Here is a 112,289-nt window from a genome sequence, read left to right as displayed (position 1 = left end):
CGATTGAGCGAGAGCCCTTTTTAGCCTGGAAATGTCTTGATTCCACGTACCTTCCACGCTGTGCCCTGTTGTGGGGTTCCTCCGTTCGTCTGGACTTGTTTTTATGTCCCCTTGAGGAGTTTTGTGTGTTTCGGTCAGGAGAGGTTAAGAGCTGCTTCTTACTCTGCCGCCATCTTAACCCAGAAGTGATTTGGTGAGACTATTCTTAAATCTCTCCCTTTGAACTACCACGTGTTGAGTTGAAAAGGACTGACTCCTTGGATTCTTCTGAAGGGACTCTCCTCTTAAGAAAGGCTTCGTGACTGAAGCCTTTCTTTATTCATCCCCAGGCCCTCTGGTTGAGGCCTGGTTTGAGCCAGGGGCCGGAGCAAATTACTTAGTGTGTGAGGTTAGTTATCTTACCCTATCCTCTCTCTGATTTTCTCTACTTTCACTCTCTCCTATATTTTATAAATAAATTGCTAAAAAATGATTTTGGAACTGATATTTATTCAATTCCTGGCAACCAACCCTTTTTAATATTTGATCCAACCAAACATAATTTTCCCCTTTACACACAAGATCTGACACCTCAGATGCCATCTGGCCCAACTCAATATCTGAGGGGGAAAAAAAATCACTTTATCATAGGTGACAAGTAGTCATCCATCCTTGGACCTCCAGTAAGGAAGAATCCACCTCTCGATATCCCTCCAATTGTTAGAAAGTTCTTCATTTAATAAAGCTTAAATGTTCATCTTTATGCCTTGTTCTGTCCTCTGGAATCATGCAAAATAATTTTTAAAACTTTTTAAACTTAGAATTGATATTAAGCGGGGCAGCTGGGTAGCTCAGAGGATTGAGAACCAGGCCTAGAAACAAGAGGTCCTAGGTTCAAGTCCGGCCTCAGACACTTCCCAGCTGTGTGACCCTGGGCAAGTCACTTGACCCCCATTGCCCACCCTTACCACTCTTCCACCTAGGAGCCAATACACAGTATTGACTCCCAAGAGGGAAGGTGAGGGTCTTAAAAAAAATAAAAGAATTGATACTAAGTATTGGTTCTAAGGTAGAAGAGCAGTAAGGATTAGGCAATTAGGGTTAAGTGGCTTGCTCAGGGTCACATAGTCAGGAAGTATTTGTGAGAAGCAAAATTAATATCCAATATTCTAAGTATTATATTGAATAAGATTTTATTATTAATAACTACCATAAAAAAACGAGTAAAAATCATCCTTTCCCAGCCATGCATACGGAAAAAAAACAGGAGGAGTTACAGAACTATATAAACAATAATGTGAAGATGCACATGAACGAAAAGGGAAAAAAGAATTTTGGGACAAGGAAAGAATTCTGTAGATGGAATCCAAGGTACAAAATTTCTAATTAATACATGTCTTAGGCCAAATTTGAGCCCAACTACTAGGCCTGGCTCTATCAACTGAACCACCTAACTGTCCTTCAAAATATACCTTACTAAATGTTCTCTTGTACATAACACTAAATACATGAAGATAGTTTTCAGGCTCTTCTGACCTGTTGCCCTAAATCTCTTCGCTGAATGTGCTTCACCTGATTCTATGACCCCAAATCAAGAGAGGCCTGTCACCTGACCTTTATCTTGCCTCATTCCCAACACTGAGCATGTACTTGGCACATCGTCAGTGTAAAATAAGTGCTTGTTCACCAACTAACCATCCTTGTTACCCTTTGGGCACCCTCCAGCTTTTTTATGTCTTTTCTACAATGTGGTGCCCAGAACTAAACACTATTTTAAATGTAGCATTACCAGGAAAGAATATAGCAGAATGAAATTTTGGGTTCCTGAATAATGACTCTTCATACAGTCAAGATCAATTTGAAATCCACCTATTTTCTAATCTGTCTCTCCATCATTTTCTTAATAATAGCATGAAATTGTTTATCAAACCCTCAGCTAAACTCTAGCTCTGTAGCATCGCCCAGTCCACCAGATTAGACACTAGAAAACGAGGTTAGTCTGGCATAACCTTGCAGAAACCATGCCTACTATTTATGCTTTTCTGGTTTTTCACAAAGTATTTGTTCAGTGTCCTTTAATAATATATTCTAGAATGTTTCCAGAAACTGAAGTCAAGTTCAATGGCCGATAGTTTGCAGATTCCATTCTCCCTTTCTTGAAAATCAGTACATTAACTTTTCCCCAATCCTTTGTCAACTTTCTCAATCTCCATAACCTCAAGGATCACAGAGTGGTTCCATAGATACCTACCAAATGTGGGTTTTGTGTTTGAATCTATTTGGAATAGCTAGGAGCTTTTGCATTTCTTTACAGGATTATCAGAGCCTTAGTATTTCTATTCTGTTCTTTCTAAGTCCCAAGATCATTCTCTTTGAAAGACAAAAAAAAAAATCTATCCAAAATAAAAATTAAGCTGTTCTGCTGCCTCTCTGTTATTATTGGCCCATTTAACTGAACATTGGTTCTATACTCTCTTTAATCCTTCCCCCCTCACTCCCCAACTTCTTGGTTTAAGGAGGAAAAAAAGAAAGGAAACTTTATCTTTAACTCCTCACTAATGTGTTGATTCTGTGTATTAGCACTGCTGATCTTACAGGACTGTGCCACCCCGTGTTTTTATCTATCCTGTTGCCTTTCTAGCTTCCATCTATATTACATGTCTTCCAAAAATCTAAGTTGATTGAAAAGTTCCTTATTCATCAACATCTATCTCTTTAGACAATTCCACTTTTGTTCTCAATGGAATAATTTCTCTTTGTGTCTTCAGATTTTCATTTGTAAAAGCTTTCTGTCCCTCCTCATTTGACTTCCCTTGTAGAATTTTAATACATGGAACCTTATCTATCTTTTTTCTGAACCCTAAGGTAAAACGTTACTAGCTATTCTGCTTTAGGCTGAGAGAATGCTAGTAGATGTCTAGATAATTGCAGTCTCCCATTGCTATTATACTCCATCCAGGTTCTGATGTTTTCCCAACTCTTCTATTTCTTCTGTAATACATTACTATAATAATATCACTTAGGATTCCAATTTCAATTTGACTCAAATGCTATGCTTCTCTGCTCTCATTACTGGATTTCCTCACATATCTGTGTGTATTGCATGCGGTAGTATTCTACTCCCACCCCTTTTACCTATCGTCTTTTTTTTTTTTTTTAAATAAGATGACCTTCCAAAGATATATTGCAGGCATGAATCTCATCCTACCCAATCTTTTTTTTTTTTTTAAACCCTTACCTTCCATCTTGGAGTCATTACTGTGTATTGGCTCCTAGGTGGAAGAGTGGCAAGGGTAGACAATGGAAGTTAAGTGACTTGCCCAGGGTCACACAGCTGGGAGGTGTCTTGAGGTCAAATTTGAACCTAGGACCTCCTGTCTCTAGGCCTGACTCTCAATCCACTGAGCTACCCAGCTGCTCCTATCCTAAGTCTTAGTGATATCCTTGAGATCAGATTTGACTTCTATTAGGATCTCCAGTTTGCCTTCCCCCAGGGCTGGTAGAGCTATTTCTACATTTGTTATAGATGTCTAACTAAGGCCATGGATGGGTTTTATGATTGACTCCATTCCTTGGCTTTTGTCTGTTGTGAACTTCTGAGTGTTTCTGTTGTTCATGGTAGCTTTCTTCAGTGATATCCAAGTTGGTTGATACACAATTTTTTCTCCTCCCATTTTTTTAGAATCCTTACTATCTGTAGCCAAATGAAGTTAAATGCCTTGACCAGGGTCACACATCTAGGAAGTGTCTGAGGTCAGATTTGAATCCAGAATCTCCTGACTCCAGGCCTATTTCTCTATCTACTGTGCTAACCAGCTGCATCACTCACTCCCCTATTCCATTTTGAAGCTTTCTTGATTAGATTTGCAAGACTTCAGATATCTCCTCTTACCAGCTTTTCTTAGTTACATTCCATTCCTGGCTTTATTACTCCTATATTTTACAGAAATCCCACTTCCATTTTTAGGCATGATCTTAACTAATTATTAATTTCTGAACTCTATTTTTCATTCCTAAATATCTTACCTTTGATAGACATTGATGATTAAAAAAGACTACTTGTGCCAAGGGCTCTTAACCATTTTTTGTCATAGATCCCTTTGCCAGACTGGTGAAACTTATGAAACCTATTCCACAATGATACTTTTAAATGCTTAAAACAAAAGACATAGAATTACAAGGGAAATCAATCATATTTAAACAGCAATTAAATTTTTTTTAAGTTCTGGGCCTTAGGTTAAGGACCTTTGTTCTCAGGTGATAGGATTATAGATTGTGAGCAAAAATGGACTTTACAGGTCATTTTATAGATGAGAAAACTAAGGTCCAGAGAGATTTTTAAATATCTTGCCCAAAACTTAGTAATCTTTGGCAATGAAAAAAAGCAGAGTCTGAATGAATTATTAAAAATATACCATCTGGGATTCATGCTTTGGATAAAGGTTTGAATTTATATGAATTGTGGAGTTTCTTCAAATTCTAGGAAGGTGATAGTCCTGCTGTACTCTGCCCTTATTCCTACCCAGAAAATCTGGAGTTTTCTGATCACTTCTGGGCACCACATTTTAGAAGTCACATTGATTAGTTGGAGAGTGTCCAGAAGAGGCAAGTAGGATATGAAGAATTTTAGGTTCATGACATAAGAGATTTGTTTTATGGTTATTTTCCCAGTAGGAGAAGCTTGTGGAAGGAGGGAATGGGGATTGATTGAGGCCATGATAACTCTCTTCAAATATTTAAAGGATTGTAACATAGAAGGATTAACTTGGTTGTTGACCCTAGATCCAAGATCAACTGGTAGAAATGACAAAATCACAAATTTAGACTTGGCATAAAGAAAAACTTCCAAACAATTAGTTATCCATAAGCTGAATGGATTGTTTTTAGAGATAGCAGATTCCTTTGACTTGAGAGCCTCAAGCAAGTCAGGTTGACCACTTGTCAAAACATAAAGGATTCTTGTTCTAAGAGTACAGATGGGAGTCAATAGGTTCTTAAGTACCTTTAACTTCTTATTGCCTATGATTTTGCAATTCTATAATTTTACGTGGAAGTTAAAATTTTATTTAGGATTTATAAAGCATCTTGGTCCTGTAATCCAGAACCATACAATCAAAAGGCGACTAACCCATGAAAAGACAAGGAACTATGTCTTCCTTTATTTCATCTTGGATTCTAAGAAAATTAATGTTATCCTCCAATATTTTAGATGCTTCATCTATTCACATTAGCTTCAAAACTGATCTTCCTATGATAGGAGGATATCTCATGACATCAGTGGAGTCAAACTCAAATAGAAAAAGGTGGCCACTAAACATACTTATGGATACCTGCAGGCCCCATCTTGCCATAGAAAGTTTATATATACATATATAGTAACCTTTAAGTTAATTTATTGAATTTATTATATAATTTTGAAAATAAATTCAAATCGTATGCAATGGAGATGCAGGTTTTTATATACGATCCTTTTTATTTTTTTTACATATGTTCAGACTTTTAAAAAAAACTAAAATGATTCTCAATGAATCAGATTTTTTTTTTTTTTTTTAGGGAATGGTTTGCTTTCTTTTGACTATGAAACTGGAACCATTGATTCTTACAGTTTCCAGAAAATGATACTTTAACATTATCTATGTTCTATTGCATATTTATTTTGTGATTCCCTTAGCAACTCCTGGCCTCTTGTTTGATGCTTCTGCAATCATATCATTATTTGAACCTATTGTTGTCTTCTCAAAATTGTTTTTTGGATACTGTAGAAACTATTGTTTTTGCATGGAAATAGCCTGTCTTGAGAGACAGTATGATAGAATAATCAGAACTGTGAAACTTAAAGTCAGAACATCTAGGTTTGAGTACCTCCTTGGCCTCTAATTTGCTATACGACCTTAGCCCAAGTTTCCTCCTTTGTAAAATTGGAATTACAATGATAGTTTTGAGGGCCAAATGTGAATGGATATGAAATCACTTTGGAACCCTAAAATTCTAAAAATATATAAGTGTAAGGAATAGTTTTTAAACAGAACAAAAAAAATTGGGGCTAAAAGTAAGATCTAATTTCTGCCACAGACATTCAAACATTTTATCAATTGTCACAGCTGAAAACTTACTTAAACATCATCAGATTTTCATGGATAGAGCCAATAATATTTCTTAAAATTATTCTCTAGGACAGTTCTCAAACCACTTTCCATGTTTTCACCATCCATTGCTTTTGTGGCTGAGGAGCCAGAGCTTAGAGTATACTTTCGGACTTCATTCTGAAATGAATTCGGGATGGATTCTCTAAGAATAGATTAGAATAACAACTAGGAGTTGACCTAGAAAGGGCAGCTCTTCTTAATCAATATTTAAGGGGGGAAATTAATTTTTGCCTTTAATCTCTTATATAGTTCCTATGTCTCCATACTTTTTGCCCCTACATCTCTACTAGATAGAATATGTTGCATTTTCTGGCCTAATTAATTTAATCTTTTTTTAAATACTGTAGTTTATATTTAGCTATAGTTGACTTTATCCATAGACCAAATAGACAAGTGCCTAAGACATGATGGAAGGGACATGACTCAAAGAACTTTTTCCTAGAGACAGAGATTCATAGAAGCTAGCAAATCACTATCCTACTCCCATTTGTGCCATTAGAGGAATTTATTCCTTTGTGTTGGGGCAGCTAGGTGGCACAGTGAATAGAGAGCTGGGCAGAAGTCAAAAAGATATTCCTGAGTTCAAATCTGCCTCAGACATGTCATAGCTATGTGACCGTGGGCAAGTCACTTAACTCTGTTTGCCTCAGTTTCCACACCTGTCAAATAAGTTGGAGAAAGAAATGGTAAACCGAAACAATATCTCTGCCAAGAAAACCCTAAATGGGGACTGACTGACAATCACTTTCATTAAAGCTTTGAATCTACCTAAAGTCCTTCTTTAAAATACAAATCTCTGATAGGGAGAAAGCATTCAGATTATTGACCGAGCTGAAAGGGACCTTAGAGGTCATCAATCAATTCCCCATTTTACAAATGAGGAATTGGGGACTCAGACTAGTTAAGTGATCTACTCTGATGGGTTGTTAGTAGCAGAGCTAGGATTTGATTTCAAATCCAATGCTTTTACACACTGCACTTTATTGTGAATTAATCAGATTAGCTATTCACTTGGCAGAGGGTTAGAAAACTGGGGCACAGGATAACTAGATCTAGAACATGGCCTGAATTATTTTTAGAGGGGGGATGGGGTTCAGAGAAGGAAGAAAGCGAGAGAAAATGGATGTCATTTGGGAAAAGGTTCCATTGAGAACTGATCAAAGGGTCAAAATAAAATGTTCCAAAAAATTACAAAAATACGTACCAATAAAATTGGTAAATGGAGTTGGAGGAGGGGAAGGGGACCTGAGTACAAACCCCCAAACCCTTCATTGACTCAAGCTAACAAATATATTAAACATAGAAAAGGTTTTATTTACACACAAATAGAAAGAATCCACCAGGAGATAAGACTGAAGGGAGAAATCAGGTACTTTGCTTAAATGCTTTCCTCCTTTACAAAGGGAGGTTAAATTTTGGTGATGAAAGTGAGGGGAAAGAGTACATGAATTGGCATCAACAGAAACTAAGTAAATAGTAACTATTCTAAAAGTTTCTAAAGTAAGGGATCTTAACCTGGAATTGGTAAACTTGGTTTAATGTTTTTTTTTACTTTTTTTAACTTAAAAAAAATTTTTTTTAATTACATGTAGATACAATTTTTGCCAGTTTTGTCTGACCTTTTGTGATTTCGATTTTCTTCCTTCCTCCTTCCCTACACCCCTTGCTGAGTATGCAAAAAGTCTGATATAGGTTATATCGGTGCTTTCATGCAATGCATATTTCTGTATTCCCCATGCTGTGACAGAAGACACTTATCACATATATAATAAAAAAAACTCATAAAGGAAATAAAATTAAAGATAGCATGCTTTGACTTGCAATAAAATACCAATAGTTCCTTCTTTGGCTGACAGCATTTTTTTTTTTTTTGTCATAAGTCCCTTGGGGGTAATTTGGGAGCCTTGTTTTGCTGCTAATAGTTTAGTCCTTCACAGTTGATCATAGTACAATATTTCTGTTACTGTGTACACTTATTAGGATTAATTAAGCCACAGGACTAATGAGGACCATTTGAAATCAGTGGAATCTTAGCAGCTAAGGACAGGATAAAGTTTCTTTAAGGCTAGACAGAATCTTGGGAAGGTTGCCTGATGGAATTCTGGGTAGCCAGAGTGAGTTGGTTTCCCAACTATGGACCTACACAGCAGAGGGTCTCTGGGACGTTTTTTTGTTTTGTTTTGTTTTGTTTTTTGCCTTAAGAGAAGGCTGGTGTTTCTGTTCCTTGGAATACAGAAAAACCCAGTGGCAGGTGGAGGAGAACTGGAATAAGTTTGTGGGGGAAATCAACAGAAAAGAGAAAGAGAGAGGCAATTTTTCCTCTGTGTGGCAGCTAAGAGGGCCAAGCCATTTTGAGGCCTGCTTAGGACAAAAAGCCTAGCTAGGCCCAGAAAGGCTGGCAGTTGATAGAGAGAGTAAATAACCAAACTGATTTAAAGCTGAAAGAGATGTAAGAAGACAGTAAACTTACGTATATAAGAAAGAGAGAGGCAGTTTTTTCCCCTCTGTGTGACTGCAGAGTGGGCAGGGCCTTTGAGGCCTACCAAAGGCCCAGAAGCCTGACTAGGCCGAGAAAGTACTGGGAGTCGGAGGAGTGATCTGAAGAAATATAAGGAGGCATAAAGTTAAATATATATACATATATATGTTTACATATATTTATATGGATACTATTTAGCATAGGATATTTAGCATAGACCCAAGAATTAGTAATAGTTTAAGGAGAATAAGAAGGCTTTGGGGGAACCCAAGCGAGAAGCAGATTTGTGAGAATCAGACAGGAATGGGAAAGCTTAGCCCCCTGTTAGATTTAAGGATCCTAATCCTCAACCTTCATTACCTTTCCTCAAACCTTTCCCAATATTTATTAAATAGAGGTTTGTTTTTTTTTTACATTTGTCTCCAGCAGTTATCCATTGAGTAGGCCCAAACAATTACACGGAATTCCCCCCACTTAACATTCCTATATTAACATATAGGCTGTTCTTATTTGCAACATTCTTGGTGATAGATTACAATGAGCACACTGTTCTTTTGGTTCTTCTCACTTCATTTTGTGTCAGTTCATATAAGTCTTTCCAGGTTTTTCTGAACTGAGCCTGTTCATCATTTCTTATACCACCATAGTATTCCATTGCAATCATGTATTATAAGTTGGTAAGTCATTCCTTAATTGATGGATACTCCTTCAGGTTTCAGCTCTTTGCCACTACAAAAATACTGCTAAAAATATTTTTGATCAAGTAGGTCCCTTCCCCTATCTTTGATTTCTTTGAGATACATAGATCCAGTGGTGATTTTGCTGGGTTAAATATTATACACAGTTTTATGATCCTTTTGGTATGATTCCATATTATATGGAATATATGATTATGCTAGTTTATAGTTCCACCAACAGTATAATAGTGTCCCAGTTTTCCCACATCCCCTCCAACATTTATCATTTTCCTTTTTTTGGCCATATTATTCTATTTGATAGGTGTGAAGTGGTATTTCAGAGTTTTAATTTGCATTTTTCTAATCAATTGTGATTTGGAACATTTTTCTGTATGGCTATAGTTTTAATTTCTCATCTGAGAACTACCTGTTCATATCCTTTAACCATTTGTCATTTGAGAAATATTTTGTATTCTTACAAATTTGAGTCAATTCATTATATATTTGAAAAATTAGGCTTTTGCTAGAAATACTTGCTATAACATCCCCCCTCGTCCCCAATTTGTTGTTTCTCTTCTAATCGTGGATGCATTGGCTTTGTTTGTACAAAAAAATTAAATTTAATGTAATCAAAATTATCTATTTTATTTTTCATAATGTTCTCTATGTTTTATTTGGCTGTAAATTCTTCCCTTATCTATAAATCTGATAGGTAAACTTTGCTGTGTTCCCCTAATTTATTGCTAGATCAAGTATCCATTGTGACTTATTTTGGTGTATGGTGTGAGATGTTGGTCTATATGTAGTTTCTGCCATATGGTGGTTCCAGTATTTTTGTCAAATAGTGAGTTCTATCCTTTAATAGCTTTGATCTTTGGGATTATCGAACAGTAGGTTACTACAATCATTAATTACTATGTGTTGATTTCCTAACCTATTTCCTTTATCTACTACCCTATTTCTTAGCCAGAACCTAATTGTTTTGATGATTACCACTTTATAATATAGTTTGAGATCTGATATTAGCTAGGTCTCCTTCATTTTTTTTCCCTTAGTTCCCTTGATATTTTTGGCCTTCTGTTTTTCCATATGAATTTCATTATTCTTTTTTCATGTTCTAGGAAATAATTTTTGGGTAACTGGATTAGCATGTCACTGAACAGGTAAATTAGTTTAGGTAGGATTGTCTTTTTTATTATATTGGCTTGGCCTATCCATGAACAATTAATATTTTTTGAATTGCTTGGGTCTGATTTTATTTGTGTGAAAAATATTTTGTAATTATGTTCACAGAGTTGCTGGGTTTATTTTGGCAAGAATACCCTAAATATTTTATATTGTCTACAGTTATTTTAAATGGAATTTCCTCTTCTATCTCTTGCTGTTCAACTTTGGTGGTGGTAAATAGAAATGTGAATGATTTATATGGATTTATTTTGTACCCTGAAACTTTATAAAAGTTGTTTTTGGTTTGATTCTCTGGGGTTCTCTATGTATATCAACTACATCATATTATCTACAAAGAGGGATAATATTGTTTCCTTATTACCTTCTATTTTTTCTGTTCTTATTGCTATAGCTAGAATTACTAGTACAATATAAAATAAGAGTGGTATTAATTGGACATCCTTATTTTACCCCTGATCTTTCTGGGGAGGATTCTAGTTTATCCCCATTACAAATAATGTTTGTTGATAGTTTCATATAAATGACCTTTATCACTTTAAGGAAAGCTCCTTTTATTCCGATATTTTCTAACATTTAAAAAAAGCTTTTTCTGTATCTTTTGATATAATCACATGATCTTGGTTGGGTTATTGATATGGTCAACATTGGTAACATATTTGGGTCATAAAAAGAATTTGGAAGAATTCCTTCTTCCCCTATTTTTCCAAATAGTTTATGCAGTGTTGGAGCTAATTGTTCTTTGAATATTTTGGTAGAATTCTTTTGTGAATTCATCTGACCCTGGGACTTTTTTCTTAGGAAATTCATGGATAGTTTGTTGAATTTCTTCTTCTGTGATACGATTAAGTATTCTGCTTCTTCTTTTGTTAATCTAAGTAGTTTATATTGTTGTAAATATTCATCTATTTCTCGTAGATTGTCAGATTTATTGGCATATAGTTGGACAAAATAACTCCTAATGAGTGGTTTAATTTTTTCTTCATTGATTGTGATTTCACCTTTTTCATTTTTCCTATTGATAATTTGGTTCACTTCTTTATTTTTTAAATCATATTAACCAATGGTTTATTTATTTTATTTATTTTTTTCATAAAACAAGATCCTTGTTTTATTATTAGTTTAATGGTCTGCTCACTTTCTTTTACTTACTTTCTTTTAATTTTAATTTTTTTATTTTAATAACAAATTTCCATTTAAGTTTTCCAAAGTTATATGATCTATATTATTTCCTTTCCTTCTTTCCTCCCCATTCCCAGAGTTGACAAGCAATTCAATCTGGATTATACATGTATTATCCCACAAAACATATTTCCATATTATTCATTTTTGTAAGTGAATAGTCTTATCGAGCCCAAACCCCAAAACATATCCCAAATAAATAAGCAACAAATCATGTTTTCATCTGCATTTCTAATCAAACAATTCTTTCTCTAGAGATGAATAACATTCTGTTTCATAAGTACTCAGAATTGTCCTGGATCATTGTAGTGTGGTTAATAGCAAAATCTATCACATTTGGTCATTCCACAATATTTCAATTACTGTTCACTCTGCATCAGTTAATGTAGTTCTTTTCAGCTCTTTCTGAAATCATCCTGTTCATCATTTCTTATAGTACAGTAGTATTCTGTCACCATCATATACCACAATTTGTTCAGCCATTCCTTAATTGAGGGACATCCATTTAGTTTCTAATTCTTTGCCTCTACAAAAAGAGCAACTATAAATATTTTTGTATAAACAGGTCCGTTCCCATTTTAAAAAATCTCTTTGGAATACATACCCAGTAGTTGTATTACTGGATCAAAAGATATGCATTATTTTGTAGCCCTTTGGGCATAATTCCATATTGTCCTCCAGAATGGTTAGATCAGTTCACAATTCTATCAGCAATGCATTAGCATACCAATTTTACTACTTTCCCTCCAACATTTATCATTTTCTTTTATTGTCTTATTGGTCAATCTGATAAGTGTGAAATGGTACCTCAGAGTTGTTTTAATTTGCATTTCTCTAATAAGAAGGATTTAAAACATTTTTTCATATAATTATTGATAACTGATTTCTTCATCTGAAAACTGCCTCTTCATATCCTTTGACTTGGATTTTTATGAGTTTCACTTAGTTCTTTATATATTTGAGAAGTGAGGCCTTCATCAGAGAAATTTGTTGTAATTTTTTTCCCAGTTTGTTGTTTTCCTTCTAATCTTGGTTTTGTTTGTATAAGCCCTATTTAATTTAATATAATCAAAATTTTTCATTTTATATCTTATAATGTTCTCTTTCTCTTGTTTGGTCATAAATTCTTCCTTCTCCATAAATCTGTCAGTTATACTATTCTATGTTCCCCTAATTTGCTTATAATATCACTCTTTATGTTTTGTTATATACCCATTTTGACCTTATCTTGGTATAGTGTGTGAGATAATGATCTAAACCTAAATTTTGCCATGCTGTTTTCCAATTTTCCCAACAGTTTTTTGTCAAATACTGAGTTCTTATCCCCAAAACTGGGATCTTTGGATCTATCACACACTAGATAACTGAGGTCATTTACCCCAAGTCTATTCCATTGATCCACCCTTCTATCTCTTAGCCAGGACCAGATTGTTTTGATGATTACTGCCTTCAGTTTAAGAGCTGATACTGCTAGCCCACCATCCTTCATATTTTTAAAAATTACTTCCCTTTTGTTTTTCCAAATTTGTTATTTTTTTCTAATTCTATAAAATAGTTTTTTTGGTAGTTTGATAGGTATGGAGGTGAAGAAGCAAATTAATTTAGGTAGAATTGTCATTTTTATTATATTAACTCAGCCTACCCATGAACAATTAATGTTTTTCCAATTGTTTCATTCTAATTTATTTGTGTGAAAAGTGTTTTTATTTTAAGGAAATTTTTATTATAAGGAAAAAAAAGTTACTATTTTAAGGAAAGGCCTTTTTATTCCTATGTTTTCTAGTGTTTCAATAGGAAAGGGTGTTGTATTTTGTTACTTTTCCTCCAGCTGTTGAGATTGTCATGTGATTTCTGTCAGTTTGATTTTTGATATGATCAATTATGCTGATGGTTTTCCTAATATTAAACTAGCTTTGCATTCTTGGTATAAATCCCACCTGGTCATAGTGAAAGATTCTTGTGATATATTGTTGTTATCTGTTTGCTAGTAGTTTATTTAAGATTTTTGCAACAATGTCTTCATTAAAGAAACTGATTTGTAATTTTCTTTCTGTTTTTGGTCTTCCTGGCTTAGGTATCATCACCATATTTGTGTCATAAAAAGAATTTGGTAGGATTTCTTTGCTTATTTTGCCAAATAGTTTGTATAGTATTGGGATTAATTGTTCCTTAAATGTCTGATAGAATTCACTTGTGAATCCAACTGGTCCTGGGGATTTTTTTCTTGGGGAGTTCATTGATGGCTTACTCAATTTCTTTTTCTGAAATGGGACCTCTTTTATTAATCTAGGAAATTTATATTTTTGTAAATATTCATCCATTTCACCTAGCATATCAGATTTATTGTCATATAGTTGGACAAAATAGCTCCTAGTGATTGCTTTGATTTCCTCTTTATTAGAGATGAAATCACCCTTTTCATTTTTGATACTGGTAATTTGATCCTCTTCTTTTTTTAAATCACACTAACCAACACTTTATCTATTTTATTTGTTTTTTTTTTAATAGAACCAGCTCCTAATCTTATGTATTAGTTCAATAGTTCTTTTACCTTTAATGTTATTAATTTCTCCTTTGGATTCCCAATTTATTCTTTAATTGGGGATTTTAATTTGTTCTTTTTGTAGTATTTTTAGTTGCATACCCAATTCATTGATCTGCTTTTTTTCTGTTTTATTGAAATAAGCATTCAGGGCTATAAATTTTCCCTCAGTTGTGCTTTGACACATAAATTTTGATATGTTATTTCTTTATTATCATTCTCTTCAATGAAATCAGCGATTGTTCCTATGATTTGTCCTTTGACCCACGAGTTTTGAAGAATTTCATTAATTTCCAATTAATTTTTAATTTGTCTTTCTCTGCTTACTTAAAATTTTATTTATCTCCCCTTTGATTTTCAGATTTCCAATTTGCTGTTTGATTAGAGATTTTTAATTTGTTTTTTTTTTCTAGTTTTTTTTTTTTAGTTGCATACCCTTCTCATTGATCTGCTCTTTCTCTATTTTGTTGATGTAAGCATTTACAGCAGTGGGCACTACCACACCCCTGATGGGTGCTGCAGAAATCCAGGGGAGCAGCAATAGCCACAGATGCATTTATCTTTCCTATTAATTGCTATTAAAATTTAAAAAAAATTAATTTCCAGGGGGCTAAGTAATATTTTTTCTGGAAAGGAGACAGTAGGCCAAAAAAGTTTGGGAACCACTGATTTAGAGATAAAAGTTCCCCCTAAATATAGTTTTGGTTGTATCCCCAAAATGTTGGTATATTGTTGCTTCAATGTTATTCTTTTCAGTGAAGTTATTGATTATTTCTATGATTCATTCTTTGACCCTTTCATCAAGATAAGATTATTTAGTTTCCAATTAATTTTTAGTTTTTCTGCTTGTTAAATATAATTTTTATCACAATATAGTTTGAAAGAGATGAATTTCTGCTTTTTCTTCATTTGATTGTGAGGTTTTTATGCCCAATAGTAGTATGTGGCCAATTTTTATGAAGGTGCCACATACTGCTGAGAAGAAGGTATATTTCTTTCTATTCCCATTCAGTCTATCCAGTGGTCTATCATATCTAATTTTTCTAAAGTTGTATTTGCCTCCTTAAGTTCTTTTTTATTTTTTACTTAGATTTATCTGTTTCTCAGAGGGGAAGGTCAAGGTCTCCCACTGGTAAAATTTTACTATCTATTTCCTCTATAACATGTAATTTCCTTAGGAATTTGGATGCTATGCCATTTGGCACATATGTTTAGTATTGCTATTATTTCATTGTCTATAGTGCCTTTTATCAAAATGTAATTTTCTTCCTTATCTCTTTTGATTAGATTAGTTTTTACTATTGCTGTATCTAAGATCATGATTACTGCCCCTGCTTTACCTTCCTTCTTTCTTTCCTTTTCTCTTCTTTCTATATATTTCTCTTTCCTGTTCCTTGTTTTTTTTGTAGGGTGTGGGAGAAATCAATCCAGCCCATTCCACTTACTCCCTTCCTTCCTTCTATATAAACTTCTTCCTATCTATTCTCATAGTGATAAAGTTCTTAAATATCTTAAGTTCTTTAAATATCATGACATCTTAGGTTTCTTAATTATCACCTTTCCAGGTGTGCATATACTCAACTGAACTTTATTGAAACCATTATGTTTTCACTTTTATGCTTCTCTTAGATGTCAAATTTGGTCATCAAATTTTCTTTTCAGCTTTGTTTTTGTTTTTTGTCAGGAATGCCTGGAAGTCCTCTATTTTATTAAAATATTACTTCCCATCCCGACCCCCCCTGGAAGATTAGGCTCAGTTTTTTTCTGGGTATGTAGTTCTTGGTTTTAGGCCTAGATCTTTTGCTTTTCATAATACCATATTCCGTGCCTTCAAGTCTTTTATTCTAGAAGCTGTCAAGTCTTGTATAATCCTGATTGTGGCTCCATGAGATTCGAATTGTTCCCTTCTGGCTACTTGCAGTTCTTTTTCCTTAGTCTGAGAGTTTTTGAATTTTATTATAGTATGCCTAGAATGGTTTATATTAGGTTCTCTTTTAGGGTGTGATTGGTGGATTATTTCAAATTCCATCCCCCCCCCCCACCCCCCAACCTTGTTCAAGGATATCATGGCAGTTTTCTTTGATGATTTCTTATAATATGGTCTCCAGGCTCCTTTTTAAAAAATTGTTATAGCTTTCAGATACTTTGATGATTCTTACATTGTCTCTCTTTTATCTATTTTCCAGGTCAGTTGTTTTTCCAATAAGGAATTTCAGATTTTCTTCTATTTTTTTTCATTCTTTTGATTTTGTCTTATTGATTCTTAATGACTTATACATACAATAGCTTCCATTTGCTCAAGTCTTTTTTTTTGGAAATTATTTTTTTCCTTGAGTTTTTGTGTTTTTGTTTCCATTTGGTTCATTCTAATATTTATAGAGCTGTTTTCTTCAGGTTTTTTTTTTTAAACCTCCCTTTCCATTTGGCCCATTCTAGTCCTTAGGGTGTTGTTTTCTTCAGGGTTTTTTTTTTTTAATTTTAATTTTTGCTCTCCATTTCCTTTTGTTCCATTTTAGTTTCCAAGTTATCTTTCTATCATTTCTTTTATTATTCAATTTTTTAACTTCTTTCCAAGTTCTTCTAAAGATTCTCTTGGGGTCTGACATGCTTTCTCACTTTAATTTGGGGCTTTGCATATTTCCTTTCTGCCATTGTTGTCCTTTTCTGAATTTATGTTTTGATCTTCCATGCCACTAAAGTAACATTCTAAGGTTAGATTTTTTTATTTGTCTTTTGATCATTTTTCTCATTATTCCCTACCTCTCATTATCTTGTCTATCTGCTGAAGTTCTGCTCTGCTCTTAGGTAGAGAAAGCACTATTCCAAACTTGCAGTGTAGTCTTCTCTAGTGCTTGGGGTAGGCCTGGCTATCTTTGGGTCCCTTGGAGTGTATTTTGAGGGAATGGTCTGGCTGGCTTCTTGTGGGAAGGCTTGTAGCTGTTGTGTCCAGCTGAATTCCATTCCTCCTGTTTTCAGTTTCCCTGTTGTCTTCAGTGCTGTGTTATTCTCCCATTTTGACATTTTGTTACTACAGGCCTCATGGAAATGCTTTGGGCTTGTTCACATTTTGCTGGTTATCCCCAATGGTTCATTTTCTGGGCTACTCAACCTTCTTACTTGTTATAAGGAAAAGAGGGTTATAGCAAGAAAGGAGCGTCTACAAGGGACAGATGCAGAGGGAAAGATTCTGGAATGTTGGAGGAGAGATTAGACTGGTACTGAGGGGGTTGGTGATCTCTCCCTGGAGGTACCCAGGGAGAATGGCTGCCAGTCCTTAAGTTGCTGATCTTATCCTGCTTGGTATCTTTTTTCTTTTTTAAACCCTTACCTTCCATCTTAGAATCAGTACTGGTTATTGGTTCTAAGGCAGATGAGTGGTAAGGGCTAGGCAATGGTGGTCAAGTGACTTGCCCAGGGTCACCCAGCTGGGAAGTGTCTGAGGCCAGATTTGAACTCAGGACCTCCCATCTCTGGGCCTGGCTCTCAATCCACTGAGCCAACCAGATTCCCCCTTGCCTGCTGTCTTCTTGTTATCCAGATACTGTTTTCTCTTGAAGAAGAACTTAGTGATCCTGAACCATCTGTCTGCACTGATTGTAAGATGAGGTCTGGGTCCTTTTTGGATCTAGGACCTTCCCTGAGCCTTGCCAAGCTTGCCACAGACCATTACCTCTAATACTAACTAAGGGGGGTTTAGTACAGGTTAGCTAGAGCAGGGACTGGAATTTTTAGATGAGAGAGGAGAGGATTAGACAAGTCCAACAACTCTTTGAAGACTCTCCGCAAGGAGACATTTAGATTCTGGGGACTTTAGGTAGTGGAAATTAGCATCAGAGTTATTCTATTCCCCTTTTATCCTTTCTTTAGTAAAATAAATTGCTTTCCCAGGTACTGAGTGGTCTGTGTGTTGCCCTTGGAGCTTGGTTTCAACTTAGACTCTGACTCCTGAACTTCTTCTTCGGGTGAGTGAAAAGGGCTGACTCCTTTACTAGTTTCCTAAGAGACTAGCTTCCATCTTGGAGGAGGCTTCGTGGTTACTTACTACTGGCCCTCCTGGATGATGACTAGGTATTTTCTCTAACCTCTTTCACATTTCTCTACTTTATTGTTTCCACTCTATTTTGTAAATAAACTTCTAACTTGAGATATAATAATTTTAGTGACCACATTATTTCATATAATTTAAGTTCAACCATTAAATTTAACCTTTACATAGTTGGGTCAAGCAGTGGATAGAGAGCTGGTACTGGAGTTAAGGAGACCTGAATTCAAATCTGATCTCAAACACTTACTAGCTGCACGAGTCAATTAACTCTTGTAAGCATCAATTTCCTCATCTGTAAAATGAGGATCATAAAAGCACCTACCTCCCAGAATTGTCAGGAGGATCAAAGAAGATATTTGTAAAATGCTTTGCAGAACTTAAAGCACTCTATCAACACTAGCTATCATTGTTGTCGTTACATTCTGAGAAGAGGTCCATATGCTTCACCAAACTGGCAAAAGGGCCCATGACACACACAAAAAGGTTAAGGACCTTTGGTCTAGGGGGGGAGAACAATGGTTATTACAATTCTTCCCCAAAAAACCAACAACTCAATCCATAAACATTTATTAATCACCTACTATGCACCAGGTACTGTGCTAGATTCCAGGGATTATACAAAGAATAAAACCATCCCCACTCCCCAAAAGCCTCCATTCCAACATAAACTAGGAAAGTAGATAGCAGAACTAAGATGAGGTGGGACAATTTGAAGAAGGGAATTCCTCTGGGTTTTTCCAGAGCTCAGTTCCCCAGGAATTTCCAGCTCTAAGGCCACCTAGCAGCAAGGCAGCCAGTGAGAGTCAGAGTACTCTTAGATCTTTTCATACCACCCTGAAAATAGTGCCACTAAGATGACTGCCTGGCTGACTTTTAACTTTCCTTAACTCCCTTAGAGAGGGGGAAATTTTAGCCTTGAAACAATGAGTAGGAGGTAGTTTAAAAATGAACCTTAAATAAACATGGATGTGAATAAAGAACTCACTGAAGGAAAAAATGTGATCTGGAATAGTATCCATAGGAAATCTAACGCTGGGCATAAATTTCGTTTTTTCGGTCATTCCTGTAACTTCAGATTCAACATTTCCCTTTTAGAGAAGTTTTGAAGCACTGAAACTTAGACAACATTGGAAAGACACTGGGCATGCAGCTGAAGTCACGCTGAAAGGGGAAGCCATCAGGGAGCCTTGTAAAGACAAAACTGTCCCTTCTTTTCCCGAGATGTTTATAGTAATGGCTGGGCACCACATACTGATATTGCTGGCAGAGAAACAAGTCTTTACATGCAGAGAACTAATGAAACCTTCATGGAATGAAAAACAGATTATTGACTCAGGGAGCTTTTGTCTCTGAAGTGTCAACACTGTGGTCGGTCGTTTCTTCTTGTTCCCCCACCCCCTGCACCCCAACATCCATTGCCACACATCTTGGTCAATCGCACATCGATTGTGTTTCTCACTGCCTTTTTTTTCCTTTATTGTGCAAGAGACTTCACTCAAAGATTCCATTAATTTGGTGATAAAACACTCGGGACCGAACTGTTTGTGAAGGCAGGGGTTGAACTGGAGCCCACACCCAGCTGGTGAAACATCAGCCTTCCATTCCAGGAAGGGAAAACTCCACCCATTGTGGATCAGTTATTTCTCCAGTGAAGGAAAACAAGGAATGTGGTTTATTTTACCTAGCTCCATTCTCGAGTGCAAGGCTATTGACCCCATGAGGGCAGACATGCTGGGCCTTCAGCTCTATGATTCTATTATTTTCTGTTGTATATATTCTATTATTTTCTATTATATATTATATGTATTCTGTTATATTGTATATTATGCATATTCTATTATTTTATATTATATATTGCTATTTTATATTATATATTATATTCTGTTATTTTATATAGTATATATTCTGTTATTTTATATATACTATATATTATATGTATTGTTATTTTATATATTACATATTATATATATATATATTCTGTTATTTACATATGCATTTAAATGATTATTTTAAAGAATATATCCGCAACAGGTAAGTCCACGTAGAATACTTGAGAAAAATCAGAGTCATAAGTGAGGTTGAAAATTATAGGTCAGGTAAAACTGAAAAATCACTTTCTGATTCTACAAAACAAGGTATCTATGACTTCTCTCATTAAAGGTACCTGGACATCAGCAAGTTCCCTTAACCCCAAGTAGCTTGTGTCCTTCCCTTCCTCCCCCTCTAAAATAATATCAAATGTTGTTTCTGGGCATGATGTCTCTTTCGCCTGATAAAAGTTACTTGAGAATAGACAGGGAATGTGTCATTTTTGTCATCCTATCCCCAGAGCTGACATCTTTGGTTGTTTAGTCATTTCAGTCATGTCCAACTCTCTGTGACCTCATTTGGGGTTTTCTTGGTAAAGATACTAGAGTGCTTTGCCATGTCTTTCTCCAGCTCGTTTTCCAGATGAGGAAACTGAGGCCAACAGGTGTAAGTGATTTGCCCAGAATCCTATCACTAATAGCTGCCTGAGGTCAGATACAAACTCAGGTCTCCGGACTCTAGGCCCGGCACTCTAACCACCGTGCAACCTCGCTGCCCCTGCCATTACATGCATTACATGACAAGCTCTTTGTTGACTTATTGATCAATCAGTGCCTCTAAATGAAAATCTGATGCTCAACAGTTTTCTTATCTGTAAATCGAAGTGGCTGGACTCAGTACTCTCTAAGATTCCTTCTAGTTTTCATATCTTGTGAATGTGAAAATAGACATTAAGTGTGTGTTAAGGGATTTCCGTGAAACTGTTGAGGAATAATTAAGGTTACTGTGGGGTGGATGGAGAATAATTTTTTAAAATTTAAATTTATTAAATTTAAATTATTTCAAATAAAAATTAAAAATTATTCAGTTATTTTATTTTACCAGTTACATGTAATAATAACAGTGAACATATGCTTAACAAAAAATTATAAGATCCAAACCTTCCCCTTCCCTCCCTTCCCCCCATTCAGAGATTTGATCTGGGTCTTACACGTACTATCATACAAAACACATTTCCATATTGGTCATTGTTGTAAGAGCATATTCATACAGAACCCAAACCCCAAAATAAAACCCTAAATACACGGATGTGGAAGATAGCATGCTTTGCTCTGCAATGGAGAATCATTGTGAAGCACAAATTATTTAATATCCAAATGGGACCTTGGAGATCACCTAGAGGTCAAAAACCTGGTTTTACAGGAGGAAACCAAAACCCACAAACACATGAGCTCTTCATAATTGAGCCAAATAATGGTAGATTTTATTTAGGCCATAGAATTACCACAACTTTTATTCAGCAACATTTTTTAAAAAGTCTTGGGGGATGGGGACGGACCATGTGGAAGTTCCTCTTTTTCATAGTCTGCACAATTCTGATCTCAGACTGAAGGAAAAATGCCGGAAGTTTAAAATGTCCCCTTATAACTGAATTCCTCTTTGAAGTAATGAAATCCTAGCTTGCTGTTCTGACAAATTCTTGTTCCCCAAGTCCAGTTAGTTAATCCCAGCAGGCCTCTGACCTTAAATTGTTGTCAGGCCCGTCAAGGTTGGTTGTAGAGACCCTTAGGGAAGAGATAATACTTGAATCACATAGGAAAATATTACCTTTCCTAATTTCCGAATAAAATGAGGTTTCCCAAATATCACTGTTAGAAAAGAATATGGGTTTGGAAACTAGCCATAAGAAAGATCTTTTAAGTGCCTACTATGTGGTTAGACACTGTGCTAAGTGATTTACAAATATTCTCTCATTTGATCCTCACAACAACCCTAAGAGGCTATTATTATCCCCATTTTACAGCTGAGGAAACTGAGGAATTTGCCCAAGAATCTTAGTGTAGATTTGAACTCAGTTCTTCCTGACTCTATGACTCTGTGCTACCTCATTTGCCATAACAACATCAATATTCTTAAGGACTATGTTTCATAGGACAAGTACTTACATAACCTTTGTCAAGTTATTTATCTTTCTGGGCCTGTTTTCTCATCTATAAAATGAGTGGAGTGAATAAGATGGCCCCTGAGGTTCCTTCTAGCTCTAAATCTCTGATCCTGTGATTTTAAGTGAATCATTCTGCCCTATTTAGCTACAGTGAAAAGAGAAGACAAATTTAGCAAAAAGTCACATTCCCAGGAGGGAAAGATGATTTGTAAATGAATGCAAACTCAGCAACTGAGAATGGGAGGGGAGACTTTAATTATTTTGCATAATAGAAGAGAATTTACTGCAACATTCCAAATGGAATATCAGTGTGTGTGAAAAGAAAACCATTTCAGGATTTTCCAGTTTCTTATTCAGACATAGTTTAAACTGTTTAGCCAAATTAAAACCACTCTCACATCCTTACCACTTGATATCTCATTCCCCGTACCTGAACCAAAAGATCCTTGGTACTTTTTATCATTCCTGGAAGTTCTTGATATGCATAAATTGATTAAAATGGAATATACTCAGTGAATTTTTTAAACAAAAAATATTTGTTTGTTTTTCCAGTTACACATAGAAAAAAATTTTGACAATTGTTTTCTGCCATTTTAGGATTCAGATTTTCTCCCTCTTTCTGTCCCCACCTCTTCCTGGTAGTAAGCTCTGATACTCAATATATTTTTAAGGCTAAAAAAGCAAAAAACAGATTAATTTTCCATCAGCGATTTGGAGCACTAAGAGGTGCCATCAGCAATTATCTCCATGATGTATTCAATGCAAACCTGGAATATTCCTGGTATTGAACCATCACCTTTAAATCTTGGCACCCTTTCAGGCAATAGAGTAGGTGGTCCCTATGGGAGAGCCCAGTTTAACAGATCTAAATACAAAAAGCTCCTAAGAGGGTTGTTTTTGTTTTTGTTTTTTTAAATTTAAAGAAAGAAGAGACCTTTTTGCAAATATATCCAAGTAGATTGCTACCAAAGACAGAACATATGGGACAGAACATATCAGTATTCAAGTTCTGATGAAGGTGTGGGTTCCCTCTAAGGCAGGGGTTGGCTATGTATGGCTCTCGAGCCATATCTGGCTCTTTCGAGGACCAGATATGGCTCTTTCTGCAGGAGCCATAAAGTCAATTTTTTTTCAGGCACTGTTACAGGAGCGCGCACTGTGAGCACTATATGGCTCTCACGAAATTACATTTTAAAAAATGTGGCGTTTATGGCTCTCACGGCCAAAAAGGTTGCCGACCCCTGCTCTAAGGCATTTACACATATCTTGAAGCTGATGGAGAAAAGTCTCAGCCATGCTCTCCACCAGAAATGCAGCCTATCTTGTCTCAGAAGATGATATCATTGGAGTCTCATTGGTTCTACGAAATCTACTTGCAGCCAGTGAGAAAGTGTCATGGAAGAACTTTAAGTAAAACCTTGGATCTGGACAGGTTACCTCTGTCAAGAATGACAGAGTCCAACAACTAGCTTGAAGATAAGAAGAAAATTTTATTAATTTGGTAGCAATGTTGAAAGGTTGGGAGACGGCAAAAGGGTGGACACAGTTTCCTAGAGGAGATGGATTCTGGGCTTCTTATACCTTGCAGACAACAGGAGCTACATGACCAGGGATGAGGGGATTGAATGAGTTTAGGCAGAAGTGGGGGATGTTTGTCATCTGACCAGGGCTAAAGTGATGTTTTTGTGTCCCAAAGACACCGGGAATAGTTTAGGGGACAAGTAGATGCCCTAGATATAGCCTGATGGTTTCAGAGCATAATCAGGAGATGTATATCTGTGTCCACCTCAAAATCTAGGGGAGAATCCTAGGGGAATATTTCTCTCAGAGGTCTTTCCTTATCATGGGTCTCTGATGCTCATGGTCACTTTTCCTCAGCACTACATGAATACAAGGAAGGAAAGAAATTTTCCTGCTTTCTTTTTTTTTACCTGTGTGTTTGGCACACAGTAGACACTTAATAAATGCTACTTTAAGCCACATTCAGAGGAAGAACTGTGGGAGGAGAAACACAGAAGAAAAACAACTGCTTGAACACATGGGCTGATGAGGATATTATTGGGATGTAGACACTAAACAATAACTCTAGTTCAATTATCAATAATATGGAATTAGGTCTTGATCAATGATACGTGTAAAACCCAGTGGAATTGTGCATCGGATAAGGGGGAATAGGGAGGGGTTGGGGGAAAGAGAAAAAACATGAAATATGTAACTAGGGGAAAATATTCAAAATAATAATAAGAAAATAAAAAAATAAAGGCCCATTAAGCACAATCAACAAATTATTAGTTATGGATTTTGCATGAAGTATTCTAGCATGGACTCAGCTGTCCACTGTCAAATCTTAGGGAAAAAAAAGTTTAACAGAAACAAATTAAGCTTTACAAGGTTTAACTGTGTATAAGGAGCAGCAGTGTATATTAAGAATTTTATCTCACTGCTTCTTTCTTCTCCTCCCCTTCTCCCCTCCCAAATAAAAAATTAAGGGAATTAAAAATATCAAATCTAAAAAAAATTAAAAAAAAAATAAATGCTAGTTTACTGCTTGGAATCCCATCCAGGACAATGCAATAAATCCCAGGCTATACACATGTCCAGGGGGAGACCATTTTGACTGATGATGGGCACAGATGCTTACTATGTAATCAGGCATCCCACTAAGTCCTGTGGATACAAGAAAGGGCAAAAAAAAAAAAAAAAAAAAAAACAACCAGTCTCTGCCCCTAAAAAACTCACAACATAAGGGGAGAGACTACATGCAAACCATGTATAAACAAGATGTACACTGGCTAAATCGGAGATGATCATTGAAGGAAGACACACCAGAAATAACTGTGACGGGGGTAAGAGGGGTGGAGAGGAGGTTTGTGTTGGAAAAATCTTAGAGAAGGTGGGATTTTTAGCTTATATTTGAAGGAAGCTAAAGAAGCCAGGAGATATAGATGAGGAGAGAGAGAATTCCAGACTTGGGAGACAGCTATGAAAATGAACAGAATCTAAAGGTGAGGGTAGCTAGGTGGCTCAGTGAAGAGAGAGCCAGACCTAAGGTCCAGAGGATTTGGATTCAAATTTGACCCCAGTTACCTCCTAGCTGTGCAATCCTGGACAAGTTACTTAACCAAAATTACCTGGTTTTTACTACTCTTCTGCCTTGGAACCAATTCTAAGATGGAAGGTAAGGTTTTTTTTTTTTATTTATTTGTTTGTTTATCTGTTTTTTAAGACTCCAAAAATGAAATGTTGTCTATGAAGAAGAGCAAGTAGGCCACTGTCACTGCAAAGTATATAGAGAGGAGAAAAGTATAAGAAGGTTGGAACAGCAAGGAGGAGCCAAGCTATGAAAGGCTTTAAAAGCAATTCAAGGATGCCATATTTGATCCTTGAGGTACTGGGGAGCCACTAGAATTTACTGAATGATAAGTGTGGGGGAGAGGAAGAAGTAGGAGAGAAGTGGGGAGAGGGAGGAGAGAAAGAGAGTATAGAAGGGGGGAGAGGGAGGAGGTAGAAGGAGGAGTAAAAAGAAAGACAGAAATAGAGACGGACAAAGTGACAAAGCAGAGTGAGGATGAGACTTGAGGCAGAGAGACCAACCAGCAAGCTATTGAAATAGTCCAGATATGAGATGATAAGTGTCTGCAGTGGGGTGGTGGCAGTGTCACGAGAGAGGAAAGCTTGTGAAATTAGAATAAACTCGGAAATAGACTGGCTATAGGGTAGGAGAGGATGACATCTAGATACCCGGTTTGCAAACCTACAGGACTAGGGAGGATGTGGTGCCCTTAGGAGTAAAGGGAGGAGGACGAGAGTTTTTGAGGAGATAGAATGAGTTGACTTTAAGACAACTGGATAAGAAAAGAAACTATTATTAGAGGTAGGAGGAGAATTATGACATTAAAGTGTTATAAAAGCCAAAGAAGAGAGGTCTTCAAGAAGAGGTAGGTACAATGTTTATTGACATTTGCCTTATTAGGAATCAAAATACTTTACTGTTATTATAAAAATAGTTTTGACCTCACACACCCCCTAAAAAAGTCTTGAGGACACCTTGGGGTCCTTAGACCATCCTTTGAGAGCCACAGCTGTAAAGCATTAGATAAATGTAAATTGTTATTATTCTACCACACTCTGCCTTGTAGGCAAAATTCAGCAATAGTTTTCAGCCATGAAATGATATGACCATATTATGTCTGGGTTTCCCCTCAACGCGGGCTGGTAAATAGCCCCAGTTTTCCTCAGCTTTTAGCACTGTGCTGACTCTGCAGAGGGATTTCTAATCTCTCGGATGTTTTCCTCTGGAGAGCACTGTCATTGACATCCAGTGCTTCCTGGAAAGGCTGTCTCAAGGACTTTTGATGACGCTGGCAGTCTATTGCACAAGAAGAGTTTCTCAGGACCTAGATTGTCTTTACTGCCTCCAGCTTCCCTTGTTATATCCTCTTGAGCACAGATATGTGAAATAGTTTGAATTAAAAGGGACATTTTGGCAACCAACTAAAGACTGCTGATTAAACAGGACTCTGACTCCTCTGAGACAAACAGCCTTGTCATCATACAAAATCTAAGAATCTCAGAGAAGCTTCTGGTTCATCAAGGGATGGAACAGTGGAACAGTGAAAAGGGCCCCTCCCTATATGTGGAGTTCTGACAATCTGGGTTAGAATCCAGCTAGGTCACTTATTATGACCTTTGAAAAATTAGTTTGGTTCTCATATTCCTTTTCTGAAAAGTGAAGAGGGTTAAAACAACTGATTTCTAAGAGTCCCTTCCAGATCCCATTCCTATGGCCTCTTTGTAAGGAGTTTGTCTGTTTTTGGTGGGGAAGGGGGACAGGGTATAATTTGGGTAAATCAAATGATCAAATTATCTCACTCACACCAAAATGTGAGTCCCTGATACATTAACCAGATGAGAACAGATCCCAATTGACCAGTCAGTCATGGGCTTTAGACTAACTGTGCCACCAAAAAGTCCTTAATCAATTGTAATGTATTGCATGAGAAGAGTGCTTGGATTGGCTGAGGAAACTTGGTCATACCCTGAGGAGCTCCTGTAAAACAAGGGAGATAGTTTTAGTTAGTCAGAACTGCTTCATGACTGGACCCTAGCTAGTACAGAGGAGAAAGTGTTCCATCTAAACCCTCACCCTTTGACTAGAGGACCTCATGAACTTCCGATGCCCAGAGGACTTTCCATTTTCCCAACATTGTCCTAGAAGTAGCCCTAGGCCAGTTGATGGCAGTGTCAGCAGTTCTAAGTACTTTGCACTTATTATATCAAATAACAACCCTGTTATTTGTTAGATGCTATTGTGATATCTATTTTACAGATGAGGAAACTGAGATAGAGGTTAAGTGACTTTCCCAAGGTCATACAGCTAGTAAATGTCTGAGACTGGATTTGAATTCAGGTCTTCCTGACTTCTAGCCTGGTACTCTGCATACTGTATCACTGAGCTACCATACTCCCAACCCCTTAGAGGCAGCCCTAGAATCCTAAGAGGAGACATAACAAACCTTACTCTGGGGACCCAAATTATCAGTGTGAGTTGAGAGTTAGGAAAGTAGCTCTAGAACTGTGTTGGCAAACCTATGGCATATGTGCTGGAGGGGGGGTGGTTGCTCCCCTCCCCCTCTCCACCACTCCTGAGGACATTTCTCACTTGCCCTTCCCCTCTGCCCAGCAGCCAATGGGAGCACTTCTTCCCTCCCCTGTCTGGGGTAAGGTGGGGGACTCACATGGGCATGAGGGTTGCAGTTTGGGCACTCTGTCTCTAAAAGGTTCACCGTCACTGCTCTAGAGTATGTCCTCTGCTATCAACAAAAACCTACAGAAAGTGTCAAAAGCTGCCAAGACCTTCTGCACACAGGGAATTTTCTAGTAGACCTTCCCTAATTTCATTCTCTGAGCTTAAATCACTTTAAATCACTTGCTAAAAGAGGTTACTTTGCTTCCAAATGAGTACTAGCCAAATAGGCCAGATTTCCTTTAAGGAATTAACTTTCTATTCCAGTGGTATTTTGGCCTTATTAACAATTAGCAAAGTGACTGAACAGTCTCTAACATTATAAGTCCTTGCAAACTGGAACAAAATTAAATTTAACAGTAAGATGATCTACTTTAAAAAAATTATGAACATGACAAACACCAACAAATAAATATTTCAGCACATAAAAACAAAAGAGAACAGACTTTGAAATTGAATTTTTACTGCATAGCTTTTAAAGTGCATATTAAATTTAATATGAAATAACAAAACTGCCTTCCTTGTCTGTGGCTCCTTCTGAACTTCCTTCTGCTTTCTCATGTGTATTTTTAAAAATGTTTCATTGTTAGTCATCAAATATTTATTAAGCACTCACTATGTGCCTGGTATCATCCTCAAAAAAGGGCAAAAACAGTCCCTGCTCTCCTGGAGCTTACATTATAACAGAGGGGAACAATATATAAATATACATAAAAGTATATACAGGGTAAATGGAAGGTAATCTTAGAAGTTAAGGACATTAAAGCATTAGGTAGCACAGAGGATAAAGCATCAAGTGTGCAGTCCAGAAGAACTGGATTCAAATCTATCTGTGTGACTCTGAGGAAGTCACTTAGCCCTGATTGCCTAGCCCAGTGATGGCAAATCTTTTAGAGATAGAGTGCTGGGCCCTGCCCCACCTCAGAGACAGCATGTCATGTCCCTTTCCCAATGAATGTTGGGTACACTCTGACTCCCCTTACCCCACACAGGGGAAAGAGAAAGTGCTCCCATTGGAGCAGAGGGGCTGGTGAAGTGAAGAATATCCTTAGTGAGTGTAGAGAGGAGGAGGGGAGTGGCCCAAGTTCTCTGCTCCCCTCTAGCTCTGCTGCCTATGAGCCACCCACCTTACCTATTGTTCTCTCCCATTGGCTGCTGGGCAGAGGGGCAGGGGATGTGAAAAAATGTGATTAGGCACTGTAGGGAGAAGGAGAGGAGCAGCTCCACCTGAGTCCCTCTGCCTTTCTGGTAATGAACTCTGGAGGGGTGGAGGTATGGCCCACCTGCCCACAGAGAGTGCTCTGCAGGCCATCTTTGGCACCCATGCCATTGGTTCGCCATCACTGGCCTAGCCCTTGCCATTCTTCTCTGTTGGAATTGATACTAAGACACAAGTTAAGAGTTTAAAAAACAAATGAAGCCACTAATAGTTTGGGTGAATTGGAAGGACCTCATGAAGAAGACAGGCTTTTAAATGAGTCTTAAAGGAAGCCAGGGAACCTAAGAGATAGAGCTGAAGGGAGGAGAAAGGACAGTTACTGCAAAGGCACAGAGATGGGAGATACAGAAAGTTGTATGTGAGGAATGTCAAATCAGCCAAGGTAGCTGAATCAAGAGTACAAGGAGGGGAATAAAATATGTCAAGTGGAAAGGTAGAAAGGACTTTAAATGCCAAAGAGAACTTTAGGTTTGATCCTGGAAGTAAGAGCTCCTGGAGCTCATTGAGCAGGGTGAATGTTAGGGTGTCAGGAAGAGGGAGTGACATGGTCAGAAATATGATTTTAGAAAATCACTCTGACAGCTGGGTGGAAGATGATTGGATCAAGAAGTGACTTGAAAGATTCTCTTTTCCTTTTCTTTTTTCTTTACATCATTGTCTCTATCTACCAATTCCACCTCCTCCAACCTGGGTAGTTGGTGAGATCATCCAAGGAAACAGTGTAGAAGAAGAACAGAAGAGGGCCCAGGTCAGAGTTGTGGAGGAAAGTCCATACTTCCTGGTAGAGTGGAGAATGATAATCATCAAAAGGGTACGAGTCAACCAAGAGAGAAGAGTAGTATCACAGAAGCCCAACAAATGAGTGCCCAATAGAAAGGTGGGGTCAACAGTGTCAAAAGTACAGAGGTCAAACGGGGTGAGGACTGAGAAAAGGGCAATGTATTTAGTAAGTAAGAGAATAAAATTAATCTTGGAGAGATGCTGCACTTGAGTGATAGGGTTGCCAACCAGAGTACAGAGAACTGTGAGTGTGGACCACCTTTGCTTACAGTTGGTCTGATTTCTTGTTTATGAGAGAATACACAGTCCAAGGTCAATAAGAGAAGTTTGAAGACATCAGTCATCCTATAGTATTACAGCTAGTGGTGTGCTGAAATGAGCTGATTATTAAATTTTCAGTGTAAAAATTGACACCTTGGAAATTAATAAGCATTACAGATCATTGTTGTTGTTTAGTCATTTTCAGTCATATCTGATTCTTTGGGACCCCATTTGGGGTTTTCTTGGTAAAAATACTAAAGTGTCATTTCCTTTTCCAGTTCATTTTACAGATGAGGAATCTGAGGCAAACAGGATTGTGACTTGCTCAGTCACACAGTTAGAAAATGTCCAAGGCCATATTTTAACTCAGGAGGATGAGTCTTCTTGGACTCTACCCATTGTGCCACCTGGTTTCTCTATAGATGAGGATTTGATTGTTTTGTTGATTGTCTCCTGCCTTACCAACACACTGCTGCCTTGCTTATAGCATTGGAACCATGAGAGATCCTACCTCACACATACTTTGGTCATACATATTCCAGACTCTCCTATGTGCTTCCATTCTCCTTGTTAATGCTAGGTATATTTCTGAGAAATCTTCCCTAGATTTATGGGGGAAGATGATTTCTGGTGTTGCTTTCCTTACTATATATATAAAATGTTAGTAAATGCCTTCACTTTGAATTAATTGTGTCTTCTGGTTTACTATTAAAGGACAACACAGCTATGGGGGCTGGTAAGCTCTAGTTTTAGGAATGCAAACTCAGAGTACTTTGAATCTTGGGTAGCTATTCTTTGAGGGATATATCCTGCAAGTTTTCAGGGGGTACTGTTGGAAGCTATCCAGCAGCTCCAGGGGTCTGAAAAGGTACATGGTTTAAGTGAGAAAGAATGAAGCAGAAGCTGGAACTGTCAGTGCAATATGTTAGCTCATGACTGCTCCAAAAAAGCCTTTGAGCTTTCTTTATTTTATACCATTTTCCAAACACAGTTTCTTACAAAAGCACAATTGAATTCGCAGCTGTATAGAAAACCCAAGGTTAAAGAATTACATCATGATTGGCATATAGCTTACAAAAATTTTCTCTCATTAATATTATGCCAGATGAGACAAGGTCCAAGGTTAAAAAATGAGTCTCATGTTATCTAAGAGTTATTTTAGTAAAAGGCTTCTATACTTCAAAAGGTATGTTAAAGAATAAGCCTTTAAGATTGTGGGGTGTATTTTGTCATTGGAAAGTTCCTAAGTGAGAGTGGAATTTGTCTGAATCTGCCTTACAGTGTCCTTGGGACTGTGGAAAATAGGTAATGGAGGTTCCTCACAACAGGACATCTGAAATAGAAAGAAAAGGATACAAGCAGCTTCTGCTTAATTTCTGTTATTCTCGGCTGAGGAAAAGGGCTGTGAACTCATTAAATGCTGGTTTACTATAGGGTACTTAAAGGCTTTCTATAAAACTTGAAGCTATCCAAAAAAACTAGATTATAATGCTTTCAATAATAAAAGGAGTCATAGAGGGGTCAAAATTTTTTTGGATAACCCATCCATTCTGTGACCTGATTTTCAGGCCATGAACCCAAATTCAGGGCTTTGCCAAAACTGTGTTGATCTTGATGGAGTCTAGATAAAAAGTACCTATTAAAGACCCTGTTTCTCTGAGTGGCTCCCGACAGGGTACCACATTGTGACTTAACAAAAGTCACACTGGTTATAATAAAATCTAGTGTTTATATAGCACTTCCAGGTTTAAAAAGCACTTTATATATATTATATCAGTATGTCTTCACACCAACCCAGTGAGGTAGGATTTTACATTTTACAGATGAGGGAACTGAAGTTGAGAGAGGTTAAGAGGCTAGATCCAACAAACCCAGTTAATAAGTATCTGTGGCAGGATTTGAGGTTGGGTCTTCCAAACTACAGTTCTAGCACTATATCAACTTTACCATCATTTACAATTCATCTGGAAGTAGAAATTCAATCATTGATGACCACCGACTCTATAGATCAACGTTCAATTATTAGATGCCAAGATTAAAAATCTTTAAAAGGTTGAACATTAAGAAAAGCAGATGCGGGGAACATTTAATTTCCTTTAACTGAATCTGGTGTCTGATTTTTTTCTTCTGAAAGGCACTGACAAGCCCTGACAAGGACATTTTGGTTGGAAAAATGCTGACCACAGCAATGATGTAGAGTATTAAGAGGATGGAATGCAGGGAAATGATATGACTGTAAAGGGGATGTGGAAAGCCATAGTGGGGATGTGGATGATAGGAATTGAGGGAAGAAACCACATTATTGGCTTTTTTTTGGTGAACCACTGTTTTCTCTCCCCCTCCCAAAGTTCAATGAAGAATAACTCCTCAGAATGTTGATTTAAAAATTTTAACTACTGGTCGTATAGTGGTTAAACATGCAACAATATGCAAAACAGTCCAAGAAATCTAACTAATGCAAAAAAGTATTTGCACCTATGCCTACTTTTAAAGTTTAACATTATGCATCAAGGAAATAAATATAATGTTATTTACCTACAAAGATTATGCTATTCATGTTAATAGGGCCAAAAATAAATAGTTTTTCTAGACTTGGGGATGGGTTGGTTTATGCTGAGATAGTCACCCTTCAAATACCATGAGTAACTGGAATTATGGATGTAATCCCTGACCTTTAAACTTAAAACTTTTGTGTGAGAAACTAGCAGGTCTATTCTATGATCAAATCTCTTATAAGTTTCCTCACCAAGGTCAAGTTTGGGTAGCAGTTCTGGAATGATGATTCATCATTGCACCAACTCTCTCCTATTTTCTCCCATCTCTGTCCCATTTTCCTAGTTCTCCATTTGGAACCCAACTCAGAGTTCTTCTCTTGCATAAATAGTCTATAATCCCCTAATCAGTGCTTGCCACAATTTCTGGATTCTAAGTACATAAGACCTTCTCTCTCCCCATTTTTGTAATCAAGCACATTCTCTTTACTTCTTCCATTGGCACCTCTTAAGATGTACCATGGCAACTTAAAAGCTGACAAACAGTTGATGGCAGTATTGGCGAACCTTTTAGAAACTGTGTGCCCAAACTGCACCTTCAAGCCACTTGTGAGTCCTCCGCATTGCCCTAGAGAGTAGAGGGAGGAAGTGCTTGCACTGATCTGTTTGACAAAGGGACAGGGCATGCAAAAAATGTCCTCAGGCATGGTGGAGAGGGAGAATGGAGTAGCCCCCTCTGGTATGCCAGGGCACACGTCACGTCTTCATCAACATAGTTCTATGGCATTTAAGAAAATAGAAAAATCTATTCTAACCAGTCCAACACTGGAAAAGGTTCAAATGTTGTGAACATGGTACAAGATTATGTTCTAGCTAGATGTGCAAATGAGCTTCAGAGAAGACAGTTTTCTTGAATGGATAAATCACTATTATTCAAATCAGCAGGAACTATAGTAGAGATAGAATTTTATATTTTTATTTCTATATTGTTCATTTTTTAAAAATCATTTATTGATATTCATTTTTAACATGGTTACATGATTCATGCTCCTACTTTCCCCTTCACCCGCCGCTGTCCCCCCACCCATAGCCAACATACATTTCCACTGGTTTTAACATGTGTCCTTGTTCAAGACCTATTTCCAAATTGTTGATATTTGCATTGGTGTGGTAGTTTGGAGTCCACATCCCCAATCATGTCCTCCTCAGCCCATGTGTTCAAGCATTTGTTTTTCTTATATGTTTCCTCTCCTGCAGTCCTTCCTCTGAATGTGGGTAGCGTCTTTACCATAAATCCCTCAAAGCTGTCCTGTGTCATTGCTTTCTGCTGGTACAGAAGTCCATTACATTTGATTTTACCACAGTGTATCAGTCTCTGTGTATAATGTTCTTCTGGCTCTGCTCCTTTCGCTCTGCATCAGTTTCTGGAGGTCTTTCCAGTTCACATGGAATTCCTCCAGTTTATTATTCCTTTGAGCACAATAGTATTCCATCACCAACAAATACCACAATTTGTTCAGCCATTCCCCAATTGAAAGACATACCCTCCTTTTCCAGTTCTTTGCCATTCAAAAAGCACAGCTATAAATATTTTCGTACAAGTCTGTTTATCTATGATCTCTTTGGGGTACAAACCTAACAATGGTATGGCTGGATCAAAGGGCAGGCATTCTTTTATAGCACTTTGAGCATAGTTCCAAATTGCCAGCCAGAATGGTTGGAACAGTTCACAACTCCACCAGCAATGCATTAATGTCCCAATTTTGCCACATCCCCTCCAGCATTCATTACTCTCCCCTTCTTTCATTTTAGCCAATCTGCTAGGTGTGAGGAGGTACCTCAGAGTTGTTTTGATTTGCATTTCTCTAATTATTAGAGATTTAGAACACTTTCTCATGTGCTTATTGATACTTTTGATTTCTTTACCTGAAAATTGCCTATTCATGTCTCTTGCCCATTTATCAATTGGGGAATGCCTTGATTTTTTATACAATTAATTTAGCTCCTTGTATATTTGAGTAATTAGACCCCTGTCAGAGTTTTTTGTTATAAAGATTTTTTTCCCAATTTGTGGTTTCCCTTCTGATTTTGACTACATTGTTTTTGTTTGTACAAAAGCTTTTTAGCTTAATATAATCAAAACCATTCAATTTATATTTTGTAATTTTCTCTAACTCTTGCTTGGTTTTAAAATCTTTCCTTTCCCAGAGATCTGACAGGTATACTATTTTGTGTTCACTTAACTTATTTATAGTTTCCCTCTTTATATTCAAATCATGCACCCATTCTGAATTTATCTTGGTGTAGGGTGTGAGATGTTGATCTAAACCTAATCTCTCCCATATTGTTTTCCAAATTTCCCAGCAGTTTTTGTCAAATAGTGGATTCATGTTGGGCTCTTTGGGTTTATCATATACTGTCTTGCTGATGTCATTAACCCCAAGTCTATTCCACTGATCCTCCCTTCTATCTCTTAGCCAGTACCATATTGTTTTAATGACTGCTGCTTTATAGTATAGTTTAATATCTGGTACTGCTAGGCCCCCTTCCTTCGCATTTTTTCCCATTATTTCCCTTGATATTCTTGATCTTTTGTTATTCCATATGAAGTTTGTTATAGTTTTTCCTAATCCAGTAAAGAAGTTTTTGGTAGTTTGATAGGTATGGCACTAAATAGATGAATTAATTTGGGTAGAATGGTAATTTTTATTATGTTAGCTCGTCCTACCCATGAACAATTAATGGCTTTCCAATTGTTGAGATCCAGTTTTATTTGTTTGAAAAGTGTTTTGTAGTTCTTTACGTATAATTGCTGTGTTTGTTTTGTTAGATAGATTCCCAAGTATTTTATATTGTCTAGGGTGATTTTAAATGGTGTTTCTCTTTCTACCTCTTGCTGTTGTGATGTGTTGGAAATATATAGAAATGCTGATGATTTATGTGCATTTATTTTGTATCCTGCAACTTTGCTAAAGTTGTTGATTATTTCTACAAGCTTCTTAGTTGATTCTCTAGGATTTTTTAAGTATACCATCATATCATCTGCAAAGAGTAATAGCTTAGTCTCCTCGTTGCCTATTTTGATACCTTTGATTTCTTTTTCTTCTCTAATTGCTACTGCTAGTGTTTCTAGTACTATGTTGAATAATAGAGGTGATAATGGGCATCCTTGTTTCACTCCTGATCTTATTGGGAAGGCTTCTAATTTATCCCCATTGCATATAATGCTTATTGATGGTTTTAGGTATATACTGTTTATTATTTTTAGGAAGGGTCCTTCTATTCCTATTCTTTTCAATGTTTTCAATAGGAATGGATGCTGTATTTTGTCAAAGGCTTTTTCAGCATCTATTGAGATAATCATGTGATTTTTGTTTGTTAGACTGTTGATATGGTCAATTATGTGGATGGTTTTCCTAATGTTGAACCATCCTTGCATTCCTGGTATAAATCCCACCTGATCATGGTGGATGATCTTCTTGATTACTTGCTGGAGTCTCTTTGCTAGTATTCTATTTAAGATTTTTGCATCTATGTTCATTAGGGAGATTGGTCTATAGTTTTCTTTCTCTGTTTTTGGTCTACCTGGCTTTGGAATCAGTACCATATTTGTGTCATAAAAGGAATTTGGAAGGACTCCCTCTTTGCTTATCATATCAAATAATTTGTATAGTATTGGGATTAGCTGCTCTTTGAATGTCTGATAGAATTCACTTGTGAATCCATCAGGTCCTGGTGATTTTTTCTTAGGGAGTTCTTTGATGACTTGTTCAATTTCTATTTCTGATATGGGATTATTTAGGTATTCTATTTCTTCTGCTGTTAATCTAGGCAATTTATATTTTTGTAAATATTCATCCATATCTCCTAAATTGTTATATATGTTGCCATATAATTGGGCAAAATAGTTTTTAATGATTGCCTTAATTTCCCCTTCATTAGAGGTGAGGTCTCCCTTTTCATCTTTGATACTGTCAATTTGGTTTTCTTCTTTCCTTTTTCTTATTAGATTGACTAGTACTTTGTCTATTTTATCTGTTTTTTCAAAGTACCAGCTTCTAGTCTTATTTATTAATTCAATAGTTCTTTTACTTTCAATTTTATTAATTTGTCCCTTGATTTTTAGTATTTCTAATTTAGTTTCCATCTGGGGATTTTTAATTTGCTCACTTTCTAATTTTTTGAGTTGCATGCCCAATTCATTAATCTCTGCCCTCCTTAATTTGTTAATATATGCATTCAAGGATATAAATTTCCCCCTGAGTACTGCCTTGGCCGCATCCCACAGAGTTTGGTAGGATGTCTCATCATTGTCATTTTCTTCAATGAAATTGTTGATTGTTTCTATGATTCCTTCTTTTACAAATTGGTTTTGGAGAATCATATTATTTAATTTCCAATTAGTTTTTGATTTTCCTGTCTAGGTGCCCTTACTAGTTATTATTTTTATTGCATTATGATCTGAAAAGGTTACATTTATTATTTCTGCTTGTTTGCATTTGTTTGCAATGGTTCTATGCCCTATAACATGGTCAATCTTTGTGAATGTGCCATGTGCAGCTGAAAAGAAGGTATATTCCTTTTTGTCCCTATTTATTTTTCTCCACATATCAATTAAATCTAATTTTTCTAGGACTTCATTCACCTCTCTTACCTCTTTCTTATTTATTTTTCGGTTTGATTTGTCTAGATCTGAAAGAGGAATATTTAGATCTCCCACTCTTATGGTTTTACTATCTATTTCCTTCTTGAGCTCTGCCAGTTTCTCCTTTATGAATTTGGATGCTATACCACTTGGTGCATATATATTGAGCAGTGTTATTTCCTCATTGTTTATACTGCCTTTAATCAGGATGTAATGACCTTTCCTGTCTTTTTTAATCATATCTATTTTTACTTTGGCTTTGTCAGAAATCATAATAACCACTCCTGCCTTCTTTTTCTCATTTGATGCCCAAAAGATTTTGCTCAAGCCCTTAACCTTAAACTTGTGTATGTCCAACTGCCTCATATTTGTTTCTTGTAGACAACATACGATAGAATTTTGGTTTCTGATCCACTCTGCTATTTGCTTCCGTTTTATGAGCAACTTCATCCCATTCACATTCAGAATTATAATTATCAGTTGTGCATTCATTTTTGTATCCTCCCCTAGACCCACCACTTCTTCTTATACTATTTTCTTTTAAACCAGTTGTTTGCTTTGAGCCGGTATCCCTTATCCCCTCCCTTGATTGACTTCCCTTTCTGCCCCCTCCCTTGTTATTCCCCTCTTTTTGTTTTTAAAGGCCTATTGAATTCCCTCCTCTTTCTTCTCCCCTCCCTTTTTTGACCTCCCCACTCCCCTGCTCCCTTTGGTTTATCCCTTCTGACTTTCTCAGTAGGGTTAGATAGAGTTTTTTATCCCATTGGATAATAAAGCTACTCTTCCCTCTCCGGGTTAATTACACTGAGAGTAAGGTTTGATTATTACCTCTTAATGCTCTCTTCCTCTCCTTCTTATAATAGTATTTATCCCCACCCCTTCCCATGCCCTCTTTGTGTGTAATAGAATATCCTATTTTTCTTATTTACTCAGATTTCTCTTGGTGTCCCCTACCCCTCTTTCCTACCCCCCTATGTCATCTTAGACCATTTAGTATCCTGTCCTCTCCCTATGAATTATTCTTCTGTTTGCTATAATAGTGAATAGAGTTCACTACAGAGAATTATACATAGCATTTCTCCACATAGTAATACAGATAATTAGGTCTTATTTAAGCTCTTAAAGAGTCAAATTTCAAAAATTATGAGTTTTCTTTCTTTTCCCTCTGTTTCTTATTTACCTTTTCATGTGTCTCTTGATTTTTGTGGTTGGATATCAAACTTTCCATTTAGTCCCGGTCTCTTTTGTGCAAAAACTTGGAAATCTTCAATTTTGTTGAATGGCCATACTTTCCCCTGGAAGTATATAGTCAGTTTAGATGGGTAGTTGATCCGTGGCTGAAGGCCCAGCTCTCTTGCCTTTCTGAATATCATATTCCAAGCCTTGCAGTCTTTTAGCGTGGAAGCTGCCAGATCCTGTGTGATCCTGATTGGTGCTCCTTGATATTTGAATTGTCTCTTTCTGGCTTCTTATAAGATTTTTTCTTTTATTTGAAAGCTCTTCTTGAATTTGGCTATTATATTCCTGGGTGTTGACTTTTCTGGGTCCAGTGTAGAGAGTGATTTATGGATCCTTTCAATGTCTATATTGCCCTCTTGTTGTAGGACTTCAGGGCAATTTTGCTGAATAATTTCTTTAAGTATGGAGTCCAAGTTTCTATTAATTTCTGCTTTTTCTGGAAGACCAATGATTCTCAAATTGTCTCTTCTAGACTGGTTTTCTTGGCCTGTCACTTTCTCATTGAGATATTTCATGTTTCCTTCTATTTTATCAGTCTTTTGACTTTGTTTTATTTGTTCTTGTTGTCTTGAGAGATCATTGGCTTCTAATTGCTCAATTCTAGCCTTTAGGGACTGGTTTTCCTTTTCAATCTGGTCATTTCTGGTCTTCAGTTGGCTTGCCTCACTTTCCAATTGGGAAATTCTGCCTTTTAAACTGTTATTTTCTTGCCAGATCTCTTCCATTTTCCTCAACATCTCATTTTTGAACTCTTCAATGGCTTGTGACCAGTTTTCATTGTTTTGGGAAGGTTTGAATACTTGTTTGTCCTCCTCTGTTGTCTGGATTTTCTCTGTGTAAAAGTTGTCGAGTGTTCCAGTTTTTCTTGATAATCTTTTTCTTCTGGGGTTCTTGGCTTGCCATTGTTAGCCCCGCCCCTTTTGAGCTTTCTCTTCACACTCAGGGCCTGCCTGCACTTTCTAAGCTCCCGGGGGCTCCGGTATCCTTGTCCTTGGGGTCAAGCCTCCTGGTTGTCCCTGGTCTTCCCCTCTGCCCGAGGCTCCTTCAGCAGTCTCAGGGGCTGCTTCCACAGCCGCACTCCCGTCTGCACCGGGTCCCCACTCGAGGTCCAAGCCTGCACTCGAGATCTTTGTCCACACCTAGGGCACTGCCTTCACCCACACAGATGCTCAGGAAAGTCCGTGTGCTCGAGATCTTTGTCCGCGCCCAGGGCAATGTCTTCACCCGCGCAGATGCTCGGGAAAGTCCATGCGCGTTCTTTAGCCACTTGGGGTCCTACGTCTTGCAGCTCTCAGGTACAAGCCCTGGAGCTGCCAGTGACTCACTGGTTGCCCCAATCCCGCTTTCACTCTTGTGCATTGGCCTTGACGCTGTGCATGGTGTGGGGGGGGGGTGGTGGAGGGGCTTCTTCCTCTCGTGTTTTAGTGAGAGCTGTTTCACACCTTCACAGTGTGGAAATGCCCCGGTTCCACGTACCTTTAATGCTAAGCCCCGTTGTGGGGTTCCTTCGTTCGTCTGGATTTGTTTTTATGTCCCCTTGAGGAGTCCTGTATGCTTTGGTTAGGAGAGATCGAGCAGCTGCTCTTTACTCTGCTGCCATCTTAACCAGAAGTACATAGTAGGTATATTGTTAATTTTTGTAAGGGAATAATCATATGAAAACAAAGCCCACATAAATTAAAGTGAAAAATTGTATGTTTTGATCTGCATTTTGACTCCAATAGTTCTTTCTCTGAAGGTGGGGAGAGAATGAAAAAAACCCACGGTATTAAACTCATCTATTGAGATATTTATGTACTATCCACTGTGATATGCATGAGGCATGCAGACAATGAATAAGACATTATTTAGTCTAGTTGGAAAGATAAGAGGAATAAGAAAAATTTGTACACAAATTAGAATACCTAACAGCATAAAGAGATTTATCAAGTACTATAAGCTACCTGAGTAGAATGAAATTGCTTCTAGTGTGGAGGGATCCAAGGAACACTCAGACTGACCTTAAAGGATTCATAGGCTATCACCAAGTAGAGATGAGGAACAAATAGTCCATTGTAAGGTCAAGGAATGGTTTGAGCCAAGAGGCATAAAGAAGAAGGCATGAATGTGGGGAATAGGTCATAGTCTTATTTGCCTGGAGCACAGAGCACATAAATGAGGGTGGTAGGAGATAAAGCTGGAGAGTTAGGTTGGAGTCAGACTGTGGAAAGCCGTGAATATCAAGTCCAATGATCATGAAGTACATTACAAATATTTTAAGAAATAGTTATTAGTCACTCAATATCTGATCCATGTTATAAAATATTTTGAATAGTTCATTTTAAAATACAAATATATACTGTATGTATTTCATCTAACCTACTTTTTGGTTATTTTCCTCTTTTGTTGCCATCCTGCCAAGTAGGATGGATTTCCAGCAACATCTTGTTCCTTTGACTGTACTGTCCTTTATTTTTCCCCAATTGCTTTGATTGTTATTGGTTTAATTGCCAGCCCATTGTCTGGACTGCATATAGTTCTCTAGCTATGCCAGTTCCCTTTGACTCATTCAGCATCATTTCCTTGTTTTGAATAGGAATAGGATGCCAGAGTAATCTATATCTATGATAAAAGTCTCATGTTTATTCTTGTAGTGATGAGAGTACAAGCAGCAACTGGACAGTACTAAAGAACTGAAACCATTTCACAAATTTTGATTACTTCTTGGGAATAAGAGTTGGGAAGAGAAAATAATTTGAAAAATGTAATCTAACTATTGTTATATATAAGATAAATTCTTAGTGTAATACCACTCTACTTATCCAGAGGTTTATTTTCTTGCAGCCTCAAATTTCCAGAATAGTTCCAAACTCTACTAAGTGAAAAGACTCCTTACTGCCTGCAGTAGCTGTAACAAAATCTCTGTACCAAAGTTTTGTACTTCCTTAGGGTCCCAATCAGATTCATTGAGCTCCTAATTCCTTTTTAAAAATTCTGAACACAATAAATTTGTACAGAAAAAGAATCAGACAAAATTCTATTTCCTGAGTGCAGACTATATCCACAAAGTTAATTTAATTCATAGGAAAATATATGGATATACACTGAAGACACATAAATGACATTTAGATTTTATATAAACTAGATTTGAGGGTGCAGAAAGAATGATGTTCAGACCAATACAAATTCTACGATCTTTGCTGACATATGAGATTGATACACAATTAACTTTATGTAATTGATATATAATTCTTAATGAATTTTGTTAAAAGAATGACAAGAGAGGGAATCCCTGGTATGATGGATTTGTAGGTTGGTTTGAGTGAGTTAATGAACAAACCCCCAGGGAAACTCTTTTCCTGTCTGGGCAGAGTGCTAATGGCTGCCCTCTGTCCCAGACTAGATTTCTAATGGAGAGATAGACTGAGTAGTAGAGTATTAAAAGGACTGAAAGGGAGGTCCCCTAGCAGATGTTATTTGGACCTGGTCAAGATGGATTGACTAGTCGATCTCAAGGGGAAATCCCTTTCTTCCTGCAAGACATTGACAGAGAGACAATGGCTGCTCTCTGTCACTTTAGAATATGATGGAGGTAAAAGGGCAAGCAGGAGTCTGCACCAGGATAGACACTGAAGGAATTAGAATTGACTTTTGGTCAGGACTTTGCTTTATGCCTGACTTTCCTCAAATGTCCCTTCCTGGCCAACCCCTGCTAGAGGAAGAGCAATATTGGGCACCTCAAGATTTGACTGAACTTGAGGCGAGAGCTCTTCCCCCCTAAGAAACCCTTCACCCTTCAAGCCCTTTTCCCTCTCAAATATTATCTGACTGCATTAGGTTATCAATTCAAAAGGGTGGTTTAATAAACAAGTTCGAGGAAAGGATTTGGAGAGTGGGAACAGAGTGGTTTGGGGTCCCTCTTGGCCTAAGCCCTGGCCTGAAAGCATTCTTTGATTCCTTTTTTCCTGTGCTAACCTAATCTAGAAATGATAGGTTGCAAATGTCTTTATATGTATATTAGCACAGAGAGAGAATTTCTTCTTCTGGACTGGCTCAGTGTGCTTTTCCGGGCAAAGCCCTTCAGCAACTGCAAATGTTCAGCCAGTCCTCTTAAGTTTGTTGTCCAAGAGCAACAGGTACCATCCACAGGTGTTGAGGTCTGAGGAAAAGTGTTGGGAAATCCTCAGGTATTCAGGGGATTCGATTTTGAGGTGAGGTAGGAGCTCCTTCCTGTTCTGGGTCCAGGAACGAACTCCCCTGTTACAGTTCCTTTCCCAGAGGTCTTTGCTTTTCCTTCCAACTGCCTCTCCTGTCCTTCAGGTCTCTCTCTGCAACATTCCATCCCCCTCTATGCAAGATTCCACTTACAGTTTTGGCTCATCCGGAGTCAGTATAATGGGCAGTAACACAACTACACCACTATAGAGATTTTGAAAAAAAAAATGATTAAAAGGATCCATATGTACAAAAATACTTACAGTAGCACTTTTTTGTAATAACAAAAATCAGCAAACTAAGGGAGCATTCAAAAATTGGGAAATAGCCCAGCACACTGAGATATACCAATGCTTTATGTAGGTTGCTTTTTACATTTACTTTATTGCAGACAATTGCTTATTGCTTTCCTGGCTCTGCTTACTTCATTTTGTGTCAGCTCATGTAAATCTTTCTATGCTTCTCTGTATTTATCATTTCTTTCTGCACAGCAACACATTGCATTACATTCATATATCATGATTTGTTTAACTATTCCCCAGCCAATGAACATCTGTCTTGTTTCTAGTATCTCGCTGCCACAAAAATGCTACCATAAATATTTGCCTGTATATGGAGTCTCTCTTTTGTCAATGACCTTGTCAGCAGTTATCCCTTCCAGTATGACGTTTGAGTAAAAAACCAAATGATTAAAATAACATTTATGAGATTCTGAACAATCCTTGAAGTCTTATGAAAACACCCAAGAATGTGCAGCTGGCAACTATTGCTGATGCTCAGATAACACAGTTTATCCACTAAGCAGTCAGAGTTTGATTTTATTGTGTTTCTAACCCATGAAAGATCTTTAAAGGGAAAGTCTGTCTATATGAGGTTGTACATTTTTTTAAAATGGCCACCATGGGCTCTGCTACCAATGAAATTTTAGGTAAATAAATCTTTCTCTGGTCAAACAAACAAAAAAGGAAATAGCTCTTCCACACTATATTCAACAAAATGGATTTCCTTAGAATGTCCAATGAAAATGGCTGCAATTACAAGAAGTGAAAGAAGAGAACTAGTCACATTCTCATTGAAAGACAGAGCTGAGTTTGATCCAGATTTATCCACACATGCTGTATTTCTGAGTATTAAACCTCATCTCTCTGCTGATTTCTTCCAATAATTCTGTCATTTCACCCTGATGTCCCTGATGTCTTTTACATGAGTTTTCTTGTTCCAAAATCAGTAAGTAAAACACTATACAGTCTTGCCACAGACCCATTTTGATTATATACACTCAGTGAAACAGTTTTTCTAGGCTCCAAATGGATCAATTCATCATTTTCATTGAGCTTTCCAAGTACACACCTCAATGTGATTCATTGGATTTTTATTTCTTTCCACTCAAACTCTATAACTGATGTGTTTCATGGAGCAAAAATAGTCCACACTATGAATATGTGTTTTTCCTCTCATTTGGATCATAGTCAAAAGACACTACAGAAACTATCAGTCAATGCTGAATCAATAATTCAACTATTCAGTTATAGCCTTTATATTGAAGCATATTTCCCTGCCTGATAGAATTCAAAACTTATGATTCATAGTGACTACATCTGTGAAGAGGTCTTTAAATTTGAGACCCATGGGCAAATCCAGGTCCAGGATCTGTTCATGTCTTGCCACAGTCTCAAAAGCAGCTGCCATCAGAGAGAGAGACAGTACAGTGAAAGGGGGCATATTATAATTTTTTTAACCACTTTTTTTATGACTTCTTTTGCTTTGCTTCTTCATAATAACTTGTTTGTGAGGTGCTGCTTCTTTTTTGTATCTTGATTCCCAAAGTGGGTGCCACCGCCCCCTCGTGGGTGCTGCAGCAATCTAGGGGAGGTGGTGATGGCCACAGGTGCATTTATCTTTCCTATTAATTCCTATTAAAATTAAAAAAAATTAATTTCCAGGGGGCTAGTATTTTTTCTGGAAAGGGGGTGGTAGGCCAAAAAAGTTTGGGAACCACTGCTTTATAGGGAGGTCAGAATTTTCCAGATAGCTCCATTTTCCTTCAGTATCTCTGCTTGGTTTGAACTCCATAGTACATCATGCCTTAGGATAAGTTGATCACCTAAAATCTCAGCATCATGCAAATTGATCCAGCTTTGGATGTTCAGCACCCCCCTAGGTCCCTCAGTTGCCTTTCCCTCTGAATAGGTGCACTAAACACCTCCCTTTTAAATATCTTCCTTTAAAGAAGACTTAGAACTTTCTAAGCAATTTTCCATTTTTGGTGTGCTGTTTGGTTTTGACTGCAGGGAACATCATATCACCCAGTGAACACTGTCTCCTCCTTCATCCAACTTTTCAGCTTTCCTTTGTGTGTTCCCATTTGACTGTAAGCTCCCTGATGGCAGGGACTATGTTTTTATTTTTTATATCCCCAGTACTAGAGTGTTTGGAACATAGAAAGCACTTAATATACATTTGTTGAATTGAGTTGAACTATTATGAACCACTTGCCCTTCAAATGATTCTCAATTTTAATTCTTCAAAGGCTGTAGTTTCATTACTCTCAACCATATGAAACCATCTGGGAAAAAATGTACCTTTGTTTCAAAGAGAAACTTGGAGTCATTAAAATAAAATTTCAATTTCACCAAAGCAATCTAGCTCATTTTCCTCCTCCTGTTCAGTTGGGGGTCCAACTCATTGTCTATTTACTGTGTCCTTTATAAAGGGCTTAGAACTTTCTAAGTAATTCTCCATTTTCTATGTGCTGCTTGGTTGGATACTGTTTGCAAATAGAAACTGGTGTTCATATAACAGCTAATCTTTTTTTTTAAACCCTTAACTTCTGTGTATTGGCTCCTTGGTGGAAGAGTGATAAGGGTGGGCAATAGGGGTCAAGTGACTTGTCCAGGGTCACATAGCTAGGAAGTGTCTGAGGCAAGATTTGGACCTAGGACCTCCTGTCTCTAGGCTTGATTCTCAATCCACTGAGCTACCCAGCTGCCCCCTAACAGTTAATCTTAATGTGGACAACAGGCATTCTTCGTCCATTTGGTTTCTGATGACACTAATCAATGTAGGATCATTGCATGAAGATGTCAAAGTAGTCCAATACTTGGCTGACCATCTCAAGCAATATATCCAAAAGCCAGCCAGGGTTCTTGATTCAGACCTAAATATGTTCTCGGTTTTTCAGTGCAAAATCTAAGCCCATGCCAGATGACTGTAACAGAAATGTATGACTTGTATAATAAATGGGTCAGGGGCCTTATGCTGGTAATATGCCAGCAGGAGGATGGTGCTATTTGAAAGGATGGAATGAGCAGTACCCGGGCTGGGCTTGAAACTTGTTATAAATGTATCAAGGATCCAACCCAGGTAACTGAGCGACAAGTGAAACCCTCACTGCTAGACACCAGGCTCCTTTAAGATATCAGATTACCAGCTCCTTCTTTGCTGAGGAAGCAGCTTCCTATTGGTGAATGGTAGGCTAACAGAAAGTGGATGTTGAACTTCCTGCCCTTCAGCAATGGAGTTTGTTCCAGCTGAAACTGCTCAGAACCCCTTCAGTTGCCTGTCCCTGCTTGGCTTTAGAAGGTAGGCAAACAACCACAGAGTTCTCTGGTTAAAACTAAGGGGTTTATTGATAACAGAGTGAAGGGAACAAGGCAGTGGAAAAAGAGTTAGGAAGTAATGAGATCTAAGGATGAAAGGTTTATCTGACTAAGGTTGCTAATACATCTTGTCTGGATGGTCTTCTGCTGACCCAGGGCAAGTAGCCCTGGGTCAGAGTGATGCGGTCTCTAGATAATAAATAAAGTTGATCTTTGACTAAAGGATTTGCCATTTGTGCTAATAGTATTGGTAAATTGTTCTACAGGATTGGTTTAAACTCTATTCTAGGCCTAAGCTACCCATGTTCTCACTCCCACCACCCGGGCCCAGGGGGTAAGGGATAAGTGAGTGATCAGGGGAGAAGTCAGGGAAGAATGGTACCTAGCCCTGAGTCTCCAGGGCTTTATATCTCTTGGCCCAGCTGGCAGTTGGTGCTTTACCCTATGTCTCATTCCAACCAGGGCAACTGACAGGTTGCCCCAGGCCAACATGGCAAAGTTATTAATCTTATATTACACTTGCTCAAACATTTTCCTGAACTTGACTTTCTACTTTTGCTTATTTCTCTAATTCTATTTCTGATACTACCAAATAACTATAGAATGTGATGACAAATTATTAAAATGCTACTTAATCGAATGAAACAAAACAACAACATATTCATTTGGAGGAAATAAAAGGTCAATAATTGCCAGTGGTGTGATAAAAAAAAAAGGAGGAAGAAGGCTCTACCCTATCTCAAACTATTCTACACAGCAATAATTATCAAAATTATCTGTTACTGAATCAAAGAAGTAACAGAATAGTTAAGCAAGATCTAAAAACCTAGGCATAGCAGCCAAGAGACTGATAAACCCCAAAACACAAAGTACTGAGAAAGAGATGTTTAATGATAAGGGAGTATTTCTAACTAGACAAGAGAAGAGATCATAAAAGGCAAAAGAGACAAATTGATTTTATAAAGATAAAAGGCATTTTCACTGGTAAAATAAATACAGGCAGAATCAGAGAATGAAGATGTGGATTGGCATTAACTATGGATTTGCATTAACTTTTTCCCATTGAAGACTGACATCCAAAATCTATAGGGAATTAGCAAAAAACATAGAATTAAGAGTCATTTCCTATAAAAACTATCACCTAATTAATACGATCGGTGTTCTGTTTTAGAGTCCCAGGAACAGGAGAAATGCAAATTAAAACAATTCTCAATTATCATTTCACTTAGCTAACAAAGATGCTAAAAGATGAAAAAACTTATTCTTGGATATTTCTTTGGCAATACGGTCATTCTGGTTCACTGCTGTGGAGCTGTAAATTCATTTACTCATTCTGGAAAATAGTTTTTAATTATGGAAAAAAAGATTGAAAGTAATCCTTTGACTCACTACTGGGACTATATCCTAACGAAGTTATGGGTTTTGCTGTCAATATTTACAAAAATGTTTATTGTTGCATTCATTTTGATTACAAAAAGCTGGGAACAAAATATTTGCCCACAAATGACTGAATAAGTTATGGTACAAAAATGTAATGGAATATTATGATGTCACAAAGAAAGAACATGAAGAATTTGAAAAATGTGGCAAGGATTTTATGAAGTGATGTTGTGATAGGAGCAATATCCTAAGACCCTGCCACACACAGATTAGACTAGCTTTCCCTCAAAAAATATTAAAACTTTCCTGTAGAATTAATTGTCTCAGGAAACTAAAGGCTCAGGCAATTGACATGGCTTTTTGTACATTAAGTGCTAAAGTCAGGTCATTAAGTCACCTGGCTTTTCCCCAAAACTTATTTTTAAACACTACCTTCCATCTTCAACTCAATACTGCATATTGGTTCCAAGGCAGAAGAGCAGTAAGGGCCAGGCAATGAGGATTAAGTGACTTGCCCAGGGTGATATAGCTATGAAGTGTCTAAGGCCACTTTTGAACCAGGATCTCCCATTTCTAGGCCTGTGTCTTGATTCAATGAGCCACCCACCTGCCCCTTGTTTCCAGTACTTCAGCATAGGAAAGTAATACTCAGTTCAATCAAAGCCAAATCATCATTTATTATCCCAACTAAACCTTTTGTTAACTGTTAGATGGATTGTAAATGTCTCATTTTGTTTCAGTCTCAAATCTGAGGTGGTAGCCTGGCCTATTACAGATACAGAACAAAGAAAGTAGAACTAGAAAGAAGAAAATGTATATAAGGACCACAATGTAAATAGTGAACGTGGAGAGGCAACAAAATTCTGATCCAGTTATGGTCAATGTTGGCATCATCCTGTCAAAGTTATGGGATATGTTCTTCCATTAGTGACTACAAATGTCTTCTTCCAAGCAATGTAGTTTGGGATGGAGTTTGCTTGGGTATTTGTCTGGAGTGCCTGGGCTGGACCACCATCTCACTCCTGCCTCTGGAAGTCTCGTTTCCCTCAAAACCTTGCCGAGGAACTACTTTGTACATGAAGCCTTTCCCAATTTTCCCAGTAACTAATGACCTTTTTTTCCTTTTGTTTTTTTTCCTGTATATATTTTGCATATGCTCATGTATATCCAAGTAGCCCCTCCCAAAATTAATTTTCTTGAGGGTAGGGATTGTTTGATTTTTGTCTTTGTACATCCAACATCTAACGTAATGCTTATGCTAACAGGTCCATAGTGAAATAAATGTGTAGATAATATAGATGGAAAGATTTGTAGCCTTGTTAATACATAACTGAGGGACTAGGCTCTACAGGCCTGAGCAGACCTGATTGTCAGCTTGTTGGGCAAAATGCTATCTGACTCTCTTAAACCTTGGTAAAATAGTAACTGAGGCTTATTTTATATCCAAGTAAAAGAGGAAGGGTGAGGACCAGGGAAAAGGAGTCCCTAATCTTAAAATCTAGATTCTCCATCCAACTCCTACGGATTCTTCACAAAACTTTCTTCAAAGATCTTCAAGCTACACTTCACTACACTGATTCTCTTTATAAACCCATACTAACTAGCTAATCCGTGTTAACTGGTCCTCAAATTAAAGATAGTCATGGTAAAAGTTCATCAGGTTGAAATCTTGATGAGCTCAGCCTATTAGGCACTATAAGCCTCTTCTTCACCTATAGGTTCCTCTGGGTACATACAGTCAGGGAAACTCTCAGGAAACCAGGAGCTTACAGGATCACAGGGAGATGGGAAATTGGAGACAGGGAAGGACAGGATCTATGGATCTTCAAATCTGTCTTACATAGGAACCACCAGTTCTCAGGGATAGGTAAGTAAACTTCACTTAGGCCAAGACCGTTCAACCCACAAGAAGTTCTCTCTCTCCTCCTGTAGAACAGGAACAACAGCCCCAATGGTCTCTGTGTGTCATCTTTTCAGCAGACCTCCCATTCCAGAATAGGGTCCATAAAGTTCTGTGCGTGTGACCAGACCCTCCTTTGTAAACCCTTGTCTTTGGCCACTTTTTCTACTTTGCAAAACCCTGTTTTCTTTTATTCTCCCTTACAATAATAAGTATTTAATAAATGTTTGTTAGCCAGGCCTAAGACAGGAGGTCCTGGATTCAAATATGATTTAATACTTCCTAGTTGTGTGACCCTGGGCAAATCACTTAACGCCTATTACCTAGCCCTTACCACTCATCTGCCTTGGAACCAATACACGGTATTGATTCTAAGACAGAAGGTAAAAGTTTAAAAATAATAATTTTTTTACATTTTGTTTATTTGTATCTAAATATAATATATAAACATATTATATAACTATAAAATATAGCTATAATATATAATTATATCATATAACTATATTGCATAACTATAACATACAAATATATCACATAACCAATATATAAATATATCATATAACTATAATATACAAATATATTACATAACTATAATATATAACTATATCACATATCTATAACATAAATATATCACATAACTATAATATATAACTATATCATAACTATAATACATATTATATAACTATAATATGTAAATATATTTTAAAACTTTGTTTAGTTTGTTGATTAAAGTATGAAGGGTTTAAAAAATAAAATCAAACGTTAGCTCATAAAACTTCTTGTATATGGAAAATACACATCTGTAAAATACCTTATTCCTTAGCAATGCTAAACAAGGGCTATGTAAAATAATAGCAAGTCTAAGAATAAAACTGTAACAGCTTCATGACAGAATGGAGACTATGATGATGAACTTGCCCACTAGGTCTTCAGTCAAAGGCTAGATAACCTTTTTTTTAGGAATGTTACATGGGATTCTCATTTGGAATGTCAAGGTCTAGTCCAACACTGAGATTTCATAAGGGCTTTCACCTTTAATACCTTTCTTGTAACTTAAAATTGTAAACTCAAAACTTTGGCAGTAGGGAGTGGGGCGTAAGTTAGAAAATCTGGACGTTTGGGTAGAGAAACTGCTCCAAACAACACAGATCTGAAACTCAGTTGATACCATCTTAGGGGTATAAGAAACTGCCTGGAGCACTAAAAAGTTGAGTAATTTGCCCATAGTCAGGCAGCCAGCAAAGCAGGGATTGACACTAGGTTTTCCTAATTCTAAGGCCAGCCTATTCTCCACCATGCCACATCATTTCTCTTATAAAACCTATATTGGAACCCGAAGCTGAACAAAACACTTAACTACATAATCTCATTGGCACAAACAGTATAAAAACATGGAAGATTTACTTTATTACATTTGGAAGACCAAGTACGTTAAGAGAAGCTATACATTATCTTTATTCAAATTCCTATTGCAAAAATGATCTATTTTATCAAAGCAGAATTTTAGAGCTGGAAAGGACTACAGATCTAATCTAAATCCTCATTCCTTCATTTTACCAAGGTAAAAAGTATTGTGTGTGTGTGTGTGTGTGTGTATAGTGAGTGGGGGTCATATAGTTTTTTCTAGCTTTGGCTGAGTTCTAAATCAGTTAGGGTTTTGGAATCTTGAGGAAAAGAGAGTTGATTAGGGTCTCCCCTGGAGGGAGGTAGTCTGATCAGCCGAGCTGCTTCATTACCTAGCTGTAGTATTGAAATTTAGCCTAGCTTTGATATATTTACTTAAGAAATTATTATTTTGGATAAACCCTTTATATCTTCCTTCCCTAATATTATTTCCTACCTTCCCTCCCTTACCTTATATGTCTGCGGGGTTAATAAGGAGAGTAATTAGAGTTCAAAATCTGTGAAGGGTTAATTGTTATTTGACAATATTAGCTATAGAGAAACTAGTCAATCATCATTTATTCCCTTTAGATAGCAATAGCATTTAGTAAGCTGAGTTAAAGGTTGGTCCTTACTCAGACTTCATCTTTGCCTCCCTTCCCCCACCTGAGGTTCCTGAGACAACTGTTAGGGCTTTCCTTTGAACCACTTTCCTGACACATCAACCTTTAAAGATAATAAACCCTTTTGTGTTTTCAACAACCTATTAGTATAATTTGTCTGTTAGGTTATTAAGAGAGGGAAGAAGAGGGAAAGAACCAACATACTCTGGGCTTGAAGGGAAGCCAGGGTATCCATCTTGGAGGAAGGTGTAACTTCAAAACAAGTCCCTTCCTGTGAAACTAACTAAGCCTGGTGTTAATTTCAGTATAATCTATTTCCCTCTGCCAGTGTTTGAGCCTAAGTCCCAGGATGTAAAGCCTGCTGTTTGTCTATTTAGTTTAATTTCTCCTCTCCCTGAAGATCTCTGTTTCCCTTCTGTGTTATACTCCTGACTTCAGCCCTATTATATCCTGAATCTCCTTAATCCCAGCCTACCTGTAACCTAGATTACTCACTTAGCAAGTCTCTGACAACTTTCTTTCTAATTCCCTTATCCCACACACCTTTCCTCAAATTATCCCCATTACAGTGTGTATAAAGAATTTAAAATGGAAATATTGCCAGATGAACTGAAATAAAGCTCACCCTGAGGGGAAATAAAAAGCCTATCTTGCCTTGTTACATTTGACTTGTCTTCCTCTCAAGGGACAAATGTAATTATATTCCTTCCTTCCATGAAGTCTTTTTCTCCATAAGTTTATAAGATAGAATCCTTTAAAAACAACAACAAAAAAAAAAAACAGGTAAATTTAGGCCCAAACAGAAGAAAGAATACCAGGAGGAAAAATTTTTTGAGATAGCATTCTCCAAAGTGTAGTTTCCAAAATAATGTTTCTATAAAGAGAAATATGGCCCAATGGTTCCATCTATTGGAAACTGTCATACAACTTTAGACATATTTCAATTCTATCTGGAAAACATGCAAATTTGAGACTGAGAACGGACTATTTTATGTTTTCTATACCAAAGAGATTACTGCACCATTGGAGTATCTAAATGGCTAACTTAATGCTTGCAAAGAGAAATATCATTGTAATACTAGAAATCAGGTTTATGGCTAGAAGGAACTTTAAGAAAGCATCTGATCCAATTCTCTTCCTTTACAGATGAGCAAACAGGCCCAGAGGGGCTCAGTGACTTATGGTCACACAGGTAGAAAAGCCAGAATTTGAACCTAATTCTCTCACTCAAAATGAAGGATGCTTTCCATGATACCTCTCTGCTTTTCTAACCAGCACAACAACAACAACAACAACAACAACAACAACAACAAAAAACAAAAATGAAATGAAAAAAGGGCAAAGAACTAGAAGATTTTCAAGATTTATCATGGTAATTATATTTATTGTAGATATTATCATGGTCTTTACAAATTGACATTTTCCACTAATTGCCATATTTCATTAAAAAAGGTACAGCATTTCTTTTTCTCGGTTAAAAACAGTTGCTTCAAAGAAAAGCTTATTTATGCTTCCCAGTCATGATTTAGGGTTTTGATTCACAAATAGGAATAGAGAGATTTTAGGAAATTAGTTATTTTTAAGCTACATATGAGTAAGAAGATTAAAGGAACAAGAAAAAGCAAAGAAAATATATAATAGTTGCTTTAGATGGAATAATTGAGGGACTACTTTAGGATAAAAAACTATGGAAACTGCTTGGAGTTGCCTTTAGAAGGTACCATGCAAAGTTCTATGTAAAGATATCTCACACAATCAGTTTTTCAGGGATAAGAATTGAATATAGCCAGCTTAATTCTGCTCCTGGAAAGCTTGGAATGTCTCCTCCTACTCCACACTTTCCTAAATCACTGCTCAACACACATCACCTAAAAAACTGCCTTGCATTTCCTGAAGTCCCAAGGATAACTTCATGTAGGGTAGTCTTTCCTCAAGGCCACAGGATGCCAAGAGAAATTACTTCCTCTTGCCTAAACCTGTTTATACCATTCCTCTACCCTGAAATGGTCTCAATAGATCTCAGGAATATGTATTAAACTGGCAGGAAACAATGGCCAATTTTTAAGACAAGCAAGGTCAGGTGTGCCAAAATATGGAAGGCAGAGGTATGGATTGCTAAAGCTTCAGTAGCTTCAGTAGCTAAGACAGAACCTCGTAAGTGCTCAGAATTCAGATAGGGAAGGAGATTCTGTCGATCTTAGTATGTAAATCCTCAGTGCATATAAAAGAGAACCTAATGTAGGATATTTAACCTAAGAGTAAAAAAAAAAAAAGGTCATCGACTAATATATTCTTTCTTGGTCAGGACTATTTTCAATGAAAAACCAAAAACCACAATTCAGTCAATAATTTCTTAAGAAAAAGTTTATTCTATAAAATTTGTTTTTGTTATATATTAAAGTTAGGATGATTATTATTCTATTTCTTTGAGATTTTCTGTCAAACTGACAAAGATACTGACATAATACAAGTTTACTTGTTTTAAAAGTTGTTAGATGGTTGTATTTGGTAATTAGTATTTCAGGACACAAGAGGGTATCTTAGACAAAGGGCTGGCTTGGAGGTCAAGAAGACCTAGTTCAATGTTTCCATTTTACTGGCTGAAGAAGTAACTTGATCTCTTGGTGCTGCATGCAACTTTCTAAGACTACAAGTCCCAGAGAAGTTGCCAATCTGCACAAACTGAGGAAGCTTCCCACCAAGAGAGAGGGATTAAATCATAGGGATGGCCCCCAAAACTTGAGGACACACATAACAGTACTGTCAGATTGTATGAGTCGCTATGAGCAGTGACAAGTACTTAAAAAAGTGCAGGAGGGAGGCCGCTGCCAAAGAGCAATCTCCAAGAACTTGGCATTTTCCACTGGGAAACAGATGTTGATGGGTCATTGCAGTCCTGGATTTAAAAACAAAAATACATTAGACTTTCAAACATTAAATTCCATTCCAACACTCGGGCACTATATAGTCTCTCTTTCCTTAGTCTCCAATCTGTTTGCTTGGAAACTATCAGGGGAAAAAAATGTTTCTTTTTCTTCGTGTGAACCCAGTATTTCTACTTCCTTACCTTGGTGTCAAATCACAAAGAAGTGTCAAGGTGTCTGTGGCTGGATCTTGTTAATAAGCAAGATTCTAAATGGAAGGTGGCTGTTAAAAATGCAGCCACATGTGCTGAATGTTTACTCAAGTTGCTGTGGGCCTGAACTAGGCCTATTCTAGGCAGGAGGCAACACGACATACAAATAAACTTTCAAAAAGATGTAACAGGGCTTTGGGTTACCCAGAAAGGCATTAAAAAACATTTTTCAACATGAAGCCCATTTCCCTTCTCTCTGAAGATTCAGTCTTAGGATGGTGTTTAAAAAAAAAATATAGCAATAAAACACTTAAGAGAACCTAGCATTTATTTTTTACGTAATGTTTTTGTGTCATACATTTCCTAATTATAAGTGTTTTATAGCTTTTTGTATTATTCAGTTGTTCCCGACTCTTCACGTTCCCATTTGGAATTTTCTTGGCCATTTACTGAGTGGTTTGCAATTTCCTTCTCCAGCTCATTTTACAGATGAGGAAACTAAGGCAAACAGGGTAAAATGACTTTTCTGGGTTTTATAGCTAGTATCTGAGGCAGGTTTTGAAGTCAGGTCTTCCTGACTCCCGGCTCAACACCTGGCAGCACTTGCGTATAAATTATGAGTTGCTTTCTTCACAACCATCCTGGAAAGCAGGGAATTCAGATATTATTCTCCTTTCATAGGTTGAGGATATGAGTTTGTAGATTAAGTGATTTGCTGATGGGTCAGCTCTGATTTCACTGAATGAGGAGCAGTCCATCAGGGCACTCTCTTGAGCAAGGGAGTCAAGCAACTGCCCTGAAACCAAAAGGCTCAGAGTTGTCTGACACATTAAGAGGTTAGACACTTTCTAGCTATGTGACCAGGGGCAAGCCACTCAACTTTTCTCCGCCTCAATTTCCTTACCTATAAAAAGGGAACAAAAGCACATATGTGCTGAATTACTGGGAGAACAAATGAGACAAGATTTGTGAAGTTCTTTGCAAACTTTAAAGCACTATATAAATCTAGCTATTTTAATCAAGCTAGGTAAACTTGAGCAGAGCCAAGATCTCTGAGAAGTCCAGCATTCTTTCCATCATGCCTTGACACTTCAAGACTTCACAATGATGGAGTATCTCATAGTGACAAAGAACTTTACCAACAGTTAAATATTGCTTTCCAGATTATTTATTCAGAATTTGTCATAAAAAATACATCATGTACTTCTTGAAACAACTCAAGTTTATTTATTTTTTAAATTTAAAACTCTTATCTTCTACCTTAGAATCAATACTATGTACTGGTTCCAAGGCAAGAGTGGTAAGGGGTAGGCAATGGGGGTTAAGTGTCTTGCCCAGGGCCACACAGCTAGGAAGTGTCTGAGACTAGATTTGAACCCAGGACCTCTCATCTCCAGGCCTGGCTTTCAGTCCACTGAGCCACCCAGCTGCTCCTGAAACAACTCAAGTTTAAAAGAAAACTTTGCAACTGTTTCTATCTCAATGACATCAAATTAAGAGTGAAAGAAAAGTGTAACAAGTTTTACTTTAGCATTGATAGCTGTAACTTCCAAGTCTTCAGATTTAGAGTAGTGAGACATCTTCTAGGAGAGAAACCAGAGTTGATAATACTACATGGGGAAACAGTCTGGAGGGCAATACTCATCGAGTGCTTAAGAAAGCTGCTGGGAACATTTGGGTTTATATATGGTAATATGCTAACATTTGATTAATTTATAAAAATTAAATTTGTAATCAGTAAGTAAATGGTTCTACTGTTAAGTGTCCTCCATCATCCGCCTCAACTGGACCTCATCCTTGCCTCTGCCCCACTCTTCCTGATGAAATGGATGGAACTACTTTTTATACTCTTGTCTCGATTTACCAACATGGACAACAACCTATAATGGTTTATAAATGGTACATGAAATAAATGAGGAGATGAAGAGACAGCATTGGAGGGCAAATGAAAGAAAAGAACACTTACTTGAGGTTTAATTATCTGAAGCCAATCATTAAGATATCTAACAAGGTCAAAGGCATCTGGGATATTATCTCCTTCTGAAACAAATTTCAGGACAACCGCCATTTGTATCCCTTTGGAACAACTACAACAAAGAGAATTAATCAGGAAGAAGAATTTGGCATGTCCCCTTCCACAGTTTAACTAGTGAAGAAGCTCACACATTGTTAGGCAGATGATTTCATCTGTTCTATTTTCTGGTAGAGAGCTTTAAGTATGTATGACTAGGCAATTAAAAATCATATCACTACTACTAAACTACTTCCTTCTCCAATGTGAGTTGGTCAATCAGTCAATTAGTATTTATTAAGGGCTTTTCTAGGTAATGGGCACTATGCTAAGTGCTGGGGATAAAGAAAGATAAAAGACAGTCCCCATCACTCATGAGTTCACAATCTTTTTTTTTTTTTTTTAAACAACCCTTATTTTCTGTCAGAATCAATGGCAGAAAAATGGTAAGGGCTAGGCAAGCGAAGTTAAGTGATTTACACAACTGGGAAGTGTCTAAGGCCAGATTTGAACCCAGGTCCTCCAGACTCTGTACCTGACTCACTATTCACTGTCCTACTGGAGCTCACAATCTTAATGGTGGTGATAGAATTTGCCAAATAAATGCCACAAACTAATGTGGACTTTGGTATTCGACATTTGGACTCCATGATAGCCAAACTCCTGTCCCAAAGCCATGCCACATGACTGACCATTATGCAGCATCTATTTTAGGAAAGATATGATTATCGGAAACATCATAGTCAATTCACTGAAATGTGAAATAGAATAGCTTTGTTATTAATAACATAAAGGGGTAAGGGAAGTTACAAAAGGGACTAGGATAATTAAATGCAAGAAAACAACTTGAAATGGGATAAATTAAAAAAAGATACTTATACAAAAAAACCTAAGTCTTGTGGTTAGCTGTTGGTACCAAACACCTTGCTTCTATGTTCCACCTGCCCCGGAAGAAACTTCCCATTTTCCATTTCTAAATCATCCTGAAACCACTCATGGTGTCCCTAAAGCAGGAACTATAGGAAAATGCTTGATCAAAACCCAGAGAACATAACTGATAAGTATAATAACAAAGCCATAGAAACAAGATAGTTAAGTGTAGGGCTTATCCCACTTATCCCAAGGGCCATTAGGAGGATATGAATACATGAAAATCTCATGTGATGCCTAATCATGAGACCATAGAGAGGAACTAGACAGTTTTCAAAAATCCAATATGGAATATTTATTTAGTTTATTTACATATATATTTATTTAGTTTTTTCCACTGTAGCACCAAACTGGAAACTAATGGGGTATTCTCCTGATGAGGAACTGCAAACAAATTTTGGAATATGAGTGTAATGGGATGTTACCATGTCATAAGAAATGATGAAATAGATAATTTCAGAACTTTATGAACATATGCAGAATGAAATGAGCTGAACCAGGAGAACAATTTATATAATAAAAACTAAAAAGATTTTAGAATTCTGATCAATGCAATAATAAACTCTGAGTCCAAAAAAATGAAGATAAAAACACTAGTCAACTTCTGAAAAAGAGGTGATGACCTTATAAGGCAGAAAGAAACGGACATTTTCAGATATGGATAATGTGGGAATTTATTCTGCAGAGCTATATAGATATATATCAAGACTTTTTTTCTTGTTACTTAAAAAATAAAAATAATAAACTAAAAAAAAATTTAAAACTAGCAGCTGGCAGACTTCAACACCATCCTTTAGTAAATGAGATGCTCTTTACATATTCATGATCTCTTTGTAATTTAAAATGAAACTAATGACAGATAACTAGTCTCATAATCAGCTAGATGAGCTCTGTATTCACCACAGTTGAACTAGCTTTGGTATTGTCAAAATATTTCTGAAACCAATTTATGTTTTCTATGATTACCTTTCTAAACAGATTCAATGGACATAGAACAAGCCTGTTTGTGGTAAAAAGGCAATTAGGAGGCTGTGGTGAGACAGAAGTCTTGCTCACTCCCTGATGCCTTCATGGTGTTTGCTGGCTGACCTTGCTGAGCTGTCCATCATAAACTCTCCCTGGGTTGGCGTAAGCTAGCTTAAACCAGTCTTGTGGTCAACAGTTGCTACCAAACACCTTGCTTCTATGTTCCACCTGCCCCTGGAAGAGACTGCCTATTCTCCACTTCCAAATCCTCCAGAAACCACTCATGGTGGCTTGCAAGATACATTGACTCAATCTCTCTTGGACTATAGGGTCTCTATCCATTCTGGATGTCCTCTTGTATGCATGTCTACATTTTGTCTTTTAATAAATAATCTTTTTAACCCAATCAGGACTCAACTTTTAAGGGAAGGATTTTTTCCAACACTATCATGGCAGCTGACACACGTCAGTTTTCATGATTGGTACTCCATCTATAGATGTTCCTTCCCTGGCAATAATTCTATTTTAAAGGTCTTAAGATTAGCAACTTTAAAATGAGGATGGCCATATGTATGTATCTGACCATGTACCTCCCCTACTACATACAGATGCTCCCTATTACTTTTAGATCAAACATAAACTGTATTTGTCATTTAAAGTCTTTTACAACCACCCCTTCCAGTCTCACTAAACATTATTCTCCATCCCTTATTCTATTATTTAGTTAAACTGGATTTCTAACTGTTCCTTACATATTACTCCATCTCCCACTATCATGTTTTTGAACTGGCTATCTCAAATATCTAGAATGCACCCCCTCCTCCCTTCCCCATCTTAGAATCTTTATTATATGAAGCCTTTCCTCATTCCTTTCAGCTGCTAGCAAACCCTCTAAATGTTCTTGTCTTTATTTGGTAGATATGTATCTATATTTATGTGGCCCTTCCCAAGAGAAGGCAAACACTTTGGGGTGAGGGAGTATTTTTTTTCTTGATATTTATTTTATTTTATTTTTTAAACCCTTAACTTCTGTGTATTGGCTCCTAGGTGGAAGAGTGGTAAGGGTGGGCAATGGGGGTCAAGTGACTTGCCCAGGGTCACACAGCTGGGAAGTGTCTGAGGCTGGATTTGAACCTAGGACCTCCCATCTCTAGGCCTGACTCTCAATCCACTGAGCTACCCAGCTGCCCCCAGAGGGAGTATTTTATTGCTGATTTTGTCTCTCTCTCATCCCTAGCACAGTGTGTGGCACATAAAAGGTGCTGAATAAATGTATGCTCATTCATTGGTGGAGATCTTTTTAAGTACTTTATATAGTAGGAATGTGACAAATATTTGAATAAACCACAAAATAGCAAAGGACAAAAAAAAAAGCATCCACAGTATACAAGAATACTGTGGGAGACTAAACTCTATACCTAAGTAAAATTTTCCTAGGTTACATTCCCATAGTTCAACTTTTAACTGGTACCCAACTTAACCTGAGTTTCTGTGAAATGATAGGCAAAAAAAGGAAGTTAAAGGGTACTAAGTTTCAAATGTCCTAAAAATCCTCAGGTGATTCAAAGGCTATGTGTATGTGTTACTAAAAAAGTTAAGTGAAAAAAATTTTCCATCTTCCCCCCCCCCAATTTTGTCAGTAAGAGTTGACCATAGCACCTGAGGTCAAGTAGGAACACTTTTTGATTAATTACACCAAAGTTACTTATATATCTTTAAATGCCCCTTTTACACTATGCTCATGTTAAAAATGTCTTCAAAATTTCTATGAAGCCAGCTTATATACTCACCTCTCAGTGTATAAGGTTTTTGTAATACCACCTCCAGGGATACGGACACACAACCCAGAATCACTTATTTCAGGAAACAGTTTGCTTTTTTCCATTTCCTTCCAGTGGAGGTCCTGTAATGTTTCACCGACACTTTTTTCCATTTCAGGTGTAATTAAATATCGGAATGGAATGCTGGAGACAATAATTTAATACATTCATTAAAAAAAATCACCATAAATATCACATACTAAGGTAATACCAGCATCTGGTTAATAATTATTTTGGGTTCCATCAGATGAAAAATTAAGAGAAGTCTCTTTAATCAAGGAATAGTAGAGTATTTTTTTTACCTTCTATCTTGGAATCAATGCTGTGTGTTGATTCCAAGGCAGAAGAGCAATAAGAACTAAGCAATTACTTGCTCAGGGTCACACAGCAAGGAAGTGTCTAAGGCCAGATTTGAACGTAGGACCTTCCACCTCTAGGCCTGGATCTCAATCCACTGAGCTACCCGGCTGCCCCCTTAGAATAATTATTTTTTATTTTTTTTATTAACCATTTATTAATATTCATTTTTAACATGGTTACATGATTCATGCTCCTACTTTCCCCTTCACCCCCCGCTGTCCCCCCACCCATGGCTGATGCGTATTTCCCCTGGTTTTAACATGTATCATTGATCAAGACCTATTTCCAAATTGTTGATAGTTGCATTGGTGTGGTAGTTTCGAGTCTACATCCCTAATCATATCCGCCTCAATCCATGTGTTCAAGCAGTTGTTTTTCTTATATGTTTCCTCTCCTGCAGTCCTTCCTCTGAATGTGGGTAGCGTTCTTTACCATAAATCCCTCAGAACTGTCCTGTGTCATTGCATTACTGCTGGTACAGAGGTCCATTACATTCTATTTTACCACAGTGTATCAGTCTCTGTGTATAATGTTCTTCTGGCTCTGCTCCTTTTGCTCTGCATCAATTCCTGGAGGTCTTTCCAGTTCACATGGAATTCCTCCAGTTTATTATTTCCATCACCAGCATATACCACAATTTGTTCAGCCATTCCCCAATTGAAGGACATACCCTCCTTTTCCAGTTTTTTGCCACCACAAAAAGTGCAGCTATAAATATTTTCGTACAAGTCTGTTTATCTATGATCTCTTTGGGGTACAAACCCAACAATGGTATGGCTGGATCAAAGGGCAGTCATTCTTTTATAGCCCTTTGAGCATAGTTCCAAATTGCCAGCCAGAATGGTTGGATCAGTTCACAACTCCACCAGCAATGCATTAATGTCCCAATTTTGCCACATCCCCTCCAGCATTCATTACTCTCCCCTTCTTTCATTTTAGCCAATCTGCTAGGTGTGAGGTGATACCTCAGACTTGTTTTGATTTGCATTTTTCTAATTATTAGAGATTTAGAACACTTTCTCATGTGCTTATTGATACTTTTGATTTCTTTCCCTGAGAATTGTCTATTCATGTCTCTTGCCCATTTATCAATTGGGGAATGGCTTGATTTTTTATACAATTGATTAACTCTTGACCCCTGTCAGAGTCCCCTTAGAATATTTTTAAAAGAACAACTAATTTCAGTTTTGTGGCTTTCAATCACCTGCCTTATGGACAATACATAACTGAGAAAGAAAAACAAAAAAGAAATTTGAAACCATCCTAAAATTTTATACTTTCTTGGCTGTTCTACCTTTTCCTATTCCCATTTCTTATTAATACTGTGAATTCTTTACATTGTAAGTCTTAGAAATTAACTCTAGTTATAAGATGAATCTTCCCCAACTACAAATGTTCTGCAAATAGCCATTAAAAAAGAATCTTTATCCTAATTTTTTTGGTATAAAATTATGATGTTTAAACCTGATTTCTTGGTAGAAGCAAGTATTATTTCAAAACTGAATAACAGAGTTATACATATTGAGCATCATTGCTTGCGAATTTCACCTATTAGCCACATTCATACCACAGGCAAAATGGAAACAGAGAAAGTGTAAAATTTCAGAATATGTAGAAGTCATCCTATTTTCTCTGATAGAAGTTCTCTGATACAAAGTTATCATCTGAGGACATTTCCATTCCCATTGACAAAAAAATAACGAAAAGGAGTTTTTTAAAAACACCATTTAATTCTCTGATAGTACTCTAGACTCTGGTATAAGTGACAATAAAAATGTAATTTCAAAGTATATAATTGGTAATGAAAGACAGTATGTTATAACTCATGTCCTCCTAAGTACTTCCTTTGTCCTATATTAAAGGACTCATTCTGACACTCCAGAGGATTGTAATTAAAGTCAAATGAACTCCTTTCTGTGAAGATGAGTGGTCCCATAAGAATGAAAGAAAATATCAATTCAACCTTCCAGAAAGGCATTTACCTATCATCCCCGGTTAAACATCCTTCTTTATTACTAAGCTCTGTGATACAGAGACACAGAGCAAGGAACAAATAATTCTAAACATCTGGCCCCTCCTGTCAAATCTCATTTCTTGAGATCTTATGAAATAGAAAAGGTCAAAATAGAATAAATGCTCACATCTATCCACTGCCACATAGGTTGGATACACTAAAACAACCTCTTTACTATACTGATAATACTGAGACCAACTTCTACATTAAAACTGCAGTAATGATAGAAATACAATATTATATAATGTATGTCATGAGAAAGAGGATGATTTAACATACCTGCGAAGCTGCTGGTCATCACAATGATAAGAATGACTGCTTGAAAGAACAATAACTCTGGCACATTTACTGCTTTTCACCCAGGAAATGAGTTTTTCACAAAATGGCTTTGATTTGTACTTTAATCACCATTGAAAAGAAGAAAAAAAAAGTCATCAAAGTCAGATCTTGGTGGTTTATATGGATGGCAAAAACTTGCAGGTCCAATTGAGGGTGTTTTTTAATGTGATATTTATATACCTAATTATATATAATAAAAGTAATATTATTTGCAAGCCCATTTATTGTCCTTAAAGATCAAAAAAGAGAGAAAATTTAATAAATGTGGCTTATTAACATATTACTCAAGTTCCAAATCTATACTATGAAAAAACAAGTAGATTATAAAGCAAAATAAAAATGTGCAATATTTTTGATAATATGCATATTATTAAATAACATACAACAATTCCTTAGTACACTAGGAAAATCACTATCAAGTCCAGTTTCTTCTTAGTTGTCAATTCAAATACCCCCAGCATTAACTAAAAAACAGTAAGCAAAAGCTATTTTCTTCAATATTTAATTTCTACATGTTTTTCTTTTTAAAAACTTGATAGGAAGTCAGAAATACATTCTTTTTATCTTTTTCTAGCTGCTAAAAAAAAAGATTCTTTTTTAATGCTTCCATCTCTTCTCTTATGCCTTTCACTAATCCTCATCCATGACAGAAAGAAGCAAAAATCAAAAAGCATAATATGGTAGATTTTCTGTGTAAAGTCAAAAGTAACTGCCTTTCTTCAACAGACAGAGGGGCAACTAGGTAACCCAGTGAATAGAGCATCAGGCTTGGAGGAAATGAGTTCAATCTGGTCTCAGATACTTCCTGGGAATGACCTTGGGTGAGTCACTTACCTCCTAGTGCCTGCTGCTCTTCTATCTTTGAATTGATACTAAGGGGTGGGGGTGCAGCTAGATGGCTCAGTGCACTGAGAGCCAGGCCTAGAAAGGTTCTGGGTTCAAACCTGACCTCAAGACACTTCCTAGTTATGTGTCTCTGGGCAAGTCACTTAACCCCCACTGCCTAGTGCTTTACCATCTTTCTGCCTTGGAACCAATACATAATATTAATTCTAAGATGGGAGATAAGGACTTAAAGAAGGATTAATTCTGTTAAAACTAAATTTAAAACTCTGGTTTTTAATTTCCATAGAGTTTATTAATATTTACTTGAAATAGAGAGCATAGAGATAGAGGGAGATTTAAGCATTTTCTAATTTCATTCTAATCTAGCCATGTGGCACTCCACCTCATCGCTCTCAGCCAGCGTCCTACAACGCTGCTGTCCAAGGGAATAAAGAGGGTGTACTTCTTGGAGCTGCCTCTTTTATCTTTTCCTTTACCCTTGGAGTAACCTTTAGTTCTGCATCATGTCCCTAAGTTACTGTCCCCCATGACCCATGTTTGGAGTGCCCTCATATGACGTCCAGCCATGTGACATAAAGTTAGTGGTCCTGGGGGAAGGGGGTTCACTTCACACAATCCTCCCTTTGATTCTTTGGGAGACTAACATGTTAAAATATCCTCCCTTGGGGTCTTTGGGAGATTAACATTTAGTTTTTACAATACTAAGACGGAAGGTAATAAACAAAAACAAAAAACAAAACAACCCAGATGAAAGGTAAATGTTTTAGAATAACAATAGGATAATTTTTAAATAATAACTTCCTGGAAAAGACTCTGCTTTGTAAGTATAGCCCATTCAAGCTATGTACCTGAAATTCAGAGGACTTCAGCACTTAAGAATTGGAAGGGATCTTAATGATTTAAGATTTAATCTATTCCCAAATGCTATTTTGCATATCAGGAAAAGGAAATCTGCAGAGATATGCAATATTATTCTGGTGTTTAAACAGCAGAGACAAGATTCAGGATCTCAGGGGCAGCTGGGTAGCTCAGTGGATTGAGAACCAGGCCTAGAGACGGGGGTCCTAGGTTCAAATCTGGCCTCAGACACTTCCCAGCTGTGTGACCCTGGGCAAATCACTTGACCCCCATTGCCTACCCTTACCACTCTTATGCCTTGGAGCCAATACACAGTATTGATTCCAAGACGGAAGGTAAGGGTTAAAAAAAAAAAAAAAAAGGTTCAGGATCTCTTCCTCCAGTTATACTAATGTAATGTAACTGCGGCAATAAGACCAGAATGTTTCAGTGCTAATTTTTTGGTCTGCCACTGTTGGTTGATTAGTAACCACAGAAGGTTCTGTGATTCTGTCAGTGTAGAGAATACTATATACAGGAAATAGCCCCATCAATGCAGATGGCAAGTCTTTATTACTTAGCAGTTAAATCCCAGGATGCTGTCAGAGGAAAAGGGAGGCTGAAGAATCAGTTGGCAGATGTCTGAGATGGGATTTCAACCTGGTCCTTTTAACCACAGGCTCAACACTCTATCTACTCTACATGCTGTCTTTAGAACCAAGCAGGGAAATAGATAAAAATTAGGGATATACTTAGACCAGTGTTCACTTGTATTCTATTAAAGAGAAGACAAAATCTAATTGATCAAGGCGTGTGATTCCCTCACTTTGTTGCCTTTTCCTTATCGTTACCAAATACAAGTATTTAAATCTGAAAACTAAGAAGATCTTTATAAGAAGAAACTTAGAAGATATTGCTCTTCCCCAGAGAAAAAGCTTTATTACAAACTTATAGAAGTCTATTACCTATAAGATGGTGAGTGCAAGTTACTTTTGAATTTTGATTTCTGGAACTACTGATCTGGATGCTTTCTAATTAAGTTTTATTTTTTAAATCTTTAATATAGGCCAATAATAAAAATACTAACCTTAATAAAAATTGATCTTAGTTGGAGAGCCATCAGATTCATTGAAGGCAATGAATATACTACAACAAAAGAGAAAAAAAGAGATTAAGTAAATTCATGAAAACAAGGAAATACAACTGGTATTCTTTTAAGGTGATAAAACATTAAAATTAAATTCTATTAAACTTCTGTATAAAATTATTTCACTCAATGATTAACTGATATATATAAAACCTTAATCATTATATTTAAACATTAGTTCTCAGCAAATTTACACTCAAATGTACAGGTGAATTTCACAGACCTTTAAATATCCCACACTGAAAAGAAAAAACTGTAATAGCTAATAAAACAGTAAGATTAATTTTCTAGCAGGATAACACATTACTACTTTTAAAAGCCTAGAATGAATTCCTCAGAACTTCTGTTAAAGCTCTTAGTTTTTTGACATTAATGTGCATTTCAGATTGTTTAAAAATTATTTTAGCTAAAAGGAAAAATACAGGACACGCAATGATTCATTGGGCACCAGCACAAGAGACCCACGTTTGGAATCCTGGTTCTGACATTGACAAACTATGCGACTATGGGCAAATCACTTAATTTCTGTAAGCCTCAGTCTCCTTATTTGTGTCTTAAGGGAGAATGCTTTAAAAGAGAAAGCCCTCGACTTAGAGTCAAAAGACTCAAAAGATCTGGCTTTGCAACCTGCTAGTTGTGTGACTTTGGGGTAAGTCATTTCAAGTCTAATGAATCTGTTACTTTATCTATAAAATGAGGTTTGGACTAGATGGTTTCTTTGGACTCTTCCAATTCTAAGCCATGATCATAAAAATAAAAAACAAAACTGATCAAGTATGAACAGGAAGAAAAGAAAAATGAAGAGAATATCAAGTACTCAAATGAAAATAAATGTACAATTTCAAATTAAAAATACTGCTAAAAGTACAACCATGTTTTTTTTAAAAACTAATCAATTAATTAAGTTAGAATATTTTTCTATGGTTACATGTTCGTGTTATTTCCCTCCCCCCAAGAGCTGACAAGCAAATTCCACTGGGTTATATATGTATCATTGTATAAACATTTTTTTTTTTAAGGAGTTGCCATTTTCAAAAGGTTTAGAAGCAAGAACAACTTTGTTTTTTTAAAGGGTCAGTTTTTAAGATGTATGCTAGGCTCAAGGTAAGAATTTTTTTTGGAATCCTTATCTTTTGTCTTAGAATGGATACTAAGTAGCAGTTCCAAGACAGAAGAGCAGTAAGAGCTAGGCAACTGCAATTAAGTGACTTGCCCAGGGTCACACAGCTAGGAAGTGTCTTGAGGCCAGATATGAACCCAGGATAATTTCCTTCTACCTCACTGTCCCCAGGCTTGTATCTCTATGAACTAGTCACTTAACTGCCTCCCAAGGTAAGAAATTAATAAGTGCTTGCTTCAAAAAGAAAGTGCTTATTTCTAATGCTCTGCTCAGTATAATTATGTAGAACAGAATTAGCACAAATGGATTAAGAACAAAGCTTTTCACATAACAGGGTATTTTCTCTGGCCTCCTCAGGTCCAGAATACTCCTTACTTTGCTCCAAGATCTCTCTGGCACTATCTGACTAAAATCCTATCTTTCACTAGAAGCCTTCCCCAGCCTCTAGTAATTCTAGTACTTTCCCTCTCTATTAATTATTTCCTAATTATTCTGTATTTAGCTCACTTAGTCTATATTTGCATGCTGTTTCTCCTGTTAGATTGCAAGCTCTTTGATGGCAGAGACTGTCCTCTGCCTCTTTTTTAACCCCTAACCTTTTTTAACCCAGTGCCTGGCACACAGGAGGTATTTAATTTTACTGATAACTACAGTAACAGTAATAGAAGCTCAGATCATATGCACGTACCTTCAGCATTTGTACTGAGTTCTGTTGAGTTTTCTTCTGCAGTTGCATAAGGATTGTTTCCAACCATTGGAACAAGGCAATCGGTGTAAAAGTAACCAACCTTACACATATTCAGTGTAGAAATAATCAGATCTATTGCAAGCTGGCCAACATTCCCTACTGATACTGCTGGCTGAAATCACAAAGAATGATATTAGATCATCTATTAAAATTATGTCATGATAAATCTGTGATAATGAGAAACAGGCACGAAATGTCCAAGCAAGGCCAGCAGTTACCTATAATAGAGCTTGATGGTCCCTTAGTAACCAAAGGCCCTAATACAGTCAGAGCAGCTCTTTTTTTAGTTTGGTGGTTACATAAGGTCCAGAGATGCCCACCAATCTAAGATCATGATTGGGTCTTAATTACACTATCTGACTGAGAGACTTCATCCATCATGGTGACCAGAAAACCCAAATTTGGCCAACATCCTCTTGGAAGAACTCTTGACAGCTAACCCTGCAGCGCCTTCCTAGATCAAGGATCTTCCAGAGTCCATGGTGTTATAGAAGGGGGCATAGACTTAGCTATCTTCCTGAAACATTCTCTAGAAGGTTCTTTATTTACTATTCCTTAATAACCATGGAGCCCAGGTCTAGGAAAACATCTTGTGATCAAATTCAATCATCCTTCACCCATCTTTCTTATTTCTCTCAACTGGCATGCTTGTTTTGCTCACTTATTGAAAGCTGGGCATTAAACTTGTATAATACTCTAATCTTAAAGCTTAGTTATAATGGTTACTATTATGATTAACAAAATTCTTAACTACAAATCAATAATCAATGATCAATAATCAATTTCACAATTAGCAAAATATTTTAAAATTTTAGAGCTTAACCTTGGGAATGTGTAACTTACATATACTTAACAAAATTCTAGCTTATTGTTTCTTACCTGGACAATAAAATAATTTTTATTATGATCTTATTTGATTTACTAGCATTTGTTCCTATCTGTGGACTGACATCAGCCTAAATTAACTTCTGATATGTGCCCTGGAACAGTTCTATTTCTAAGACCCAAAAGGTTGAGAGAACCTCTATTAAGAAGGACAAAAGGATTCTGCTGAAGAATATTTTAATCAAGACCCTGGCATCTTCAGGCCTTAAAGAGACTATAGGTAATTATCAAATATTGAGAGTTGAGTTGAACCTTTGATCTCTAATTCAACTGTCACATTACCCTGTGGAAGGGCTAACTGTGGAAGACTGTGGAAGACCCTGAATGGCAGATAAAGGAGTTTCAGTTTTAATCAATTAGATGATAGAGTAGAAAAATTTAAGCAGATAATGAACACACCTAGATCTATGCAAGAATCTAGCAGTAGTATGAAAACTGGACTAAAGAAGATAAGAAAGTACAAGGGCAGCTAGGTGGACAGCACCATGGGCCTTAAGTCAGGAAGATCAGAGTTCAAATCTGGACTTAGATACTGTGTGACACTGGTCAAGTCACATATCCTCTATTTACTCATCTGTAAAATGAGGAAAATAATAGCACCTACCTCTCAGGGTTGTTGTAAGGATCAAATGAGATAAATGTAAAGGACTTAGCACAACTTCTGGTACAGAGAGCAACATAAATGTTATTATTTAGAGGTGGAAGATATGTTAGGAGGTCACTGCAATTGTCTATGCAGGTAGTAATGAAGAGTTGTACTAGGGTGGAAGCAGTGGGAACAGAGAAGGGGACGGGTCTTACCAATACAGACTTGGTTCTTCTACAGTTGTATGATTGTAGAGGATAAGGTTGACTTTAATGTTTCAGAATTCAATTCAGCCGCCATTTATTAAACTCCTAATAGTAAAAGCTGGAAATTATATAGTGCTTTATGATTTACAAAACACTTAATATATATTCTCTTTTGATCTTTGCAACATCTCTCTAAGTTAGATACTATATCCGTATTTTACAAATGAGGAAACTCAGGGTAAGTGATTAATAGACTTTTCTCTTCTTGTTACCTTTTCCATGATAACACAACTAGCATCACTCCTACTTTATACCAAGTATTAGGTTATAAAGACAAAAATCAAACAGTATGTAAGGTGCTTATATTATATTTGGAAGGTTACAATATATACAAAGGGGATATAATACAAGGTAATCTGATGAGGAAGAAAACATCAGCAACTAGGGGGCATCAAGGAAGGTTGGTATCTGAGTTGAGTCTTAAGGACAAACCACAGAATTTTAGAGTACCTCACTATAAGTGGTCAACTAGCCTCTAGAAAACTTCAAATGCAGTAGAACCTCCTGTGGAAGCTCATTTTAGTTGGGAACTGTTCTAGTTTTTCAAAACCTTTTCCCAACATCCAGCCCAAGTTTGTCCCTTTGTAATTTTTATTCATTGTTCCTGGTTCTGTCCTCTGGGGCCAAAACCAGAAGTCTAGACCCTTCATTCAAAAATCAGCTCATTAAATAACTGAAACTCAATCCCTCTGAATCTTCTATTCTCTAGGATAAATAACCCCCAGTCCTTCAGTCAACTGTTATATGATGTGGGACCCAAGGTCTTTCACCATCCTGGTTGTACTCCTCTGAATTCTCTCCAGACGATTAATGCCCTTCTTAAATCTAATCACCTAAAACTCTAATGGAAATGACTGTCAGATGTAGTGTGGCCATGGTAAAGAAACTATCACTTCTTTTGCCTCTTAAAATTTAACCCAAGATGGCATTAGTTGTTTTGGCTGCCACATCACACTGCTATCCCATAAAGCTGACAGTTCACTAAAAACCCCAGGTCTTATTCAGACAAACTATTGTTTAACTTTGCCTCTATCTAGATATTTTTGAACACAAGAGTAAGGTTTTCTATTTATTACTAATTAATTTCATCCATTTCAATTTATTTCACCATTCTAGTCTGTCAGTATCCCTCTGTATTCTGTCAGATTTGTTTGAGAATTTTTCCAGGAATTAAAAGGTCAAGCTCACTGGCCTATACTGGCCTATATATAGTTGGTACTCTGTTCTCTTCCTATTTTTTAAAAATTAGAATATTTGCCCCTTTCCAAAGCTATGGCAGCTCTGCTGTTTTTCATACTATTTCAAATATTACTGACAGTAACTCAATTATATCAGTTTTTCAGCATGAAGAATGTAGTTCATTTGGACCAGGAGACTTCATTCATTCATTCATTCATGGGCCAGGAGACTTTATTCATTTATTCATTTATTTATTTATACCCTTACTTTTTTTTCATCTTAGTGTCAATACTGTGTACTGGCTCCAAGGCAGAAGAGTGGTAAGGGCTAGGCAATGGGGGTCAAGTGACTTGTCCAGGGTCACATAGCTAGGAAGTGTCTGAGGCCAGATTTGAACCTAGAACCTCCCGTCTCTAGGCCAGGCTCTCAATCCACTGAGCTACTCAGCTGCCCTTGACCAAAAGACTTGAAAACATCATGGGCAACTAAGTGTTCTCTTACAAACATTACTTGTTTGAGTTATCGGTACTGTTGGCCATTTTTATCCTATCATTTTCAGATAATTCTCCTTAGAAGAAAACCGAGGAATTGAGTAGCCCTACCAATTTTCATCTGTCATATTACTATTCTATTTATCTTTATTGTGAAACATGGATAGGAGGAAGAAGTGAATTCCAAGTATGCCAGGAGCAGGGGAAGAGATGACAGGATCCTATGCAGATATAGAGGGAGAGGATGGAGACAAACACTTAGAAGTCTACTCTGACTGGAACAGAATACAGAAGGAAGATACTGTGAAACAAGGTCAGAAAGGTAGACAGGGCCAGAATTCCAAAGGTTTTGTATAACAAGTAAGGAGTGTATATTTTCCCCAAGAAACAATAGATTTTTGAGCTGGGGAGTAACAGTAAGATTATATTTATCTTTTATTATCTTGTCCCCTAAACCCTCCCATATATCCCCATTACTGTCCAGGGTAACACAATCTTCCCAGTCCCTCAGGCTTACAACCTAAGAGACACCCTCTACTCCTCATTCTCCCTTCCCAGATCCAATCTGTTTGCCAAGGTCCATTGATTTCACTTTTGCATCATCTCTTGAATTGGCCTTACCTTCTCCTCTCAGAAGTCCAAGACCTAACACCTCACATCTGGACTACTGCAGTAGTTTACTATTAGGTCTGCCTGACACAAATCTGTCTGTACTCTGTTCAATCCTACATTCAGCCACCAAAGGGATTTCCCAAAAGTGTCAGTCCCACTATGTCAATCCCACCTCACTCTCCCAGCTCAATAAACTTCAATGGCTCCCTATCCCTTCTAGAATCAAAGATAAAATCCTTTGGTGTTGAAAGGCCTTTATAATCTAGTCTCCCGCCGCCCCCTCGAGTCTTCTAACACCATCACCTACCGTGCCTCAAAATATACTCCAATCCAGTGACACCTGCCTCTTTGCTGTCCCACAAACCTAAAACTGCATCTCTCAGTTCTGGGCATTTTCTCTGATAGCCTCCTATGCCGGGAATACTCTCTTTCCTCATCTCCCCATCCTAGCATCCCTGGCTTCCTTCAATTCTAGCTAAAATTCTACCTTTTACGGGAAGCCTCTCCCAATCCCCCTTCATCCTAATGCCATCCATCTTTTTTTTTTAATTTTTTTACTTATTCTGAATATAACTAATTTGTACATATGTGCTTGTTGACTCCCACTATTAGACTGTGCGCTCCTCGAGGACAGGGACTACCTTTTGCCTTTCTTCGTAACCCCAGTGCTTTAGCACAGGGCTTAGCATATAGTAGGTGCTTAATAAATAACAGTTGGCTCACTAGCCCAGGGCCACAGGAGTGTGTAGGCCCTGAACCAGGTCTCTGATCCCACCGAGGCACATCACGCCCGCTGAGCCCCGAAAAGGCAACGTGGAGTGAAGGGGCGGGGAAGGACTCACCATCAGCAGGGTGAAGCCAGTAAAGTCAGGATCTGACGTGCCGCAGGGAACGAACATCTTCACCCAGGAGGAAGGAAGCAGGACAGGAGAGAGGATTAGGAGACGCCACAAGAGGTTAGACGGTCGAAGACACGTCCCACTCCTCAGCCCTAAGATGCAGCTCCGGGCTCTAAGGAAAAGGGGCGGAGTGAGGTCCTTCTTCTCCGTCGGCGCCGGCTCGGGGCCCGATCTTCCGAACCAAACGCCTGTCTAGCTGGTGGTCAGATCATGGGCAGACGGGGAGAGGATCGCGTGAGGGAGGGTAGACTGCAGAAGAGGGGAAACTAAGGAAATCCAAGAGGGGAGGAGGGGTTGGAAAAAGACGAGACGCTAGTAAAGCAGGCAGGCAGGGATCAGGCAGTACCTGGGACACCCTCACACCCTAGCTCTCCGCCGCGGTTTGAAAGCAGTTGCCTGCCCTCGGCTGCCCCTTGGTTGCTGTCTTGGTTCCCGCCCAGAGTGAGGCGCTTACGCGGACCGGGGAGTCTGCGCAGGGAGGCGGCGCGCGACTGGCCCGGGGTTCAGGCGTAGCGTAATATCTCGGGACGCGGCGGGCTGGTTGCTTAGGGCTCCCGGCGGGACGGGAGAGTAGGAGTGGGCAAGTGGCAGCGGAGTTGCCAGTTTTCACCATGTCCCTGCCGCCGGAGAAAGCGTCTGAGCTTAAGCAGCTCATCCACCAGCAGCTCAACAAGGTGGGAGCACCGGCCCAGGACTGAGGGCCTGTAGAGGGGCCCGGGACCCTGGGGCCGGCGGGGGAGGGAGCCGCCTTCACCGCTTCACGGTGGGGCTAGTCTCCAGCCCGGCCTGGCCTAAGGGCTTTTCTCTTGCCGCCCGAGGAAAGGTTTGCGCCCGGTGAAGGCGTTGGTGTTGGTTGGGACGGTTGGCGATACCCGGGAGGAAACGGAATCCTAGAGGCAGAGGGAGCTGTCCAGGGCAGGACCGCGAGCTGTGGGGAAGGATGAATTCGCAGGCGGTGTAGAGGCTCCGGGGTCTGAAGGCTAGAGCTGCCTGGGAAGTAACAAGCGTAGGCGTGGGATTGCTCCACCGGGATCCAAAGGGGCTCCAATAACTCAGTTTATTGAGTAGACGTGCCCATTTCTTTGCCTTATTTCGACAACTAAGAAACTACACCAAATAGTTTAATTGGCTATTTCATAGTTAACTTTCTGAGACAGCATTACAAAAAGTATATGTGAATTATATATATGTATATATATATGCATATATATATTCGTATATATGTACACAGTGTCCCCCAAAGTCAGAATGAGGTTTGGAACTCTCATTTTCTCTATGTATTAATGCATGTATATACACGTATATATACACACATGCGTGCATGCACATGCATGTATCCACACACATAAATTTTTCCTGGTCCTTCATTTTCACCAAATGGCTATTTAGACTCCTATTTGTTATTAATGAGGAAAGGCCAAGACATTATATATACATACATATATATGGTATATAAATGTACACACATGCCTACCTCTGTACATATGTGCATATACATGTGGGTTTATATATTTGGAATTTTCAGGTAAATTTTTGAACATTGTGGTCTTGATAGAAATTTAAGCATTGTCAGATTTATATAGCCCTGCTGCTGTAATTTTGCATTTATTGGCACTTGCAGAAAGCGAGAATGAGCAATGCAGTCTAGAAATAAGAGATGCTAGCCAAGACTTGAAAGCATCTGCCATCTGGTCAGAGAGATTAAAGGAGAGATCCAGTTGAGGCAGCAGCTTAGGTGGGTAAGGGACAAAGACAAAGAAACATTAGAAAAGAAATTGCTTGAGGATGCTGACTTGGCACTAGAGGAACAGTTTGATATTTGAGATGCTGAGAGTCAAGACAAAGGATGTGTTTTGTTTGCCAAATTGTGGCAAAATTGTTTGTGGGGATATTGAGATGAAGGTTCCAAGTAGTAAAAAATAGTATTTCCATTAATTGGTATTGAATTAAAATTTTTTTAAGGTAGTTGAGGGAATCAGTTTTTATTTTTCCTTTGTTTTCACCAAATAAATAGCCTTATATTTATTATTAATGTGGAAAGGCCAAGATTCCAACTTAGAGGTTTAGTCTATATATTTTTTCAGTTAGTTTTGCTTAACTGTTTTATATCCTTCGTAAAATCAAACTTGTTTATAGTAATGCTTAATTGTCATCATATTTAATGAAGATTTGCTGGTTGCTTATGGTAGAAAAAAATAATGTTAAGTTCTCTACATAGATGGATGTCCATGGCAGGATAAGGGAAGTCCTTGCTGAAACTATACGGGAAGAATTGGCACCTGAACAACAACTTTCAACAGAGGATTTAATAAAAGCTCTTAGACGCCGAGGAATCATAGATGATGTCATGAAGGAGCTCACGTTTGTTGCTGTGAGTAATCTTTTAGAAACAATAATTCTGACTTTTTATAACTACATTGGAACTTCACAATAACAGTAGACCCAAGGTTCATGTTATAGAAATACTTTATAGTTAAAATTACCCTAAGATAGATCTTCTTGGCACTTTATTAACCAAATATCCTTTGGTGAGAGTTAAGCTACTTATGATGAATTCTACTTCATGGTAAAAAGTATTCTAGTGTGGTTCTAGAATAGTATTGCTACTGTGTAAAAAAAAAAATTCTCATTTCCTAAAGTGATTGAATTTTCTTATTATCCTTCAGTCATGTTTATGAAAATGGTTGTGTTTTAGGCAGTTACTTTAGCATTTCACCCTGAAACAATTCTTATACTATTTTCCCCTGTGGTTTCTTTGACTCACACACTCACCTAACTTGCTATTTTAATAAAATTTATAACTTGATCTTTCATCAGAAACAAGCCTTCCCTGAATTTTTATTTTTCTAGACTTAAACCTGTTACTAACTTAGCTAGACCACCACAAAGTTTTCATATTGATTCTAAAAATAACTTTATAAATTATGTTGTCTAAAGGTCAAGACAGAGCCCACTTTTTATCTGAATTTAGCTGTTGACATTAAATTTTCTTTTGTGAAACAGCCTTAGTAGCTAAAAATAAAGCCGCTCATTTCTTTAAGCAAAAATTATTCAGCAACTGTTTTAGTACTATAAAATAAATTGACAAAAATAGGTCATTTAGTGACATAACAAACTCCCAGTGCAAAAGTGATGATGACCAGACCTCTTTTGTAAAAATAAGACATAAAATGAGAAGCTGTGACCTAAATACTTGGTAATGTGTTATAAGAATTATAATCTTAATAATACACCAGAGACTAAGTACTTTTAATACAACTTACTTTTTTTGAGGCTGAGACTTATAAACTCATTTGTAAACCCATTTGTAATTAACCTAGTAATGGCTTCTACTGCATAACTGTTACTACTTTATTAAAATTAGTTCATAGAGGGAACAATGTCAAAATTCTGTAGAGTGGATAAAATTTAAATTTTTTCCCAAAACTTTAATACTTTTACATTGTACTGATTCATGAATGAACTAGGCTTTTAAATCCTTATACATTAGTCTTAGTGTGTTATTATAGTATGTTTCTATATTATTGAGGTGCAAGATTGCTTTATTTTTTATTATAGAGACTATTAACACAATAATATTTATTATTATATTATATATTAATATATTACATTATTAACAATAAAGAGTAATTTTGATGGTATATAAAGTGACATCCTTTCCATGTAAAGAATGGAAACAAATCTCTTAAACCTCATTTGTTGGAGTTTTCTTATATAATAATGACTTTATTTCTGTGTTTGTCTCCCTTTCTAGGACCTAGCTGATGGAGAACTGACTTCTTCTCCAAAGCCATCTAATTTTAATGATAAGCAGGCAACCCTTTTGAAAAAAAGTGTGTATTTTAATCTTAATATTAATTTAGTTGCTGTTATATATTTATGCATTATAGTATGCTTTCTTTAATTGTGCACATTGGAACCATGTTAAAATTTGATTATCAATTAAAAATAAACTTCACTTTGTAGGAAAGCAGTATCTAATTATATGAAACAAAGTAAATGAATCTTCTTTTTCATGTATTATAGTGCTACCATTTTATCAGGTGTGCAACATGCTTTTAAAAGTTATACCTATATATGATTTTAAATACATTGGTCTGTCCCAGAATAATTGTCAAACCCTAAGGGGAGGGTTGGTGGTTTGGTGAAGCTTAAACATTAAACAAATATCTTAAAAAAAAAAAAATAGGTAGTCCAATCTCTGAATCTAGCTCCTTCTTTGAGCCAGAATGTTAGGAAAAGTTCACCTACTTCCATGTGATCTTTATTCCTCATGAGAAAATGACTCTTAAAAGTTTTTTTATGTGTTTTAAGTTTTATTTTATGAATTTAATATTCCTATTGTTTTAAACACATTCCTTAAGATATGCTGGCAGTTTCCTCATATATATTGCTACACTTTACAGCTAATATTGATCCAACACGGAGGTATCTTTACCTTCAGGTTTTGGGTGGAAAAGCTTTCTTGGAACATCTTCAAGAACCTGATCCTTTACCTGGACAAATTTGTTCTACCTTCACTTTATGTTTACATTTTCGAAACCAACGTTTCCGCTCTAAGCCTGTCCCATGTGCCTGTGAACCAGATTTTCATGATGGCTTTTTGCTTGAAGTACACAGAGAAAGCTTAGGTAAGAAATTCCAGTGAACTGGATCAGTTAGCCTAATTTATTTTGCATGTCAGGATTTTTTTTTAATGTGCATGATTTATAAAATTAAACAATTGAATTTTGCTACTAGAAAAGATTTATGATGCTCATGTCCTCCCTTCCACTTTCTTCCTCATTTTCTCCCTCCCTTTCCAGCTTTGCCAGGCTCTTTCCAGCCAAGTTCCACTTCACTATTTCTCTTTTATTCTAGTTGTCACCCACCTTTTCCATTTTTTGTATTTATTATGTAATCAATGGTGAGTGTCTAGATTTCTAGAATCATTAAGATAAATTTAAAGGAGAATTTAGGAGTAGACAGTGTATTTTAAATATATTTCATAGTCTTGAAATTATGGTAATGAAATCTTTTATTTTCTTCGGGATTTCTTAGCCTATGGTCCATGACCTTTTATTTTAATATTTTGATAATTAATAATTTATTTCCTTTGTATTTTATTTTTATACATTTAAAAATATTCTGAAAGGGGGTCCATAGGCTTTCCTAGATTGCCAAATGGATCAGTGACACAAAAAGTGAAGAATCTTTCTTGAATACTGTATTTTTTTAACTTTTTTTAATACTATTTACTTTTTCCATCATTATTTTTACAAACTTTTTTGGGTTCTTAACAGTAAAATAACTTTTATGGCATACCTGAAAAATAGGTAAAACTACATTAATATGTTCCTGTGTAATAGAGAACTTGAATGTAAATGTAAAACTATAATTTTTCCATAAGAAATATTTATTTCATCATTTAATTGAATTTTTTTCTAAAACCAAAGTGACAAATTTTTCATTTTAGCTTGGATGAATTATTTTTGCCTATTTGTGAATTATTTTTGGCATGTTTGAAAATTTTTGTCTGTTGAAATTTTGAACTGTACTTGCAGAATGTATGGCAGCTATTACTTACATAGTATGATGCAATCTTCTATATAGTCTTCTAACAAATATCAACTACTAAGAGTTAAATTTTCTCATCTCTAAAATAGAGATAATACAATTTGTTTAATATTCAGTGCTTGGATCATGTCTCACTTTGACCAAAACCTCTTAGATGATCAATCTATAATCAACCTTTGCTATTATATTCAAAAATTTAAATTTATATTAAAATGCAACTAAAGAGAACTGAAGGTTAGAGATTTCTGTGTTTTTACCTTTGCATTTTTTTTTCCTTGAAAACAGTATAAAATGTTATTTGATTTTGTTTTAGTGAATGAAATTAGTAAGGCTAATATGAAGATATATAATATTTATTTAACTTTCTATTGGTTTACTATTGCTAGGTGATGGAACTAGAATGGCTGACGCAACAACAATGTTATCGATATGTGATCCAGTACATATGGTCCTAATAAAAACTGATGTATTTGGTGAGACCTCTTTAGTAGCATCCTACTTTTTGGAATGGCGTTCAGTCCTTGGCTCAGATAATGGAATGACCAATATTGCTGTGGAACTTCTAGGTGTAGGTATGATGATTAGAAATCAAGGTTATATGAGTTTTTCTTTTTTAAAAAAATAGATTGATATTGATATCTTTTACCTTTACTTTTATTTCCTCTATATTCCTTTTCTTTGCTTTGTCTCATAGTCATCAGTTATAATAAAGAAAGGTGAAAAGACAAAAAAAAGTTCAGCAAAAACAATCAACACATCATAAAAGTGTGATGTTCTGTGAATTAATCTAACCATTTCCCTCTACTTCTTCAAAGATGCTGGGACAGGTGTCTTCTTATATTTCATCTTTGGAACCATTTTTATTACAATTTGATTCTCATATCCTGTTACTAGATTATATCCAGAATATATGCCTTTTCATTCTAAATCTGGTGTCATAAATTTTCCTTTAAAATGAATATAGAATTTTTGGATAATTTCTTTCAGGTTATCTTAAACCATACATAAACAAAAATAAATGACAAAAATTTTTTCTTGTGTCTGCCTTGTAATAAAATATTTCAGTATTTTATATGTGAATTATAATTTCAATATTGAGCTTATTTAGTGATTGCAAAATTTAGCATGGCTTTTGTTAAGAAAACTTATTCCAGGGGGCAGCTGGGTAGCTCAGTGGATTGAGAGCCATGCCTAGAGATGGGAGGTCCTAGGTTCAAATCCGGCCTCAGACACTTCCCAGCTGTGTTACCCTGGGCAAGTCACTTGACACCCATTGCCTACCCTTACCACTCTTCCACCTATAAGTCAATACACAGAAGTTAAGGGTTTGAAATTAAAAAAAAAAAAAAGAAAAAAAGAAAACTTATTCTAGAAGATTAAACTCTCAGTAATTTGGGTAGCAATCATGAGAGTAATGCATATTTGGGGATTTTTGTATCAAGCTAAAAGTTAGAGATAATTGCTTTGTTTAAATATTTTAATTGTCTGATGAAGAAATCTTAGCGCTAAAATTGGTAATTTCTTTAAGGTAACTATTATTGAAATTAAGGATTTCTATAACATAAATTATATTAAAGAACTTTTACATTTAAGATTTTCTTATATGATGTAGGCCTATGATGAATTAATTTTTTTTAAATTTAAGTCATTTTAGATTACTATACATTTACATGGCCTTAGTTTGTATGTTACATGTACTCTTCAAAGCTACATTTATACCTTCTATAAGAATATTTAAACTTTTTGCTAATTTAGACTGGATTTTAATGTAATAAACTGAAGTCTGCTAGTCTCTGCATTACTGGTCATTTTTAATAACCGATACTGTTCACTGAAATCATCTGAGTGGTAGAACCAGGAAGTCTTATTGTGAATCTCCTCCCTTCTTTATAAATAGATACATTTGTGATTTTTCAGATTTTAGACAAATGCAAAATTTTTAAATAAGTGTTAAATTTTTAAAAAGTCTGAAATTTTTAAAAAATCACTTCCAAATGATTTCCTATGCATTTAGTCCAAACTTCTATGTTTTGTAAAAATATATTACATTTTAATGGTTCCTATTCATAATGGCAACCCTTGAACACTACAAGATTCAGATTTGATGTCTGCTGAGAAAACAAATATAATGTTATGTTTATTTGGGGTGTGAAGTATTTAGTATTCTCATTTTTTGAAAAAATGGCTATCAATTTGTTCAGGCAAACAATATCCTACATACCAGCTTCATAGTCAGAAATCTAGGTTTGAGGTCAAACTTCACCACTTTATTAGTTATGTGGTCTTTGGTAAATCACTTAACTTCTTCAGCATCCATTTCATCATCTGAAAAATGAGGCTTTTTAAAGCATAATACCAATGAGACCAGCATAGTACAGGGGAGTAAATTTGGATTTAAAGTCAGAGGACCCATTTGACTTTGGGCAAAGTATCAACACTCACTGAGCTTCAGTTTCTTCATTTGTAAAATGAGAGGGTTGAGCTAGATGACCTCTTAGATACTTTCCAACTCTAAATTAATGATCCTATGGAATATAAAATTAATATTCTTAGGAAAATAGGCATGTTCTATACATGCAAAATTAATATTAAAAGATTTCTTTCACCATTAGTTTAAGTTGAGGTAAGGGTATTTTTTTAAAAAGCTAAATTTGAGTACCAGTACAATTTATTTTGTACTTATTTTTAAGACCAACATAGTTCTATATGTAATTTCATACATATTTTGAACAGCCTATCAGATTACCTGGCTCAGTCTCTCAATGAACTAAAACTTTAAAATAAAAAATAAAGCAACATTAAATTTGCTGCTTTGTTTCAGTATTTGAATGTGAATAGTAAAGTTTCTTCACATAAATGTTAGTCTGAATTCTACTTGAAGAAAAATTTAGTTATCTAGAATTTATTAAAATCTTTAATGCTCTAATATTTACATTTGTAGGTACAGAATCAAAAGTTTCTGTTGGAATTTTAAATGTAAAAGTTGAAGTATATCCACAACTTAATCAAACATTGTCCCAGGAAATAGTAAATACTCAGGTAAGTAATTGTGAATTTTTTCATCTTGCCACTCCCTTTTATTTTAATTTTAATTAAAAAAAATTTTTTTAAACCCTTAACTTCTATGTATTGGCTCCTTGGTGGAAGAGTGGTAAGGGTGGGCAATGGGGGTCAAGTGACTTGCCCAGGGTCACACAGCTGGGAAGTATCTGAGGCCGGATTTGAATTGGCACTCCCTTTTAAAATATACATTTGCCTATTTGCCTTTAAGTTATTAAGATTTTATGGAGTACCTGCCCTGTGCTAAGTACCATGGAGATTACCAGGGTAGGAGAGATTCAATAGATGTAGATCCTGCTCTTAAGGTTATATTCTACTGGGGAGACCACACACACACACACACACACACACACACACACACAAACCAACAAGAATTACAAATGGTAGATGAAACTGAATGCATAAATTCAGAGAGGATATAGAACAGATTTGATTAGTGTAAGGTGGGATTAAATCAGAGGAAAATTGAAAACTACTCTTCAGTACTATCATTTCCAAGATGTATTGATAGTGCAAAACAGAGTTAATTGGTTAAAATTACTACAAATCATATTTTAAAGAAAAATGAGTAGAAATTACTGTATAGTTTTGAGTCTAATATGGTGGAGGAAAGAAATTGAAATTCAGATTTGGAAGAGAAACCTGACTCCTTTGTTTGCATAGTGAATTAGCGGTATTAGATATCATGGCCTTATGCTACAAAAAAAAAAAAAAAAAAAAAGAAAACTTTTTTTATTATGTGGACTTGCAGGTTCTAGCCATAATGTTGGGAAGTTACTATCTTCTCATGCTATCACATGTTGTTTTCCTGTTCTTATAAATGGTGCTGGATTTAGAGTTAAAAGACCTGGATTTCAATTTTGCTACTAATTACTTCTGTGACCTTAGGCAAGCATTGAACTTTTATGAGCCTAAGGTGCCTTAACAATAGAGTAAGAGAGGTTGGACTAAATAATTTCTCAGGTCCTTTCCAGTTCTAATTTTCATTTCTAAGACAAGTTTAAAACTGAAAAGTCCAAGGTTGATCTATACTTTAGCCCAGTAAGATACTGCTTTCTTGAGTACTCATAATAATATCCATTTCACAACTTTCTTCTGAAAGTTAATTTTATTTTGGGTAGTTTCAATACAAAGGCCTTTATTTTCTAATTGAGCAAAAAGTAATTTTCTCCTAAACAATAAACCATTGCGGGAGATTATGTGTGAAAAATCACATATAAAGTAGTGATGTGTTGCTTGGTTTAATATAACAACTTTTCTCTTTTTAAAAAAAGTTCACATGAATGATTATGTAAGGTTATATCTGGAAATGAATTCAACATAAAAACAAAATATATCTGAAAAAAACTCAGAAATGAGTACACTTTAATAGTGATGTGTAAGCTTTCTTCTTTTTTTAAAATATCATGGTCTCTTCCACAAAAGGACAAATATAGAAAAATATCCTACATGTTTACACATGTAAAATCTATCAGATTGCTTATAATCTAAGGGAGAAGAAGTGGTAGGAGGAGGGGAAGGAGGGAAAGAATTTGGAACTCAAAATTTTTTTTAAAGAATGTTAAAAAATTGCTTTTATGTATAATTGGAGAAAAATAAAATATTATTAAACAGTTATGCATAATGTTGGAAATCAACCTAATGCATATTTTTAAAGACTTTAAAATGTCAATTTTAATTTCCTTTGGTATTGTAATTATTAGCACTTAATAACCAAATTACTTTTTTAATGTGTGCTTTATTTCATGATTAATACTTTGAGAGGAGTGGACGTGTGAGAGTTTTTTAAATTAACAAATTATATTCTTTATTAAAGCTTGCTTTGGAACGACAGAAAACAGCAGAGAGAGAGCGTTTATTTCTTGTATATGCTAAGCAATGGTGGAGAGAATATTTGCAAATACGACCTTCCCACAACTCAAGGCTGGTAAAGATTTTTGCACAGGTTTGTGAATTGCATCAAAGTAGTTTCTCAGCCTATATCCATTATGTGCTTTGAAATATAAGTTTCATTTAGCATATTCATGGAAGGAAAATGAAAGTTGGTACCAAACAAACAGGATAGAATGCCAGTTTCATTTTCTTTTTCTATATGAGTATCTGCTGGGGGGAGAATAGGCCAACAAACTTGGTTTATGATTTTAGGTCACTATTTTGTAAGACTGATTTGATTCTAGCCTTTTCTAAGATTCCTATAAATATTTACTTTAAAATAGATAAAGGTTTATCTATTTTACATATACATATATAAAATATTTAAAATATATTTAAAATTTATATTAAAAATGTAATTAGAGAACTCTGTTTATTTGGTACTTGTGAACTTTGCAAATACCGCTTTTATAGTTTACAAAATGAATTGGTGTTCTGTGTATACAAATTAAATCCTGTTGGAACAAGTTATGCAATCTAAGTATATAATAGATTTCTTTTTAAGGAAACCCAGTTCCAGAAAGGTCAAATTGTTTTTGTTTTGTCTTTGTTCCTAGGGACTGTTTAAATGCTTTTTTGTATAAAATCTTAAATAGGTAATATTATTTCTAGTATAGTATCCCACTCTGATATATAACTCTTTTTTTTTTTTTTTTTTTTTTTTGTATTTTTTTTTTAAACCCTTAACTTCTGTGTATTGACTTTATAGGTGGAAGATTGGTAAGGGTAGGCAATGGGGGTCAAGTGACTTGCCCAGGGTCACACAGCTGGGAAGTGGCTGAGGCCAGATTTGAACCTAGGACCTCCCGTCTCTAGGCCTGGCTCTCAATCCACTGAGCTACCCAGCTGCCCTGATATATAACTCTTGGGCCCATTTTCCTCTCTCTGCCTGCATGTACTTCCTAGATTAGGGATTGAGGAAAGGGGTACACTTTTCAGATTGGAAACTAGGAAAGGTTTTGCTATGTTTGACTATAGGGATCAGTTTACTTTTAAGTTTGGCAATATCATTAGCTGTCACTTGGATGGCCTACAGAAACAAATGATCACCAGCATGCACCCATCTTAGACTTTTCTCACCTACATCTATGTCACCTCTATCTATCCTAAACTGTTACAAGTACTACTAGAAAACCATATTCCATCTATGGAGAAAGGATTAAGAAGAGACCAGAAGATAGATAGGGTTGTTGAGGTCCTCAGTGGAAAGCAAAGGAAAAGAAAAAAAAGTGTCACAGAAATAAGGAAAAGAAGGAAGAGGCAGGTTTATGGGGAAAAAAGAAAGCAAAGAACCAGAATGTTATATCAAAATTTGCCTTAATCAAGTAGGCTATGTTCTATCCTCAGAGAACTGACATGACCCATATTCAGGAATTCATTCTTATTACATATTTATGAATTGCATAATGTGTTCAGCTTTTATGGCCAGATAATCCCAATTTTGTAGAGAGGGATATGAAAGATGATAAATAAAGGGAAATGATGTGTTGAGATCACCCAAAATTATTGGCTGTAATAGAATTTAGATCCTAGTTCTGACTTCTGAATAGTGTCTTTATGACTTGACTTTTTTACCTCTTTTCTTATACATAAGTTAATAAAATATTAGTAATATTTAGATTTTCATGTTAGATAATGGAGTTTGTTTATATGTGTACCATTTGGAAGTCACTATTGCCCAGACTTGCCCAAGGTCACCTAGCCAGTAAAGTATCAGAAGTGGGATTTAACCCTCTTTTTCTTGAATAAAAGTCTAAGCACTCTATCCATTATATCATGCTAACTATATACATGTGTAACTGTAACCCCCCCCCCCCCCGCCACCACCAAGTGCATCAGACATATACCAGGATGTCCTGGGTTATCTCCATCCAGGTCTGAGGTGAAATGGTGGTCAAGTTGGTAGTAATGACCTGACCTGCCTGGGCAATGCTGCCTCCTGTCTCTGCTTCAGGCATCTTGATGCTTTAAAGTGGCTCGATTGCCCTATGGGTGGCAGTTGGTGGGGATAGCCTTCTGCCTTTTGGTGGCAGTGGATCAACAATTGTTGCTGATAGAAAGGCAGTTCTGCCCCTTCTCCACAATACACTGATGGCTGTGAGGGCTGGGCTAGAAGCAGGACTGGTTGGTTTGAGGGACACTGCCATTCCAAAGGCTTTTGGGCTCAGAGTCTTTGACTATCTCCTTCTGGGTATATAAGGAAGATGGTCATGGTGGAAATATTGGCCTGAACTGTCTAGCACATGCTTCCTCCCTCTTTATCCTTCTATTTCTGCGTTACAGATACTCTGTTAATTCTAAGGGTACCAGTTTTTTTTTGCAGCCCATTTAAAAACTTTCTACCACTACTCCATTTTGGAGTAACCCCAAAAGTTTTGGAGCCAAAAAAGAAACAAATACAGGTTTACTTGCCCTCTATCACTCCCCACTCCCGCTTTTCCCATTTCAAAACTAGGGCAACTTCTCGTTCAGTTAACAAAGTTTGCAAATCACCCTACTCTGAATGATCTACCACCTCTACCTCCTTTTGCCACATCTACCTCCATTCTGTGACATTAAGCTCCATAGAGCCACTTCCACAGCTTGGAACAGCAGTTCATTAGAGCATATCAATAAGAAGAGTTGAAATCATGGGAATCGCATTAGAATGTGATTATAGATTATAATCAAGTTTTATAAAAGTTACATATAGGTGGCAGAAATAAGTGACCTATTTCTGGACCAGTTCAGTTCCTTTTTTGTTCTAGTCTCCTAGCTGTAAATCAGTGTGTAGTGTGTAGTAAAATAGTAAAAACAGTACTGAGCTTGGAGTCAGAGGACCCCAAGTTTGGATCCTGACTCTGCTATTCATTATGACTTAGAGCAAGTCGTTTAACTTTCAGCTTTAGTTTCTTCATTTATTAACAAGGAGGTTAGGACTAGAAAACCTTAATGTCCTTTCTAGCTCATTGATATATAATTCCCTATCAATTTGCCATAATAGGCCAGTGATATACTTTTTATAATCATTTTTGAATATCTCATTAAAAGAATTAATATTAGGAAAAATTACAATAATAAGTTAAGGTATTCACAGTCTAATAACATTGAGTAATTTATAAGAGCTGATTGTAATTAGTTTGAGTTTTGAAATGTCTTCAAAAGTTTCTTTAGTGTTTTTAGGATTTTGATTTACCATATTCAGCATTTCATTATCACAGTGAATTCTGGATAATAGAATCAGTTAACTTATTTGAATCTGAATGGGAAAAACTCATTAGTTTAGCACTAATGAGTTTTTGTTTTTGATATTGAGGTGCTTTTTAGAGTTTGGTACCTTGATTATGACTGAAACAATCTTCAGAGGCAGTTTGCTTTTTAACTTAGAAAAACTATTTAACTTTTTGATTTGAAAGGAAGTATTTTATATAAATTACCTATGTATCTGGATAGTTAAGTCTTTTTCTTTACCTTAAGGATGGCTGCTACCTTGGAAACAATTAGAGGTAGGTGGTAGGGAAGAACCTCTTCCAGTTCTGTTAGAAGGTATTACTTACAATATAAATGGAACACATCTTCATGTGTTGTCTAAATTAGCTCTGAATTTAAAAGACCAGTATATAAACTTTACTTTGGGGTCTCAGTAAATTGACCAGAAAGTCAAAGAAAATATATGGGCTTTTGGTTGTTGCTAAATTAACAGATGATAATTGCTGAAAGATAATAAAGATCTCTATTTACACAATATCCTCTGTAACTAAACCCTGACATTATAGTTGAGATTTAGAAAATGTAGAGACTTCCCAGAACTTTCAAAACTATTTGAATTAGAACCAAATCACCATTTCTTGAAGCAAATTCAATAATCAGAATTGATCCAACAAGAAATGAGTGCTAATAGCTATTTTTATGTGTTAAACAAGAAGAGTATTGATATGAAAAATCTCGTTCATAATCTTTCTCAGGATATTGGAATTGTAGATTTATTTTCTTTCTGGTTTTGCCTAATTCATTCTAATTATATCTCTTATTACCTCTCGTCTGAATGTCTGCAAATAGCCTCCTAATTTCTTTCCCAATCTCCCCTATCTCCTATCTTCAGTCCATCTTCCACACAACATTAAATTGATATTCCTAAATTACAGATCTAACAATGTCACTTCCCTGCTCAAGAAGCTACTTTTTGCCTCTAGGATAAAATATAAATTCTTTTGGCTTTTAAAGCCCATCACAATATGGCTCTTGTCTATTTTCCCAAATTTTTTGCACATTCTTTTCTTTCACAGTAATGCCTGGACCTGTGTTTTCGTTGGTATATAGAATCTTTTAGCTAGAAAACTGCTTCTACCAATGCAGATCAGTACCTTCTCTGTAACTTACAGTCTTAGAGAATTGTCTAGCATTCTGATATGTTAAACAGCTTGCTCAGGGTCACATAGCAAGAGGCTGGACTTGAACTCAAATATTCCTGGCATTGGGGCCAACTCTCTATCCTTATGTATTTCACATGCCAGCTAGAACGGTTTAGTTGCTATTCCCTGGTTCCAGCACTCCCTTTCCTATCTCCTTTGGGCTTCCTCCTCACCCTGTGTTACAGAGTCCATAGCTTTCTTCTCACCTCAGCTGAAGTACCATACTCAGCAGTGAGCTGCTTCAGATCTCTCCAGTTGTGAGTGCTTTCTACATTGACATTACTTTGTGTGTGTAGTTTGTGTTTCATTTCTGTGTACAAGTTGTTTCTGTAGGCAAAAATACCTACCTTCATTAAGTGCCTTCTGTGTGCTCACTTCTGTGCTAAGAGTTGAGGAATGCTACTCTCAAGGAGCTCAGAATCTAGTAGGGGAGGCAACATGCAAGCTACTTATAACCAAGTAATATACATGTTAAATTGAAAATAACAGAGGGAACTAGAATGAAGAGGAATTGGGAATGATTTCTTATAGGAAGTGGGGTTTTAGCTGGGACATGACAAAAGCCACAAGGCAGAGCTGAGGAGGGAGAGCATTCCAGGCATGGGAGGAAGCCAGAGAAAATACCTGGAGTCTGGAGGTACAGTGTCTTATTTTGTTTGAGCAAGAGCAAGGAGTTCAGTGTCACTGGATTGTAAAGTGGAGTATGAGAGGTATAAGGTGTAAAAATACTGGAGAGGTAGGAAGGAGCCAAATTTAAATACTAGGCAGGTGATTTTATATTTGATCTTGGAGGAATTAGGGAGCCACTGGAGTTTATTGAATAGGAGAATGATATGGGCACTCCCGTGCTTTGGGAAGATCACTTTAGCAGATTAGTGGGGACAGACTTGGGGCCAGGAGACCAACTATCTGCTTATTATAGTGGTCCAGGCATGAGGTGATGAGAGATAGAAGTATATATGAGAGATGTTAGGAAGGTAGAATTAACAGGACTTGGCAACAAATTTATATAAGAGGTAAAAAAAAAAGTGAAGAATTGACTAGTTAGGGTAATGGTGCCCTGCAACAGTAACTGGGAAGTTAGGAAGAAGGGTAAGTTACCCCCCTACCCCACCAAGGGAAGGGACTGTTTCATTTTTGCCTTTATACTCCCCATAACTTTCATGATACCTGGCACATTGTAGGTGCTTAATAAATGCTTGTTGAATGAATATAAAGATATTTACAAAAAGCATTAGAATTTTATTTCTAAAGAATTTAAGTTTATTTTTTTTATTCTTATTTTCTTATCCTGTATGGGTCATTCTAAAGAAAGTGATAAAATTTGATGGAAATTAATTATAAATGATACCTTATTTTCAGGATGAAAATGGAATAAATAGACCAGTATGCTCTTATGTCAGACCCCTTCGAGCTGGACGGCTCCTGGATACTCCAAGGCAAGCAGCAAGATTTGTTAATGTCCTTGGTTATGAAAGAGCCTCTGTTATTGGAGGAGGAGGTAAACACGAACAATGGTGCACTCTACTGGCCTTTCTCTGTAGAAACAAGGTATAGGATTATTAACAGCAGTCCATTATAGTTATTCTGAACTTTTTATTTAAATGTTTACCCCCCAAAATGTTTAGATTGTAATCTAAACATTAAAGTGTTATTCAAAATCTTAACCTTTTACTTTCACCTCTTGGGGAGGAATACATTTAAAGAAGTCAAAGAAAATAAATAATGATGAGACTAAATAACGAAGATGAATGAGTCACAAAAAAATAATGTCAGCTCCACAGCTCCCTTTCTATCACACACAGTCTTTTAAGGCCAACATAAATTATTAAGAAGAGCTGGATTTCTAAAGTTAACCCTTTACAGACTGGCTGAATTCTGAACTAAATTCAGAAACAAAGAATCATGACTTAAGCAATTATAGGATGCAGGCAAGAGCAAAATTTTGGTCCACAGCTTAGGCCTGTGATTGGTCAGTCCAAAGCCTCTTCTAAAAGGCAGAATTCTGCTAGGAGAGTGGTAGGATTAAGTTCATTTTTCACAGTACTTAAGAAAAGAGAAAATAGAAATAACACCTTGGATTTATATAATAGCCTGTTTTTAAAATTAATTCTATTTTTATTTCTCTTAATGAGAATCCTGTAAAGTAGAGAGATAGCTATCTCATTTTAAGCATATAAAAACTGATATATAATGATAAATGAAATAGTGAATTGTGGTAGAACTCACACTAAAACCATGGTCTCCTCATCCTACTTGTAGATTTGATGGTTTTAAAATAAATGGGGGAAATGCAAATATCTTGAAAATATGACATTTTAAAATTTCAAGTTTGGGGTAATTTTTAATAATTTAGAGATGTTATTGAATTATTTCTGATATTCCGTATCCAATAGATATCTTTAAAAATAATAATAGGCAAGTAGGATTCACACTATTGAAACAATATGAGTAGGATTTTAGTGCGTTTGTCAAACACAAGTATTATTTTTTAAATATCTTAGAATCAATACTAAGTATTAGTTCCAAGACAGAAAAACAATAAGAGTTAGGCATTTGGGGGTAAGTGATTTGCCCAGAGTTACAAAGATAGAAAGTGTCTAAGGCCAGATTTGAACCCTAGACCTCTCTTTTCTAGGCCTACCTGCTCTAAATATTTTTTTTATAAAAAAGTTATTTATACAGGGAGGGATTGGGGCTGCCCTATATTACAGTTCATACAGATTGGTCAATATTTTAACTAATCATATAGTGATTTCTTTTAAAAAACAAAAAATTTTCCAATTTACCTGTTTAGGTCTGGTTGGTTTTAATTAAAGTAGGCAAGGCATATGTAGAGTTTGAGGTTTATTTTTTTAAAGAAATTTTAGAAAAATTAAATGTGCCACATTAAACTCAATTTTAGAACTAATAATGTAAATGAAACATAGATGGGTTCACCTTAGGGTAATAGTGTTATCACAAATGACTTAGTATTAATTGATAATGTCATTGAAGAATTAATTTTATTTTTGGCCTAAATATATTCTTACTATAAATTAAAAAAAAAAGATCAATTTAGAGTTCATGTTATGTGGTCTTTTAAAACTCTAAATAATAGAGTAGTTATCAAAAGCAATAATACATTGGTGGGCTATATAAATGGAAAATGGCATTCTTTTTATTTGACAGAAAATGGAGTTCAGTGACTTATCAAAAAGATGACAGACAAAATCTCTGGCAGAATTTCCAACTCCTTGGTTTCCAAATTAAAAATATTACTTGTTAAAATAGAATTGCAGGTGGCTTTAGTAGATTAAGAGCCAGGCCTGGGTTTAAATTTGGCTTCAGACACTTCCTAGCTGTGTGACTTCTGGGCAAGTCACTTAAGCCCATTGCCTAGCCCTTACCACTCTTCTGCCTTGGAACCAATACACAGTATAGATTTTGAGATGGGAGGGAATAATTAAAAAAAAAGAATTGCACATTAAGAGAATTCATGTTTTATGGTGCTGAATATTTTATGAACCTTACATTTTTAACAGAATTTGTTTGACCCTAAAACTGATGATGACTTTTCAATCTCAGAGACATTTTTATCATTTTAACTTTGACTTTTGGGATTCATCAGAGGCAATTTTTTTTTTACTTATAGATCTGTTTTGCATTTTTTAAATATGTTGGAAACAATTGCTACATATTTTAATGCAGTTTCTTCATTTCCTAGGGTGACTGTGAAGATCATGCTAACCTTTTGTGCAGCCTTCTCCTTGGATATGGATTAGAAGCCTTTGTTTGTGTAGGGACAAAGGCTAAAGGAGTCCCTCATGCATGGGTTATGACATGTGGGACTGATGGCACCATTACTTTTTGGGAAAGTTTAACAGGGCATAGGTTAGTAAACTTAATTTTTAAAAATTCATTAGACAAAGAATGCCCTACTTTAATGTAACTTAATTTTAATGTAGTGTTTGTGTTGATTTGTGATTTGAAATGTCTTTAGTGGAGTAAGCTTAATTTTCTAGTCTTTTTATATGGTCATGTAAATATTTCAATTAAGGCAGCTATGTAAATGAATAAAAAGAAACTTGACTTATAAGAAATTTTTTTAACCAGGTTACCCTCTCTTATCTAGGTATACTCTTGGTAAAATTAAATCAACATTCATTTCTACTTATTTGACATATAAGTTGTTACCATGAACATATTTGCTCTCAACTATTCTTATGGTTGGATAGAAGTTAGATTTTTAAGTGTACGTGAAGAAGTCCACAAAAATGTCAGTCTGTCAAATAAGACTACCTTTATCTTTAGAAAAGTTTAAGTGCCAGTTTTGAAGTGAATAATTTTGATTTATGTGATGTATATAGATAATAATACTTGTCTGTGAAAAAAAGCTTGAAATTATAAGTTCTTAAAATAGTCGATTTAACTCTCGCTTCTTACCATGGCCAAGTTACAACTTCTCTGGGCTCAAGTTTCCAGATATATAAAACAGGGAAAATAACATTTGTGATAGTATCTACCTCAGAGAATTTGTAATTTTAATACCTTCAAGTGCTATATATAAAAATGTAAATTATTGTTGTTGCCTAGAAAAGAGCAATAGTCTTAGTTCTGTTTGGTATAGTTGTCTTATTTTAATTGTATAATAAGTGCTTAATTTGATCTGCAAACTTAACAACAGTGTTGGTTTAAAATAGTAACACCTAAAAGGAGTTCCCTGAAAAGCAAAGGAAAAAAACAATTTATTGCCTGTGTGCATATGTATTTAAACATGCAAGTATAGATGCATACATCTGTGTATACATTATGTGTGTATATGTAAACATTGTGTAATTCATATATAGAAAAAGGCAATTGTACTTAGGTTTTATAAAAATCCATATTTAAGCCTCTATATAGACCAATATGATACTTTTCTTGATTAAACTATTATATATTGGCCATAAAATCATAAGAACTGCTAGTTTACTTGTTATCGTTCAAGTGAAGTGAGTAATGAAATTATGAAAAATATGTAAAAGAAAGGAAAAAAAATATGGTACTAGTACTGGGAGCAGTTCTATCTTTCAGTGGTAGCTAAATGTTTTTGTATTGTAAAAACACCATATTCTTAATTTTAAAAATCATGTAAAAGTGTGTCATTTTTATCTTCAGGTATATCCATAAGCCCATCAATCCTGATGATCCTCCAGCTGTGGAACAACCCAAACCACTATACCCATATCGAACTATAGGGTGTGTTTTCAATCATCAGATGTTTTTGGGGAACTGTCAACCTTCCGACTCAGTAGAACTCTGTGTATTTGATCTAAATGATGAGTCCAAATGGAAACCCATGAGTGAAGAAGCCATCAAATCAGTTTGTGCTCCTGGTGCAACAACTTCACTTCCTCCCTTTCCCCCACTTTGTGCTTCAGTGATTGATTCTTCAGTAACAAGTAATGAAATCGAAATGCAACTGAGATTGCTGGTATCAGAACACAGGCAGGTAAATGTTTTTTGAATTTAAGTATCATAAATAAAAAACCAGCTGTTAGCAATCGTTAACCAAAATAGCGAGGCTTTTTAAAGGAACTTTACAGCCAAGGAGATAAATTTTTTTTACATTCTGGCATATCAACAATTCATTAATTCTGAAGTTGAAATTCATTATATTTGTCTTCAGTCTCAGAGTAGAGATGATTAAGTTTTTTGGCTTTAAGTAAATATTAGGAATTTGAAACTATTTTGTGTAAGTTTTCCCTATTGTAGACTAGACACTATAAAATCAGGTTTAATTATCATAAATTGTGTAAAGTTTTTTAAAAAACATTGTTTTTAAAAATCAGAATTATTCTTTTAAGCTGTTTTTTCTGCTTATTGTTGACACATAACCTGAACATGTTTTGTCTTGATGTACAAAATTGCAATGGAATCACAGAATTTAAAGTCAAAAGAGATTTCAGAAATCATCTAGTCTATCCCAACTCATTTTTCTGGTAAGCAACCTGAGGTCCAGAGAGATTAGCTGAGTGGAACAAGCTAATTAATGGCAGAGCTGGGACTGGAATCCTATTCTCCTGACTAGTAAACTAATTCTTGTTCCACTAAAATTATGTTACTAGTATTTGGCTTTTATATTGAGAATACTGCATGGTATTTTCTTAGATGGATTATAAAATATATATACATATATATTATTTAGCACTACATTCTATCATCTTTTCAGTATGTTTAGATTACTTAAAAAGTAATTCTCATGCCAATAGTTTACTTTTGTTTATATAGCTTTATAATACATTTCATCAAAATACTTCATTTCAGTAGAACCTGGTAAATTTATTTTCTTTTAAAACTTTGATTGTGTGTTGAAAAATACCAGATTAAATTATTATTTACTTCATGCTTTCTAGGTAGAAAAATATGTTCTTCATGGTTTACTTTCTGTTATAGGATCTTGGCCTCACTACTGTTTGGGAAGACCAGCTTTCTTATCTTTTGTCACCAGCTTTGGCATCTTATGAATTTGAGCGTACAACTAGCATATCTGCAGGAAATGAAGAGTTTCAGGATGCCATAAGGAGAGCTGTACCTGATGGTCATACATTTAAAGGGTTTCCTATACATTTTGTGTATAGAAATGCAAGGCGAGCATTTGCTACGTGTCTCCGGTAGGATATTTATAGAATCAACTCTGTAAAGCTAGAGAGGATTATAAAGAACATTTAGCCCAAACCTATTTTATAGATGAAGAAACTTAGTTCTGGAGAGATTGTGTGCCACATTCAGAGTCCCACAGCCAGTATTTCTCATGTAGTTTTGGATAATGTAAAAAGCTCTGAAGTAAGAAGTCCTGAATTCAAATACTGCCTCACTTCCCTGGGTAACTGAGCAAATTATTTAATCTTGTTCTTAGTTTCCTCTTGAAAAATAAGGTTGTTGGAATGGATGATACCTAAAGTACCTTCCAACTTTAGATTTATATTATCCTATATACTACAGTATTTGCAGGAAATAAGGAAATTCAATTTTCACCTGTTTTAAATATTTTTATTGTTCTTCCTCACAACATTATCTATGGAACAAGCTAGATCAGAGAGTAGGAAGCTGAAGTTAATATAAAACAGCAACAGTAACTAGCATTTATATAGTGGTTTAAGGCCTACAAAACATTTTTATAGATACCTCATTTTATCCTCACAACAACCCAGAGGAGGGAAAGGAGGGAAGTGCTTTTATTATCCCCATTTCACTTGCCCAGAGTCATACAGTTACTAAGTGTCTGAGGCAGAATTTGAACTCAGATCTTTCTGACTCCAGTAGCAGCCTATTCTCTACTATACCACCTTGCTGCTAAGAAATTAGAAGTATTTTTTGCATTATAGATCAGTGACCTATTGACATTTTTCTTACTGGAGAATCAAATTAGTTGTCATTTATTAAGCACCTACTAAATGCTGGTCAATCCTAGGATACATCTATAAAGAATGGGCCAATTGCCATTCTTACATTCTAATGAGGGAGACAATAGTACATATTTGAATATATGGAATAAAAAACAAAGCAGGTATACATTGGATAGTTTTGGAAGAAGGGTACCAGCTGTAGAGTATGTTCAAGAAGAGCTTTGTGAACAAGACGGTGCTTGGGTTGTATCTTAGAAGAAAAGAAGGATTTTGTGAAATAGAGATTAGGAGGAAGGAAATTCTAGGCATTCAGAACAGCCTGTGCACAGAGGTGTGGATACAGGAGGCAAGGGATAGAATGTTATGTCTGAGGAATGGAAAGAAGGCCCATTTGATTAGATTGTAGAATGTAGAAGGGGAAATAATTTTCATTGAGGCTAAAAAGATAAATGGGACCAAGTTGTAATGGTCTTTAAAAGCCAAACAGAGAAGATGATATTTTGTACTGGAGACACTAAAGAACAACTAGAGTTGATGGTTTAGGAGACTGACATTGTCAGATCAGTGTTCAAAGGAAATTTCTTTGGCTGCAATGTATAGAATGAATGAGTAGAGAAAGAAAGCAAGAAGACCAATCAGGAGGCTGTTGTGGTAAACTGGGCAAGAGGTAATGATTAAAAGAGATGTTGAATGGCTAAGCTATTCTTAGCAATACAGTGATCCAAGACAGTTCTGTAGGACTTATGATGAAAGATGCTATCCACCTGCAGAGAAAGAATTGATGGAATCTGAATGCAGATTGATGCATATATTTTTTACTTTTTTTTTTACTATTCTTGCTTTTTTCTGCCTGTGTTTTCTCTTGCAACATGACCAAAATGGAACTGTTTTGCATGAATGCACACTTATACTCTAGATCAGTGGTGGGCAAACTTTTTAAAGAGGGGCCAAAGGAAAGGAAATGCTCATCTGTCAGTCTGTTTCTAAGGCAACTCTTTTGAAGTTTCATTGTATTATATCCTACTCATTGTATTCGTCAGATTAGGAATAATGTTGCACATTTGGATAGAACACTTCAGGGGACCACATCTGGCCCGTGGGCTGTAGTTTGTCCATCACTGCTCTAGATCATATTGTTTGCCTTCTCAAGGAGGTGGAAGGGAAGTGAAGAAAGAAGAGAATTTGGAACTCAACATTTTTTAAATTATTAATTGCTTGCTTAGATGAGTGATTCCTAAAGTGGGCGCTACCGCCCCCTGGTGGGTGCTGCAGCGATCCAGGGAATGGTGATGGCCACAGGTGCATTTATCTTTCCTATTAATTGCTATTAAAATTTAAAGAAAATTAATTTCCAGGGGGCTAAGTAATATTTTTTCTGGAAAGGGGGCAGTAGGCCAAAAGAGTTTGGGAACCACTGGTTTAGAGCAACCATTATATTGTAGCCTTCCTTTCCATTAAGATATCAAGTTAAGTCAGATGATGGGTCTACAAGTCAACTCTAACATTTCACTCATCTCATTGCATACTGGTCTCCCCTGCAATCAAAGCTCTTTACCCATCTCTGATCCTGCAATCATTCCTTTTGTTATTTCTTGGCCCATCTTATTTCTTTCCCAGGTAGAATGCTCTTTCCTTCTTTTAAAATCTTACTCAAAGCTCCCTCAGAGTTTTCCCCAACAAATTTACCATTGCCTAAATAATAATTTATTATATCCTATCCCCTAAATACATGTATTCTCATTGTAGATTATTTAGATTGGTGCTTGTTGATCAAATTATTAATTATTGTTAATGTTGATAATATTAAAATTGTTTACATGTATTTGAGAAAAGTTAAAATCAAATGCAAAAAAGAGAAAGATAGATGAGGATGAGGTCCTGAAGTAAGATGATAGCTATGTGAATAGAGAGAAGGGGTCTTGTGAGAGATGTTGTAGAGGTGAGATTTAGTAAAGTGATTGGTTATATAAAGTGAAGATAATGAAGTTATGAACTTGGAAAACTGGAAAGGTAGTACTGCCTTTGATAAAAAAAATTGTGACACTTGGAAAATGGGTATGTTTGAGGGGTATGTTTTTTTGAGGAAAAACATTAGTTTCTCTTTTGGACATGGTGAGTTTGAAATGCCTCTGAAACATGTCCAAGACTAAAATTCAAGGTAGAGACTGGGGCTAGATATATAGATCCCTGAGTCATCTGTCTAGAGATGATATTGGAGCTGATGAGATTTCCAAGTAAGAGAATGCAGAGGAAACAGAAAAGAGGGCCCTGGACAGGAACTTTTGGTAATCTACAATGAATGTGATATGAATGAACCAGCAAAGGAAATTGAGAAGGAGCAGTGTGAGAAATAGGGGGAGAACTAGGGGAGACTGCTGTCATGAAATTCTAGAACAGTGAGATTATCCAGGAGGGGGAGGATGGTCAAGGATTAAGACTGAGAATGACTATAAGATTTGGCAGCCATGTGACTAACCTAGTATATCTCTCAAACTAGCACAATATTCAAGACAATCAAAGATCTGCAAGTGTTTATAAGAATTTTCATTTACTTAAAAACGCAGCGACATTATACTTGATTACTTAACTATGATATTAGCATTTTTTATTTTGTCTTTGTACAGGTCTCCTTTCTGTGAGGAAATAATCTGTTGCAGAGGTGACCAGGTGCGACTTGCAGTCCGTGTTCGAGTATTTACCTACCCTGAATCTGCTTGTGCTGTTTGGATCATGTTTGCTTGTAAATATCGATCTGTGCTGTGAGAAGAAACACATTTGTTTTCTTTTGAGAGGGACTTGACAACACTGCACATCATTAGCCATTCACAGGTGCTTTCTTATAAAAATCACTATCTGGCTCATATATCACAATTTCAATTTTGTATATAAACTTAACTAATAATGTTTGAAATTATTGGTGTGTGTATTTAAAAATTAAGGATAACAGACTTGTATAAACTTGAATGGGGTGTATAGATTAAGTGTGTATTTTATTTTAATAAATGACACATTGTTTACAGGTATTCAGTAGTATAAATATAATATTACTCAGTGTCCTGAAATTCATAATTATTCATGCAAAAGGTATGTCTCTAAGGGTATGTATTGTGTGGTAAGATCAGCAAGACTATTAAGTTTTACAAATAAAATTATTTAAAATTTACACAGGCAGAAGTAATGTTAGTTAACATTACAATAGCACTTTTAGCTGAAAACAGGTGAGGAAAGCCAACCAATGGCTCTTTAGTATTTCCTCATTCTGAAGATCCTTTGAAGGAAGTATGAAGAAAAGCAACCAGTAACTCTGATGTTCTAAATAAAACTGATAACAGGTGAAATGATTGAATTATGTAAATGTCAAATCTTCTTAGCATAATAAATGGATTGGTTGTTGACAGGGAGGCAAAGGGGCTTCTGTCCTTGACACTGATAGCTTCTAGGATGACAGGATATTGTTAGATTGGCCAGGCCTAAACACATTCCCTCCAAAAAATTCACAGCCATCATCTGTACTTGGAAGAGCTCAGTGATCCTCACCATTTGAGCTCATTTCCTTTCCAGCTCTAAATATGTGTCATGATGTGATCTGTTTTGTAAAAAATAATTTGTGAAACATGTGAAAAAGTGGATATGATGTATTTAATGTGTTCATTAGTTATAATCTATAGGGGGTGCATCTAGGTGATTCACTGGATTAAGAGCCAGGAATGGAGATGGGAAGTCCTGGGCTCAAATCTGGCCTCAAACACTTCCTAATTGTGTGACCCTGGGCAAGTCATTTGACTCCCATTGCCTAGCCCTTACCACACTCTTCTGCCTTGGAACCAATACACAGTATTGATTCTAAGATGTAAGGTAAGGGTTTAAAATAAATTATGATCTGCAGGGAATACTATTTTACCACTGGTGACAATACCACATTACATTTTATAATAATACACTTTATAATTTTATAAACTTTACAGTTTTCAAAGCATTTTCATGTTATTTAACTTTATCTTTAAAATGATCCTGTTAGGTTAAACAAAACAAGTATTATTTCCCCGCCCCTTAACAATAGCTGGGACTCTCTGAATGAGAGTAAACCCAAAGTAAATAGCTGTTAAATTACAGAGATTGTACTAGAATCCACGTCTTCTGACTACTACCCCAGGTTATACCTTGTTACTTTCAGATTATCATTATTAAGGTAGGCACTTGAAAGGTTGCGTATACCTTCTTTTATAGCGAATAAGAATTTGAATAGTGCGAAAGATAGATTTGACTCTTCTTACTTAAGCACAGTGTTCATTGACCTAGGCCCAATTCTACTCATTCCTTTTTTAATCATCTTAGGAACCATGTACACTTGAACAAAGGAAAGAGTATGGTAAGGCTATAACCAAAATATTAAGAGGTGTCTACTACTGGGGAAATAGTACCATTAAGTCTTTTCAGGTCCATAATCACTGTAAAATTGTCCTGATAATTTTACCAAATTCATCAGAACACATATAATATTAAGGTCCTTTAAATAATAATTGAGAGGAATGATATCTTTTCAAACAAAAGGAAAATTAGTTTTACTTTTCCTGAATTTGCCCATTTCTTACCTTCCACATATCTCCAGAGATTAATGGTTTGTTTTAAAAGCATTAAAAAATCTAGAATTATCTTACATTCTAAAATATACTTTTGGTTTTATTTTTCATCATAAGGTATATGATGATCATATATCATTATAACTTGTGCTTTTTAAAAAATGAAGTGTAAAAATACCTCACTATGCCTTTTTTTCTGCACCATTTTTACTGAAAAATTGAATGTTATTTGTGAGAATTGTGAATTGCAGATTTAGTTGAGTGGGATTTAAGAAATTTCTACTATTCTACCAAATGTGACAAATAAGCTGGGAATAGAATTGTTAAATGAAAATTGCCTATTTGCTTCACACTGAACTCATAACAATCAGAAGATTTGGGCATAAATTTGGGAACAACTTAATGTTATCTAATTACAACTAGTGCATGCAGAGACAAGAATATTTCAAGACCAATGAGTGCTATCATACTACTGGGCTAATAAATGAGCAATGTAAATATATGATGATTAAAAGTATGTCTGCAATTTAAATTCTAGCTTAAGGTAAAATGAATTTGGTTTTTAATGCATTATAATAGAATGTTAAATGAATGTTCATATGATTACTACTCATTGCAAAAGCTCATTTGCCTAAGATTGTACCAATGCATTTCTTATTCCTGACATAATTTCCGCTCTACTTCTGACTGGTTCCTTTTTTTTTTTTTTTTTTTTTAATTAAAGATGTGCTCATCTGCTGGGCAATAGTAAAGGTTGTTCTTCCTATTAATCAAAATATTGTTCTACTGCAATATCTAGCAATATTTTCCCTTTGATAATAGGTAATTTTAAAAAGTATGTGTGTATATAAATATAAATATATACGTGTGTATATATTTGTATAAGTACACCTACGTGATAAATACTTTTCATCTTTAGGGAAAAGAAATCAGGGAATTTGATTTTTCAAAGCAAAAAAAATCTTTTGTTTAAAGTTAAGTGCTGTTCTAAAGTGGAGTCTAAGCCAAATAATTCTATTTATTCAGTAGACATCAAGTTCCTTCTATGTATAAGGTAATTCAGCATGTTTTTTTTTCATGTTGTAAATGCCTTGTTATAAAAATGATAAACTATATAACCAGGAATCTTCAGAAGTATGCACATTTTATTCTCTTCTTCTCAAACAGCTCAAGCTGTCCTTTAGACAAGTAAAGGACTGTAGACTTTATATTTGACCTTTTTACATTTGAAAAGAACATTGCTGATAGCATTATTCTATGCCAAACTTCCCACCATCAGTAGGAGTTAAATATGAGTTGCTTATAGTGATTGCTTGCACTGACTCATTCACACTCTTTGGTTTACCAAAGAAAAGTAGCTGAAGTTATGATGTAATCTGTATTTTGCTGACAGATTTTTCTGTGTGCCTTTTATAATAGTCAAGCATTTGTTAGACCCAAAGTGAATGGGGAAAATTCTATTTCTAACAATCATTTAACTTTATCTTTGTAAACAACATTACTGTTTGCTACTATATCTTATTTGTAAAATATCTTAAGGTCATTAACCAAAGGCTAAGTAAATTGTAAGTCTTTAAAATTTTTTTTCAAGTTCATCATATTTTAAAATTAGAAGCTTAATATTTATCAGTGACACCAATTAAACTTGTTTTGCAACTATTTCTATTTAAATAAATGAATTTATATTCATAAAATGCTGATAACAATGTGGCAGTCACTCCTTCTGAAGCTTCATCTTTGTCTATTCTTAATGAGTTTCTTCTTTTGTGTTTGTAATTAATACATCTTCTGTTTTTCTGGTTCAGTTTTTAATTAATCTCTGAAAAGCCTTTCCTGATTTCTTTATAATCCTTATATTTAACTACATTACACTATTCCTATGACTATTAATATTTGACAGTTTATTTAACCATTCCCCTATTGTTGGACTATGGGTCACTTGCAGGTTTTTTTTTACATTAGTAATAATGTTACTATAAATATCTTTGGGTAAATAACTTTATTTTTCTTTTTGATAAAATTCTCAGGCTGTATTCCCAATAATTCCTATTAAAATATTTTTCTAGTACAATATCTAGTAATATATTCCCTTTGATAATCACTAAGTTATTTTTAAAGATATGTATGTATATAAACATATATGTGTACATATGTATATTTGCATACATATACATTTGTGATAAATACTTTTTATCTTCAGAGAAAAGAAATCAGGGAATTCCCAGTAATAATGGAATCATTGGTTCAAAGGTTGAAATGCTTTTGTAACTTTTGCTGCATTCTGCAAGATTGCTTTCCTAAAGGTTCAACTAGCTTACAAATTCTACCATTAATTAATGAATATATCAGTTTCACCATACTCTGTCAATATTTTATTTAATAATTTTTACTAATTTGATGACTGTGAAGATAGGACTTCCATGTTGCTTGAATTTGCAATTCTTTGATTGTTAATGAGACTGCATTTTTTTAAGTGCTCACAATGGTTTTTTTTTAATAAATTCTTTATACCCTTCAACCATTTATTTGAGGCTATGTTGTCTCAATAATAGATGTCAAGTTTTTAATTTATCGTTATTTGCTGTAAATGTTTTTCCAAATTGTTATTTTTTTCTTGTTGTTACCACATGTTTTTCAGAAAGTATATTCCTTATTTGAGATGAAAGAGAAGTGTTTATTTTAATGAGCTTCAAAGAGGAGTGTTTAAAATTATTTATGCTAGAATTTTGCCATATTAACTTGCACAAAACAAGAAAGTTGGGCCTTCTAACTACATTTATTTTGTGAGATTTGGACATGATATAAAGTAAATTGGCTTGTATTTATTAAACTTGTCATTAGTGTTGAAAGATTTATAAAGCTGAGTAAAAAGATTGTCACTTTTTGACATAAAGCGTTTGTTAATTGATTTTAAAATATGTAGCTCATGGTGTTTGTTATTAAATAATGAAAGAAATGTGATTACTTGCATTCCAAAGAATTTTGAACTACATAATGGTTATACTAATTTATCATTTCCCCCTGAATGTAGATATTTGTGACATCACATTTTTGTTGCTTATTTAGTGCTAATTTTCTGGCAGTCATTTTCTATTGTACACAGGTAAACCACTTCTCTCAAAATTGAAGACCTTATAGTATTCACATCCCAATCTAGTAATTATCATATTGTATAATGTTCATCATCAATGGTAGTGTTAACAAGGAGTGAACTACTACAAAAAAGGTATTCCAGCCATGCAAATTTCCATAACTGTACCCTTAAGCAGAGTTTCTGAGATTGATAGGTCATTGTGGTCTTTCTCTATTGAAGAAATAATTTGTGTTATGTCATCTTTCCTCCTGCTACCACTTGGTTAGAACTGCTTTAGGGGACAGCTGGGTAACTCAGTGGATTGAGAGCCAGGCCTAGAGAAGGGAGGTCCTAGGTTCAAATCTGACCTCAGATTTCATAGCTGTTTGACCCTGGGCAAGTCACTTAATCCCCATTGTCTAGCTCTTACCACTCTTCTGCCTTGGAATCAGTACATAGTATTGATTCTAAGATGGAAGGTAAGGGTTTAAAAAAGAACTGCTTTAGAGGGTAATCTTCCTAGCTTAAACCCAACTTGTCTCATAACTCTGCCTTTCAAATTGTGTGAAATTATAGATGAGTTCCAAATAAAGCCAGTATGATTTGTTTTGGAAAGGAATGTTGTGGAGATGGCAAAAGGGTAGGTACTGATCCAAAGGGAGAAATCTAATAAGTAGATTACTTGATTATTTGCAAAAGGTCAAGGACTGATAGAAGCTGGCCATCCGTATTCAGATAGTACTTTAACCATATTCAGTTCACCTTCATCTCTGAACAATTACTTTCACCTCTTTCACAAATTTGGTGTTAATAGCCTGCTTTTATCTTCATAATATCTTTTCCCTAGTTGAATATGGAAGACTTATCAGAGCAGAAGTTTAAATGTATCACTTGAGTATACCCCTCACCATTTTTTTGAAATGTGACTCACTTATTCAAAGTAAATGAGCCATGACTGCATTGTGAAAAAACAACCCCCAAAACATTACACATCCTGCAACATATTTGTAGATAACCTAATATCTAAGAAACTGTAATGTGCCAAGTCATGTTCAGAAGATAACCCTAACAAATTAGGTTTTGGTAACCTTTATAGATAAGATGATGCACTAAGCTTGGGAAGAGTGGATTTGTAGCTAGTTGGTTGATAGTTCCTAAATGTCAGTCTGTAATAGCAAGACATAAAGCTCTAAATTCAATCCTGAACAATTTCTTTAATGGCTTGGGTGAAGACATGGCTTGCTCATCAAAGCAGTTTTGTTAGATGGCAAAAGTAGGATCTTGGAAGATCTTGACTAGAATGATTAGCCAAATCTAATGAGATGAAATTTAATAGGGTTAAATGTAACGTGTACATAATTGAAATAAACAGTTACACAAACACAGAAAAAATTAGCATAAATATTTTGAAGAAGATATTCTCCCAGAGTCTTCTGATATGGAGAAGTGATCACTTACCTTTCTATGGGGGAAGAGATTATTAGTATTCATTTTTTAAAATGTCAGGTTCTTGATTCTCTTCCCCCTTCCCCGTCATTAGGAAGGTAAGCAATATGTGAATTATACATGTGAAATCATGCAAAACATTTCCATACAAAAGGAAAAAATTATGTTTCAATTTGCACTCAGTTTATCGTTTCTCTTTCTGGAGGTGGATAGCCCCCCCCTTTTTTTTTTCTTTTTTTTAAATCATGAGCTCTTCAGAATTCTCTTTGATCACTGTATTGCTCAAAGTAGTTGCATCTTTCACAGTGATCATTTAACCTTAAATATTAAGTACCTGATGTAGAAGATAATACAGAAGATAAAAAGATAATTCTTTGTCCTCATGGAGTTTATAATCTTGTAATAGTGCTTTACACTTATAAAGCTTTTTGCTGACAGTAACTCTTAAGAGGTAACACAGGATCGATATTATCTAATTTAATGTCAGCCTCTCAAATGTAACAAAAAATAAAACTTGAGCCTCTAAAAGATTAACAGGAAGAGGTGAGTATAATACAGCATTTCAATTAAGCATTTTAAAAAAGATTTTAAGTTTGACAAAGCTATGAGTTTTAATGTACAGAGTGTTAAATGATTTATCCATAGTTGGGCACAACATGATAAAGGAAAAGCATTAGACTTGGAACTGAGAGAGCTGCCTTCAAATCCCTCCCCTGGACTCTAGCTGTATGATAATAGACGAACACTTTATCTAAGCTTCAGTTTCCTCATCTATAAGTAAAATAATGCCTGCAGTACCTCTGGGTGGTTGTGAGGAGCAAGTGAGATCACTATGTAAAATGCTTTCTTAGCCTTGACACACTATTGTCTTTATTATCTGCTTAGCCCACTTAGAATCTGGTTTTGAAGGCAATGAATACAATTCAAATTTTTTTAATTATTTTTTTTTTTAGTTTTTGGTGCACTCAGGTGAAAATCCCTATTAGTAGCTGTGCTATCCATCTATACACTGGACTTCTCCAGTAGAGTTTATACAGCTTATTTATACTATGAAGCATGAAGAGGCTGACATAAAATTTATAGGTAAATGAGCTATAATAAAATTTCATAATACCATAAAAAGAAAACACCTAAATTCTGATCTGGCCCAAAATTATGTGAGTCAGTTTTTAAAAGATTTTCAAAGCACCTAAAATGATGTTTTGATTGGTTTGAATGCTCACTCCAGTGTCAGAACTAACACAAATAGGTGGGGCTATAAGGTCACAAAATAAATTAGTCAATAAACATTAAGGCCTGCTGTGTACCAGACATACTGCTAAGCTCTGGGGACACAAAAAGACACGCAAAAAAAAACCAATCCCTGGCCTCAAGTAGCTCACAAGGTGAGGGAGACAAGCAAGCAAACAAACTATAATATTGGATCAATAAAAACTAAGCAGACACTTAGAATTAAGGCAGCTGGAGGGGCAGCTTACTGGCTCAATGGATAGAGAGCCATACCTAGAAGTGAGGGAAGATCCTGGGTTCAAATCTGGCCTCATTTCCTAGCTTTGTGACCCTGAGCAAGTCACTTAATCCCAATTATCTAGCCCTTACGACTCTTTTGCCTTGGAACCAATACTTAGTATTGATTCCAAGGTGGATGGTGTTTAAAAAAATTTTTTAATACCAAAAAAAGCAGTCGGAAAAGGCTTTCTGCAGAAAATGAGATTTTAATTGAAACTGAAAGGAAGTTAGGGAAGACAGTAGAAGAAAAGCGAACATTCCAGGAATAGGGGACAGTCAGAGAAAATGCCCAGAGCCAAGAGATGGGAGAGCTGGTTCATGGAACAGCAAGTAGTCTAGAGTCACAGGATTGAAGAGCATGTGGCAGAGAGTAAGGTGTAAGATGAAGAGATGAGGCTATGATGGACTTTGAACACCAAACACAATGTTATATTTAATCTTGGCGAGGCCTTAGGGAACCATTAGAGTGTTGAGTGGAGCAGGGGCAGGGGGAGAGAAGAGTGTGACATGGTCAGACCTGTGCTTTAGGAAAGTCACTGGTGGCTGTGAATGGAGGATGTTTTGGAATAATTTCATTAATCCAGATGTGAGGTGATAAGAGCCTGGACCAGAGTGATAGAATTGTTAAAAGAGTCTCAAGAAAAAGGGAAAGATTTAAGATATGTTACAAAAATGAAATCAGAACTTGGCAACAGATTGAACGTGTGCTGGGATGAGATAAAATAAGAAATAGAGAATAACTTGGGTTATGAGTCTGGAGGGCTTAGGAGGACGGTGAGTGAATGAGGACTAATTTGAATTGATACCTTCAGCAAAAGAGCAGTTAGGATAGGCAGAGGGTCTAGGGCCATATTGGTGAATGTATGGCACATGTCCTGGAGCATGGCAGAGGGAGCTGTTTCCTTCCCCCTCTGTGCACCTGAGGACATTTCTCATATCACACATACATACACATACTCCTGCCTAGCAGTCCAATGGGAGAGCTTCCTCCTTCCCCCATCTGGGGTAAGGTGGGGGCTCAGATGCAGCATGAGGATTGCAATTTGGGCATTCAGCCTCTAAACGGTTCTCCATCACTGGTCATGGGGGAAAATGAGTTTGGTTTTGGACTTATTGAGATTAAGATGTCTACTGGAAATCCAATTCAAGATGTCTGAAAGGCAAAAATGCAAGATTGGAGATATAATAAAAATTAAATTGTGAGGCTGTTAGTAGCTTTAGTATCTTTATTACATCAAAGTAGAGAGAGTAATGAGGGAAATGTAGGAAAGAGGAAGGGAGTTGCCTAGCTCTCCACCCTATGTGCCATTCTGATAGATTACAGCTCACTATCAACAGGGTTCTAATCTCCAGCCAGAAGTCCATGAGTCTCTTTAGCAAGAGTCACCAGAGCCAGAGAATACCTTCAGCAAGAGTCACCAGTGCCAGAGACAGAATCTGAATGGGAATCAGAATGGGAATGTCAATCCAAATGAGCTCCAGGCCCTTGGTCTTGCCTTTACAAGCAGTTTTATCCATCCATTAGCTTTCCCACTTCACATCTCAGGAACCAATCATGGTTCCTTAATTTGCCTGGCACCGCCCAGAGGGGCAGTGCTTGTGGGATCAATTTCTTGTCTAGTTGGTTTCAACGTCCTTTCGCTGTGAGCACATGTATCCTTGCACATCTCAATGGTAAAGGACCTCCAGGTCCCCAATTGATTAAATTGAAAGGGAGAGGAATTCCAAGTTCCTGAATGATTAAATTAAAACAAAGGGAGATGAATTCCTTTCCCACAGAGATCAGCGAAGAAGTTGAGTCACTGTAGGTAGATTTGAGAATTATCAGCGTAGAAATGGTAATCAAATCCATGAAAGTTGAGATCAACCAAGTCAAATAGTATGGTAGGAGAAAAGGAAGAAGGTTTCAGATAATGTGGAATACATATGGTTGGACAGTGTATTCTGGATGAGAATACAGCAAAGAAAATCAAGAATGAATAATGAGGTAGCAGGAGAATGAAGAAAGAGTGGTACCTGGAGAAAAGAGTATTAGGAGACAGGTATCAATAGTGTCAAAAGCTGCAGAGAGGTTGAAGAGAATGCCTATTGAGAAAAGGAGAAAATCAAGAAATTGGATTTGGTAACTAAAATTATTAGTACCTAGAAAGAGCAATTTAGGTGGAATGATTAAGTTGGAAGCCAGATTAGAAGGGGTTAAGAAGAGGGAGAAAGGAGAGAAAATGGAGGCAGCTTTTCAAGGAGATGACACAAAGGGCAGAAGAGATAGGAGACAATAGTAGGGATGGAGTGGAAAATGAGTGAATGAACTTGGAAAATACTTTGCTACAAAAACAGGGGTTAGGAATAAGGAAATTATTCAGTGTTACTATTCTGGCCTGAATGGGAGTATTGTGTCTTCCCTGGTAAGCTTGGTAGGTATAAACACCAGGAGTTCTCTTCACTAAAGATCATGACGATTAACTAGGTTTTCAGATTCCAAAGGGTACTGCTAACCATGTAAGCTAAGACCTTGTGTAGCTTATCAGAGTCTGTTCCACCAGAGTTGACTGGAACTGCTTTCCCTGGAATAAAGTCCCTGAGTTTTTGAGTAGACAATTACCTCTTTTACAGGCAAGTCTAGGGATGTGGTCAGTCAAGAGTAGGGGCTCTACTCACTTTCATTGAATGGGCTGGGCTAAGGCTTTCTGCCAGGGGCAAGTCCAGTTCCAGTTGCTACCATTTGCTATTTCATGTTTCACAAGGATCATTGATGTTTGGTAAAGCTCTCAGCCCCTGAACATGCATAACTAGATTCTCATAGGCTCCTGAGTGATTATCATCTATCTAATCCTTAGTTCCTAAGTAGATCCTAGTGAGGGAAAACACTCATTTCCAAGATGAGTTAAGGCTGGTGAAAGCCTGATGCTTCAGTGCTTTGACATGGCATTTTTTTTAGCTCAGACCCCAGAGTTGTTAGGATTCCATCGGGGTTCCTGATTTTTAAGGACACAAGGGCAGTATTATTCCATATAGCTCTTCTTGCACTGACTACAGCCTGGCTTTTCTGTCTCCATCACTCCATCCACTCCCAAATACTGACTATACTTTTTAAAATCCTCCTTCTCAGAAGATTCTTTAACAATAGAAATTCTTGACTCAATATAGTTTCTTTAGATACAAATATATATATAGGCCTTTGGAAGAGTCCTAGGAAATTATCGAAAAGGTTGATGATCTCTGGTTCCCAGGCATCATATGAAATAAAGTTTTAGGAAATTATATCCTCCCCCAATCAAAGAAATTTGCAGTCCTTGCAAATCACATTACTAAACAAGAATATCACATATACAATCCATAAATTTGCATATAGCAGTCACAGGTCATTATCCTAGATACAGATATAAGCAGATACATTTATATAACATTCAAATCAGACTTGCATACAGTAGGCCAGATATATAGACAACAAGCAAAAATAAGACAGGTTAGGGGTAGCTAAGTGACTCAGTGGCTAGAGAGCTAGGAATGGAAATGGGAGGAGTCTTTCAGATTTGGCCTTAGCCACTTCCTAGTTGTGTGACCCTGAGCAAGTCACTGGACCCCAGTTTTCCTATCCCTTACCTCTCTACCTTAGAAATGATACCTAGTCTTTATGACAAAAAAAACTCTGACAAAGATCTAATTACTCAAATATATAAAGAGCTAAATCAATTGTTCAAAACATCAAGCCATTCCCCAGTTGATAAATGGGCAAGGGACATGAATAGGCAATTTTCAGATAAAGAAATCAAAACTATCAATAAGCACATGAAAAAAAGTTCTAAATCTCTTATAATTAAAGAAATGCAAATCAAAACAACTCTGAGGTACCACCTCACACCTAGCACATTGGCTAAAATGATAGCAGGGGAGAGTAATAATGTTGGAGGGGATACGGCAAAATTGGGACATTAATGCATTGCTGGTGGAGCTGTGAATTGATCCAACCATTCTGGACAGCAATTTGGAACTATGCCCAAAGAACTCTAAAAGCTGCCTGCCCTTTGATCCACTCATACCACTTCTGGGTTTATACCCCGAAGAGATCATAAGGAAAAAGACTTGTACAAAAATATTTTTAGCTGCCCTCTTTGAAGTGGCAAAAAATCTGGAAAATGAGAGTATGCCCTTCAATTGGGGAATGGCTGAACAAATTGTGGTATCTGCTGGTGATGGAATACTATTATGCTCAAAGGAATAACAAACTGGAGGAATTCCATGTGAACTGGAATGACCTCCTGGAATTGATACAGAGCGAAAGGAGCAGAACTAGGAGAACATTGTACACAAAGACTGATACACTGTGGTACAATCAAATGTGATGGACTTCTCTACTAGCAGCAGTGCAATGACCCAGGACAATTCTGAGGGATTTATGGAAAAGAACGCTACCCACATTCAGAGGAAGAACTGCAGGAGTGGAAACACAGAAGAAAAACAACTGCTTTAACACATGGGTTGAGGCGGACATGATTGGGGATGTAGACTCTAAACGACCACCCGAGTGGTCCATATCAATAATATAGAAATAGGTCTCCATCAATGATACATGTAAAACCTAGTGGAATTATGTGTTGGCTATGGGGGAGAGGGGAGGTGAGAGGGGATTTGAGGAGAGGGAAAGAACATGAATCATGTAATCATGGAAAAATATTCTAAATAAAATCAATCAATTAATTAAAAAACTGATACCTAGTATCGATTCTAAGACAAGAGGTAAAGGTTATAAAAAAGAGGTTAAAATCATTGGGTAGCCCAAATATATAGGTTATATGCAAAGATGAATAAATGAATAAAAATCATGTATTAAGCATTTATTATAGGCAAAGCACAAAATCAAGACAGTCCCCACGCATACGTAACACATTATACAACATCCAAATTAGAGTTGCATGCCATAAACCAGACATCTAAGGCAAAATACTTAATTCATAGCAATATGTTGTTTTCACATGAAGAGTATACTTTACATGCATTCCATTGATGGTGTAATGCAAAGATGCAACAAAAGCTTTTGCCCTTGCAAAAGTTAACTGAAAACTTCTGGCAGTTAGAAGCCTTGGAATCCTGACAGAAGTACAATTGGAACCTGAGGCTTGAAGAGAGCAGAAGGTTCTAACTGAGGCTCTACTTTTGGGTTTCGGCTTTGCTTTTGGCCTGTGCCTTGTCTCTGGACAATTTGAACCTAGCTAATTTCTCTGGACCTCTCCCTGACCCTCTCCATATTATTCTCCTATTACCTTTCCTGATTTTCCTTGTGGGCTCTGGGAGGAAGGGTGGATTTTTGGGTTTTAGTGATTAGACTTTGTGGGTTTAGTTTCCCTGTAGGCAAGTAGGACATCCTTGAAATCAAACTATCCCTTCCTTATTTTACTGATTTAGTATACACTTTACTTTGAAGGCAGCCAAATCTTTCCTGGCTGGGAGACCAGGCTCTCTCTCAGTCCAACCCACTCCTGTGACCCTCCCCCATCTTGAGTTTCTCCCTAGCGGCTGTCAGAAAACCCCAGACCCTTCTCTCCTTCTGACTAACCCTGAATATTAATAAATCCCCCTGTTACCTACTCAAACTCTTTGGTGAATCATTGTGTCAAACATTAGGCAAGGGTTGAAGAGGGAAAGAACTATTTTCTTTTATTTCTTGAGGGAACTGGAGACATCCATCTTGGGAGGAAGTCATTGCCCGAGACTTCCTCCTGCACCCATCAGTTTCACTGACAGGGAGGAGCCCTTCGACTCCTCCCTCTAGGGACTTGAGAAACTGACAAGAAAAGCCCTCGAGGCAGATTTAAACCATTTCTGATTGGCCCAACTCCTTGTGTCTATAGAGATACCTTTCCTGCCTGGGAGGGTTCAGCCTATTCCCCCAGTATCCTCTGTCTCTAGCCTGAGTGTCTAGCCTGTTTAAGCCGTCTCTCCTGAATACTCCACCTATTCCCTTGCCATCCAATTTACCACCTTGTCCATTCCTTCCCTAAACTCAGTCATCCCTTTCATTCCTCTTCTATACCACCTCATTCACCTTCTACCCCTCCTTATTAGCAAGGATTAAGAGAGCACCCCAACTTTATTGACTACAATGGGAATCATTCAGGTACATGTATGTCCTCCATAGCCCTCAAAACAGATGTGCCACATGCCAGTCTGGTTACTGTCGGATGACACTGGCACTTGGCAGTGAAACCACTGATACAGTATTAGTCTCTGACCTATGCGGGTAGTCTGGTATCCTCAGATTCACTGAACCCCTCAATGGCCTAGAATTTTATATGTATATGTATATATATATTTTATATGAAATAAAAAAAAATATAAAAAATATATAAAATAAAATCCACATAAAATTTTTATAAATTTATAAATTATATATAAATTATAAAAACTACATATATAATTACATGTAATTATATATAAATTATAAAAAATTCATATAAAATAAAAATAAAAATAATTTATTTATATATGCTATATATAATACATGTTAAACATGTATTATCACTCAAAATCTGTTTCCATATTAATCATTTTTGCAATAGAGCAATCTTTTAAA

General features: G+C 36.3%; 2 protein-coding genes across 3 annotated transcripts; one reads left to right on the top strand and one right to left on the bottom strand.

Moving 5' to 3' along the window:
* Positions 1-54,077: 54,077 nt before the first annotated feature.
* PSMG2 (proteasome assembly chaperone 2) lies at positions 54,078-72,878 on the bottom strand. Its single transcript, XM_044658075.1, has 7 exons — positions 72,745-72,878; positions 67,824-67,995; positions 65,956-66,014; positions 63,126-63,244; positions 60,443-60,616; positions 56,706-56,832; positions 54,078-54,565 (listed from the first exon to the last, which is right to left on the bottom strand). The coding sequence occupies exons 1-7, from the start codon at positions 72,799-72,801 to the stop codon at positions 54,470-54,472; spliced, it is 804 nt and encodes a 267-aa protein (XP_044514010.1). The 5' UTR covers positions 72,802-72,878; the 3' UTR covers positions 54,078-54,469.
* Positions 72,879-73,412: 534 nt separating this feature from the next.
* CEP76 (centrosomal protein 76) lies at positions 73,413-98,071 on the top strand. Of its 2 annotated transcripts, XM_044658073.1 has the most exons (12): positions 73,413-73,475; positions 75,020-75,172; positions 76,556-76,634; positions 77,208-77,432; positions 78,744-78,929; positions 81,299-81,396; positions 83,234-83,362; positions 89,103-89,291; positions 91,447-91,613; positions 92,880-93,213; positions 94,158-94,375; positions 97,735-98,071. In XM_044658073.1, exons 1-12 carry the CDS (start codon positions 73,413-73,415, stop codon positions 97,871-97,873), a joined length of 1,980 nt encoding a protein of 659 aa, XP_044514008.1. In that variant the 3' UTR covers positions 97,874-98,071. The 2 variants fall into 2 exon arrangements, with proteins under 2 accessions (XP_044514008.1, XP_044514009.1); XM_044658074.1 differs by lacking the exon at positions 77,208-77,432.
* The last annotated feature ends 14,218 nt before the right edge of the window (positions 98,072-112,289 follow it).

The sequence above is a fragment of the Gracilinanus agilis genome, chromosome 1 (genome assembly GCF_016433145.1).
Source record: "Gracilinanus agilis isolate LMUSP501 chromosome 1, AgileGrace, whole genome shotgun sequence".
Taxonomy (NCBI): domain Eukaryota; kingdom Metazoa; phylum Chordata; class Mammalia; order Didelphimorphia; family Didelphidae; genus Gracilinanus; species Gracilinanus agilis.
Note: the sequence above shows the minus strand (reverse complement) of the source record. Positions and strands in the feature narration are given on the sequence as shown.

Coding starts and splice junctions, on each gene's coding strand:
- CEP76 (XM_044658073.1), top strand. CDS start 73,413: ATGTCCCTGCCGCCGGAGAAAGCGTCTGAGCTTAAGCAGCTCATCCAC. Junction 77,433..78,743: donor AGTACACAGAGAAAGCTTAG/GTAAGAAATTCC, acceptor TACTATTGCTAG/GTGATGGAACTAGAATGGCT. Junction 89,292..91,446: donor CCTTTCTCTGTAGAAACAAG/GTATAGGATTAT, acceptor TTCATTTCCTAG/GGTGACTGTGAAGATCATGC.
- PSMG2 (XM_044658075.1), bottom strand. CDS start 72,801: ATGTTCGTTCCCTGCGGCACGTCAGATCCTGACTTTACTGGCTTCACC. Junction 56,833..60,442: donor AAAACCTTATACACTGAGAG/GTGAGTATATAA, acceptor TCTTTGTTGTAG/TTGTTCCAAAGGGATACAAA. Junction 54,566..56,705: donor TAATTAAACCTCAAGTAAGT/GTTCTTTTCTTT, acceptor TTTTAAATCCAG/GACTGCAATGACCCATCAAC.